General features: G+C 42.3%; 1 protein-coding gene across 1 annotated transcript; it reads left to right on the top strand.

Moving 5' to 3' along the window:
- Positions 1-26,083: 26,083 nt before the first annotated feature.
- On the top strand, positions 26,084-90,263 carry LOC145824437 (uncharacterized). The gene is made up of 6 exons (XM_082924098.1): positions 26,084-26,365; positions 27,806-27,901; positions 63,250-63,843; positions 63,924-64,022; positions 64,231-64,611; positions 90,177-90,263. The coding sequence occupies exons 1-6, from the start codon at positions 26,084-26,086 to the stop codon at positions 90,261-90,263; spliced, it is 1,539 nt and encodes a 512-aa protein (XP_082780224.1).
- Positions 90,264-144,179: the final 53,916 nt, after the last annotated feature.

Raw genomic sequence — 144,179 nt, 5'->3', positions numbered from 1 at the left:
ACTTTCAGTTGCACCCTCTCTGATGAGTGCATAGCTTGGCTCGATGAAGAGGCGCAGGTTGGGCCTACTTTGGCATCAGAGGCTTCTACTAGCTCTGGGAGGGGGCGCAAGAACACCTGACTATGCCCCGGGTTTATTTGCTTTAATCAGTACTTTGAAGTTTTCTTTATGAATGTAATAAAAAGAAACTTCAATTTGTATTCAAGAGTAGGAGAACTCTGTACTGAAATCAATGTAATTGAAGGTTGTGGGTACTGAAAATTTTTCGATATGGTCCAAAAGTGGTCTAAGTTGTAAAAAATTAATTTGAGCAAAATCAACTTTTATTAAAACTTTTCAAAACCATTTTCGATATGGATCAAAACTGGACAAGCCTGAGATCTATCACTGAGATATACAACCCCAAATCCCAAATAACTGGACAGTTGCCCCTAGTCTGAACAGCACTACACTGGAGATCACAATCGAGCTCTTGAATGCAGAATAGACAAAGATGGCCAACATGATCACACGGACAAAGTTGATTTGGAAGTATTTATGGATGGACTTCAGAATGAAGTTGCCTACGTATCCCAAAGATGGGAATCAAGCTTTACGTAGTTCGGTTCAGGTTCACTCGTGTATTAACACTCTCCTTTTGCACTCTAACTTTTGCCAAGGCCACCCTTTCTGGGTTTTCAACCTTGCGAGTTCAGTTTTTATTATTTCAAATTTTCTGTGCTCTAACTTTTGCCTAGGTCGCCCTTTCGAGTTTTTGGCCTAGCGAGCCACTCAGGGATAGTATTTCTTCAACTTGTCCATGTTGATCGGCCGGGAGAACTCTAGGCCATCTAGATCTATCAGAACGACAGCTCCACCCGACCAGATAGACTTGAGGATGTAGGGACCAGTCCAATTAGGTCTGAACTTGCCCCTAGGGTCATGGATGGGAGCTTGGTTGTCTTTAAGCAACAAATCTCCCTCTTTCAAATTCCTGGACTTAACCTTCTTGTTGAAAGCCCTGGCAATTCTTCGTTGATAACCCTGGACGTGATACAGTGCTTTCAGCCTTCTTTCGTCAAACAGCATGAGTTCTTCGAATCTGCTCTGCTGCCAATCTGCCTCAGTTATCTGACACTCAATCAATACCTGTAGTGAAGGAACCTCAACTTCGATAGGCAGAACAGCCTCCATCCCATAGACCAAGGAATACGGAGTTGCCCCAGTAGAAGTTCGAATTGAAGTCCGGTAGCCCCAAAGAGGAAATGGCAGCTTATCTGGCCAGTCCCTGTAGGTTTCCACCATCTTCTGCAGGATATGCTTGATGTTCTTGTTGGCGGCCTCAATAGCTTCGTTGGTTTGCGGCCGATATGTAGATGACTTATGAAAAGCCATGTTGTACTTCTCCAACAAGTCGATCACCTCCTTCTTGAAGTGGGAACCATTATCCGAAATAATCTCATTCGGGACCCCGTAGCGATAGATAATGTTGTTTCGGATGAACTTAGCAACATACGATGCCTTCAACACCGCGTAAGATTGGGCCTCGACCCACTTCGTCAAGTAGTCTATTGCTACCAGAATGTACTCATTCCCGTTGGACCCCTTTGGAGTGACAGCCCCAATTACATTAATCCCCCAGACTGAAAACGGCCACAGTGAAGTCATGTTGTATAGCTTCAACAGCAGAATGTTCATACGGTTTTCATGGATCCGGCATTTGTGGCATCGCCGGACAAAGCCAATACAATCCTCCTCTATGGTTGACCAATAATAACCCTGTCTAAGGATCTTCCGGGCTAACATCACCCCGCTCATGTGCACTCCGCACTCTCCTTTGTGGATGGCCTCCATCAGGCGCTTTGATTCTTCGGCATCAACACACAGTTTGTGCATCCCGAGATGACCCCTTTTGTACAGTTTACCCCCACAGATGATGAACTGAGCAACCATTCTTCGAATTGCCCTCTTGTCTTTGGCGTTTGCCCCTGACGGATAAGCCTCCTTTTCCAAGAAGTTCCAAACATCATAAAACCAAGGGTTTTGATCTTGTAACTCATCTATGGCAGCAATCAGCTCGTAGACCGGCACGAATTTCTGTTCAATGATGATCAGACGCATCCGGACTCCAAAAGAGATGTCTATCATAGAAGATAGAGTTGCTAATGAATCAACAAACCTGTTGCTCTCTCTTAACAGATGAGCGAAGTTCAGTTTCTCAAACCAAGGAATCAGAATGTCTAAGGTCTGGTGATAGATTCTCATATTTTCTTCTTTAACTTTCTAATCTCCTTTACAACAAGGTTCAAGTCCCCGATGACATCCAACCATTTTGCCCCTAGTTCCAGGGTGGCTTTCAACCCAGCAATACATGCCTCATACTCTGCTTCATTGTTCGATACTTTGAACCGGAGCATGAAGGCTAAGGGTATGTGGGAATTGTCGGGTGCTATCAGCAACACCCTTATCCCATACCCGTATTGGTTTGACGCTCCGTCAAAGTACATCGTCCAAGTCTCTTCTTCAACATGCAAAATGGCCTTGTCTGGGAACAGATATTCAGTTGCTTCATCTCCTTCCACTGGGTGATCGGTTAGGAACTCCGCTACTGCTCTCTTTTTCACTGACTTGCGCGTCATGTACTTCAGATCGAATTCGGAAAGCAGAAGCAACCAATAGGCTAGCCTACCCGTAAGTGCTGGTTTAGATATTTGATGGGATCTAATCTCGAAACCAGTATTATAGAGTGAGCTAACAGGTAGTGCCTCAACTTCTTGGTAGCACATACCAAGGCCAGACAAGCCTTCTTTAGTGGGATGTAGTAGGTCTCATAATCTAGCATTTTCTTGCTCAGGTAGTAGATAGCCTTCTCCACTTTGTCCTCAGACTCCTATACAAGCATGTAGCCCATCATCGTTTCGGTCACTAATAGGTATAGAATCAATGGTTTCCCCGGCTCTGGCGGCGATAACACAGGTGGGTTCTTTAAATATTGCTTAATCTGCTCGAAAGCAACCTGGCATCGGTCGTCCCATTGGAACTTCTTTCCTTTCTTCAGGAGACCAAACAGTGGTTCACAAGTCAAGGTTAATTTTGCAATAAACCGTTTTATGAATTGCACTTTGCCCAGAAAGCCTCGCACCTCCTTTTCAGTCCTCGGTGGTGGCATTTCTATGATGGCCTTGGTTTTGGAAGGATCGACCTCGATACCCCTTTGTGTGATCAAGAACCCTAGCATTTTCCCTACTGTAACACCAAATGTACATTTCTGAGGATTCAGCCGCAACCGATACTCTCTAATCCGTTGGAAAAATTTCTGTAAGGTGGTGTAGTGGCCCTCTCTTTCCTTAGACTTGATAATCATGTCGTCCATGTACAGCTCAACCTCTTTATGGATCATATCGTGCAAAATCGTGGTCGCAGCCCGTTGATATGTAGCCTCAGCATTCTTCAACCTAAAAGGCATCACCCTATAGCAATAGGTTCCCCACGGGGTAGTGAAAGTAGTGTTCTCCCTGTCTTCAGGTGCCATCAAAATTTGATTGTAGCCCGAAAACCCATCCATGAACAAGAGTAGCGCATGCCCAGTAGTGAAGTCCACAAATTCATCGATATGCGGCAGAGGAAAGTCGTCCTTCGGACTGGCTTTGTTCAAATCCTTGAAGTCCACACTTACCCGAATTCTACCGTCTTTCTTCGGCACCGGAACTATATTGGCCAACCAAGTTGGGCACTCAAATACTAACAGGAACCCTGCGTCGATCTGCTTGGTGACCTCTTCTTTGATTTTTAGAGCCCAGTCCGAGTGGATCTTTCGGAGCTTCTGCTTAATACGTCGGGCATCTAGGTCAAGAGGGATCCGATGCTGTACAATCTCAGATTCCAGGCATGTCTTCGTAGGACCACGCAAAAACATCTTTGAAATCTTTTAATAAAGCAACTAAGTGCTCGCGTTCCTTAGAAGACAACGTGGACCCAATCTGGACCAGTCGCGGATCCTTCTCAGTACCAACGTTAATTGAGGTGAGTTCATCAACCAAAGGTTTTACAAACCTCTCTTGCTCTTCATCAAACAAATATTTCAAAACTGGAGAAATTTCTTCCTCATTGGTTTCATCAAAATTTTGAAAGTCTTGATTAATGAAATAAATTAAAGGCACATAAAAGTACTCAGAAGCCACAATTGTACAATTCTCATTAATCACTTCCAGATCGCCTGTTCTTTCGGTTATAACAGACTCAAAGGAAAAAGAAAAAGACGACCTGGACAGGACAGTGGCATTCGGGTTATCACCCCCAGGAATACCGAACTCAGACTCAGAAGAGCTAAAATCTGATTCCGGCTCACTACCTGACCCGAAACTGCTCGATAAAAAGCCCTCATCGTATTGTCAGACGAGGGAGGGTGCGATGGATGCATCAAGAATGCCTGAAGATGGGCCCACAGTCGCTTCATCTCCGATCATGGAAACTGAGAAGTTATCCCCCAAGCACTACGGTACGATCTGAGGATCTGAGAGGAGAGAAGCCAGTGCTAGCCCCATCTCAATTTCTATGCGCTCGAAATCCTCCTCCTTGCACTGCTCAGCCTCAGCTGGTGCGTCTATCTGCTCTTCAACAACTTCATCCCCCGATAACTGAAGATCAAAAAAGATTTCGAAGCCGGGCAAGCGCCGCTTCTCTGAATTCATCCAGGGCTCTGAAAAGTCACAAAACAGGAAGTCTTCCCCCTCCCGAGCAAAGCTTCCGTTCAGGGTCCCCTAGATAGGTCGGTGCACCAACTCATAATGCTTCCCGGCTTGCTTTGCCCTGGCTCTTCCGGCCATCTCTCTTCCTTTCCTCACCCAATCTTCTTTGGTAGACAGATAACCTAAGCCAAAGGTATGTGGGTTATGTGGCACTTCGGCCAATGCTGCAACGCCCTTCTGGCCACTTCGCCCTAATCCCATCCTGGGCATGTGTTGAAGCTTGTTCATAAGGTAGACAAACTATGCACTGACGTATAGCCTCTCATCAATAGCTAGTATATCTTGTACAACCCGGGCCTCAGCTAGGGTGAATCCTGACAGAAATACATCCTTCGCACCATGCTCAATCTCCAGAACTGGTGTAGAAACCTCTAGCGGTGGATGTATTGAAGAATTCCCAAAAACGATTGCCACCCCCTTCCCGTGGGGGTACTTCAGCATTTGGTGTAAGGTGGAAGAGACAGCCTTCACTTGGTGCAGCCACGGCCGCCCGAGAAATAGATTGAAGGTGGTTGGAACATCCAAGATATGGAACTCAATGTCCTGCTGCCTCGGACCAACCTGAGTCTTAATCCGTACGGTCCTCATCACCTCCCGGTTGGTATTATCATAGGCTCGTATTACCTGGGCTGTAGGCATGAAATCCACAGGCTTCAACCCGCTAGCATACGACGTTTTCGACGAATATACATTGATTGCAGACCCCGTGTCGTCCAAGACCACCGGTATCCATTTCTCTCTACACTCCACAGAGATGTAGAGTGGTTTGTTATGATCTGAGCCTTCGAGCGATAGTTCTTTGTTGGGGAAGCTCCTCTCGGGAAAACCAGCCCTACCAACTGCTTAGGAGTTGTATCAATTGAAAGCTTAGCCCTATCCATGGTTGTAAGAACGGGCCTGTCTGTGAACCCTCGAGGCCATAAGCAGTCCCTAGATGGAGATATCTGCCTGAATTTTCTTTAGCTGTTTCAGGACAGCTTCCTCCTCTAGCAGTTTTTCTTTCTGCCTCTCTGCTTCTTTGTCCTTCCCGGACGCCTCCAGCTGGTCCAAGTGTGGGGGCTTGAAACACCGCCCACTCCTGTTCATATGGTCAACCTCCTCAACATACCAAGTGTCATCCGGTTGGTTCTGCCCCCAATCTTCGTCAGTGTGGGCAAGACGCAAGTCGTCGTCTTTCCACCGCATGCCATCGGCAACCGACAGATAGCTGTCCGGCTTCGTTGTAACTATTTCTGTGCTCACAACACATTCTGTCCCCGCAGGGACTTTAGCCTTCCTAGCCTTCTCAAGATCCTTGATCTTTTCTTGCTTAAGTCGCTTCAATATAGCCTCCTGTTCAGTGTTTATTGTACTCAAACTGCCCGAATTCTGAGCAAAATTCTTTGCACCGGTGCTCTCCAGCGATGCGTCCTGATTCTCGGCCATTCCGACCACTGCTGATATCCCAGCTTCTGATTGCCCCTGTTCTGGCTGAGGCACCTTAACAACATCTGGCTCGTCACTGAGCCACCCAATATTTTCTGCTGATCTATCCAAGTTGAACCAGTTGATGTTCACATCCCCTGAGTCCTGCTCATTGAAGAACTACAGATTGGCAATATCCTCTTCTAGTTTTGCTAGGTCATTTAACCCCTGACTTGGTCCATCTTCCCGAACCACACTGATCTCTGCCCCAACCGACAACTCTACCCTTGGCTTAGCCTGGTCTGTTGATGTGATATAACCACTCGGTTTATACACAAAGCTCCCAGACCCCTCAAGCTCTGAATCAACATTCTCATCTGCCTCCAAAGTCATCCCAGTTCTGTCTTCGACAGTCACCACCACCGGTTTGGGTTGGGTTTGGGAGATGTTCAACATGCACAAGTTCGTGCTATCTAGGATGAACACCTTAGGCTTGGGTAGGTGGGAGGGAGTGATGTATATGGTAGGGTCATACGGGATGGCCGTTGTTTGGATGAAGTTTACCTACCTAGGTGGAGGGTTTTGATTATGTGGGAGGAGAGGGTTGGTGGTGACATTCGACTTTTCTGGAGGCGCAATCACCTTGTTGTCAACGAGATCTTGGATCTCATGACGCAGTCTAAAGCACTGGTCGGTGTCGTGACTGCGTTGTTGGTGAAAGGCACAATATTTGGCCAGGTTATGGGTTGGTGGAAGCTTATTTGGTAATGGGCGTGGTTCCAGAGGCTTCAGATGCCCCTTTCTAATTAGAACCCCAAGGGCTTTGGACAAAGGCATATACAGCAGGGTAAAAGTCCTCTGGCCCCGAGGTGGGTATTTGGCTGTTTGTGAGCTAGTACCAGACGCACCAGTGAAGGGTGTAGCTGTAGCTGCTTTTGGAGTGGTGGTGGTGACCATGCCCACATTAGAAGTTCTGGTAGCTGCAGCACTACTCGTGCCTGCATTCGAACTGCGTGTAAATGCCCTCTTGGACTGTTGCCTGTCTTGGTCGATCAGACCCTGCTTCATAGTGTCCTCAATCTGTACCCCAATCTCGTGTAAGTCCGCAAAAATGGAAAGGGGTAAGGCGATCATTTTTTGCATCAGCTTGGGTCGGAGGTTGCACACAACCATCCTTATTTGATCCTTCTCCAATGGCCGAGTTATCATCATGGAGGCCTTGGCCCTCCATCGAGTGACAAAGTCCGAAAAGCCCTCCTTCGGCTCTTGCCTGGTCGCCTCAAGATCACGAGTCGTGACCTCGATCTGGGTATTGTATGAATACTAGGCAACGAAGGCCTCAGCCATCTCCTCCCAACTCCTCTTGACGGAATCTTCCAACTTTGCATACCAGATAGCCGTAACACCCGACAGGGTCCGGCCGAAGAGGGAAAGCTTTTGCAATCTGAAGAGACCCATTGGCCTTAGGATATCCGAGAACAACCGCAGATGTACCATGGGATCCCCGGAACCGTGAAAACGGTCTACATGCGGCATCTTGAACCGGTCCGGCAATGTCACTGCCAAGTCAGTATAACCATCCTCTATGTCCGGAATGGAATTGACCCCCTGGGCCCGCTTGAATAGCTTTTCAAGCTTACTCACTTTCAGTGCTGTTGGATCCACCTCAAATTCAAATGGTGTGTCCACTGGATTAGCTGGTGCTTTAGACAGCTGAGGTTGGATTGGGGGTGGAATTGGCCCCGTTGGGACGTCCGTATTTTCCTAGACGTGTGCTGTCTCCCCGGGTGTTGGAACCCTAGGTGGGGGTGGGGGTAGGTGCGAAGCAGATGCTCTGGCTTGTTGTGGTTGTTGCTGTTGCTGAAGTCTGGCAATCAGCTCTGCCTGTTGGGTTACAACCTCTGCTTGACGCGTGGTAATCTCTGCTTGGCGAGCAGCATCCCGCTGCATGGCCTGCATGGTCTCTTGGAGTTGACGCATCATGTCCTCCATTCCGACTGTAAAGTGCTGATCTGACTGAACAGGTGTATATTCTCTCTCTGAAGTACAAACAGATATCTCAGTATAACTACGCATAGGTGAAGTGGATAATGATCGCTGAACCAACGATTGTTGTACTGATATTCCCTGCCTAACTGCCCTCCGCCTTGTAACCGGGGGTAATGAAAAGAACACTGCTTGTCTGTCAACTAGATCCTCGGATTGATGAAGCCTTCTACCTCTAACCCAGAGTGCTTTGGGGGAAATTGCCTCCTCGGAAGCAATGATGGTATACTACCTTGCAAAAAGATAAATAAAGCAAAATAAGGAAACAAACAACCAGAAAAACGGACAATATTTTGGCTTAAAATAAAGACAGCACATAGTTGATATTGTAAGCTGAACACACTGTTCATAACACCGATCACTGCGCCAAATCATTGCCACAAATCTGATACCCCAAATACTGATGTCCTCAGATTGATACCCAGACTAGCAATTGATACATACAACCTATAGAGACACACTCTGACAGCACGTAACAAGCAAGTAAGAGCCAAAATGCCCCTATGTTGGGGTAGGGTTTCCCTGTGCTATTTTGTTAGGAGTTAGGGTTTCACTACGCACGCAGCAGTTTCAAACAACCTATAATCGGGTAAGCAACTTGTCGTAGTTTGGAATGGTCTTTATGGCTTCCGATATGCAACTAGGTCGAATGGTCAAATAGGGTGCCTCGGTAAAAACCAAGGTTTGTATTCCCATCTTGGCAGAGCCCGTAACCGGTCAGCCTTATGGCACGCTTTTCCAAGCAAGCCTCCGACAAACCGTTCAGGAATAACAGATGGCAAACACGGTGTCCTAGGCGCACCAATGCAAATGCAATGCAAAGAAACACATAAGTATAAACAAAACAACATATCATGATGTTCGAGTCAAGTTCTCTAAATCCCCAGCAGAGTCGCTAGAAACTGTAGACTGCCCGAAGTCACTCCGCACGCAAGGGCGCGAATTGTGTTCTTAGCTACTACAGTTCGGACCCCTATCACGGTTCTGAATCTAATCTCGCAAAGTGCAATGTAAACCTAATAAATCACCAAAGGGTCCAAATCTGGCAATTGGTTTTGGAAAATCAATTTTAATCAAAAAGCGCCAAACATGGACTGTTTTGCCAGATTTCAGAGTCGCCACCTAAATATTTTATTTTGGGAAATTTAGAAAATCCTGACTCGTGCCTAAGGCCATGTGTCCGTCATCACCAAAGTTGCCTCGGCTCAGGAACTTGGGTATGAGAGGGGAAGGTTCTAAAATGAGCACCCCCACTCACCCGATCAAAGATCGGCCTTTACTAATCATGATATGTTGTTTTTATAAACACATGTGTTCTTATTCCGATTATTAATCTAGAATTACTAAGTGATGCGCACAGCATACAAGTATAGACTAAATCACTCAATTTGGAACAAAACATCTCATGTTTGTTTTTCAAAAATGGTTTGGAGTTGCTACCCTCAAGTACGCTAAAATGCGGATTTGCCACCCTCAGGCGGGCTTAAAACATGATTTGCCACAAACAAGTGGGCTTAAAACGCACAATTTGATGAAATATTCCAATTCAAGCAATGAAGCCTTCATCCATAGGCATTCATGTAGTTAAGCACTTAAGCACATAGCCTCATGGCAAGCATGCTATCATGGCAGTCACTTACACACATGCAAGGATGCTAAAGCATAAATACTTACAGTGTACTCCGAGCCAAAACAGAAGCTAGTTAGTAATCTAAGATGGCATATGAATGCGACATTCGATAACATGCTTTGAAACACATATTCAAGTAAGTATTGAGATTCAATGTAGTTTGAATGATGTGCCGAGCCCGGTGCATGCAATACGAATGAATGATGCACGCATGCAAGCAGAAGGTATGCTAATTGAAATATGCCCTAAAACTAACCATCGAAAGCTGGTAAATAAAAGGGAGAAAGACGTGGGGTTGGAAGATATTCACATACACACACGCACGCTTATTACAACATTGTTCCCTCTCGATGGAGGGTCCGAATAAAATGAAAGCTAACTACCTACGCTAATTAAGCTAACTATTACAAACCAACTAATTAACTAACTATTCTAGCTAATTAATTATTACAAACCAAATTGAATAACTTGCTAATCTAAGCTAGTTAGAATATTACAAAGCACTAAGCTAAATTAATTACAGCACAGGTAATTAACTGTAACTAGCTAACAAAAGCGATAAATGGCCTCGCGGGCGAAGGAGATATGCATGCTCGGTTACGTCCTCCCGGAAATCCACCGCCTTGCCTCAAGATGCCTCTGTTTGCACTCTTTTGAATCTTCAAAAATTACACCGATTTCCAAATTGCTTCTTTCTGATCTCAAGAACACCTTGAGGGCTGAAATTCCTCCTGTTGCTGTAACAGAGCACAGACAGAGGCAAGACAATGTATTTGCAAGGAAATGTATGCACTTCCACACTCCTTATCATATCTCAAGCTCAAAGGAGTATGGCACTTGACTCTCGAGCCAACAATCAAGCATTTTCAATGCATGGTGGCCAAGGGATCAAGCTTGCACAAAACTCAATGAATGCACACATAAGACTTGAAAGGCCTCCACTCTATCATGTACAATCAAGGGGGACGGCGACCAAGAAATGAGGCACGCTTCATCACTTCAAGTATGAAACGTCTCTCATTTCTCGTGTTTGGATTAACGTCTGATCCAAACACATGCAATGCAACACAAACATGTTATCTTGGCATGTTTTACTTTGATTCATTTTGTTTACTCGTTTTAGATTACCGATAAGTCCTCTAACCGGTTAAATCCAAAATTGAGAAGTCCTCTAATTTGGAAAGACAGACCAAGCCACAAGCTTCTTGAGCATGAAAGAAGCATCATGCCATTGGGCATGAATGCCTCAATTTCGTACTCAAACCAACAACGGGCTTAAGACCTCTTTCAAAGTGATACAACAAATGAAAGATGGCATGCAATGGTATACATTTCAACACTGAAATGGCATGAAAAATGATGCTAAAACATGCTAACAACTCATGCAATGCATGTTAAGAGTCAAGAACACCGAGACTAACGAAGGACATGACACTAGAGGCATGCGATACTATGCACAAACAACCAAGCCAACCCAAGACAGAGCTCTAAAATGAACCAAGAAGATAGATTGAAAAGCAAGAAAATGATGTTCATGCATTGGCTCATAAACGAGGCATAAGGCTCAACTCTCAAACACAATTAAAGAGTGATAAAAATGAGAGTATGACAGAAGTATATAGTCTGAAATAACATGCCAAATGATGCTATACCATGCAAAAAGCTCAAATATGACATGTTAGAGGTCTCAAAGTGCCAGGCTAGCAAAGCCAAATACACTATAGCTATGCAAAGCCAAGCATGCATGACCAAAACCACTTAAATTAGACCTAAAACATGCTAAAACATAGCCAAAAATGTGCTGGAGTAGAGCATACACATACTAGATCAATAGGCTAAAACACCAAATACACTAGGCTAGTGAACAAAATTGCACTACAAGTGCAAGGAGCATGCAAGAGGCAACAAAACCAATCCAAAACAGATTTATGACATGGAAAATAATGGCTAAAAACATGCTGAAATGGAGCCAATTCAAGGCACAAAGACATGCTACTTTGCAAGGCTACAAGTAGGATTACACTACAAGTATAAGAAGCATGCAAGAGGTGACCAAGACAGCCCAAAAAAGAGTTATGACATGGCAAATAATGGCCATAAACATGCTGAAATGGAGCCAATTCAAGGCACAAAGACATGCTACTTTGCAAGGCTACACGTAGGATTACACTACAAGTACAAGAAGCATGTAAGAGGTGACCAAGAAAGCCAAAAACAGAGTTATGGAAGTTCTAAAAAGTCACAAAAATGAGCCTAAACAAAGCCACTAAGAAGTAGAAACACATGCTCTTTTGATGGGCCATCAACACATGCAAAAAAGAGAAGAGGAGGGGGAACCACCCCCCCCACCCATTTGGGACTTCAAAACCACTTTTCCACCACTAAAATTCCTCTGATTTTCAGTGGTAAGAAGGCCAAAAATAGATGGTTCCAAAGGCCATAAGAGATGGCACAAAGTAAAGAAAAACAAGCCACAAAAGGGGGTAAACCACCCCTAACTCAAACAAAGACTCAAACAACCTTTTTAAACACTTTAAGAAAAAGGTTTTTTTAGTTAAAAACAAAGCCTAAAATAGCATGCAAAAGTGGTTAAATAAGCAATAAAAATAAAGCCTTAAAGAGGCTATTACTCACCCTTGAAGCACAACTTCAAAACTAGCCACTTTTGAGGCAAAATCAGATCAACGCAACTCAAATAAGGCTCCCAAGTACCTTAGCAACAAGATGAAAGTGTTTGAGTAGGTGTTTTGTGTGCAAAACTATGAAGAAACAACATTTTAAGGCACAAATATGGAGGGAGAGAGAGAGACAGAGAGAGAGAATTCTAGAGAGAGAGGGAGAGTTTTTGCTCTTTAAAAATCTGAACCCTCTCTAAGGGGGAAGCACCTCCCCTTATATAGAAATGCAAGCTAAAACTTGCTTGGATCCCTCTCTACACGTGTAGGGAGGATGCATTCTGTGCCTAACAGCTGGCACCAAAAATATCTGCAGAAAGTGAAAAATGGCCGCCGACCACTCAAAGTGGTCGACCGACCACGCCACCTAGTCGACCGATCACCTCAGGTGGTCGACAGGGGAAACACCTGGTGGACAGAGCAAAAAGGGGGTCTCCCAAGAGAGGAGAAGATGGTGGCATATTGCCGACCATATGTGGTGGTCGACTGACCACCAGCCCTAGCTGACCAACCACTAAAAGTGACTGGCAGGGAAAAAAAGTTGTCTACAGGGGATAAAAGTGGTCTTCACCACTGTTTCTCCCTGTAGGCAAAAGAGGGGACCAAGAGTTGGCTTAATACAAGCAAAAAACCAAGAGAGTTCAGAGACTTAGAGGCAAGGCGCGCAGCCGAAAACCTCGTGGACTTCAAACGAGCGCGAACTCGCGTAATCATCGAGCACTCAAACAATGACGTCCAAGTCTGTAGGACGGTCAAAAATGGGGTGTCTACAACCAGTATTGAGGGTGTCAACACTTTTCTGTGTTAGACGTGGTCTGTTTTGTGCCCATGCCTTTTCTAGTCAAGACGTAGTTCAGCCTGCGCCTCTTATTCACTTTATCCATTGCATCCATTGCATCGTACTTTGTTTTATTACATTCAGTATTTAGGATCACGATCTTTCCTTAACAGATCATTCCTCACTTATATCATACCACCCAAATTACTTGTACTCTTTCTCTTTCTACGAAAAACATAGTTTTGCACATGCTCGCACCCTTTTCACGTTAAAACATGGTTCTATTATGTGTAAGCATCCAGAATGTGCTGATGCCAGTATTGAGGATGCAAGCACTTAGCTTGTGTTAGGCGTCTTTTGGCTATGCCCACTTCTTTTCTATATAAAATGTAGTTTGATTTCCATCTCCATTCCTTTATGGTATTCGTGTGTTTTGTATTGCTTGTGGTTTAATGATTTCATTACATTGTCTATCATTTGCATGATTTCATTGCATTGTGTATCATTTTTCTGCCCCTGAACTACACTGGTTTGATTCCTTGCAAAGGGATACGTAAGCAACCCTTGGGTTCAACCAACTGCATCTGCATTTTGTTTGTTTGTTCGAGTCTTACGGCCTTGTTAAAATGGGTCGTCTTTGGGCTTTGACGTTCACTCGTGTCATTTCATGACTTCAAGCTTTGTCAAAGAGAGGCAACTATAGACACCCTAATTTTGACCGCCCTTAAGACTTGCGCGCCTTGGGTTGATCACTCAATGATGAATGTTATGCTGTACAAACGTTCGATTTCTTCAGCAAGAAGAGCTTTAAATCCTAACCTTACACCCCATTTTGGACCAAAACTATTTTGACCAAAACGATTTTAGACCTTAAAACCCTTCCTTTCAAAATATTTTTTAAAATGTTTCTACGATGTTCCGAGGCTCGTATTTCGTTAAAAATTGCACTTTTCAATAAACTGGGTAAGGACAAAGTGAAAATAAATGGAAGAAAGGTGAACTCTTTGAAAAATCTTTAAAAAATTCTTATTTATAGGATTGGAGTAGAAGAAAATTGGAGGAGAGGGAAGAAAACTAGTTAGGTATCAAACCGTTAAGAGAGAACTGAGCAACCCTCACTAAATCAAGCCTATCTCTTTGTGCACTTAAACTTTAGTTATGAGGCCACCACCATTGGAAATTAGACTTCCAGGGCTTCAATTTAGACTTAAGAATCTCCTAAAACAGAGTCTGGATGAGGGAGATATGGCCGTTTGAAGTTAGGCATCAATTCGGTTAACATAGAAATGAGCAACCTTCACTAAAATAGGAATATCTCTTTGCACACGTAGAATTTAGATTTGAGGCTATCACTATTGGAAAGTAGACTTTTGGGGATTCAATTTAGACTCAAGAATGACATAAAACCAAGTACGGATGAAAGAGATATGCACATTGAAGTTGGGCCTGGAAGCAGATTTTCTGTGACCGACAGGCCACTATTGGTGGCCGGCAAGCCACCATTTGTGGCTAGAAATTCAGACTTCTGGCCTGTCGGCCACTGGTGAAAAACATAGATATTTTTGCCCAACTGTCCCCCAAAAGCTCCACCTATTCCAGGCATAATATTTTTGACCTGATGTCACGACCGTCACCCGCCCCTATGGGTTAAGGCCATAACCGGCTGGTAATCACGAGATTACCTACGACCTCAAACCAAATAAGACAAAACTCATCAGAGTAAAGGGTCCAAATTGGAAGCAAATTTAAAACTTTGTCCATAGAGCCGTGCTTATATGCACATCATAACATTCCACACATACATATGTTAATAACTCACAACAGAAAGTATAATAACATGAAGTTCTATACAGACAGGATCATTCAAATCTAAGTCAGCCAAAACAAAGCTATATACAGACGTACACAAAAGTCCTCGCCAACTTGACAAAATAACCTAGAATGGTAGAAGGGCGAAGATGTGTCTCGTGCGTGAAACGCAAGGGCTGACTCTTCAAAACCTTAGTTGTTCCAAACAGACTTCACTAGGGTTGCGTTTGGACATCTCTTGGCTCACCTACAAACACATGAATGAGCGTGAGCAAAAGCCCAGTGAGTAATGTCAAATAAAGAATATACATTGAAACAATATACATCAAACGGCCCTGGGCCCAATTTATATTTCTACTAATACATACATACATAGACATATGTAAGTCAAGTAACTGCGGTCCCAAACGCATCATACGGCCTCGGGCCCAATTCATTAGTGTCAAATTGTTATTCGTGTCAAACTATTATTCGTGTCAAACTGTTATTCATGTCAAACTATTATTCGTGTTAAACTGTTATTCATGTCAAACTGTTATTCGTGTTAAACTGTTATTCGTGTCAAACTGGCCTTTGGCCTTTTCAAACTTCCATATCAAACTGGCCTTTTTGGCCTTTCAAACTTTCATATCAAACTAGCCTTTAATGCCTTTCAAACTTTCATATCAAACTGGCCTTTAGGCCTTTCAAACTTTCATGTCAAACTGGCCTCTGGCCCATTCATGTATGTCAAACTGTCATTTGTGTCAAAACGGCCTTTGGCCCAACCATTTATATCAATCGGCCTTCGGCCCATTCATTCATGTCAATCGGTTGTCCATAATTCAAACTAGCAAACTTGTACAGAAATAAGCAATTGGACAATTGACGAACTTGAAAATATCGATATTACTCACAGTGATCGGCTCATGGATTTGTCCTGGAGCTTGACCCTACACATCATATAACACATATGGGTCACAAACGATTCAATCTGTTCTTTCATTCACATATTCCTCTTTAGGCTTCATTTTTATCTCTTTAACTCAATTACAATGCTTAATGCATGCCTAAGAGTGCTTGCAAGTGAAAGAGAACAGAAAACGAAACACAGAACGATCACACAAAATTTTCAGAAACAAGGTCCCCGCTCGAGCGGACCCATGAGGCCTGCAAAAGTACTGGCTATGCCATTTTTACGCTCGAGCGTCAAACTTGGACGCTCGAGCGGAAGTCCATCTTACATAGCTCCCCGCTCAAGCGTGGACTTCCCCGCTCGAGCGGATATCATGTCTGCAAAATATTTTGGGAGCTCAAAATTCACGCTCGAGCGGACATCAAATTTCTGGGTTTTCCAGAATGGGTTCTTGAGTTCAAACCCGACCTTCCAAGGTTCAAAACTCATGTTTTTGGTTCCAAAACATGCAAATACATTATATAACGTGAGTATACAAGCAAGATGAGGTCAATTGCTCAAAATCATGGTCCATTTCTTCAAATTAATCAACATTCCTTTGTATAATCAAGGCTCATGCATTCAAACCTCACATAAGCTCCACATCTTCAATATTCAAACATGCATGCTAATTGTGACTTCATTTCTCTTTCAAATGATGTAAATGGTGTTCATTCTCGTGGAACTCAACAAAAACATGCTTGCATGTATGATTCAACTCACAATCTTTCAAAATTCACATATTACATGCTAGATTATGTAATTTCATAGGAATTCTCTACATGCATGCACATATGGACTTCAAATTCATCAAAACCAACTCATTCCATGTTCTTGATCACTATTTGATCTTTAATTCACAAAATTACAACTCAAACCCATAAATTAAGGGTTGATTACTCACCTAAGAGCTTTAATCTCCCAAACCAAGATCAATTCTTCAATGTAGCTTCAAACTTCCAAGCCTTCAAGACCAAATTTTGATTCTCCTGCACTCTCTCTCTCTCTCTCTAGTTCGGTTCTCTCTTTCTCTAGAGGGCTAAATCAGCCAAAAGATGAAACCAAGAGAGGTGTTGAGTGTGTATTGCCCTTTTTATAAAAGTGCCACTAAACCGATTGAATAATAATAAATAATTGGGCACTAATTCATCAATTTAATCTGGTGCGAATCAATTTTTCAATTAAACTTCACCGTAGGCTCTAAAAATTATGCCAATCACAATGGCACAATCAATTTTGGTTTCTGTGGCCGATAAGGCTTTCAATTTAAATTTCAAAGCAGATAATCAAACAGATATTCCTACGGTGAACAGATAGAAATTCAAAACCACATATATTCATATAAATGGCATTCAAAATCATAACAAACACAGAATCATATGCATAAGGAGGATAAATTAGTATAATACGGAATAGAGGTATCACACCTGAGGGGCTGTTTTTCTATATATGCCAGGCCTTCCTTCATGGTTTAAGGTTGAACAAAATTCCAAAAGTTTCAATTCTTGAAATTCTCTCTCTATGTCTATCTTGCAACACACACACCGTACCCAAACACTTCCTAAACCAACATTAGATCTCTTCTTGCCGAGATTATTAAGTCCAAATTTCAGCCCTTGAGAGTGAGAACTTGTTGGTTTGTGAACAAAAGTGTTATTCCTCTTCAAGAGGTATAACTACTAGCTCCTTCACACTACTTCTTTTCTATCTTTTCTTGCTGATTTTGAACTATTTTTCAACTATTTTTATGGGCTGAAGCTTGTGGTTTAAGGCTATTAAAGGTAGAGGGGTTAATCACCTTTTCTTTGAACCTTATTCTCTAAGCCTTTACACTTGTGTTTCCCATCTCTTCATCAACTTTTTTTGAGTTTTTTACCACTGATTTTCAGAGGTTTTCAAAGGTTAAAAAAGTGGTTTTGAAGTCCCAAAAATGGAGGGGTTAGCACCCCTCCTTTGGCTTGTTTACTAGCTTATGCTCTATGTTTCATCGTATTATTTCAGCTACTTTTGTCTTCATTCCAGCACATTTTTGTACAGTTTTTGGACTATCAAAACTTTGAAATTTTGGGCTAAAACTTGTGGTTTAAGGCCAATAAGGGTGGAGGGGTGGCTCACCATTCTTTCTTCCTAGCTTCCAAGGCCTTTACCCTTATGTTTCTCACCTTGTTGCCACCTGCTTTTGAGCTTTTAAATACTGAATTTTAGAGTTATTTCAGTGGCTAAAAACACTTTTTGAAGTCCAAAAGTAGAGGGTTAGCCTCCCCTCCTTGTTTCTTGTTCACTAGCTTACATAGCTCTATGTTTTAGCTTATTATTCTAGCTATTTTTTGTCTTAATTCCAGCATGTTTTAGAACTTATTTTGCACTGTTTTAGGACTGTTTTTAAGCATTCATTGTATTTGGGCCTTATATTGCATGATTGTAGTGTAATTGTCCTCGTAAGTTTGGTGTTTTAGGCTTTAGAGACCAGCTTATTTGAGTTGATTGCATTTATTTGGTTCTTTTCTTACTTGTTCTCACCTTTAATCACCTCTGTAACCTCCCTCCTTTCTTGGTTTTTTCTTTGCTTTGAAAGTGGTTTCAAATTATTTGTTTGTTTAAGAATAAGATTAAGGTGTCATGCTTAATGGTTTAATCCCTTTGGGGGTTCATTACCAACGGTATGATATCTCTTTCATGCCAAAGCAACACTTAGTTTGAGCCCTCTTTCCATTAGAGGACTTAAACTCACTTTTGGACTTAATTGATTAAAGAATTGAAAGGTAACTAAAATGGAGTAATAAAATTGGTGAATAAAATGGAACAAGATAATAACTTGGTTTAGGGTTCAATTGGACATTAATTGAACCCTTAAGTCTTGAGTCGTTTCATACTCATTAGTGATGAAAACGGTTCAAGATTCATTGTCAACTGCTTTCCTTGATCTTTCATGATAGGGAGGTGGTTTTGAGAGTCTTTATTTGTTGTATTTATTGAATTTGCATACTTAATTCATAGGCCATCGTGTAATGAAATTGTATTCATTGATGGTTTGTGAATCAATTTTACTACTCCTTTGAGCTGTTCAAATGATAAGGAGGGGTAAATTGTCCAAACAAACCCTTGAGAATACCCTGTCCCTGCTCTGTTTGCTCTCTGTTGCAGTAGGACAATACAATCAACAGTGCCCGGCAGGCCTCCTTCAGTGGCCGGCAGGCCATCTGCCGGCCACTAGTGCAAAATCCACCAATGTATTTTTGAAGAAGCACAAAGTTGGTTTTGAGGTGGAAATCAGTGCAGGTGCTCTACTGTGCAACAAAGGCATTCAATAGTAGAAACATTGGTCTTTTTGGGTGGAAATCCGTGCATGCATGGGCATTCCTCATTTCCCGAGGCGGAGTAATTAGAATAATTAGTTTCATACTTCTTTCTTATTTAACTAGTTAATTTGTAATTAATTGGTTTGTTTTTTGTTTGTTATAATAATTAGCAAGTTAGAATAGTTAATTAATTCAATTTTTAATAATTAGTTTAGTAGCTTAACTAATTTATTCATTTTCTTTGTAATAATTAATTAATTAGCTTAGCTTTAGCTAGTTAACTAGTTAGTTCATTGGAACCCTCCCACGTGGGGGCGCAAACTTGTAATAATGTCTATGTCTTCTAACCCCATGTCTTTCTCCCTTTTATTTATTAGCCTATGATGGTTAGTTTAGAGCATCATGTTTTTTTTAGCATCACTCATGCCTTGCATCCACTTGTCTTGCATGCACCAAGGCTCGGTTCATCATTCTAACCTGCATTGTCGTTTAAATACTTCTTTGAATACGTGCTTAGACCACATGCTATCAAATTGATTCATATGCCATATTAGTAGCCGAGCCTAGTTAGGATCATGCATTGTTCTAACTCATTTATCTCTTGGCTTGGAGTACTAGGTGAGTTTTTATTTGCTTTAGCATATTGCATGAATGTGGTTGTTGCCATATCAAAGCTTGTTCACCATGAGACTAAGTGCTAAGATGATTAACTGCTTGAATGCCTGTGGATGAAGGCTAGTTGCTTGAATTGGAATAATTTGAGTAATGTTTATATGCGATCACTTTTTCAAGTGGTACATATTCGAAACAATTTTGCAAACAAACAGGAATCGAGATGTTTCAATTTTTACAAATTAGTCTATACTTGTGTGTGTGCGCATCACATAGTAATGCTGGCCTAATAAATAGAACAAGAGCATATAATGTAAATAAGATTCATATCATGATTAGGAGAGGTTGATCTTTGATCGGGCGAGCGAGAGTGCTCAATTCATGACCTTCCCCTCTCGTACCTAAGTTCTCAAGCTGAGACAATCTTGGTGATGACGGACACGTGGCCTTTGGCACGAGTCATGGGTTTCCTAAATTTCTCAAAAATATTTAGATGGCGACTCTATATCTGTCAAAGCAGTCCATTTTTGACAATTTTATTCATAATCGATTTTCCAAAAGATTTGAAGGATTGGGACTCTTTGGCGTTTATCTATTTCATATTGCACTTGTGAGATCAGATTCAGAACTGCAAGAGTCTGATACTGTAGGGCTCATTCGTCTTCCGAAAGGGGGCACGAAAAGTCAAGCTACATGTAGCTTTACTAAGTTATTACTCACAGATAGCTGTAGAAGCAGATTAGACAGATCAGACAGATCAGGCAGACAATAGCGCATGACCTACACAAACACATAACATATACCCATTGAAACACAATATCAATTCCTTGATCAAACTTGACTGTTCTTGTCTTTTTCTAGCTAAGTAGTCCGAAGTTCTACTATGCTTATTATTTCTTATTCAAATGAATCGGGTTCTCATTTCACATATTCTTTCATTACTAAATCGTTCTTTTCTGAACAAACCAATTCCTTATTTGGCTTCTTAATCAAGTACTACTAAGTTAATGACTTATTCTTTAATCAACTAATTAATGTTGATTGTTAGCTTATTAATCTTTATTGAGCCATAAATCATGGCTAGAATGCTTTGGAAAGAGATGAGAATAAAATGTGAACTAAATGCAATTTTCCAAAATATGCTGAAAATAGAGTCATCGCTTGAGTGGACCTTTGGTCGCTCGAGCGGTCTGCAAAGCTCTGTAAAAATACTGGTTGGCCTTAATGTTCACTCGAGCGGCCAACAAATTTCCTGTGCTTTCAAAATCAACAAAATAATTTCCAAACACATTTTCAAAACTTAAACTCTTGCATGAACCAATTTAAACATGTAATTTTATTAATAAAGATGAACCCATGACTAATTTTCCAATTTCTAATACAAAAATCTCTTTGATCATTAAGATTAAAACTAATAATTTCATAAATATAATAATTCAAACATTCTTCTTCTTTGTTTTATAAAACATAAATTAAAGCTATAAAGCCTTTTCAAAATATTTACATATAAGAAATTTAAATCAAAATCAAACTAATTTTTTATTCTCAAATATAAATTATAATTTATTTTCAAATTTGTCCAAATTTAGATTTAATTTATTTCTCCATATCAAACTGTAGACACCCCATTTTTGACCGCCCTTAAGATTTGGGCGCCACTGATTGTTTACTTGGTGATGAAAGTTGTGCAGTGCAAAGATTCGATTTCTTCAGCAAGAGGAGCTTCAAATCCCAACCTCACACCCCATTTTTGGACCAAAATGATTTTGACCAAAAAGATTTTAGACCTTAAAACCCTCTCTTTCAAAATATTTTTGAAAAAGTTCCTACGATGTTTTGACGCTCGCATTTTGTTAAATGTTGTGCTTTTCGGTAAGCCGAGCAAGGACAAAGTAGATATGAATGAAGGAGAGGTGAAATCTTTGAAAAAATATTTAAAACATCTTGTTTAGAGGTTTGGAGTTGAAGAAAAAAGAAGAGGAGAGAAGAAACCAAGTTGGGGAAGAAGAAGGGCATGAATCGTTAAGGGAGAGTCGAGCGGCCCTCGCTAAATCAATCCTATCCATTTGTATACTTGGATTTGAGCCATGATTCCACCACCTTTGGAAAGAAGACTTCCGAGGCTACATTTTACACTCAAGAATCTCCTAAAGACGAGTCCGGATGAGGAAGATATGGTTAGTTGAAGTTGGGCATTAATTCGATTGAGCTGGAAATGAGCAGTCTTTACTAAAAGGAGCATAACTTTTTTCACACTTGAAATTTTTATGTGATGCTATACCATTGGAAAGAGTACTTCCGGGGCTTCAATTTGGACATAAGAATGACCTGAAAAGGAGTCCATATGAAGAAGATATGCCCATTTGAAGTTTGACCTGCAGAGCAGATTTTTGCTGTCGGCCAGAAAAGTAGCCGGTCGGCCACTTGAGGTGACCGGCCGGCCAGGAAAGGTAGTAGACCAGCCACTTATGTCTAAAACTCAAATATTTTGCAGATCTTTCCCTCCAGCTGTTCTACACAACCACCAACTGTCCCAATTCAGATATTTCGACCAAGGCTTGCATTTTTGCTATATATGGAGGCCATATCTCTCATTTTCAAAGGTTAACAATTTTGGGAGCCTCTCTCTCTAAAAAATCCTCTCTCTAGAAAATTTGTGAGCAAAGTCCTCCCTCTCTCTTTAGATTTCTCTCTCTCTCTTTCTCTTTCTCTCTCTCTCTCTCTCTCTCTCTCTCTCTCTCTCTCTTACCTTTTTATACATAGAAGTAGAGATACACAACTAGTTTGCCAAGGCATCCTTAACCAAAATTGCTTGTCTTTGGGCTGAGATTCCATGGGACTTTGTTTGAGCTGCAAAAGGTGGTTTTAGCTTGATTTGGTGTATCATTTGTGCCTAGAGTGCTCTTTGCTTCAAAGGTATAATACTTACCCCCTTTAAGCTTGCTTTGAACACTTGTTTTGCCATCTTTTCAAACTGTTTTTGAGCTGGTTTTCAACTGAAAAAAACTATGTTTTTCAGTCCTTAAAATGGTTGTTTGAGCCTATTTTGTGTTAGGGAGTTTTCTCTCCCTTTTGTTCTTTGGCTTGTGAAGCCATTTGTGCTATTTTTGAGGCTTTTAAAGTCAACCTTTTTTGGCCTTTAAACCATTGAATTCCAGGGGAATTTTAGTGGCAAAACTTTGTTTTGAAGTCCAAAATAGGAGGGGGTGGCCTCCCCTCCTTGTCTCTTTAGTCCATGCCTTGTTAGCATTACAAAGTAGCATGCTTTTCTGGCTTGTGTTAGCTTAGTTCAAGCATGTTTTAGGCTCAATTTCAGCATGTTTTAACTCTGTTATTGGCTAGTTTGGCCACTTGTTGCTTGCATCTTGCACTTGTAGTGTAATCATGCTTACTAGCTTAGCATGCCTAATGAGTTAGCCTATTATTCTAGCTTGTGTTAGCTTAACTCCAGCACATTTTTGCTAATGTTTTAACATGTTTTACCTCTGTTTTGAGTGGTCTTGGACATATGTGCTTTGCTTTGTATAGCTATCATATGAATGGCCTTTACTAGCTTTATGATTTAAGACTTATAACATGCTTTGCTTGGGTTGTTTGCATGCCATAGCGTCATTTAGCATGTAATTTCAGAGCATATATCAATGTCACACTCTCACATATTCCACTCTTTCATTGCTTTTGAGAGTTGTGCTTTATGCCTTGCTTGTGAGCCAACATGCGAACATGTTTTTCTTGTTATTCGAGCTTCAATTTCAGCATGTTGTAGTCTCTGATTTGGCATGATTAAGCTCTATCTAGAGCTAGTTTGGTTGTTTATGCTTGATATTGCATGCTTCTAGAGTGATGCTCTTTACTAGCTTAATGTATTTGGCTTTTGAGCATGTCTTGTATGGATTGTTTGCATGATTTAGTGTCTTGAGCATGCCATTTCAGCTTTGAAAATCTGCCACCTACCTCATTTCTTCATCTTTTTTATTTGCTTTGAGAATTGGTTGGCCTTGAGATTGTGTTTAAGCTTGGGATTGAGGCTTGTGCTTAAATGACTTTAACCCTCTTTTGAGGGTTCCTCGTAGTCAAAGGCATGGTCTCTTCTATGCCTTAAACCATTCTTTTGGTTGACCTCATCTCCTTAGAGGACTTGCACATTGAACTTCCGATTAATGGACTAATTGGTAAGCTAAAATGTGTAAACAAGAATTGAACCAAGTAAAACTTGTATAAGATAAACATGTTTGGTTAGATTAGGGCACGTTTTGATTAGCATACCTTATGCTTTGCACGTTTGCATCATTCATTTGTCTTGCATGCACCGAGCTCGGCGCATCATTCAAACTGCATTGTATTTCAATAACTATTTGAATACATGTATCAAATTGTCTCATGCATATGCCATCTTAGGTAGCCGAGCCTATTTAGTTACATTTTGCATGTGTTGCATTAGGCATTTTAACATAGTTAGGATCATGCATTGTTTTCTATCTAGCTTTTGTTTTGGCTTGGAGTACACTGTAAGTTTTTACGCTTTAGCATCCTTGCACGAATGTGAGTGTTGCCATGATAGCATGCTTGCCATGAGGCTATTTGCTTATATGTTTAACTGCTTGAATGCCTGTGGGTAGAGGCTTGATTGCCTGAATTGGAACAACTCGATTATTGTGAGTTTTAAGCCCACTTTGCGAAGTGGCAAATCATGTTTTCAAGCCCACTTGAGGGTGGCAAATCCGCGCTTTAGCCAACTTACGAGTAGCACTTTCAAACCATTTTCGAGAAACAAACATGAGTTGATTTGTTCCAATTCTCGCGATTGAGTCTATACTTGTATGCTGTGTGCATCACATAGTAAGTGAGCTAAATAACCGGAATAAGAACACATGTATTTATAAAATAACATATCATGCTTAGTAGAGGCCGATCCTTTGATCGGGCAAGCAGGTGTGCTTATTGCATGACCTTCCCTTCTTGTACCCAAGTTCCCGAGCTGAGGCAACTTTGGTGATGACGGACACGTGGCCTTTGGCACGAGTCAAGGTTTCCTAAATTTTCCAAAAACAAAACATTTAGGTGGCAACTCTGTAATCTGGCAAAGCAGTCCATGTTTGGCGCTTTTTATTCAAAATCGATTTTCTAAAACGATTTGTCGGATTTGGACTCTTTGGTGTTTATCAGTCTCACATTGCACTTTGTGAGATTAGATTCAGAACCATGACAGGAGTCCGAACTGTAGTAAGACCAATTCGCGCCTCTCCGAAAGGGGGGCGCGCAAAGGATGTCGGGTCTATAGTTTCTGGCGACTCTGCTGGGGATTTAGAGAACTTGACTTGAAACTCATGATATGTTGTTTTATCTACATTTATGTGTTTGTTTGCATTGCATGTGCATTGGTGCACCTAGGACACAGTGTTTGCCATCTGTTATTCCTGAACGGTTTGCCGGAGGCTTGCTTGCAAAAACATGCCATAAGGCTAACCGATTGCGGGCTCTGCCACGATGGGAACACAAACCTCAGATCGGGATCACCGCCGAGGCACCCTCTTTGACCATTTGACCTAGTTGCATATCAGAACCTTAGAGACTGTTCCAAACTAGGACAGGTTGCTCACCCAAATGCAGGATTGTTTGAAACCGCATGCGTGCGTAGCGAACCCCTAGTTCCTGACGAAACTAGGACAGGGAAACCTTACCCCACCATAGGGGTGTTGTGGCTCTTACTTGCTTGATATGTGCTGTTAGGGTGTGTCTCTACAAGGAATGTATGTATCGGTTGCAAGTCTGGGTATCAGTTTGAGGGCATCAGTATTGTGGTAAAAAATTTTGGGCAGAATTCAGTAAAGAGCACAGCCATTCAGCTATGCTCATATCTGTTCTGGTGAAATCAGGCTGAGATGTTGTCTGTTTTCTCTTTTGCAAGGTATTCCTGGAACCATAGCTTCAGAAGGCTCCAATATCCCCCGGGTACTCTGGACTTGTATCGATAGACTTTGTTAGGTTGGAATTGGTTCAAAAGTAACCAGTGTTTACCTCACCCCCACCGGTTACAAGATGAGGGAGGTTCAGGCAGAATTCACCAGTGCACTTTTTACAGCAGTCACCCCTCAGTTCACCTGGGTCTAGTCTGGTCTAGGAACAGTTGTTTGTATTCAACTCAACACGAGATCAATCACCCATTCCCATGGCTCAATATCCCCCAGCCAGTGTGGAAGAACAAATACAGCACCTGCAACAGACAATTGAGGCACTGCAGCAGGACGCAGTCCATCAGGCTGAAGTCATGGCTTGTCAGGCCGAAGTGATAACCCGGCTACAAGAACAACAGCCACAGTCGGCCGCGACACTCGGAGCCACTGCCTACACTGCTAATGTCCCAGAGACTCAGGGCAATCCGGTGGAGCCAATCCTAGAACACGCCTCGAAAGCTCCTATCAATCAAACCAAAGCTCCGCTTGAATTTGAGGTTGACCCAACTGCACTTAAAGTCAATAAACTGGAGAAGTTATTCAAATGAGCACAAGGAGTGAACTCCATCCCAGATTTAGAAGACGGGTGTGCTGAATCTGCAATTACCTTACCAGAGCGGTTTAAAATGCCGCATATCGACCTCTTCGATGGCTCCAGAGACCCAATGGTGCATCTCCACCTGTTTTCTGATATCTTGAGGCCAATGGGTTTGACCTCGGCCCAAAAGTTGTCTCTCTTCGGCCAAACCATGTCTGGGATAGCCGTAATCTGGTATGCGAAATTGGAGAACTCCATGAAACAGAATTGGGAAAAGACGGCTGAGGCCTTCATCGCTCAATACTCCTACAACACACAGATCGAGGTCACAACTCGTGGTCTCGAAGTCACCCGTCAAGAGCCAAATGAGGGTTTCTCAGAGTTCGTGATGAGATGAAGAGCAAAAGCCTTGATGGTGACTATAAGGCCTTCCGACAAAGATTAGATCGGGTTGATTGTTCGGAATCTACATAGCAAGTTGCTGCAAAAGATGATCATCCTACCTCTGTTTACCTTCCCAGACCTTCATGAAATGGGGGTTCAAATCAAGGATGCCCTCAGACAAGGGATCTTTGTGGAAGATAATGAGCCTTTGAAGAAGAATGTTGTTCACAGTTCCAATGCTACTACTGATGGTAGCATAGCTGTGAAATGCTTAGAAGTAGACACTATCACCACTTCTCTCAATGGCCAAAAACCAACTACTTCAACTCGGCCCCAAGCCTGAAATTTTCATCCTCTTTACATAAGTCTCTCTCAAGCTTTGAAAGTGCTGTGAGAAGAAGGGTACCTAGAGCTCCTAGAACCTTAACCCCTTCCAAATCCTCTTCTACCAAGATATGACCCAGCTAAATACTGTGCCTATCATCAATAGCACGGTCATGACACGAACTGTTGCATTCGCCACCGTCATAAGATTTAGGATTTTATTGACGAAGAGACCATAGCTCCACCAAAAGGACCTCGGGCTAGTATTGACCCATCACCTTTACATCTCAATCTAATCCAAACACTTCTATCCAGCTACAACCCCAGCATATACAACACCCTGACCTATCTACCTAAGCCTGAGGTGTTTATTGCAGAAAACATGGACTTATACATGATGAATGCAGTCGAACCCCGATCATCTCAAACCCATGAACCCACCACTTCTGAGCTGATGAGAATGATTGAACATCTTCAGAGAACAGTGGCAGATCTGGCCTTTGGGATATTGGCTCTTTCATCAACCACATCACATGCTAGAAATTTCACGCCAAAAAGCTCCCCAATCTTGGGACAAGCTGCATTGGAAGAAGGCCAATCCCTTGGCAAAGTGGAGGCAAGTGGTAAGAACAAGGTAGGGGCAGGCCTTGGTCCCTATGAACATCTTCAGTGGGCTGTTGAGGCTTTGAAGGCTGAAGAGCTGAGCAAAGAGCAAATGCTGGCAGTTGTTGCAAAGACTGTGGACAACACTTTTGCCATTCAGGATGAGAGCATTCTGAATCAAGGGGCAAGTCGGGAAAATGGATGTCGTACCGGAAACACCCCTCTCAACTTCAGTCCTACATCTATTAGAGATCAGCAAACCCAGTCAACACCTGCCGACCCTTTCGCCGGTACATCCAACACAACCTCACAAACCCTGATGTACCCACCCCGAGGCTAGAGGTTTTTCGCCCTGCTTTATATGTTCTTATCCAAAGCCATGGGTGTGTTGATCAAAAAAGGCCATCTCAAACCCCTTGAGCCTCGGCCTCTCCCGAATAACCTCCCTCACTCAGATGATCCGGCCAAGTACTGTGCCTTCCATCAACAAGCCAGCCATGACACTAACATGTGTTTTCGTCTTCGCCATGAAATACAAGATCTGATTGACAACAAGGTCATCGTTGTACTAGGCCCTACAAAGTCTATCAGCACTGGATCAATGAACTTGGGGGATAAAGTGATTATGTGATTGGGGGATGAACCACTTGCTGATGGCGCTCAGTTTACTCCAGATGTGGTGGATGGCACACATTGTTTTGAGCAATGTACAAATACTGATAATTTTACTTTCTAACTTGGGTATTGGTCAGTCTTGTTATGTTGTATTGAGTCAGTCTTTTTGTACTGAGTCAGTCAAGTCTGCCTTGTTGTATCGAGTCAGTCATGTTGTGTTAGAGTCGGGTGATTTCGGGGGTGTTACCTCAGGCATCACTTGCTTGTTTTGTGTTTGTCTTTTACACTCTTTCTTTTGAGTCTGTTCCTGCCTTTGAAGCCAGTTGTGCCAAAAGATCTGAATGAAACGGAAGTGCTTTTCACCTACTTTTCTGTGCCTTGAAATCATTGCATCGACCTAAGTGTTTTTCAAAACTTTTCTAAACACTGTGATGAAAACAAAGAGGGAGGAATTCGTCGGGATTTGCAAAAATTTAATCAACTGAGAGAAAGAGAGACATGCTAAGCCCTTAGTGAATGAGATCATGTGTGTTAATGTGAGTACTGAGAAGGATCCTGGCTTGATCCAGATTGGTTTTACATTGTCTTCAGCGCGAGCGAATAGTCGCTGTAGACACCCCATTTTTGACTGACCTTCAGACTCAGACGTCATCGTTTGTGCACGCGATGATTGTGCATGTTTGTGCTCGTTTCGAGTTTTCGGAGCCTTAAGCTGAGCGCCTTGTCTCAAGACCTCTTAACTTTCTCCTTTTGGCCTGGTTTTTGGACCATGCCTTGCTGCTTTTGCCTAGAGGGAAACAGAGGCCTGTAAGCCACGTTTTGTAGCCGTAGACTGCCTTTCCCTCTCGTAGGCCACCTTTTGTACCCGTAGACTAGTTTTCGAGGCTTTCGGCTGAGTGCCTCGCCTTGCAGACTCTTGTCTTGATTTCTTTTTTGGTTTGTTTTTGAGCCAAATCTTGTTGTCCTTTGCCTAGAGAGTGGAACAGGGGTGTAGACCAGTTTTTTCCCCGGTAGACCACTTTTGGTGGTCGGCCAGCTAGAGTGGGTGGTCTGTGGACCACCTAAGGTGATCGGCAGCCTTCTACCACCTTCCCCTCTCCCTACAGACCCTCTCTCCCCCTTGCCGACCAGTTTCATTCCCTGTAGACCACCTTTTGTGGTCGGTCGACCAGTGGGAGTGGTTGGTTGACCACCTTAACTAGTCGACAGCCTTCCTGCATTTTCTGTAGATATTTTCCTTGCTAGCTGTGCCAGCTGTTGGGCATAGAAAGTATCCTCCATGCATGTATGGAGGGATTGCTTCAAGCCTCTAGCTTGTCAAACAAGCTTGAGGCATGAATTCTATATAATGGAGCCTTCTCCCTCTTGCTTTAGGTTCAGAAAAATTGGCTAAGGGCTATACATATCCTTCTATCACTATATTGCTCTCTCTCTCTCTATATTTGTTCCATTTTGTGCTCAAAAGTGCCATTTCTTCACACTTTTGCACACAAACACCTAGTGAAACACCTTCACTCTTGGGCTGAGGTTCTTGGAGGTTTGTTTGAAGCTCAAAAGCTTGATTTTTGCCTCTGAAGTTGCTGCTCTGAAGTTGTTCTTCAAGGGTGAGTCTTCATCCTTTTTAAAGCTTTGTTTATATTGCTTATTTGGACCTATTTGCATGATGTTTTAGGCCTAACTTTAAACTGTAAAAAGCTTCATTTTCAAGTGCTTAAAGTGTTTGTTTGAGGTCTCTTTGGTGTTGGGGGTGGTCTACCCCCTTTTGTGCCTTGTTTTGAACCATCTCTTTAGGCCTTTAAGATCACCTTCTCTTGGCCTTTTAACCACTGAATTCCAAAGGAATTTTAGTGGTGAAAATTGTGTTTTGAGGCCCCAAATGGGTGGGGGTTGTCCCCCCTCCTCTTCTCTTGTGTGCTTGTGTTGATGGCTCACCAAGTTAGCATGTTTTTCTACCTTCTTGGGCCCCTATCTTAGCATGTTTTAGGCCTTGTTTTGCCATGATATAGCTCTGTTTTGGGTCAGTTTGATTGCCTCTTGCATGCTTCATATCCTTGAAGTGCAATCCTCTCTATAGCCTTAACATGCATCATACTTTGGCCCATCATTTTAGCATGTTTTTGGCTCCACTCCAGCAGGCTTTTACTCATGTTTTGCCATGCTTAAGCTCTATTTGAAGTGACTTTGGTCATGCATGCCTTGCTTTCTATAGCCATAATGCAATCTTGCTCACTAGCTTTGAGTTTCAAAGTCTCTAGCATGCATTACTTGAGGTGTTTGCATGCTTTGGCCTCATTTCTAACATGATTTCAGTGTGTGTAGTGTAGTCATATTCTCTCATGTTTCACTCTTTCAATGCTTTTGGAGAGCTGTGCTTTATGCCTTAAGCATGAGCCAATATGTATGCATGCTTGCCTAAGCCTTTGGGCTACCATCTCAGCATGTTTTTGGTGTTATTTTACCATGTTACAACTCTGATTTTTGTTGGTGAAGTCACTTCATGCTTGGTTTGGGTAGGTGCAGTGTAATCCCCCTCATTGGCCTTACATGCGTCATGCTTTATGCCTCCCATTCTAACATGTGTTAGCTCTATTCCATGCATGTCTTGGCATTGTTTTGACCCGCCTTGGGATTGTTTTGAGTCACCTTGGCCCTTTGGGGATTGCTTGATATGGCTATGGTGCAAGTACCTTTGATAGCCTTAAGCTTCGAGCCTCCTAGCATGCCTCATTTGTGATATGTGCATGATATGGAATCATTTTGAATGTAATTTCAAAGCTATGTCTTTGCTATACTCGCATGTTTATCATTCTTTCATTGCTCTTGAGGGTTATGCATTATGCCTTGTTTGTGAGCTAATGAATGAGCATGCTTTGCTTGCCTTTTGAACCTATGTTTTAGCATGTCTTTGGCCTTGATTTAGCATGCCTCAACTCTATTTTGGGTAGTTTGGGTCATATGGGACTTGTTATGCATGGTTATAGTGCAATAGCTTTGACTAGCCTAATGATTCAAGGTCCTTAGGATGCTATGCTTGTGTTGTTTGGATGATTTGGCATCATTTCACACATGATTTCAATGCATATTTCATTGCCACACTCTCACGTTTTCTACTCCTTCAATGTGTTTAAGAGTTGTGTCTTCATGCCTTGTTTGTGAGCCAATGTGTATGCATGCTTGTATATGCTTTTGGACTTCATTTTCAGCATGTTTTGGCCATTGTCTTGGCGTGCATGAGGCTTGTTTGAGGTTGGTTTAGTCCATTGAGTATTGCATTACATAGTGTAGACACCCCATTTTTGACCGTCCTTAAGACTTGGACGTCATCGTTTGAACACTCGATGATCATCCATGCTCGTGTTCGTTTTGAGTTCCCGAAATTCTCAACTGCGCGCCTCGCCTTAAGATCTCTTAACTCATCTATTTTGTGCTTGGTTGTGGACCAAGGACTTGTGTTTTTACTTCTGAGGAAAGGAGGGGTGGCTTGTTAGCCATCCCCACACCCCATCGGCTATGGCATGATGCCATCGGCCTTGCTTCCTTGCCATTGGCCAAAAGTCTTGGCCGATCGGCACCTTTTTTGGTCGATCGACACTTATGTTGGTTGATCGGCCATATTTTCTGGTCGAGCCCTTTCCATCTGCTTTTTGCAGATATTTTGTGCCAGCTGTGATAGTTGGTATGCACAATTCTGATCCTCCATACACGTGTATGGAGGGATTTGCCCCAAGACTCAAGCTTGTTCATCAAGCTTAAGAATTGGATTTCTATAAGAAGAGAGCCTCCTCTCCCTTTCTAGAGGGTTAGAAAAATAGATATAGAGTTCATATATCCCTCTCTCTCTATATATCTCTCTCTATATTTGTGTGTGTGTTGGTCCCTTAAAAGTGTATTTTGTTCATACTTTTTCACTATAGCACCCAGTAGAACACATTCCTTTGGTTGCTGAGGCACTAGGAAGTTGGTTTTAGAGTTCTTGGGCTGGTTTTGATCCAAGGGAGTGGCTAGAGTTGTGTTCTTGAAGGTGTTCTTCAAGGGTGAGCAACTAACCTTTTGTTTCCCCATTTTGGCTTAAGCTTTTAGACCTATTTGCATATTGTTTTAAGCTTAACTATAAACTGAAAAAAGTTTGGTTTTTGTGTGCTTAAGATGATTGTTTAAGGTCACTTTTTGGTTGGGGGTTGTCTACCCCCTCTTTGGCCTTGTTTGGCCTTGTTTTGAGCCACCTCTTTTGGCCTTTGTTCTTGCCTTTGCATGACCTTTCTACCACTGAAATCTAGAGGATTTTTAGCGGTGGAAAGGTAGTTTTAGAGTCTTGTATAGGAGAGGGACACCCCTCTCTCCTTGTGTCTCATTTGCTTGTGTTAATGGCTTGTAATGGTAGCATGTTTGCTTAACATGTTTTTGCTTCATTTCAGCAAGTATTTGGTGTTATTTGGTCATGCTTTACCTTTGTTTTAAGTTGGTTTGATAGCTTCTTGCATGCACCATATACTTGCCTTGTAATCCCCTCTATTGCCTTAACATGCATCTAACATTTGGACTATCATACTTGCATATTTTGGCTCAACTCAAAGGAACTTTAGGCCATATTTTAGCATGCTAAAGCTTTGTTTGGTGTTGTTTTGATCATATATGCATTGCTTTGTATAGCTACCATACATCCTCGCTTACTAGCTTTGAATGTCCAAGTCATTAGCATGCACTACTTGGACCTTTTTTTTCATGATTTGGCATCATCTAATATGTTATTTCAGCCCATGTTTCATGCTCATATACTTACATTTGCCATCCTTTCAAAGCTTTGAAGAGTTGGTGTTTTATGCCTCATGAATGGACCATTGTGTATGTCTCCATGCTTAGGTCCGTGGGATGCCATCTAAGTGGGTTTTTGGGTTTATTTTGATATGCCATAACTCTATTTTCCATTGTTTAAATCATGCCATGTTTGGTATTGTTAGGTGTAGTGTAACACCCCATTGTAGCCTTGTTTGCCTCATGCCTTTTGGAGTTGTATTCTAGCTTGTGTTGGCTAGGTTTAAGCTTGGTTTTGGTCTCATCTTGAGTTGCCTTGGGACTGTTTTGGGTCCCCTTAGCCCTTTGGGGCTTGCCTTACATGGTCATGGTTTGAGTCTCTTGGCTAGCTTCAAGCTTTGAGCCTTCTTGCATGTTTTGTTTGTGTTATATGTGTGATTTGGCATCATTCCTAACATCATTACAGAGCTTATGGTGTTGTCATATATCCATGTTTGCTCTCTTTAAGCGTGCTTAAGAGTTGTCCTCTTTATGCCTTAATGCTTGGGCCAATTGGTATGCATGATTGTCTTGCATTTTCATGCTCTTCTTACCAGCATTTTAGCACTTATGGCCACTGTTTCGGTATGGCTGACGCCTATCCATTTTCAATATAAGTCCATGGATCATGTGGTTTGTATATTGTTGTATGCTTATCGCATTACACGTTGTTGCATACTTATTGTTGGTGTCATTGTTGCATGCCTATCACATTGTATGTTTACATATCTAGGTTGCATAGTCGTATTGCATACTCATTGTATATTATGTTGTTTACATGTTAGGTTGCATTGCATTGCATTTGTCATGCTCATGTTACATTGCCTTGCATTTCCATGTTGCGTTGTACTTGGTTGCATGCATTGCATTGTGTTTGGTTTGGGGTGTCGAACCAAACACGGGGACCGAGTGACGCTCGTACTTGAAGTGACGAAATGTGCCTTAATCCTCAGTCGCCGACACTCTTGATCCAACATGACAGAGTTCTAGGCATTCATGTGTTTTTGTGCATTCATTCCATATTGAATAGCACACTTGGCTCCTTTGGCCATCATGCATCAACATACGTGATTGATGGCCCGAGGGTCGAGAACCATACTCCTTTGAGTTCATGACATGATAGGAAGGGTGGTTGTGCACACATTGCCTTGAAAATGCATTGCCATGCTTTGTTTGTCCTCTGCTGCAGCAAAACAGCATTCTGCAGGAAGATATGGCCGGCCGGCCATCTTCAGTGCCGATCGACTAAACTTTGTTGGCCGAGATCCTCACAAATGGCCGATGACCAATTCCATAGGGCCGATGTTCCTATATTTTGGCCGGTGATATCTCACAGTGCTCAGGGAGTGGTTCGGAAGCATCCTTGGGACTTGTGCAGTTTTCAGAGGTGCAGAACAGTGCAAACAGAGGCAACATGTGGCATGGCAATGGGTTTCCGAGCGAGGTAATCGAGCATGCATCGTTCAATCATTCCGAGGCAGAGCTGCGGCGGCCTCTTTAGTTTCATAGCTTAGTTAATTTGTTTAAATTAGTTAAGAGTTATGTAATAATTAATTAGCTAGGGTAGTTAATTAATTAGTTGATTTGTATTATTTATTCAGACCCTCCGTCGAGAGGACGAATTTTGTAATAAGTGTGCATGAGTGTGTGAATGTCTTCCAACCCCACGTCTTTCTCCCTTTTACTTACCTACTTTCAATGGTTAGTTTTAGGTCATGTTTCAATTAGCATCCTTATGCTCGCATGTTTGCATCATTCATCTGTATTGCATGCACCGGGCTCGGCGCATCATACTAACCGCATAGTATTTCAATTCCAACTTGAATACGTGTATCGAGTTGTCGCATTTCACATGCCATTCTTAGATAGCTGAGCCTATTTCTAGTTGCATTTTGCATGTGTTGCATTGGGCATCTTAACATAGCTAAGATCATGCATTGCTTACTAACTAGCTATTGTTTTGGCTCGGAGTACTAGGTAAGCCTTTATGCTTTAGCATCTTGCATGAGTGTGAGTGTTAACATAACCGCATGCTTGCCATGAGGCTAACTGCTTATATGATATAACTGCCTGAATGCCTGTGGGTGAAGGTTAGATTACTTAAATTAGAACAATTCATTGAAATGCGAGTTTTAAGCCCACTTGATTGTGGCAAAATCATGTTTTCTAAGCCCACCCGAGGGTGGAAAATCCACGTCTTAGCCTACTTGCGAGTACCACCATCAAACCATTTTCAAATAAACAAACATGAAATGTTTTGTTCCAATTTAGGCGATCCGGTCTATACTTGTGTGTTGTGCGCATCACATAGTAATTTCAGGCTAATAACCGGAATAAGAACGCATATGTTTTCAAAACAAAATATCATGCTTAGTATAGGCCGATCTTCGATCGGGCAAGCGGGAGTGCTCATTGCATGACTTTCCCCTCTCGTACCCAAGTTCCCGAGCCGAGGAAACTTTGGTGATGACAGACACGTGGCCTTAGGTAACGAGTCAGGGTTTCCTAAATTTTCCCAAAATAAGACGTTTAGGTGGCGACTCTGTATCTAGTAAAGCAGTCCATGTTTGGCACTTCTTTACAAAAATCAGTTTTCCAAAACGATTTGTCAGATTTGGACTCTTTGGTGATTTATCAATCTCACATTGCATATTGTGAGATCAGATTAAGAACCATGACATTTGAGTCCGAACTGTAGCACAACATAAAGCCCTCGGGGCGCGTCTACACATAGCCCTTGTGTTGTGTCCTTCACTAGTTTCAATGCTTAAGGACTCTAACTTGCCATGCTCATGTTGTTTGCATGTTGTTGCATTGTACTGTGTTTGCATGTTGTTATATTGCATGGTGTTTGGAATGTCATTGCATTGCATTGTGTTTGGATCGAACGTTAATCCAAACACGAGAAACGAGGGGCGTTTCATACTTGAAGTGATGAAACGCACCTCATTTCTCGGTCGCCGACCCACTTGATCAAGCATGATAGAGGTGGAGGCCCTTATGTGTTATTTGTGCATTCATTGACATTGACTCGTGCAAACTTGGCTTCTCGGCCATCGTGCATTGCGATGCATGGTTGGTGGCCCGAGAGTCGAGTACTGCACTCCCTTGAGCTTGAGAAATGATAGAGAGGGTGGTTTTGCACACATATCTTGCAAATACACTGCTATGCCCCTTCTTGTTCTCTGTTGCAGCAAAACTTGAGCCTAGCAGATTTTCTGGTCAGCAGACCAGTAAAGGTGGTCAACCGACCAGTTTTTCTAGTCTGCAACCAGTTTTTCTGGTCTACACCACCCTTTTCTGGTCGGCAGCCCACCAGGAGGTCCCCATGTTGGAGCAGAAGCAATCTGGAGGTTTGCGCAACTTCCAGAGATCAAATCAAATGCAAACAGAGGAAATTCTAGGCGTAGTAGCAGATTTCTGAGCGAGGCGATCGAGCATGCATGCATCCCTCGTCCCGAGGCCTTCTAACTGTTTTGCTTAGCTTAGTTGGCTAATTTGTCGGTTTTGTAATTAATTAGTTAATACGCTTAATTAATCAATTTGTTTTGTAATAATTAGTTAACTAGGAATAGTTAATTAGTTTCTGTTTGTAATAATTAATTGGCTTAGCGTAGCTAGTTAGTTGATTTATTCGGACCCTCCGTCGAGAGGGCAAATGTTGTAATAAGTGTGCATGTGTGTGTGAATGTCTTCCAACCCCACGTCTTTCTCCCTTTTACTTACCTGCTTTTAACGGTTAATTTAGGGCATATTTCAATTAGCATACCTTATGCTTTGCATGTTTGCATCATTCATTTGTCTTGCATGCACCGGGCTCAGCGCATCATTCAAACTGCATCGTATTTCAATACCTATTTGAACACATGTATCAATTGTTGCATTCATATGCCATCTTAGATAGCCGAGCCTACTTAGTTACATTTTGCATGTGTTGCATTAGGCATTTCAAACATAGCTAGGATCATGCATTGATTTCTAATGTAGCTTCTGTTTTGGCTCGGAGTACACTATGAGTGTTTATGCTTTAGCATCCTTGCATGTGTGTAAGTGACTTCCATGATAGCATGCTTGCCATGAGGCTAACTGCTTAAGTGCTTAATTGCATGAATGCCTGTGGATGAAGGCTTTATTACTTGAATTGGAACAATTCATCAAAATGTGAGTTTTAAGCCCACTTGAGGGTGGCAAAATCATGTTGTTTCAAGCCCACCTTGTTTGGTGGCAAATCCGTGTTTTAGCCTACTTGCGAGTAGTATCTTCAAACCATTTTCAAAAAAAAAACATGAGATATTTTGTTCCAAATCGAGTGATTTAGTCTATACTTGTGTGATGTGCGCATCGCATAGTAAGTTAGCTAATAATCTGAATAAGAACACATGTGTTTTCAAAAACAACATATCATATTAGTAGAGGCCGATCTTTGATCGAGCAAAGGGGGGTGCTCATTTCGTGACCTTCCCTCCTTGTACCCAAGTTCTCGAGCCGAGGCAACTTTGGTGATGATGGACACGTGGCCTTAGGCACAAGTCAGGGTCTCCTAAATTTCCCAAAACAAAATATTTAGGTGACGATTCTGAAATCTGGCAAAGCAGTCCATGTTTGGCACTTCTTGATTAAAATCAATTTTTCAAAACGATTTCTTGGATTTGGACTCTTTGGTGATTTATCGGTCTTACATTGCACTTTGTGAGATTAGATTCAGAACCGTGATAGGAGTCCGAACTGTAGTAGCTAGAACCCAATTCGCGCCCTTGTGCGTGGAGCAGAGTTCGGGCGGTCTACAGTCGCTTTCTTAAAAGATTTCAAAAAATGTTTTGTGTGGTCTTGCGAAGACCTGTGTGGAATCACTCTTGAGATTGTGCAGCATAGGATCGCTCTCAGCCTCAAGACTTAACCCCTTTTTCTTTCAAACCTTGAACTTGAATTCAGAATGTTCAATGGTCAACCATAATGTGGGGCTTGCGTGGCTAGATTTAAAGCAGTGGCTTGTATGGCCAAATTTGAAGCAGCCCATGAACTAGGGGTAATAAGGTCGTATGACATCAAAGGAGGCCCGCCAGGCCAGATTTGAAGAAACCCTGGAACTAGGGGCAAGAAAGTCAGATTAAGAAGATCAGATGTTATCAAAGGAAGCTTGCGAAGCTAGATCAGAAGTAGTCCTTGAACTAGGGGCAAAAATGTCAGATGAGTCTTTTTCGCAAACCAATGAAGACTGGCAAGAAAGCCAAATTCCAGTAGCTGAAAGAAGAATGTTTTTGTTGAAGGACAATCGAGCTTCTATCCACAACATTAGAGGCAACTCCAGCCCCCATTGGATGGACTTCTACATCATCAGTGAACATCAGCCATTCTCCTGGATTTAGACGGCTTCGAGATCTCAAACTAATCAACATGGACAAGTTAAACTTTACCCTTGAGAGGCTCGCTGGGCCAAAAACCTGGAACGGCGACCCAGGAAAAAGTTAGAGCAAAAAGAAAAAGAAGAAAAGAAAAAGAAAAAATAAAAAGAAATAAAAAGAAGAAAAGAAAAGAAAAGAAAAGAACAAAAGAAATAAAAAGAAAAGAAAAATAGAGCTCGCAAGGTTGAAAACCCGGAAGGACGGCCTTGGCAAAAGTTAGAGCGTAAAAGGAGAGTGTCAACACTCGAGTGAACCTTAACCCGGAACTACGTCAGGCCTGATTCCCATCTTTGGGATACGTAGGCAACTTCATCCTGAAGTTCAGCCCCAATCCTTTTTAGCCTGTTTGGCTCATCCATGTTGATTGGTTTATCCTTGTTCAAACTCGGCTATCTCATTTATGTGCGAATTGGCTCATCTTCGTTCAAAATCGGATTGTCCTATTCCATTAGAAGATTCAGCTGCGAGAAGATTCAAGCTCAGATCTGAGGTTGTGCATCTCAAGAGTAGATTCTGTGTTAGTCGAGCAGTGGCCATTTGCAAAAATAGTTTTGAGGATTTTTAATAAAGTTGACTAATTCTCTCCAAAATTACTCAATTTTTCCAAAACTGGACCATTTCTTGGACCTAAAAAAGGAAAATTTTCAGTGTTCATAACCTGACTTGCATGATTTCAAATCAGAAAATCGAACAAGTATGTTAATCTAACTCTCATGTTGATCAAAATTATTTTAGTAGAGAGCCAAAAACAAAAAATGGTCAAAATGATGAACTAGGGGCACAGTAGTGTCAGGTTTTTTGTCTTTTCCCTGTTGTCAGCATACTCGCTAGAAAGGGCACCGTATTCGCCAGAAAGGGTCCAGCTGAAGTTAACCGCAAAGGGCTGAAAGCTCTCACATCCTCCAAGCAGCGAGGTATCAAGCCAAGCGCGAAACACGAACTGGAAATGAAGCTGGATGTTTGACCCCCTTATCTAGACAGGTTTGATCTCACCCAAATTCGTGCCTCTCCGAAAGGGGGGCGCGCGAAGGAAGTCGGGTCAACAGTTTCTGGCGACTCTGCTGGGGATCAAACCCCGAATCTAAACACACAAATTTTAAAACATGAATTAAACTTTCAAAACTCTTGAAAAATTCATAATGCATGTACAATTGAAACTCAATTTCATGTTAAGACAACTAAATTCAAACCCAAACTGATTAATTTCTAAGTTAATTTCCATAAATTGAACATAGCTCCAATTTCTCATTTTCTTTTTAATTACATAAAATTGACTTCAAGCTCTTTCTATTTTCCTTCAAAACATGAAATTAAAGTTATAAACTCCTTAGAAAATCATTCACATGTATGAAATTGACATCAAAATTACTAAATTTATATTCTTATAAATTTTCTTCATATCAAACCCCAAATTCAAACTCATAAATCTTTTAAACATGATTTAAAGTCTCAAACTAATTATTTTCCAACTTATTTCCATAATCTTAAACTTAACTGAATTTGTAACCTCAATTTAATTCGTAATCATAGATGTCCCAAAATATGTTTCATTTAAATAAAATCTTAAATTACATTACATGCATGGATTAAAAATCTTATTATAAAACCAAAACCTTATCTAACTTTAGGATTAATTCCAAATTTTCATAATCTTGATTTTCATAAAACATTTCCTTTTCTCTTCAAAATATGAATTTGAATGGCTCAATTTCTTCAAAATCCAAGATGCGTGTAAATATGGACTCAAATATTCATAGAATTCCCTCATGCATGTAACAATGGAACTTAATTTCATGCAAGGTTGTAAAAATCAAACTCAAAATAATTTGTTTCCATAAACATGAACTTACCTAAATTTTCTTTATCTTTTTGCTAATTCCTTTTAATCACATGATTTTGATTCCAATTTCATCTTTAATTGTAAGTGTAATGTATAGATTCTACACAAATTAAACATAAATTGCATACCTTAAGTTTGCTAGTTCTTCTTCTTCCTCAAAAACTAGAGCTCCTCTTTCAAATTTTTTTTCTCCTCTTTTGTTTCTTTGTTCCAACAGCTATCTGTCTGTCTGTCTGTCTGCCTCTCTCTCTCTCTCTCTCTCTCTCTCTCTCTCTCTCTCTCTCTCTGTGTGTGGGTTTTGACCTCAATCCACCCCAAGAATGCTCCAAGACAAAAGAAACAATATACACACACACCTATACACCACATGCACACGTGCACATTGTCTAAGGCTCCCAACACAACACTTAACATGCACACACATACACTACTAGATTTCTCAGTACAACCACATGAATTTCTCAGCACACCCTCACTTCACATACACCCACAATTTTAGATCCTTCCATAATTTAATTTATAGTTAAGATTAATTTAATTAAATAACACTTATTCTTAATAAATCTTGATTAACATATAATTAAATTAACCATAACTAATCATAAATCTCTCATAATTTAATTAATCTAATTTGACTCCATTAGAACCCAATTAATTATATTTAAATTTATTAGTCTGAATTAGATTTTTAATCAAACTCCCAAAAGGCTCCAAATATTAAATTAAACTTATTTACATCCTCAATTTTGGTTTCTTAAATCATTAAGGCTTCCAACTTCAGATTAAACCTCAAAGTCTTTGTCAATAAATTACATATTCAATTGAACACTTCATAAATAAATTTAGCTCATAATAATCTGAATTCTCAATTCTCATAACTTAATTAACTCCAATTCGAATTCAATTTATCAAGTCTCAATTTCACAAGTCTGAATCGAATATTTAATTAAACTCCCATATGGTCCGATACTCGAAATTAAAATAATTCAATTCACCAATTATACTCTCTTATGCCATTTAGGCTTTCAATTTCAAATTTCAAGATAAATCCTCAATAGAATCATATATGAATCAATCTCCATAATTTTCGTAAATCCCAGATTAATTTAGAATAATTAAGTGCTAATCATTATACGCGGTGGGGTCGTTACAGTTGAAGTTCATATCAACTCATGCATGTTGTGCTTTCAAAGTTTCAAGTTTGATTTTGAACAATTGGCATGCTTTTGAGCCTTGATTTTGTGAAATGATCGTTAATTCATGATGTTTTATAAGTTTAGACATGTTTTCTCAAATTTTGGGCCAAAAGGATGTGTTTCCAAGCTTTGAATTTGAGTTTTGGAGCTTAGAGAGCAATCTGGAAATTTCAAAATTCGCACTCTTCGCTCGAGTGGTGAGAGTTGCGCTCGAGCGAAGAATACAAGCTCCCAGTACTTTTACAGAGTTTGGGGGTTAGCTCGAGTGGCATAAGTTGCGCTTGAGCGAAGAAAGTTGCACTCGAGCATAAAATAAGTGCTCCCATTACTTTTGCAGACATGAGCCTTCGCTCGAGCATCACTCTTATTTTTGAACCTTGGCTCAAGCGACCAAAAGTTGTGCTCTAGCGTAAAATGAGAGCTCTCAGAAGTTTTGCAGACCAAGGGGTCCGCTCGAGCGACCAAAGTTGCGCTCGAGCGAACTGCCCTATTTTCAGAAGTTTGACTAAGTGTTTCAAAGTACAGTTTTGCATTCTCATTGCATCTTAGGCATTCCTAGTCCATGTTTAAGCTATAATAATAAGGATAAGAGTTAGAAACGCACGCCAAGAATGAGGAATAATAATTTTAGCATCGATTGCACATGTGTTCAAGTGTATTTTTCATATGTTTATAGGTCACGTGTTAACACCGGATTGATCGATATGTTTTGTGCAAGTGATCTGTTCTGCCACTGGAGCTATCAGTAGTAAAAACTCTGTAAAGCTATGTTTGACTATAAGTATTTTCTTACTAATATGATATGATCTGTTTTATGAAATGCTATTTTGTGAATCATGAATGAACGTCTAATGTTTTGAAATGTATTTGTGGCATCCTTAGTTCATATGGCCCTCGCCCAGGAGAAACAATACTGTGGCCAGTATGCATATGGCCCTCGCCCGGGGGAAACAATATTGTGGCTTATGATCATGTGGCCTTTGTCTAGGGGAAACGATACCGCGGCCTATGTTCACATGGCCCTCACTTGGGGGATACAATACCATGGCTATTTGTGTACAAAGATATTAACCTTCACGGTCATCTGTATTGACTATGCTTATGGGTCTTATGACCAATCTGATCTGATAACTAATGGATGTAACACATATAACTGCTTATGAATTCTGTATACGTATTTGAATCTGAATCTGTTCTGATATGAACTCTGATTTCTAAATTTGTTTTGGACATCATTCATAAACCCTTTACCCTATTGGTCTCCAGCTCATTGTATTATTTATGTATGTAGGTGATCAGGCTCAGGACCAAGCCTAAGTTGCTAGCCTAGAGTTCCGTTTTGTCAAGCCAACTACTGTGCCTCTTGAGGAGGTTCCTTAGTGTTCCAGTGATCAAGTAGTGCACGTGACATCTGTTTTTATCTTTTCTTTCTTTTGTTGAACCAGACTTTTGTATAATCTGAATTTTGGTCTAAGTCCCTTTTTGGTTTTGTTTAGCAGTGGGTGATGTAAGACAATGATGTGTATATACCTATGACGTCACTATATATATGTGAATATAAGTTTTAAATTTCCTGTCCCATGTATGTCTACATAGCTCTATGGACGTGTTATTTTGTATATGTGCTTCCACTAGCTCCTAATTCTTTGATCATTGTTAAGAGGCCTTCGGTAATCTACAGATTACTGGCCGGTTATGATGCTAAACCTATAGGGTCGGGTTTGGGTCATGACAGTTCTAATCGAAACAAAGTTGGATTTCGGCCTTTCTGAAGTCTTTCCATTCTCTCTTTCGTCTTCTAAGCTTGAGGTAAGGATTCTCCACACTTTTTTATGATTTTTAACTTAGTTATTTGCTATTTCTAAAACAATATTGTGGTTTAGGAATTTTTGAACAAACCTCGAGTTTTGGTTTAAAAGTCAAAAGAGGGGTTTTCAAATGGATTCTTGAAAATGGTTGTTGGATTAGAAATAAGGTTAAGTTATGATAAAATAGTTGGTTTTGAAACGTGGAATTGATTTTGGAGGAAAAAATGGATTATGCCCTAATCATATCAAATATTGATTTCGTATAAATAAATGGAATTGGTGTTGGAAATGTGAAATTGGATTGATATTGATGAGGATGGTAGAGTTAGGTATGTATTACCACTCACATCTTGGAATTTAGAAAGTTTATCTTTATGGAAATTAATTATCTACTTAGAGATATCTGTTTTAGCCTATCGGTGGAGGATAACTATGATTGTTGTAGAAATTGCATGAGAATTAGCGAAATTGAAACTATTTTCTCATCTATTGAATTGAGCATTGTTGCATATTCAACACATTTGGAAATATTGTTGTTTTAAGAAAAATAGGTGAATACCTTGGTAAATCTGGGTAGGAGTGTAGTTGTGATATTAAGTTGGGTTGTGTGCCCTTGGTGAAAGACCAGAAACCCACGTGGATAGGTGTCGAGCCTTCCAGTTAATACCTGTAAAAATGAAAAATTGGTAGTACTTGTATAGTCTACTTACAGACACGTCCTAGAGATTCACAGTGTTGTATTCATTGCCCTGTTTTCTATTGTAAAGGAAATGATATCATGTATTGAGATATAAACTTGGCACTGTACGGTTTTAGAAAGAGAAAATGAAAATGTTTTGGCATGAGCATTGCTTATGCATTCACTTTATATCTTTGTTAAAATTTATATATTGTGTTGGATTATTTCTACTGGGCTTTGGCTCACCCTATGTGGGAAAACCATTGAATATGATGGATGGTTTATTGTCTTTTATTTCAGGGCGTTACAAGGAGGCACTAACTGTTTATTCTTTTTGCAGATTCAGAACGGTGCTGTTAATCTCTTGATTAATACATGTGGGACAATTTTTTCCTCCACACTTATAAAAGCATGGCACTGGTAATTATAGTGAATAATGCCACCAACGGTCCGAATCCTAGAACGGAGGATGGCCTAAGGAAGGGCAACAAAAGGAGACAGGAGCGGCCCCAAGAAGAATACTAGAACGAGAGTGATGTATAAATCTGGAAAGACCGATGCACCCATCAAGATGAAGAGGTAAAGAATTTGGCCAACAAACTGGCCGAGTTGCAAACCATAATGAAATCCATGGCGCAGAGTTGGGTGTCGCACACTATTGCCAATATCACCCCTGATAGTTGTCAACACTATTGTTCAAAATAGAGGACAAACGTTGACACAACATAATGTGTTAGGTTTTTATTCTTGGCAATCCCGTTTGACAAAACTCCTTTCAGTTGTATTTGTTTTTGCATTTTTATTTCAGTGAGGTTATGAGTTTTTGGATGCGAATCCAACCCGAATTATGCCTTGCAGAGAAGTTTGTGATGTTAATACTTTCAAGATTGTCACTTCACTGATTATGATGGGGATCGAGCTGCCTGGTCAGCTCGCGGGGGTCCAGGGGGCAACGCCCTTTGGCGGGTCCGGGGCAGCGCCATGGCGGGGTCAAGGGGCAGCACCCCCCAAACAAAATGCAAAATTGCATTCAAAGTTTCTTGTCCGCCCTTGCTCGCTCGAGCGAAGGAGTTCTCGCTCTACCAAAGGCTGCGTCTGGCAAAAAACTGCAGAAGGATGAATGTACGCTCGAGCAAAGGTTATTTGGCTCAAGCGAAGCCACTTATGGAAAACACGCATTTTTGGTTCTTCGCTCGAGCGAGCATCGCGATTCAGATTTCTATAAGTATGTGTTTCTGTCAGATTTTAGGATTACTTCTCCAAATCTTCTTTTTGGATATTAAGGTTTATATTTGGGGATATTTTGCTAGTTTTCCTTGATGTTTAATTGAGTATTCAACTCATGGGTTAAGAAGAATACATCAAAGGTTTGTTTGTTCATTCTATACAAAAGAGAGAGTTGTTCTTCGGTGGATTCTAAAGAATTCGAGCTTGAAGCTTTGGTGGATTCTGGATTGGCTCATCGTCAAGACAATTTCGAGGTGAAGACGGGGTTGGAAGAGGCACATAGGGGTTGGTTCAATTCGGGCGTGGATTCACTAAGTAATTGAGAGTATACCTGTGTAATTCCTTTATGTCTTTTTAGTGGATTGTTTTGTGGCTTTTGCCTGTGGTTTTTTTTATCACAATTGGAGGTGTCCAATTGTGGTTTTTTCACGTAAAATCGTTGTGTCGATTTGTCTTGATTGTTTGATTGGGATTGTTGTTTACTGCTTAAAATTGATACATAATCACAAATCAATATCCGGCGGATTTCTAGATTTTTCAATTGGTATTAGAGCGGGTCGCTCTATTTTTTTGTTTTATAAATCTATTAGAGCGAGATCTTGTTTGATTTGTGATAATGGATACAATTCGTGAGGGAAATTCTATGGTTCGACCACCCCTACTTGACGAATCCAATTATTCTTTTTGGAAAGCTTGGATGAGATCGTTTTTAAAATCTATTGATGAAAAAGTTTGGCAATCTGTCATGTATGGGTGGACCGAACCAACGATTACCGTTGATGGAGTAACTTTTCTCAAACCAATTGATAAGTGGGACACAATTGCTGACCAAAATAGTAGCTGGAATAGTAAAGCTATCAATTCTCTCTTTTGCACTGTTACACCTGAAGAGTTTAGTCGAATTTGCAATTGTGAAGTAGCAAAAGAGGCTTGGGATATTTTACAAACTATTCATGAGGGCACTCCTTCGGTTAAACGCTCAAAACTTCAAAGGCTCACGTCTAGTTTCGAAAACCTTTCAATGAAAGATAATGAGACCTTTGATGAATTTTATGCGAAGTTGAGTGACATTGTAAATTCCAGCTTCAATTTAGGTGAAAAAATACCGGAATCCAAGATTGTAGGAAAAATTTTGAGGTCCTTGCCCGATCGGTTCCAACCAAAAGTTACGGCTATTGAGGAGGCTCAAGATGTTGACAACCTCAAGCTAGATCATTTGGTTGGAAATCTCCAAACTTATGAGGCACATAGGAATTTCAAAAAGAAACAAAAAGATGTTACTTTTAGTAGTGCTCATAGAGCTGGAGAGGATTCTGATGAGGATTGTGAGATAGATTCCAAGATTACGGATGCTTTTGTAAAACAATTTAAAAAATCTTTTCTGAAAAGGAATCCTAAACTTTTGGAATCTACTCATACTCATAAATCTAAAGGCAAAGATAAACTCAAAATTAATTCTATAGCCAAGAAGGAGAAAGGAAAGATACAAGGGAACTCTAAAAGAGTCCAATGCTATGAATGCCAAGGATTTGGTCACTTTGCTCAAGAATGCCCCACTCGTTTGAGAAAGAAGAAAGCCCTCGCTATCATTTGGGATGATGAATCAGAATTTGATAAAGATGAAAGTGACAACGAAGATCAAAGTGAAGAGGGACATAAATAATTCCTTACTTTCATGGCAGCTTCTGAAACTGAAAGACGAACAGAGTATCCGAAGAGGCCGGTTGAGAATGCCACTAATGATGAATCCTCGGGAAGTGATGATGAAGAGCTTGAGCAAGCTTATGAAAAGTTGTTTAAGGAATCTCTTAACTTATCCAAATTGAATGACAAACTCACTACGAAACTCAAAGCATGTGAAAGTGAGAATGTCAAACTAAAGGAGGAGATTTTCCGAGGCTAGGATTGATGCCATCAAGATAGCTAATGATCGACAAGCTCTTTGTGCAAAACTCTTGACTTGTGAGACAGAGAGGAATGAGCTACAACAAATCTATGCAACATATGGAGAAAAGATTGAAACTCTTGAGATGTCTCAAGTTGCTTTGGAAGAACTAATGATCAAGAAAGAGGAAGAACTCATGTGTGCTATGGCTACCATTGGTCTTTGGAACAGAGGATCAAAGACTTTGGACAATATCATTGGGTCTCAACAAATTTGTTCTGACAAGAGTGGCATTGGCTTTGGTGGTAAGAAAGAGCAAAAATAGAGTGCTTCCATATCTCATGATACAAGAACTCAAGGAAAGGGAGAACAAAAAATTCAACATGAGGATGGACTTCTCAAACTTTCTAGAGTTGGTAAGGCCAAAGAAAAGAAGGTACACTCTGTTTTTATTTGTCATCATTGTGGTATGCATGGTCATATTCGCCCTTATTATTATAAGTTGTATGGGAGAGTGTCTCATAGAGATGGAATAAATTCTAACATCTCATGGGGTAGGAGACACTTCATTGGTCGTAAGGAGGTTAAGGGTCATAATAAACCTTGCTATTTTGATATGCTTGAGACCAAACATGGAGCGAGTTTGCATTTGCCTAGACCTAGGAATAGGAAGTTGGAAACCATGTCGAGACGAGTTCCTATTGCAGGGGAAAGGAACCACAACGTTAAGACACCATCCAAGAACCGCAATTCTCACAACTTTGTTCACACTAAGCGGTTTGGGTCAGAAAACTTGACTTGTGCTAATATGTTTATTCATTTTAGTTTTTAGGTTTATGTGTGTTTTTTTTTTTTTTTTGAGTCACGTAATGTGTGCATATTCGTTTTCTGTCTTGCTGTGTTTAGAAAAAGAAAAAATAAAAATAAAAATAAAAAATAAAAAACCAAAAAGATTTTCTTAGTATGGTTTTGCATGCAAGCCTAAAATTTTTGAGTGGCCCTTGGTGCATATTGGAATTGATAAGAATATCCATTACATGTTAATATGTGTGTGCTTTCTGTGGTCATTACTCATTTTGGAGTGTGTGTTTTTTGATTAGTATGTCTCATTCTGTACACACTTTTGGATTAGCAAATATCGGAGTCTTCTGCCTTAGTGATTTTTTTTCTATGAACTTCTGGCATTGTATCTTTTGCGTTTCTAGAGGAATTGACCTATACTAGCATATCATGGGTGATGTTGAGTCTCTTAACCACCTTCCATCTTTTTGCATCTCCATGACTTTCCCCTCTGTTCTTTGTAGTCTAGGCATGAGGAAAAGGCTACCTCAGAGTCACCAACCAGGCCATCCTTATTATATTCATGCTTCTCTGGTTCGGTTTCCATACTCTTGAGTGTGTCAGCTGCCAATGAGTGTGCAAAAGAAAGAAAAAATGTGCAAAAGAAAGAAAGAAAAAAAAAGGATGTGCAAAAGAAAGAAAAGAAAAAGATGTAAAAAGAAAAAGGAAAAAAATAAAGGATTCATTGATTGAGGTGGAGCCTCCGCCTTTACTCGCCAAATACCCCTTGATTCCTAGTGGTTTGACTTTCCGTAGTTGTGCTTAGATTCTCTTGTCAGAGGTCCAGCTATCAGATCACTACTAGGATTTGAATCTTGAGTTTGTTGAACTCCAAGAGTCACACACACACACTTTTCTCATGGAATCTATGCTTTTCACATAATGCATCACTTTCGTTTATAAGGAATTTTCTTGAGGCTGTGCACATTGTGTTTTCAAGTAATTGTGCTTCTTGGATAGTCTTGTGTGTTTTAAGGTACAATTCTGAAATTCCCTGCTTGCTCCACCATATTACTTTTGTCGTTTTCTTCCTGTTCTTTGTTTTCCATGTTTGTGGTTGTTTTTCGTAAAGGGGAGTTTAGTTTATCATTAAAAGAGTTTGTAAGCATGAACACTTTGTTTTGTTTGGTAAGGGAGATTGGCTATAGTTGTTTTGCATGTTGCTATGCACTGTTTGCTTATTATTTCCTTCTTGCATGCTGCTGATATTTACATCGTCATATCATTGCTTGTGTCATTTATGATCTTGCTTTTGTTGTTTGAGCTTCCTTTGTCAATTCGTGACAAAAAGGAGGAGAAAGTTGCTTTTCATGAGTCATAATTTTCATCTAATCATGTTACATGTTCTTAAAATCTCCAAGTTGCATCTATTCATGCTTTCCATCTCATACTTCAAGATAATCTTGTCATATGTTTATTGCTTTTTCATATACTCTTGTGGGACTAATAGTTGTTTTGCAGATTATGACCTTGAGAAAAAAGTTTGTTTTTATTGGCTGTAAGGGTTGGGGTGTTTAGGATTTTATTTGTTAGGTGTGTTTTGTACCGGCATTGCCAAATGGGGAGATTGTTAGGCTTTTATTCTTGGCAATCTCGTTTGACAAAACTCCTTTCAGTTGTATTTGTTTTCGCATTTTTATTTCAGTGAGGTTATGAGTTTTTAGATGTGAATCCAACCCGAATTATGCCTTGCAGAGAAGTTTGTGCTGTTAATACTTTCAAGATTGCCACTTCACTAATTATGACGGGGATCGAGCTGCCCGGTCAGCTCGCGGGGGTCCAGGAGGCAGCACCACAATTGGGTCAAGGGGCAGCGCCCCCGAAGCAAAATGCAAAATTGCATTCAAAGTTGCTTGTCCTCCCTTGCTCGCTCGAACGAAGAAGTTCTCGCTCGAGCGAAGGCTGCGTCTGGCAAAAAACCTGAGAAGGATGAATTTACGCTCGAACAAAGGTTATTTGGCTCGAGCGAAGCCACTTATGGAAAACACGCGTTTTTGGTTCCTCGTTCAAGCGAGCAAGTCTTAGCTCGAGCGAGCATCGCGATTCAGATTTCTATAAGTATGTGTTTCTGTCAGATTTTAGGATTACTTCTCCAGATCTTCTTTTGGATATTAAGGTTTATATCTGGGGATATTTTGCTAGTTTTCTTTGATGTTTAATTGAGTATTCAACTCAAGGGTTAAGAAGAATACATCAAAGGTTTATTTGTTCATTCTATACAAAAGAGAGAGTTGTTCTTCGGTGGATTCTGAAGAATTCGAGCCTGAAGCTTTGGTGGATTTTGGAGTGGCTATCGTCAAGACAATTCCGAGGTGAAAACGGGGTTGGAAGAGGCCCATAAGGGTTGGTTCAATTCAGGCGTGGATTCGCTAGGTAATTGAGAGTATACTTGTGTAATTTCTTTATGTCTTTTTAGTGGATTGTTTTGTGGCTTTTATCTGTGGTTTTTTTTTATCACAATTGGAGGTGTCCAATTGTGGGTTTTTCACGTAAAATCGTTGTGTTGATTTGTCTTGATTGTTTGATTGGGATTGTTGGTTACTGTTTAAAATTGATACATAATCGCAAATCAATATCTAGCGGATTTCTGGATTTTTCACAATGGATGGCCGACTATGAACTCACTACGACATTCATAGAACATCAAAAAAAAAATATTTTTTATAAGAAATGCAATTAAACATAAATGTGAAAATCATAAAGATAATAAAGATAGTGCAAACCACGAGTCTATTTGCTAAACTCTATGAAAGGTATAATATTTGTAAATGAATGATATAGCTGAGAAACATTATTGTACTCTAATGAATATGACTAAGAGTATGTTAAGTAATTTCTAAATAACCATAACATTGTGGATGCATATGATCTATTGTTTTCATATTGAATCGGATTCCTAGAAAGGTAGTTCCAAACACCTATTTTGAATTGTGAACATGAAGGAAATCGAACTTAACACACCTGCATGTTTGCGGTTGTTTACAAAAATTAGAATTATTGATCCACATTAAAAAAAAAAATTGGATTGTAATTAGAATAATCAGTGGTTACTTTGTTCATTATCTTGAAAAATTCAAAAGGTATTAATTTCACTATCTGGTTATAGTACAAGAACTATAGAAACCGATAATATCAAATAAGAATGGTGAAATTAGTGGAAGTGATAAATCATGAAATGTGATTATTCAATAAGTTTGGGTACAAGTATCTTTATCCATAATTTTGAAAAGAAGTTGTCATTCCTATAGATGTTAAACAACTTAATGCTATAGAACAACAAATGAATAATCAATTACTTCATAATGTAATTGTCACCAATGAAAAGTTGTAGAAGAACCACAAGAAATAATATTAAGATCTCAAAAGGTAAAGAGATTAGTCATTTCAAATGATTATGTGGTATATCTATAACAATCGTATTATGATATTGAGATAAGTGAAGACTAGGTTTGTTGTTACAAGCTATAGAAAGTATTTATTCTACTAAATGAATTGATGTCATGAATGATGAGTTGAAATCAATAGACCACAATGAATTTTGAGATCTCATTGAATTGCTTAAGGATACAAAAATGTTTAATGTTCTAAGGGCAATATAAAATGATATAATGTTAGATACGTGGCCAAAGATTTTACTCAAAAAGTAGAAATTGATTACAAAAAGATATTTTTTACTTGTCTCTTAAATGGCTACTTTAGAATCATTATGGCTTTAGTAGCTCATTATGATATCGAGTTGCATTAAGTGTATGTAAAAATTAATTTTCTGAAAGAGAGTTTAGATGAAGAATTTTGTCTAGATCAACCTAAAAGTTTCTCTATTGAGAAAAATGAAAATGTGACTTGCAAACTTAATAAATCAATTTATGGACTTAAATAAGTTTTCTAAAAATTGTATCTTAAGTTTTATGATACTAATTTTTCCTTTAGATTTAAAGAAAACTTTCTAGATTAGTGTACATATCTAAAGGTTAGTGGGAGCAAGTTTATATTTATGATTTTGTATATTGATGATATTTTGCTTGTCAATAATGTACGTGATTTATTGCACAAGTTAAGAAATTTCTCTTTAAGTACTTTAAAATGAAATATATTAATGAGGCAACCTATGTGATAGAAATTGAAATATTTCTAAATGAATCACATGAATTATTGAGATTGTCTTAGAAAGTATATATTAAAAGTTCTATAGAGATTCAGAATGAAAGAATATTCACATAAAGTTATCCATGTTCTAAAAGGAAATAAATCCAGTCTTATGTAAATTTTTATAAAATGAATTGGAATGGAAACGATTCTTTATATATTTATTGTGAGGAGCTTAATGCTCAAATAAGGAAGTGATAAGATAATCATAAGGAATAAAAAATTACTTGTTTACATTTATGAGGTTTGATAATCTTTAACTGATTAGATTCAAACTTTAGATGATATATTGATAGTAGAAATTTCACTCTTGGTTCTTTATTTCTATTATGTGGGGGAGCAATATCAAGAAAAGTGTAAAACGAACTATCATAAGTATCCTCTATGAAAGTTGAATTTGTGGTGTGCTTTGAGACCACAATTCATGAATTGTTATTGCAGAACTTTATCTCAGGACTTGGGATTGTTGACTTTTGTTGCCAAGTCATTGAGAATTTCTTGTGATAATTTTGTAGTTATTTTATTTTCTTAGAATGACAAGTATTCTAATGATGCTAACATAGAGAATTGAAATACTTTGTCGTTAAAGAAGAATTTCAAAAACAGAAAGTGTCAATAAAACACATAAGTACATAACTTTTAAGTGCAGATCTATTAATGAAGGGATTACTCTTAAAAATAATTAAGAAATTTGCCAATTGAATAGGTCTTGAATGTAATCCATAACAGTTGTTTATGTTTGTAACAAGCCCGCGGGGGGACCTCGCCACAGCTCGGACTCAACTTTTGTCAGTCACGGTTCTAAGTCTGAACCAAAGAGTCCAAATCCGGCAAATCATTTTTGAGAAAACTGATTTTTGAAAGAAGTGTCAAACATGGACTGCTTTGCCAGATACAGAGTCGCCACCTAAATATTTTATTTTGGGAAATTTAGGAAACCCTGACTCGGTGCCAAAAGGCCACGTGTCCGTCATCACCAAAGTTGCCTCGGCTCGGGAACTTGGGTACGATTAGGGAAGGTCACTTCGTGAGCACCCCCGCTCGCCCGGTCATAGACCGGCCTCTACTAACCATGATATCAATTTTTGAAAACATTGTGAGTTCTTATTCCGGTTTATTAGCCTAGGTTACTATGTGATGCGCACAACATACAAATATAGACCGGGTCGCCTGAATTGGAACGAAACATTTCATGCATTTTTTGAAAATGGTTTGCTACCCGCAGGTAGGCTTTAAAACATTTGATGATTTATTCCAATTTAAGTAACCCAACCTTCACCCACAGGCATTCAGGCAGTTATATCAGATAAGCACATAGCCTCATGGTAAGCATGCTATTCATGGCAGTCACTCACACGCATGCAAGGATGCTAAAGCATAAAGCTTACCGAGTACTCCAAGCCAAAATAGGAATTCATTAGAAATCATGCATGATCCTAACTATACAGAAATGCCTAATGCAACACATGCAAAAATGCAAACTATAGCAGGCTCGGCTATTCTAAACATGGTATATGAAATGCTACAACTATCATGTATTCAACTTTGAAATTGAAAGTACAATGCAGTTAGTATGATGCGCCGAGCCCGGTGCATGCAATACAGATGAATGAATGCAAACATGCTGTCATACTGTATGCTAATTTAAATATGCCCTAATCTAACCATCATAAGCGGATAAATAAAAGGGAGAAAGACGTGGGGTTGGAAGACATACAACACACACACGCACACTTATTACAGTTGTGCCCTCGCGCAGAGGGTCCGAATAAATATACAGTCCCAAATAAAAGAATATTACAGTCCAAAATATTACAGTCCGAATAATATACAAATTCCTAATTAATTAATGAATTAACTAAGAAAGCAAGTAAAACTGGCGTGCAAGCCAGGGACTCCCTTGCTTCTGATGGATGATGCATGTCCGGGTTGCCTTGCGCGGAAATCCACCGGAATGCCCCAATTAGCCTCTGTTTACACCTGTTCTTGAAATGCGTGCCAAGTCCCGGAAAGTTGCTGATTCCTGATTTTGCTGCAACAGAGAGCAGGAAAGGGGCATAGCAATGTATTTTCACAAATGTATGCATGTCTCGATCCTCGTGCCACCAATCACGCATACTGAGGCATGATGGCCGAAGAGTCGAAATGCACAACTCAATATAGAATGAATGCACATGAAACTACAGCTAAAACCTAACTCCATCACGGATAATCCGGAGTGTTGGTGATTGGGGAATTGAGACACGTTCCGTCACTTGAAGTACGAAACGCACCTCGTTTCCCGTGCCCAGGCTAACTCCTATTCCGAACATGATGCAATATGCATGATATGCATGAAATGCGACTAAGATATAATCCTAACATACACAATGCTATGAAAATGAGATGCCTCGAAATGCGTGCGCACGGGCACGCAAACTGAGAAAATGACAGAATGTGATCTAAGATACAATCTAGTATGCACAATGCTATGAAAATGATATGCCTCGAAATGCGAGCACACGGGCACGCAAACCGAGAAAATAGCAGAATGCAATGAAAATGATATGCCTCGAAATGTGTGCACACGGGCACGCAAACCGAGAAAATGGAAAAATACAATGAAAATGATATGCCTCGAAATGCGTGCACACGGGCACGCAAACCGAGAAAATGGCAGAATGCAATCTAAGATACAACCTAGTATGCACAATGCTATGACAATGATATGCCTCGAAATGCGTGCACACGGGCACGCAAATCGAGAAAATGGCAGAATACAATATAAGATACAACCTAGTATGCACAATGCTATGAAAATGATATGCCTCAAAATGCGTGCACACGGGCACGCAAATCGAGAAAATGGCAGAATGCAATGAAAATGATATGCCTCGAAATGCGTGCATACGGGCACGCAAACTGAGAAAATGGCGGAATGCAATGAAAATGATATGCCTCGAAATGCGTGCACACGGGCACGCAAATTGAGAAAATGGCAGAATGCAATGAAAATGATATGCCTCGAAATACGTGCATACGGGCACGCAAACTGAGAAAATGGCAGAATGCAATCTAATGGCATGGAAACATGATATGGGCTTATACCAACATGAGTGAGCCTCAGCCACACTCACATAGGATGTCGACGGATAAAAAAAGAGGTGCCTCGAAATGCGTGCACACGGGCACGCAAACCGAGGCAATGACATACACAATGCGAATGACATGAAAATGTGATATGGGCTATACCAACATGAGTGACCCTCAGCCACACTCACATAGGATGCCGACGGATAAAAAATGAAGTGCCTCGAAATGCGTGCACACGGGCACGCAAACCGAGGCAATGGCAGAAAGTGATGCAATGGCATGGAAACATGATATGGGCTTATACCAACATGAGTGAGCCTCAGCCACACTCACATAGGATGCCGACGGATAAAAAAAGAGGTGCCTCGAAATGCGTGCACACGGGCACGCAAACCGAGGCAATGACATACACATTGCGAATGACATGAAAATGTGATATGGGCTTATACCAACATGAGTGAGCCTCAGCCACACTCACATAGGATGCCGACGGATAAAAAATGAAGTGCCTCGAAATGCGTGCACACGGGCACGCAAACTGAGGCAATGGCAGAATGCGATGCAATGGCATGGAAACATGATATGGGCTTATACCAACATGAGTGAGCCTCAGCCACACTCACATAGGATGCCGACGGATAAAAAAAGAGGTGCCTCGAAATGCGTGCACACGGGCACGCAAACCGAGGCAATGACATACACATTGCGAATGACATGAAAATGTGATATGGGCTTATACCAACATGAGTGAGCCTCAGCCACACTCACATAGGATGCCGACGGATAAAAAATGAAGTGCCTCGAAATGCGTGCACACGGGCACGCAAACTGAGGCAATGGCAGAATGCGATGCAATGGCATGGAAACATGATATGGGCTTATACCAACATGAGTGAGCCTCAGCCACACTCACATAGGATGCCGACGGATAAAAAAAGAGGTGCCTCGAAATGCGTGCACACGGGCACGCAAACTGAGGCAATGACATACACAATGCGAATGACATGAAAATGTGATATGGGCTTATACCAACATGAGTGAGCCTCAGCCACACTCACATAGGATGCCGACGGATAAAAAATGAAGTGCCTCGAAATGTGTGCACACGGGCACGCAAACCGAGACAATGGCAAAATGCGATGCAATGGCATGGAAATGGCATGCAATCATTCTAATGGAATTTCAGCACTAAAATATGGGGGAAAGCAGTCCCGAAATGAGGCGAAATGACACCAAATGCATGGAATTGTCCCGAAATGCGAATTTAGGCAACCGGAATGGCCTATAGCTATGCCAAACATGCACAATATGGACATGCAATGCAAAGACAGAAGCTAGACAGTCCCAAAAAAGGCACTTTCGCAGTTATAAACATGGCTAAAATGCAAGCATAGGTATGGCAAAAATGGCATGCAAGAATAGGGGCCAAGAGAGGGGTAATGAAGCAAGTGATATAAGAAAAATCCAAACTGAAAAATTCCCTTCTACAACACTGAAGAGGGACCAAAAATATGAATATTTACAGTATATGTCAGCTCCAAAATCAGTATACAAACATGATAGAAATGTGATGCAAAATGAGGTTCAAAAGTGGCTATAACATGAGGTATGCAAAATATTCACCAAACAGCCAAAGACCCTTAATAAAACATGTAGAATGGGCCAAAATAGTACTATTTCCAGAACTGTAAAATGGCCAAAAACAAAAGCATGATAGGCTAACTAAACATGCAAGAATGGGGAATAAAAGAGAGATATAACATGAAGTGGCATATGGAGGTCCCAAACCATGAAAGGACCTAAATTAAATATGAAGAATGGACCAAAATAAGCACTTTTTTAGAACTGTAAAATGGCCAAAAACAAAAGCATGGTAGGCTGCCATTGCATGCAAGAATGGGGAAGAAAAGAGGAGTATAAAGGTAAGTACAACATGGAAGTCCCAAATGGTGTTGAGCCCTTCTTCAATGTTGAAGAGGGGCTCAAAATAAGCCTAATATCAGTTTACAACATGCTCAAAAACAGATTACTCATGGGCCCAAAATAGCATGCAAGATTATGACATATAAGAGGATCAATGAAGCAAGTGCACCATGGAGGGCTCAAGCAGGGTTGAGCCCTTAATGAAACGTGAAAATGAGCTCAAAAGAGGGCCCCTTTCAGTTAGGGCCGGAGCTTGAAACAAAAATCATATAAGGCTTACAAATGGATCAAGAAAAGGGGTCAAAAGAGGAAAAGTGTTACTTACCCTTGAAGATCAAAGCTTTTGTTGCTTCTTGGATCAATTTGCAGCTCCTTTAGCCTTTGAGAAGCCTTCCTTGTTGCTGGAAATGAGGTGGTGGTGGTAGAGCTTGGTGGTGTAGAAGAAATGGTGCTTAGGGACTTAGGAATTTTCAAGGAAATGAGAGGTATAGAAATGGCTTTGTGTATGGAAGCTTGAAGAACAAATTTTCTAACCCCAACAAATGATATAGCTTGCTTGTTATAAGGGCCAAAAAGGGGGTGTAAAGGTGGGGGAAAAGGAGAGAAACTTTCCCCCACAAAATATCGCCCGGATATTGATATTTTCTGGGGGATAAAGCTCCACAGCTGTAAAGTGCACAGTGCAAGGAGTTCGGCCGGCCTGTTACTTTTGCTGCAGGTGGCCGGCCGGCCACACCCCCTAGCCGGCCGGCTAGGGGTCAAAAGGGTCAATCAGATTTAGTGGCTGGCCACCAACTGATGGTGTCCTCCTATGTGTGTACAACACAACCCTGTGGTTAAAAGTCCAAGAAAGTGGGTCCAAGGGGTTCAACATTAGCTCGGAAAGAGGGGTTCAAAAGGGTCAGGTGGAATTACTGGCCGGCCACCAACTTTTAGGGTCCTCTCATGTGTGTACATCACAAATATGTGGTTCAAAGTTCGAGAAAATGGGCCCAAGGTGTTCAACATTAGCCCGGAAGGAGGGGGTCAAAAGGGTCAAGTAACATTAATGGCCGGCCACCAACTTTTAGGGTCCTCTCATGTGTGTAAATCACAAATATGTGGTTCAAAGTTCGAGAAAATGGGCCCAAGGTGTTCAACATTAGCCCGGAAGTGTGAAAAACGGGCGCCGGAGGGCGTCGGAGGATGTATAACTGGTTGCTGCAACAATTGCTGGCCTCCCACCCTTCAGTGACCTCTCCGGTGATGAAACAGAGGTACCTGCCAAAAATGAACGAAAACCGTTGCAAAACGAATGCTCGGGGACCAAAACGCGCAGTTCGAGGTCCCGAAAATGGGCTGTTAAGCACCGAAAGTGGTATTCGGCCACGAAGTGGGTTTCTCAGACCCCAGTGTCCCTCAAAAGGGAGAAAATAGGAAGTATGCCAAAAACCGGAGCAATAGGAGATGGTTAAGCGGTCCCGAACCGAGGCACACGGCCAATGGTCCCGAAAAACCGGAAACCGGACTCCGAAATGGGCAAAATGATGTAGCCCACGGTCACTGAGAGATGGTCTACGGGACCTCTCCCTCCCCTCAGGAAAAGAAACAGAGAAAACTGAGTCTGGTTCGCAAACCGAGACAAGGCACAGAAGAGGGTTCGGAAGTCCGGAGGCAGGGCTCACGGCCGCAACTCTGAAACTTCTGAACGAGCACATTATGCAACATCACCAAGCGCTCAATCAGTGACATCTGAGTCTTAAGGTCGGTCAAAAATGGGGTGTCTACAGTTGCCCCTCTTTGACAGAACTCGAAAGTCATAAGTGACGGGAGTGAATGTCAAAGCCCAGAGACGACCCATTTTTGACAAGGCCGAAGACTTAGACAAACATACAGGATAAACAGAGATGCGCCCGCAGGCAGGGGGCAAAATGCAAATGATAATGCAAGAAGATTTTGAAGATTGGACTTATACGCTACGCGAAGCCGGTTATCACTCATGATCATGCGAATGCAGCAAGCTGTAATGAAGCAAGTATTCGCAAATAGATGCAACAGTTTTAAGTAAGAATGCAAAGCAACAACTACATTTCAAACAGTTAAGAATGCGGAGGATTATTCAATCCCCGCCATGTCTCACACGGAGAAGATACGATACCTGCGCGATTCGTCTGGTCGCACCAGCCTCAATTGAACCGTACATACAATATCGTGCCTGTAAAAGAGAGAAATTGCAACAAGTACAATATGCTATATACATATATTTAATGTGATTCCAAAAGTTTGACACACGCAGCGTCGGTGAGTGAATGCATTGCAATGCAAAAGTGGAACATGCATGACAACGTATGCTCAAACATAGAGGTATGCCAATATCAAGAAATGTGCATGTTAATGCAGGTATGCTCATGAGAATGCAAGTTATGTGCATGATAGTGCGAAACGAGCATGAATCAGGGTGCCCGTTTGTCATGAAACAACGAGTACGGAAACGCGTGTTTCGGCGAAGGTAACTCAATTACGGTCTCCGACCCTCTTCCTAGAAAGGATACAACTCGTTCAAAAAGGATACACTTTGATTTCGATGAATGATGTTGAGACATATGTCAGAACTCGAAGCCGAAGTCCCGGCGGAGCTATTTCGCGACCGGAAGTGTACTTTTCTTGAACTTTTTCAGGTCCCGGGAACTCCGATCTTCCTCAAAATTTGCAGAGAGCTAGGTGGGCATGTGGGGGACATGGCCGGCCGTTTATCTTCCCAAGGGGAGGTGGCCAACCGGTTTTCCATAAAGCAAATAGCTAGCCGGCCAGTTTTCCAAAAAGCAGATAGCTGGCCGGCCAGAAAAGAGGGCCGGCCGGCCATATGCCCAAATCCGAGGGTAGTTTGGTCTTTTCACCCCCTTTCTTGATGCTCCTTCAATCCAAGACTTGGGGCCTATATAAGGCAGCCGAGACCTTCCCCTTTCTTGCCTCCTATACCACTTTCTTCTCCAGATCTGAGTTTCATACGCGTTTTCCAACGCCCCGTGCAAATTGTTTTCGCAAAAATATTCGGTTTCAAGCACTTTGAAGCGATTAAATTTCGGTTTCGAAGCTTCTTTTCGCATTTTCGCCACTTGAGGTAAGTTTGTCTCAATATTTGGAAGATTTTCTCGGGAGTTGACTTTTGTTGACTTTTTTATTTCCCGAGAGTTGACTTTTGTTGACTTTTTCCAATTTCGGCTCATTTTGCTCATTTTTGCTCCCTTTTGCAGATCTTCTGAAAATGGCGGGTAATTCTCCCCACGGCGGAGGTTTTCCAGGTGCCGGAGATGATTTTGATCCCATGACTCTACCCCCGAGGACCCGACCTTTTATTCCCGGGAGGTACCGTCCGCCAACACATGTCCTTCCGCGTGCTGTCTTCCGTCACTTTACTAGCTTTGACGAGCGAGCACCCGGGGATCTGCTTCTCCGAGAGCCGGAGCATCACCTCTCTCATGAGGCCCGAGAGGTATTTACTTCATTTTCTGTATTTTTCTTACATTTCGCACCTTTGCCATGCTTGAACACGCAGTTTAGCTTATGACATAGTACTTTGCTTGCATCCTGAACATGTAGTTTCAACACTCGAATTTCTGAACACTCGGCTCATTAATTAATTGCGAACGCACAGTACACATTAGTTAAGAGGCGAACACACGGCTCAAACACTGATTTGTCGAACACACAGCCCGAATTCGAAAGTGAACACACAGCCCACACTTTAAATTTTCTGAACACGCAGCCCAGTTAGATAGTGAACACGCAGCCCACACTAGTTGAAATTTGAACACGCAGCCCAAACTTTAAATTTTCTGAACACGCAGCCCAGATTAGAGTAGTGAACACGCAGCTCACGCTAGTTGAAATTTGAACACGCAGCCCAAACTTCAAATTTTCTGAACACGCAGCCCAGATTAAATAGTGAACACGCAGCCCACCCTGATAGAAAGTTGAACACGCAGCCCAAACTTCAAATTTTCTGAACACGCAGCCCAGATTAAATAGTGAACACGCAGCCCACACTGATAGAAAGTTGAACACGCAGCCCAAACTTCAAATTTTCTGAACACGCAGCCCAGTTGAATAGTGAACACGCAGCCCACACTGATAGAAAGTTGAACACGCAGCCCAAACTTCAAATTTTCTGAACACGCAGCCCAGTTGAATAGTGAACACGCCCACACTGATAGAAAGTTGAACACGCAGCCCAAACTTCAAATTTTCTGAACACGCAGCCCAGTTGAATAGTGAACACGCAGCCCACACTGATAAAAAGTTAAACACGCAGCCCAAACTTCAAATTTTCTGAACACGCAGCCCAGATTAAATAGTGAACACGCAGCCCACACTGATAGAAAGTTGAACACGCAGCCCAAACTTCAAATTTTCTGAACACGCAGCCCAGATTAAATAGTGAACATGCAGCCCACACTGATAGAAAGTTGAACACGCAGCCCAAACTTCAAATTTTCTGAACACGCAGCCCAGTTGAATAGTGAACACGCAACCTACACTGATAGAAAGTTGAACACGCAGCCCAAACTTCAAATTTTCTGAACACGCAGCCCAGTTGAATAGTGAACACGCAGCCCACACTGATAGAAAGTTGAACACGCAGCCCAAACTTCAAATTTTCTGAACACGCAGCCTAGATTAAAATTTGTATGTAGCTTATTTCACTTCATCGGCATACAGCCCATTTCATCTCATTGGCACACAGCCCATTTCATCTCATTGGCACACAGCCCATTTCATCTCATTGGCACACAGCCCATTTCATTTCATTGGCACACAGCCCATTTCATCTCATTGGCACACAGCCCATTTCATCTCATTGGCACACAGCCCATTTCATCTCATTGGCACACAGCCCATTTCATCTCATTGGCACACAGCCCATTTCATCTCATTGGCACACAGCCCATTTCATCTCATTGGCACACAGCCCATTTCATTTCATTGGCACACAGCCCATTTCATCTCATCGACACACAGCCCATCTCATCTCATCGGCACACAGCCCATCTCATCTCATTATTGACACATGTATTCATTCTGAATGCAGGTTGGTTCCCGCAGTGTGCGGGGGAATGGTTCCACCATCGCGCGGAACTGGTATGCTGAGCTCCCGGAGGGTGTCCGAGACTTGGTAGATTTGGCAGGATTCGGGCCCTTCTGCGTCGGGTTGTCACGTTGTCCTGCCAGGAGGACACTGATGGCAGCCTTGGTAGAGAGATGGTGGGACACCACCAACTCCTTTCATTTCTCTGCTACCGGGGACATGACCATGACGCCTCTAGACTTCGCTGTGTTGACTGGCTTAGACATAGGAGGTTGGTCCATCCCTTATGATGAGGATATGGGCGAGTGGGAGGCCGCTTGGATGTATCTATTGGGGGCCCGCCCGCCTGTTGACAGGGTTTCTGGGAGAGTCCGATACACTTGGTTCTCTTCCCACTTCCGGCAGGCAGAGATGGTGCCTGAGACTCCCGAGGAGACAGAGCAGTATGCCCGTGGTTTCCTTATGTTCCTCTTCGGGACTACCCTGTTCGCCGATAGAGGGAACACAGTCGGGTTATATCTGCTGAGCGCTCTGGTTGACCTATCACAGGTCCATCGATATGACTGGGGTGGCGCCGGCCTGGCTACCTTTTACTTTCATATGAGCGCGACCTCCCGTGGGCGGGGCGATTTACTTGGCGGCTACTGGAGAGCCTGGGAGGTACTTTTCTGTCCTCTTTATTTACATTTCTGCTCTTCATTACTTGTACATTGCACACACAGCACACTTTTACAGTCTGTATTTTGCCCTCAGCGTTTCGTACTTACATTCTGCACTGCTTTTCTCAGCTATGGGTCTATGTATACTTTCCATCATTAGCCCCAGAGTTGGAGGTGGCAGGGGTTCCCATGACCCCATACTCACTGGTGTTCGAGGGCCTGCACCGGCCGAGACCCCGAGAGACCCTCCTTTACTTGCGACAGTACTTTGACACTGTGCAGCATTCAGAGGTACCTCAGAACTTTCAGTTCCTTTCATTTTCATCTTTGATTTGCTCTGCATATTCTCGATTTCTGATTGGTTTATGCATTTATTATCCGCAGATCACATGGCAGCCCTGGGTGTCCCTGGGTGACGGTCTCCGACTTCAGTATACCGGAGGGTCAGACATCTCCCAGTATAGGGTCCTGCTCGAAGGGCCGGTTGGCAGGGCATGGTTTCTAGGGGAACGCTTTCTGCGCCAGGTATGGGGGTATCTTTCTCAGGATCCTCCCGCAGTACCCCCAGTCAGTATGCGGACTGCTGACAGGCTCTCTTACTCGGAGGTAGTCGGCGCCATGCTGGGTAGTGATGCTTTATTATATATTGAGGAGGGGGACTACGCCACTTACCGTCACATATATTTGATGCCTCCATTGACGGGAGCTCGTATCCCGATGATGAGGCCTGCCGGTATGTCATCCTCGGGCCAGGCTCAGGCTCGGGCTGCAGACGCCCCTTCTACTAGCAGGGCTGGTACATCCAGAGGTGGGAGTAGACCGGTTCCTCCGGTTCCGTCGACTTATCCTCATCCTGGATGGCTAGATATGCCGACTGAGTTAATGGCGTGGCAGTATGGGGCTATCTCTCCGACCCCGATCCCGCTAGAGCCTCCGATGCCCAGTGATCGATACGCCATTGATCCTGACTCACCGCTGGTATGCTCCACTGTTTTTCATTCATCATTCAGATGTTTAGACATTTTTGTTCACTGATGATTATGAACTCATTTTTGCAGCCACCGCGAGGGTACATGGAGGAGGTGGTTGGACTGGTGGCCACACTCGAGGGCATGGTCCTGCGTAGAGAGGCACAGTTGTCTGTCGCGGGTATTCAGGTACCCTTCAGTTTTCTGGCATTTATCATACTTCTGATGACATGCTGATTTCTACTTCATCGATAGACTACTTGTGTAGAGCACATCTGACACACACCCCACTTGGACACTGCATTTACATGCACCCACTTCACGTAGCCTTTGCTTGTATCTGCATCTGATGTATATATTTGGACTGATGTATTTGAATTGAACTCTTTGTTTTCAGATGCCTTCATGGTCCGGTCAGCCGCAGGCCAGGCCACCTGGGCCTCCTTGGGGAGCTGGGCCATCTGGGCCTTTTCAGGGAGTTGGGTCACCCGGGCCTTTTCAAGGGGCGGGGTCATCTCGGCCTTCCCGAGGAGCCGGGCCATCTAGGCCTTTTCGAGGAGCTCGAGGAGGGCCTGTCCGCAGACGCAGGGCTCACGTTGTAGAGGTGGAGCCTGATGAGGAGGAGGAGGACGCTGAGGAGGAGGAGGAGGCTACCGATCGTCAGTCAGAGACATCTGCTGAGGAGGGGGGCTCCGGTTTTGGTTCGGGGAACAGAGGTGAGGCTGAGGGGGATCCTGAGGATGATAGCTCTGACTCAGATGATGATGATGGTGCGGAGGTTGTCCCGCAGAAGAGGATGAGGAGTGCTTCTCGTTCCCGTTCCCGAGGACTTTGATGCTGTTGTTTCCTGCTTTATTTTTCTTTTTGCTAGTAGTTTGTAGCACTTTGCACATTGTTAGGCAGTTTTATTTTTTGTAAAACTTGTACCTTTGTTTATTGTAAAGCATGATGGAATGAAATAGCTTTTGAAAAGGTGTTTGTATTTTAAACTTTTAGCATCGTATCGCATCATTTTATTTTGCACAAGAATGAAATTGAATGGGAATGCGCATTGTGTAATCACCAAGTCAGGTAGTGAACCGACGCAACAAACTAAGCAACTCAACTTACTAAGATATAACAGGACCTTAGGAAGTTTACAACTCGATAAGCAAAATGCAACAATGTTGACAACGCAAATAAACAAGATTTTAACAAGGATTGCCTGAACAGAGCGCAATGACTCAAAAACACGAAACACGTCCGCTCGACAAACAACTCGATAAGCAAAACAACAACTCGATAATCAAAACAACAACTCGATAATCAAAACAACAACAGAGTGTACTTCTGATGATCTGGGCACCGGAACGCATCCGAAACCGAGGGAGATGAAGGCCTTTGACTCTCCCGTTGCATGGAAATGCTTGGAACTCTCCCTCGAAGGGTAAAACAGGGCCAATGAGATACACTACAGCATTGCCGGCCATCCCTGGGAGCCGGCCGGCCATTTTTGTGAAGAGAGACAGCTGGCCGGCCATTTCTGAAAAAGTAAATGGCTGGCCAGCCAGAAAAGGTGGCCGGCCGGCCACTCAGTCCTGCAGCCACCTGGTTTTTAACATGTGTCCCCGTGAATAGTGTTTTTCCTTCTATAAATGCCTCAACTTCGGGAACATTCATTTCATCTTAGTTTTAGACAAAGATGGAGGCGTTTCTCACAGAAAATGTCACATCTTGGATCTCTTCTCTAGATGGCTCGGAAAAGCTGAATTTTCGGGGTTTCGGCTTGAATGCACTATTCACGCTGAGCCGTACTCCGCTACAGCTCCCTTTTCTCCATGCCGCGGCAAGGTTCTGGAATCCAGTGACGCACGTTTTTAGCTTTGGCGGCCAAGAGATGTGTCCCACTTTCGAAGATTTTCAGGTTTTGATGGAGTCTGAATGCTCTGAAATGATCTTGCCCCAGCTCCGTTTTGGCCATGCTCAGGCTTTAGGGCGGATGTGTGGGCTTACGGCGCATGACGCTCGATCTCTGATCTGCAGTGGGGAACTGGACATCCTCGGTTTGATCCATCGTTTTTCCGACGTCGGTGACCGCAACAACCATTATTGGCAGGGTTTCCGGCAACACGCCCTCTGCTTATGTTTGTTGTCTCACTTTCTGCTTTCCTCGGGCTTTGGCGGGGCTAGCATTCGCCTGATTGAAGTCGCCCAAGGCTTGAGAGAAGGAAAGAGCTGTATTGCCATGACCTTGGCCGAGACACTGATGGGCTTAGATTCTGTCTATCGCCGGGAGGCGACTAGGTTCGCCGGGAGTCCACTGCTGTTACAGGTAATGTTTCCCACCCGACCTCACATATATATTTGCTCACATCACTCGACCCTCAGGCTCGGTTTTTCTCACAAAACCCTTTTCCTCACCTTTTCTCTCATCGTACATCTCTCTGTTCTTTATTCTCTCATTTTCCATCCCTCCCCTAGGTATGGTTAATGGACAAGTTGCAGGTTGTGGATTCTTGCCCGGCCTATTCAGCTCGAGGCTACTTCTTTCGGTAGCGTCTAGTCAATGCTCTTGACGAAAGGTGGTGGTTCGATTGGATGTGCAATTTGTCCGCAGACGGCATTGCTTGGCGTTGTCCTTGGCTCAACCTCCCGGCAATGAGCTATAGTATGTCTCAGCTGATTGGGATCCAATTGATTGGTCTAACCCACTGCGTATTCTATTTTCCGTTCCGGTTCCTGCGTCAGTTTGGTCATGATCAGACCTGCCCACCGGAGGGGATTGAGTACCCAGCTGCTTTCCCGGTCCGGGGTGCACAGCTTGCCCGATATGCCACAGCATGGAGGACTAGAGAGCTCCTGGCCCCTGCTTCAACTTTCAGTTGCACTTTGTCCGATGAGTGCTTGGATTGGCTCAATGAGGAGGCACAGGTTGGGCCTAGCTTGGCATCAGATGCTTCGTCCAGCTCTGGGAGGGGACGCAGAGATACTTGATTCAACTATGCCCCAAATTTATTGCTTATTTAGCATTTTCAAGTTTTCGTTATGAATGTACTAAAAAAGCAACCTCGATTGTAATGCAAGAGCAGGAGAACTCAGTTTTGAAATCAATGAAATTGAAAGTTGTGGTACTGAAAATTTTCCGCTTTTGGTCCAAAAATGGTCTTAGTCGTAAAAAAATTGATTTGAACAAAGTCAACTTTTATTAAAACTTTTCAAAACTATTTTCGATGTGGATCAGAACTGGACACGCCGAAGATTTGTCACTGAGATGCACAACCCCAGATTCCTGCAACTGGAAAGTTGCCCCTAGTCTGAAGAACAATGCGGCACTTCATAGCAACGGAAAGTTGCCCCTAGTCTGAGTAACTTTGCATCATCGCGGCAACGGAAAGTTGCCCCTAGTTTGAATAGCACTGTACCGGAGATCGCGATAAATGCTGATGGATAAAGATGACTGAGATGATCGAAATGGACAGAGTTGATCGGGGAAAAGTTTATGGCTAAACTTCAAGGTGAAGTTGCCTACGTATCCCAAAGATGGGAATCAAGCCTTACGTAGTCCAGGCCCAGGTTCACTCGAGTATTTTCACTCTCCTTTTGCGCTCTAACTTTTGCCAAGGCCGCCCTTTGCGGGTTTTCAACCTTGCGAGCTCAGTTTTTATATTTTCTAATTTTTTGTGCTCTGACTTTTGCCTAGGTCGCCCTTTCGGGTTTTCGGCCTAGCGAGCCTCTCAAGGATAGTATTTCTTCAACTTGTCCATATTGATCGGTTGTGAGAACTCCAAGCCATCTAGATCCATCAGAGCCACAGCTCCACCTGACCAGATAGCTTTGATGATATAAGGACCAGTCCAATTCGGTTTGAACTTGCCCCTTGGGTCGTGGATGGGAGCTCGGTTGTCTTTGAGCACCAAATCTCCTTCTTTCAGATTCCTAGACTTAACCTTCTTGTTGAAAGCCCGGGCAATTCTGCGTTGATAGCCTTGGATGTGGTACAGTGCTTTCAGTCTTCTTTCATCAAAGAGCATGAGTTCTTCGAATCTGCTTTGCTGCCAATCTGCTTCGGCTATCTGGCATTCAGCCAATACTCGTAACGACGGTACCTCAATCTCAATGGGTAGAACAGCCTCCATTCCATAGACCAATGAATATGGAGTTGCTCCAGTAGAAGTTCTGATTGAAGTCCTGTAGCCCCACAGAGCAAATGGCAGCTTGTCTGGCCAATCCCGATAGGTTCCCACCATCTTCTGTAGTATATGCTTGATATTCTTGTTGGCGGCCTCAACCGCTCCGTTGGTCTGCGGCCGATATGTAGATGACTTATGGAAAGCCACATTGTATTTCTCCAACAAGTCTACCACTTCTTTCTTGAAGTGGGAACCATTATCTGAAATTATCTCGTTTGGCACCCCGTAGCGACAGATGATGTTGTTTCTGATGAACTTTGCGACATGCGACGCCTTCAACACCGCGTATGATTGGGCCTCGACCCACTTTGTGAAATAATCTATCGCTACTAGGATAAACTCATGCCCGTTTGACCCCTTCGGGGTAACAGCTCCGATCACATCAATTCCCCAGACTGAAAAAGGCCATGGCGAAGTCATGTTGTACAGTTTTGACGGCGGGATGTTCATGCGATTTGCATGGATTTGACACTTGTGGCATCGCCGAACAAAACTAATACAATCCTCCTCCATGGTTGACCAGTAGTAGCCCTGTCTGAGGGTCGTTCTGGCCAGCATTACTCCATTCATGTGTGCACCGCACTCCTCCCCATGGATGGCTTCCATCAGGCGTTTCGACTCTTCAGCTTCTACACAGAGCTTATGCATTCCCAGATGACCCCTTTTGTACAGCTTTCCCCCGCAGATAATGAACTGAGCAGCCATTCTTCTGATGGCCCTCTTATCTTTGGCATTTGCCCCTAGTGGATATGTCTCCTTTTCCAAGAGTTCCAGATGTCGTAATACCAGGGGTTGCCGTCTTGAACCTTATCTATGGCGGAAATCGACTCGTATGCTGGCGCAAACTTTTGATCAATAATGACTGGACGCATCCGGACTCCGGACGGGATGTCTATCATAGAAGATAGAGTTGCTAATGAATCTGCAAACCTGTTGTTCTCTCTTACGAGGTGGGTGAAATTTAGCTTCTCAAACCGAGGAATTAGCAGATCCAAGGTTTGGTGGTAAATTATCATCCTTTCGTCCTTGACTTTCCAATCTCCTTTTGCTTGAGACACAACAAGGTTCGAGTCCCCAATGACGTCCAACCGTCTTGCCCCTAGTTCCAGGGCTGCTTCTAGGCCAGCAATACATGCCTCATACTCTGCTTCATTGTTGGAAACTTTTAACCGGAGCTTGAATGCTAAAGGGATACGGGAATCATCAGGCGCTATCAACAACACCCCTATCCCATACCCATACTGGTTTGACACTCCGTCAAAGTACATCGTCCAAGTTTCATCTTCGACGTGCAGAATGGCTTCATCTGGGAATAGATACTCAACCGTTTCATTCCCCTCAACCGGGTGGTCGGCAAGGAACTCCGCTACCGCTCTCCCTTTTACTGACTTGCGCGTTACATACTTCAAATCAAATTCGGAGAGCAACAGCAGCCAGCGAGCCAGCCTACCCGTAAGTGCTGGTTTCTCGAAAAGATATTTGATGGGATCCAAACGCGAAACCAACATTACAGAGTGGGCTAACAGGTAGTGCCGCAGCTTCCTGGTTGCCCATACCAAGGCCAAACAAGCCTTCTCCAGCGGTGTATAGCGGGTCTCGTAATCCAGCATCTTTTTGCTTAGATAGTATATGGCCCTTTCCACTTTGTCTTCTGACTCCTACGCGAGCATGTAGCCCATGGTAGTCTCAGTTACCGAAAGGTACAATATCAACGGTCTCCCCGGCACTGGTGGTGACAACACGGGTGGGTTTTGTAGATACTCTTTGATCTGCTCAAAAGCTGCTTGACATCGGCCGTCCCATTGGAATTACTTTCCTTTCTTCAGGAGACCAAAAAGTGGTTCACAAGTCAAGGTTAATTTAGAAATAAACCGTCTTATGAATTGCACTTTACCCAGAAAGCCTCGCACCTCCTTTTCAGTCGTTGGTGGTGGCATTTCTAAGATGGCCTTGATTTTGGAAGGGTCGACCTCGATGCCCCTTTGTGTAATCAGAAACCCTAGCATCTTCCCTGCTGTAACACCAAACGTGCATTTCTGGGGATTCAGTCGCAGCCGAAACTCTTTGATCCTTTGAAAGAATTTTTGTAAGGCGGTGTAGTGGCGCTCTCTATCTTTGGACTTGACAATCATGTTGTCCACGTACACCTCGACCTCTTTATGGATCATATCATGCAATATTGTAGTTGCTGCCCGTTGGTACGTAGCTCCAGCATTTTTCAACCCGAATGGCATCACTCTATAACAATATGTACCCCACGGGGTAGTGAACGCAGTCTTCTCCCGGTCTTCGGGTGCCATTACTATCTGATTATAGCCTGAGAAACCATCCATAAACGAAAGCAAGGCGTGTCCCGCTGTGAAATCCACCAATTCATCAATGTGCGGCAAGGGAAAGTCGTCCTTCGGACTGGCCCTATTCAAATCTCTGAAGTCTACACAGACCCGAATTCTGCCATCCTTCTTTGGCACCGGAACAATGTTGGCCAACCAAGTTGGGTATTCAGATACCAGCAGGAACCCTGCGTCAATTTGCTTGGTGACCTCTTCCTTAATTTTGAGAGCCCAGTCCGGGCGAATCCTTCTGAGTTTCTGTTTGACAGGTCAGGCCTCGGGGTCAAGAGGGATCCGGTGCTGTACAATCTCAGGATCGATTCCAGGCATGTCTTCGTAGGACCACGCGAAAACATCTTTGAAATCTTTTAATAAAGCGACTAAGCGCTCGCGCTCCTCCGAAGACAACGTGGACCCGATCTGGACCAGCCGCGGGTCCTTCTCAGTACCAACATTCACAGTAGTGATTTCATCCATTAAAGGTTTAACAAATCTTTCCTGCTCTTGATCAATTAATCTTTGCAAAACTGAGGGAATTTCTCCCTCGTTGTTTTCATCAAAATTTTGAAAATCCTGATTTAAGCAATAAATCAAAGGCACAGAAAAATACTCAGAAACCACATCCACATCATTCTCATTAAATATTTCCAAGCCGTCAGATTCCTCTGTTACAACAGACTCAAAAGAAAATGAAAATGACGACCTAGACAGGACTGTGGCATCCGGGTTATCACCCCCAGGAATACCGGACTCAGACTCAGTCGAGCTGGAATCTGATTCCGACACACAAGATTCGGTGGAATCAGATTCTGGCTCACTACCTGACCCGGAGCTGCTAGATAAAAAGCCTTCTTCATATTGCCAGATGAGAGAAGGTGCGATAGATGCATCCAAGATCAGCGCTGGAAAGCCCGCAGCTATTTCATCTCCAATCACAGAAACCGAAGAGTTATCCCCCAAGCACTCTTGGCCGATCGGAGGATCTGATAGTAGACTCGCCAGTGCTACCCCCATTTCAAGCTCTGTGCCCTCAGGATCCACTACTTCACATTGCTCAACCTCAGTTGGTGGGTCTGTCTGCGCTTCGGCAACGTCATCCCCAGATAATTGTATGTCGAAGAAGATTTCAAAACCAGGCACGCGTGTCCCCTCCGCGTTTAGCCATGGCTCCGGGAAGCCGCAGAATGGAAAATCTTCCCCCTCCCGGACGAAGCGTCCGTTTAGGGTACCCCAGATGGGCCTATGCATTAACTCAAATGGCTTCCCGGCCTTCTTTGCCCTGGCCCTTCCGGCCATTTCTTTTCCTTTTCTCACCCAGTCCTCTTTGGTGGGCAAATAACCCAGTCCAAAGGCGTGAGGGTTGTGTGGCATTTCGGCCAACACTGAGACGCCCTTCCGGCCGCTTCTCCCTAATCCCATCCCGGGGGTATGTTTTAGCTTGTTCATGAGGTAGATAGATTGTGCACTAATGTACATGCCCTCATTCACAGCCATGACATTCTGCACCACTTGAGCCTCGGCCAAAGTGAACCCCGATAAAAACACATCCTCCGTGCCGTGCTCAATCTCCAAGACAGGTGTAGACACTTCCGGCGGCGGATGGATTGATGAATTCCCGAAAACGATCGCTACCCCTTTCCCGTGGGGGTACTTTAGCATCTGATGTAGAGTGGAAGAGACTGCTTTGACTTGGTGCAACCACGGTCGCCCCAAAAGTAGGTTAAAGGTTGCGGGAACGTCCAAGATATGAAATTCGATACTGTGTTGTCCTGGACCAACCTTGGTTTGAATTTTAACAGTCCCCATCACTTCTCTGCTGGTATTGTCGTATGCTCTGATCACTTGGGTAGTTGGGACGAAGTCCACGGGTTTTAACCCGATCGCATATGCCGTTCTGGACGGGCAGACATTAATTGTAGACCCGGTATCAACAAGTACCACCGGTATCCACTTATCTCTACATTCCACAGAAATATAGAGAGGTTTGTTATGACTTGTGCCCTCAGGCGGTAGCTCTTTGTCCGAAAAGGTTAATGACGAGGAACCTCCTCCCGAAAAAACCAGCCCAACCAGCTGTTCAGGCGTGGTGTCTATGGAGAGTTTGGACTTGTCCATAGCAGATAAGACAGCTTCTCTGTGTACTCGTGATGCCATTAGCAGTCCCCAAATGGAGATGTCTGCTTGTATCTTTTTTAACTGTTTCAACACAGCTTCATCTTCAATCTGCTTCTCCTTCTGTTTCTCCGCTTCTCTATCCTTCCCGGATGCCTCGGGTTGGTCCAGGTGTGGGGGTTTGAAATACCGCCCACTTCTTGTCATATGGTCAACCTCATCGAGGTACCAAGTGTCATCCGGTTGATTATTTCCCCAGTCTTCATCTGTGTGGGCAAGACATAAGTCATCGTCTTCCCACCACATTCCATCGGCAGCCAACAGACACCTGTCCAGCTCCGGTTTAGTTGTACTCGCAGTATTCCCCGTCAACATGCTCGCAGCATTCTCTATCTTCGTGCACGCAGCACTTTCAGTCCCCTCAGGGCCTTTAGCTTTCCTAATTCTCTCAGCCTCCTCAAACTTTTCTCGTTCCAGCTGCATCAGTACAGCTGTTTGTTCAACATTTCTTGTATCCATAATGCCCATGTCTCGAGCGGAATTCTTAGCACCGGCGCTCTCCGGTGATACAACTTGACTTTCGGCCATTTCGGCCACAACTGATACTTCCGCCCCTGCCGGGCTCTGTTCTGGTTGGGCTTCCCCCACTGCATCTGGTTGATCCTCGAGCCATCCAGTGGCCTCCGCTGATCCCTCATAATCGTACCAATTGATTGACGCATCCCCCAGTTCCTGGTCATCGAGAAATTGCAGGTTGGCAAAGTCCTCCTCTACAGCTGTCAGATCATCTGCCCATAGCCCAGATCCATCCCCCCGGATCATGCATAGCTCTCCTGTCTCTGGAAATTCTACACTTAGCCCAATTCGGCTCGTTGATAGGATGTACTTGCTTGGATCATAGGCTCCCCCAGCAAAATTTTGTCCAGTCCCAGATTCAACAATCTCATTCTCTCCCAAAATCTGCCCTGCCCTATCTTCGACGGTCACCACCATCGGTTCTGGTTGGGTTTTAGAGATGTCCACCATGCACAAGAAGTCAGTGCAATCGGGAAGGAGCACCTCCGGCTTGGGTAGGTGGGTGGGAGTAATATAGATGCTAGGATCGTAAGATGCGACCCCAGTCTGGATAAAATTAATTCTTTTGGGAGGGGGAGGTTGGTTATGTGGTGGGAGAGGGTTGGTTGTGACATTGGGTTTATCAGGAGGCGCGATCACCTGTTTGTCAATAAGATCTTGGATCTCATGACGCAATCTGTAACAACGGTCGGTGTCGTGACCGTGTTGTTGGTGATATGCGCAGTACTTTGCTGGGTCATAAGAGGGGGGGAGTGGATTCGGTAATGGCTTTGGCTCCAGGGGTTTTAAATGATTTTTTCTGATCAATATTCCCAGAACTTTGGTCAGGGGCATATATAGTGGGGTAAAGGTTCTTTGGCCTCGCGGTTGGAATCTGTTGGTTTGTGTGTTGCTTCCGGACGCACCGGAGAAGGGTGTGGCAGTCATGGGCCTTGGAGGGGGAGGGGGAGTGGTGGTGACCATACTAACTTCCGAGGCTCTCGTATTTGCCGCGCCACTCGGGCCCGGATTGTTGTTACGGTTAAAGGTCCTCCTCGATTGTTCCCTGTCGTGGTCAAACAGACCTTGTTTCATTGCGTCTTCGATTTGCACCCCCATCTCATGTAAATCTGCGAAAGTAGGGAAGGGGACTACAATCATTCTCTGCATCAACTTTGGGTGGAGATTGCGCACAATCATCCTGATTTGATCTTTGTCAGTGGGCCTTAAAGTCATCATTGACGCTTTTGCCCTCCATCGGATCACAAAGTCCGAGAAAGTTTCCTTGGGCTCTTGCCTTGTCGTTTCGAGATCACGGGTTGTGATCTCGATCTGAGTGTTGTATGAATATTGCGCGACAAAGGCCTCAGCCATTTCATCCCAATTCTTCTTCACTTCATCTTGTAACTTTGCGTACCAATGGGAGGCCACACCCGACAGGGTTCGGCCGAATAATGAAAGCTTCTGTGGTCGTGTTAGGCCCATTGGCCGCAAGATGTCTGCAAACAGTCGGATATGGACCATGGGGTCGCCGGTCCCGTCAAAGCGGTCGATTTGTGGCATTTTGAACCTATCGGGGAGTGTTACGGCCTCCTCGGTATATCCATCTTCGATATCCGGCATAGCCTTGACCCCTTGGGATTTCTTGAATAGCTTCTCTAGTTTGCTCAATTTCAGAGTTGTATGATCAACCTCGACCTCGAATGGAGAGTCCGGCTGATTGGGTGTATGGACCTTGGACAGTTGTGGTGGAAGCGGGGGCGGAGCTAGCCCCGTTGGAAGATTTGTGTCCTCTTGCAGATTTTGGATAGTCGGCACAGTATTCTGGGTGTTTGGAGGAGCGTTCTGAACAATAGGTGTCTGCTCAGGTAATGGAGCCCCTGCCGGAGGAGGGATTTGGTGTGAAGCAGATGCTGTATTCTGTTGTTGCAGCCTGGTAATCAGCTCAGCCTGCTGGGTCATAATCTCAGCTTGCTGCTTAGCGAGTTCATCTCGGCGAACGGCATCCTGCTGCATGGCCCGCATGGTTTCCTGCATTTGGCGCATCATTTCCTCAACTCCTGTTGGTGCCGTCATAATGTTTTGATCTATCTGAACTACCGGCAGATCTGTCTCAATGGGGATCTCAATCTGACTGTCCACTGATGGGGGAAACCACTGTTCTGGTGCTCTCTGTTCAGATACACTGCGCTTTTTCTGCTTCCTTCTGGTAACAGGGGGTAGAGAATAGAACACTGGCTGTCCGTCGATTAGATCCTCAGATCGATGGAGTCGACGACCTCGTGTCCAAAGTGCTTGGGGAATGCCTGTCGGGTTGGAAGCAATTGTGCTAGAACTGACCTAGCAAAAGATAAATAAAGCGAAAAGGAAATAAATAAACAGATAAACGGACAGCATAACAGCTTAAAATAAAATGCATGACACACAGTCGGGCATAATCAACACACAGTCAATAAGCTGAGTAATACACTGTCCTCAAACACTGATTATTATCCCTGTATCACTGTCCCCTAAAACAGAATCTGATATCCGCAAATAACTAATTCTCAAATACTGGCTGATGCCCGCAGGCCTGATACCCATAATACTGAACTGATGCCCGCAGGCCTGATGCTGACAATACTGAACTGATGCCCGCAGGCTTGATACTCAAACTTATATACTAATCTGATGCCTGCAGGCCTGATACTGTCAATACTGAACTGATGCCTGCAGGCTTGATGCCCAAACTCATATACTGATACATGCATTCCTGTAGAGACGCACTCTAAAGCATATAACAGATAAGTGAGAGCCAAAACATCCCTATGTTGGGGTAGGGTTTCCCTGTCCTATTTTGTCAGGAGCTAGGGTTTCACTACGCACGCAGCGGTTTCAAACAACCTATAAACGGGTAAGCAACCTGTCCTAATTTGGAATGGTCACTATGGATCCGAATATGCACTAGGTCGAATGGTCAAAGAGGGTGCCCCGGTAAAACCGGCGTTTGTGTTCCCATACTGGCAGAGCCCACAACCGGTCAGCCTTATGGTCATGCCTTGACAAGACAAGCCTCCGGCAAACCGTTCAGGAATAGCAGATGGCAAACACGGTGTCTTAGGCGCACCAATGCAAATGCAATGCAAAGAAACACACAAGTGTAGTAAAAAACAGATATCATGAGTTCGAGTCAAGTTCTCTAAATCCCAAGCAGAGTCGCCAGAAACTGTAACAAGCCCGCGGGGGGACCTCGCCACAGCTCGGACTCGACTTTTGTCAGTCACGGTTCTAAGTCTGAACCAAAGAGTCCAAATCCGGCAAATCATTTTTGAGAAAACTGATTTTTGAAAGAAGTGCCAAACATGGACTGCTTTGCCAGATACAGAGTCGCCACCTAAATATTTTATTTTGGGAAATTTAGGAAACCCTGACTCGGTGCCAAAAGGCCACGTGTCCGTCATCACCAAAGTTGCCTCGGCTCGGGAACTTGGGTACGATTAGGGAAGGTCACTTCGTGAGCACCCCCGCTCGCCCGGTCATAGACCGGCCTCTACTAACCATGATATCAATTTTTGAAAACATTGTGAGTTCTTATTCCGGTTTATTAGCCTAGGTTACTATGTGATGCGCACAGCATACAAATATAGACCGGGTCGCCTGAATTGGAACGAAACATTTCATGCTTGTTTTTGAAAATGGTTTGCTACCCGCAGGTAGGCTTTAAAACATTTGATGATTTATTCCAATTTAAGTAACCCAACCTTCACCCACAGGCATTCAGGCAGTTATATCAGATAAGCACATAGCCTCATGGTAAGCATGCTATTCATGGCAGCCACTCACACGCATGCAAGGATGCTAAAGCATAAAGCTTACCGAGTACTCCAAGCCAAAATAGGAATTCATTAGAAATCATGCATGATCCTAACTATACAGAAATGCCTAATGCAACACATGCAAAAATGCAAACTATAGCAGGCTCGGCTATTCTAAACATGGTATATGAAATGCTACAACTATCATGTATTCAACTTTGAAATTGAAAGTACAATGCAGTTAGTATGATGCGCCGAGCCCGGTGCATGCAATACAGATGAATGAATGCAAACATGCTGTCATACTGTATGCTAATTTAAATATGCCCTAATCTAACCATCATAAGCGGATAAATAAAAGGGAGAAAGACGTGGGGTTGGAAGACATACAACACACACACGCACACTTATTACAGTTGTGCCCTCGCGCAGAGGGTCCGAATAAATATACAGTCCCAAATAAAAGAATATTACAGTCCAAAATATTACAGTCCGAATAATATACAAATTCCTAATTAATTAATGAATTAACTAAGAAAGCAAGTAAAACTGGCGTGCAAGCCAGGGACTCCCTTGCTTCTGATGGATGATGCATGTCCGGGTTGCCTTGCGCGGAAATCCACCGGAACGCCCCAATTAGCCTCTATTTACACCTGTTCTTGAAATGCGTGCCAAGTCCCGGAAAGTTGCTGATTCCTGATTTTACTGCAACAGAGAGCAGGAAAGGGGCATAGCAATGTATTTTCACAAATGTATGCATGTCTCGATCCTCGTGCCACCAATCACGCATACTGAGGCATGATGGCCGAGGAGTCGAAATGCACAACTCAATATAGAATGAATGCACATGAAACTACAGCTAAAACCTAACTCCATCATGGATAATCCGGAGTGTCGGTGATTGGGGAATTGAGACACGTTCCGTCACTCGAAGTATGAAACGCACCTCGTTTCCCGTGCCCGGGCTAACTCCTATTCCGAACATAATGCAATATGCATGATATGCATGAAATGCGACTAAGATATAATCCTAACATACACAATGCTATGAAAATGAGATGTCTCGAAATGCGTGCACACGGGCACGCAAACCGAGAAAATGACAGAATGCAATGAAAATGATATACCTCGAAATGCGTGCACACGGGCACGCAAATCGAGAAAATGGCAGAATGCAATCTAAGATACAACCTAGTATGCACAATGCTACGAAAATGATATGCCTCGAAATGCGTGCACACGGGCACGCAAACCGAGAAAATGGCAGAATGCAATCTAAGATACAACCTAGTATGCACAATGCTATGAAAATGATATGCCTCGAAATGCGTGCACACGGGCACGCAAACTGAGAAAATGACAGAATGGAATGAAAATGATATGCCTCGAAATGCGTGCATACGGGCACGCAAACCAAGAAAATGGCAGAATGCAATGAAAATGATATGCCTCGAAATGCGTGCATACGGGGCACGCAAACCGAGAAAATGGCAAAATGCAATCTAATGGCATGAAAACATGATATGGGCTTATACCAACATGAGTGAGCCTCAGCCACACTCACATAGGATGCCGACGGATAAAAAAAGAGGTACCTCGAAATGCGTGCACACGGGCACGCAAACCGAGGCAATGACATACACAATGCGAATGACATGAAAATGTGATATGGGCTTATACCAACATGAGTGAGCCTCAGCCACACTCACATAGGATGCCGACGGATAAAAAATGAAGTGCCTCGAAATGCGTGCACACGGGCACGCAAACCGAGGCAATGGCAAAATGCGATGCAATGCCATGGAAACATGATATGGGCTTATACCAACATGAGTGAGCCTCAGCCACACTCACATAGGATGCCGACGGATAAAAAAAGAGGTGCCTCGAAATGCGTGCACACGGGCACGCAAACCGAGGCAATGACATACACAATGCGAATGACATGAAAATGTGATATGGGCTTATACCAACATGAGTGAGCCTCAGCCACACTCACATAGGATGCCGACGGATAAAAAAATGAAGTGTCTCGAAATGCGTGCACACGGGCACGCAAACCAAGGCAATGGCAATGGCAAAATGCGATGCAATGCCATGGAAACATGATATGGGCTTATACCAACATGAGTGAGCCTCAGCCACACTCACATAGGATGCCGACGGATAAAAAAAGAGGTGCCTCGAAATGCGTGCACACGGGCACGCAAACCGAGGCAATGACATACACAATTCGAATGACATGAAAATGTGATATGGGCTTATACCAACATGAGTGAGCCTCAGCCACACTCACATAGGATGCCGACGGATAAAAAATGAAGTGCCTCGAAATGCGTGCACACGGGCACGCAAACCGAGGCAATGGCAAAATGCGATGCAATGGCATGGAAACATGATATGGGCTTATACCAACATGAGTGAGCCTCAGCCACACTCACATAGGATGCCGACGGATAAAAAAAGAGGTGCCTCGAAATACGTGCACACGGGCACGCAAACCGAGGCAATGACATACACAATGCGAATGACATGAAAATGTGATATGGGCTTATACCAACATGAGTGAGCCTTAGCCACACTCACATAGGATGCCGACGGATAAAAAAATGAAGTGTCTCGAAATGCGTGCACACGGGCACGCAAACCAAGGCAATGGCAAAATGCGATGCAATGCCATGGAAACATGATATGGGCTTATACCAACATGAGTGAGCCTCAGCCACACTCATAGAGGATGCCGACGGATAAAAAAAGAGGTGCCTCGAAATACGTGCACACGGGCACGCAAACCGAGGCAATGACATACACAATGCGAATGACATGAAAATGTGATATGGGCTTATACCAACATGAGTGAGCCTCAGCCACACTCACATAGGATGCCGACGGATAAAAAATGAAGTGCCTCAAAATGCGTGCACACGGGCACGCAAACCGAGGTAATGGCATGGAAACATGATATGGGCTTATACCAACATGAGTGAGCCTCAGCCACACTCACATAGGATGCCGACGGATAAAAAAAGAGGTGCCTCGAAATGCGTGCACACGGGCACGCAAACTGAGGCAATGACATACACAATGCGAATGACATGAAAATGTGATATGGGCTTATACCAACATGAGTGAGCCTCAGCCACACTCACATAGGATGCCGACGGATAAAAAATGAAGTGCCTCGAAATGCGTGCACACGGGCACGCAAACTGAGGCAATGGCAGAATGCGATGCAATGCCATGGAAACATGATATGGGCTTATACCAACATGAGTGAGCCTCAGCCACACTCACATAGGATGCCGACGGATAAAAAAAGAGGTGCCTCGAAATGCGTGCACATGGGCACGCAAACCGAGGCAATGACATACACAATGCGAATGACATGAAAATGTGATATGGGCTTATACCAACATGAGTGAGCCTCAGCCACACTCACATAGGATGCCGACGGATAAAAAATGAAGTGCCTCGAAATGCGTGCACACGGGCACGCAAACCGAGGCAATGGCAAAATGCGATGCAATGGCATGGAAATGGCATGCAATCATCCTAATGGAATTTCAGCACTAAAATATGGGGGAAAGCAGTCCCGAAATGAGGCGAAATGACACCAAATGCATGGAATTGTCCCGAAATGCGAATTTAGGCACCCGAAATGGCCTATAGCTATGCCAAACATGCACAATATGGACATGCAATGCAAAGACAGAAGCGAGACAGTCCCAAAAAAGGCACTTTCACAGTTATAAACATGGCCAAACAGCAAGCATAGGTATGGCAAAAATGCCATGCAAGAATAGGGGTCAAGAGAGGGGTAATGAAGCAAGTGATATAAGAAAAATCCAAACTGAAAAATTCCCTTCTACAACACTGAAGAGGGACCAAAAATATGAATATTTACAGTATATTTCAGCTCCAAAATCAGTATACAAACATGATAGAAATGTGATGCAAAATGAGGTTCAAAAGTGGCTATAACATGAGGTATGCAAAATATTCACCAAACAGCCAAAGACCCTTAATAAAACATGTAGAATGGGCCAAAATAGGACTATTTCCAGAACTGTAAAATGGCCAAAAACAAAAGCATGATAGGCTAACTAAACATGCAAGAATGGGGAATAAAAGAGAGATATAACATGAAGTGGCATATGGAGGTCCCAAACCATGAACGGACCTAAATGAAATATGAAGAATGGACCAAAATAAGCACTTTTTCAGAACTGTAAAATGGCCAAAAACAAAAGCATGGTAGGCTGCCATTGCATACAAGAATGGGGAAGAAAAGAGGAGTATAAAGGTAAGTACAACATGGAAGTCCCAAATGGTGTTGAGCCCTTCTTCAATGTTGAAGAGGGGCTCAAAATAAGCCTAATATCAGTTTACAACATGCTCAAAAACAGATTACTCATGGGCCCAAAATAGCATGCAAGATTATGACATATAAGAGGATCAATGAAGCAAGTGCACCATGGAGGGCTCAAGCAGGGTTGAGCCCTTAATGAAAAGTGAAAATGAGCTCAAAAGAGGGCCCCTTTCAGTTAGGGCCGGAGCTTGAAACAAAAAGCATATAAGGCTTACAAATGGATCAAGAAAAGGGGTCAAAAGAGGAAAAGTGTTACTTACCCTTGAAGATCAAAGCTTTTGTTGCTTCTTGGATCAATTTGCAGCTCCTTTAGCCTTTGAGAAGCCTTCCTTGTTGCTGGAAATGAGGTGGTGGTGGTAGAGCTTGGTGGTGTAGAAGAAATGGTGCTTAGGGACTTAGGAATTTTCAAGGAAATGAGAGGTATAGAAATGGCTTTGTGTATGGAAGCTTGAAGAACAAATTTTCTAACCCCAACAAATGATATAGCTTGCTTGTTATAAGGGCCAAAAAGGGGGTGTAAAGGTGGGGGAAAAGGAGAGAAACTTTCCCCCACAAAATATCCCCCGGATATTGATATTTTCTGGGGGATAAAGCTCCACAGCTGTAAAGTGCACAGTGCAAGGAGTTCGGCCGGCCTGTTACTTTTGCTGCAGGTGGCCGGCCGGCCACACCCCCTAGCCGGCCGGCTAGGGGTCAAAAGGGTCAATCAGATTTAGTGGCCGGCCACCAACTGATGGTGTCCTCCTATGTGTGTACAACACAATCCTGTGGTTAAAAGTCCAAGAAAGTGGGTCCAAGGGGTTCAACATTAGCTCGGAAAGAGGGGTTCAAAAGGGTCAGGTGGAATTACTGGCCGGCCACCAACTTTTAGGGTCCTCTCATGTGTGTACATCACAAATATGTGGTTCAAAGTTCGAGAAAATGGGCCCAAGGTGTTCAACATTAGCCCGGAAGGAGGGGGTCAAAAGGGTCAAGTAACATTAATGGCCGGCCACCAACTTTTAGGGTCTTCTCATGTGTGTAAATCACAAATATGTGGTTCAAAGTTCGAGAAAATGGGCCCAAGGTGTTCAACATTAGCTCGGAAGTGTGAAAAACGGGCGTCGGAGGGCGTCGGAGGATGTATAACTGGTTGCTGCAACAATTGCTGGCCTCCCACCCTTCAGTGACCTCTCCGGTGATGAAACAGAGGTACCTGCCAAAAATGAACGAAAACCGTTGCAAAACGAATGCTCGGGGACCAAAACGCGCAGTTCGAGGTCCCGAAAATGGGCTGTTAAGCACCGAAAGTGGTATTCGGCCACGAAATGGGTTTCTCAGACCCCAGTGTCCCTCAAAAGGGAGAAAATAGGAAGTATGCCAAAAACCAGAGCAATAGGAGATGGTTAAGCAGTCCCGAACTGAGGCACACGGCCAATGGTCCCGAAAAACCGGAAACCGGACTCCGAAATGGGAAAAATGGCCTACGGCCACAAAATGTAGCCCACGGTCACTGAGAGATGGTCTACGGGACCTCTCCCTCCCCTCTGGAAAAGAAACAGAGAAAACCGAGTCTGGTTCGCAAACCGAGACAAGGCACAGAAAAGGGTTCGGAAGTCCGGAGGCAGGGCTCACGGCCGCAACTCTGAAACTTCTGAACGAGCACATTATACAACATCACCAAGCGCTCAATCAGTGACATCTGAGTCTTAAGGTCGGTCAAAAATGGGGTGTCTACAATGTTTTTATAGACTACTTTATGATTGATTGTGTTATTTGACACTTTAAGATCTTATTAACCGTGTTTATGATATATTTCTAGTTATGAAATAAGTACATACATGTATGAGAATGAATGAATGATAACAAGAATAGTCTTTGATAAAATGACATTATTGGACCTTTTAAATACACTCCTCATGTAAGGACTATATTAAACTAGTTGCCAGTGTTATAGTACATGGAAAGAACTATGTTTCATTATTGGTGTAGAACCGCAATGACTCGCATTAGTAAGCTGTTTAATTATAGTACTATGATGATAACCAAATTAAAGTAAGGTTGGATATGATTTATTACGCGCCTAATGTTTACCTTATTAAATCTTGATATATGTTATCATATGTGTGATAACCTTGTTCTGTATTATGCTAATTAATCTTAATTATGATTGTGATTATGTATTTAATATGATTTTGGGTTCCATTTATATGATTATATGTGATTTTGAATTTCTATCTGTTCACCATAGGAAAATTTGTTCAACTTACTATTAGAAACTGAAAATTGAAGGCGCTATCGGCCACAGAAGCCGAAATTGATTACACCGTCGTGATTAGTGTACTTTTTAGAGCCTATGGTGAAATTTAATTGAAAATTGATTCGGATCAAAATAATTCTGGTAAACTGATTGAATTAAGCTCTATTATTAACCTTAATCAATTTGATTAAGAGAGGGACTATATAAGGGCCTTATTACACTCAACTCTTCATTTTGGTGAGCTCAAAATCTGAAATCACTCTAGAGAGGGAGAGGGGAGCCGATTCTAGAGAGAGAAAGGGGGAGAATTTTGCTTTTTTGGCTAAAGGTTTGTGAATTTGGAAGCTTAACTCCAAGATCTAACTACAATTGTGAGGATTGAAGCTCCTAGGTAAGTAATTGAGCAAAAACTTATGAGTTTAAGTTGTAGTTTTGTGAATCCAAAGTTAGATGGAAATTGAGACCATAATTTGAGATGTAATTGATGAATATGGAGCTTGTGTGTACATGCATGTGTATAATTACCATGACTTGCCATATAGTTGCATATTCGAAGGTAAAGCATGCTAATCATGATGAAATTGAGATCAATGTGTGCATGCATGTAGCAATTTGTTATGAGTTCTCATGTTTGTGTATAAGACATGTTGATTGGGTTGAATTGGAAGTCATTTAAGACACGCATCCATGAAAATGAGACTATGGACTCAACTACATATTTTGGAGATGAATTTGGCAAGAATTGTATGAGTATGAAATTGATCCATGGGAATTGAACTTCAAAATGTTGTAATTTAGCATTTGTATCATGTTAGAAGGTTTGCATGTGAAGTATGAGTCATAATCTGCAAGTTACATTAGTTTGAATGCAAGTTTGAAGCTTAAACAGCTTGTTGGAAACCCAGAATTCGGCATGTCCGCTCGAGCGTGAAATGCTAATTCCCAGAACTTTTGGAGACATGGATGTCCGCTCGAGCGAAGAGATTTACGCTCGAGCATCAAGCCATGTAGTTTGACTTTTAGTTCGAGTGTCCGAAGTCACGCTCGAGCGTAAAAATGAGACAACCAGTATTTTTGCAAACCCAATGGGTCCGCTCGAGCGGCCAAAGCCACGCTAGAGCGGGGAGCCCTGTTTCAGAAATTTTGTAAAGATGTTTTGTGTATCATTTTCCGTTCTCTTTCATTTTTAAGCACTCTTAGGCATACATTACGTATTGTAAATGAGTTAAAAAAATAAGAAAGAAGCCTAAGAGGGATGTATAGATTAAGAACGGATTAAATCAATTGTGACCCATATGTGTTATGTAATGTGTAAGGTCGAGCTCCAGGGCAAATCCACCGGCAGAACACTATGAGTAATATCTTAGTAAAGATATTTGAAGTATGTTATTTGTCCAATTGCTTATTTCCATATCAGTTTTATAAATTTGTTAAACAGAATTGTGGACAAATATTTGTTATGCCATATGATTGGGCCAAAGGCCGTCGGACACCGCTTGACATGAATGATTGGGCCAAAGGCCGTTTGAAACGATTGATTAGGCCAAAGGCTGTCAGACACCGTTTGACATGAATGATGGGCCAAAGGCCGTTTGACATGAATGATCGGGCCAAAAGCCGTCGGACACCGTTTGATATGAATGATTGGGCCAAAAGACGTCGGACATCGTTTGACATGAATGATTGGGCCAAAGGCCGTTGGACATCAATGATTTGGGCTTGAGGCCGTTTGTTAAGGAACGAAGTGGGCCAGAAGCTGTTTGATATGTTCAGGCTTGAATCGCCTAATGTACTAATTAATGCACTAAATAGAACTCTAAATGGGCCCAAGGCCGTTTGATATATGTGAATCACATTCGTGTACCTTCTTTATTTGATATTATTCACTGGGTTTTCGTTCACGCTCATTCATGTGTATGTAGGTGAGCCAAGAGATGTCCAAACCCAGCCTCGGTGAAATATCCGGAAAATAGTCAAGGTTTTCAAGAGTCAACCCAAACGTCTCACGCACGAGACTCGTCTTCGCCTCTTTTGTTCTTTTGTTATAATTTTGCTGCAATGGCGAAAACGTTGGATCACCTTTGTATATAAACGTTGGGTTTGACTAACTTAGACTTGAATGATCCTGTATGTACAGAACTTTGTGTTGTTATTCCTTTGATGTGAGTTATTAACATATATATATATGGATTGTTATGATGTGCCATGTAAGCACAGCTCTATGGACAAAAGTTTTAAATTCGCTTCCATTTTGGCCCCTTAACTCTGTTCAAATACGTTCTATTTGGTTAGAGGTCGTAGATAATCTCTTGATTACTGGCCTGTTATGACCTAAATCCATGGGGGTGGGTTCGGGTCATGACAATATGGGCCAAGTGGGAGAATGTAAGACTAAATTTAATTAATTAATCATTATGATGACCCACATGATATCACAATATAAATTATAGATTCAATAAGATTATAATTCCGTATCTTAAACCATAAGCTACTATCTGATTGGTCAATAAATGGAGTAATTTCCAAGTCTTTTACTCTGATGGGCAAGTGGAATAAAATTGAATAAGAAAATTGGTCCTCTCTCTACCTATAAAAATGTATTTAGATCACTCATTAATTATTTTGCATATAACGTATTCTAAAGAGGGTCAAGACAGAGAAACATTTTTCCACTAATATTGTTATTAGGTTTATGTTCAATCAATTTTGGATTACTCGAAGGTTTCGCATAACAAATCTTTGTGAAGAAATTTAATTATAGGGTTAAACAGAAGAAAGAAAGCATAATGAAAAATAAGAAAATAAATTTCGTTAGAATGAGAAACGTATAGTTCTTAAAGAACCTTTTGGAAACGTAAGAATTTCAGTTGGCTCATTGTGTTGGTTTGAGAAAGTTAAAAATTTAGCCCTAAGTTACCATGTAACAAATTATCAAAGTCAATGAATATATCTCTGTAGGTCTAAGAACTGAAAGAAATATGAAGTAATGTAATTTTAATTACTTATACAAGTGTAACCTTAAGTAAATAAGGAAGCTAATACGGAAGCTAATAAGACTGCAAAAAACGTAGACCTGTTATGAAATCAAATCACTATGAAATGATAGTATGGGAAAGATTGTCAAAAATAGTGATCGTAATTTAACAAGAAGTATGTAAAGTTCTGTTTTGATCTATATGATTGTCTGCGACTATATGGGTACAACCTAACATCTGTTACTTACAAAATGCTCGATGAATTTCTGTGAAATATGCTTCTGTTATGATTCTGATACGTTTCTGTTTTGAATCCGATGGGCCCCTCTGTTTTGAAATTACCATCATAATTGGTATCCAAGACATCTGTTTGAAAGTGAAACCATTAATATGTGATTACATTTCCATGTAATGCAGAAATTTCTATTATAGATCAGCGTGTGAAACCTTATTTGGGGGATACTACATTATACATGTAACTTACGAACCTGTGACATGGTCAACGAAAGTTAAATGACCGTCATTTTGGGAAATAATGAATTATAAATTGTGTAGCAATAATGTCGGGACTATTATTGTTAATAGGACTGAAAGAACAAGAACTTGTATTTGTTATTAGTAATGCATTGAATATTAAATTTAATTTGAAAACTTCATATGAACTGTTAATAGCGAAATGTGTTGATTTATAAATAAGTAAGAAGAATCATGAACATCTCTTGAAATAAATGTTCCACTATTTGGCGTGTGTGAATTATAGATTGATAAATTAAAATATATGAGATGTGTGATTAATGGCAATGGAAACGGAAATCAATCACCAATTTGGGTTATTAACTGTTAAGAGATTGAAAAATAAGTTTAATTTCTGTGAGGATCAAATAAAAAGGAAGTTACATAAGTTACATAGGAAAGGAAATGAAATGAGACCAAGTTATATGATTGATTTTTTGTATAAGTATCTTAAGTTTGGAGGACCAAACTTCCTAAGGGGGGAAGGTTGTAACGACCCCACCATATATAATGATTAGCACTTAATTAATTAAGGAGATTTAAAATTTAAATTGCCAATTATTCTAAATTAATCTAGGATTTACGAAAATTATGTAGATTGATTCATATATGATTCTATTGAGGATTTATTTTGAAATTTGAAATTGAAAGCCTAAATGGCACAAGAGAGTATAATTGGTGAATTGAATTATTTTAATTTCGAGTATCGAATCATATAAAAGTTTAATTAAATATTCGATTCAAATTTGTGAAATTGAGACTTGATCAATTGGGTCCAAATTGGAGTTAATTAATTTATGAGAATTGAGAATTCAGATTATTATGAATTGAATTTATTTATGGAGTGTTCAATTGAATATGTAATTTATTGACAAAGACTTTGAGGTTTAATATGAAATTGGAAGCCTTAATGATTTAAGAAACCAAAATTGAGGATGGACATAAGTTTAATTTAATATTTGGAGCCTTTTGGGAGTTTGATTAAAAATTTGATTCAGACTGATAAATTTAATTATAATTAATTGGGCTCTAATGGAAGTCAAATTAGATTAATTAAATTATGAGAGATTTATGATTAGTTATGATTAATTTAATTATATGTTAATCAAGATTTATTAAGAATAATTGTTATTTAATTAAATTAATCTTAACCATAAATTGAATTATGGAAGGATCTAAAATTGTGGGTGTATGTGAAGTGAGGGTGTGCTAAGAAATCCATTTGGGTGTACTGAGAAAGCTGGTAGTGTATGTGTGTGCATGTTAAGTGTTGTGTTGGGAGCCTTAGACAATGTGCATGAGTGCATGTGGTGTATAGGCGTGTGTATATTGTTTCTTTTGTGCTGAAGCATTCTTGGGGTGGATTGAGGTCAAAACCCAGAGAGAGAGAGAGAGAGAGAGAGAGAGAGAGAGAGAGAGAGAGAGAGAGAGAGAGAGAGAGAGAGAGAGAGTGTGTGTGTGTTGCTGGAACAAAGAAACAAAAGAGGAGAAACTTTTTTTTTTTTAAAAAAGAGGAGCTCTAGTTTTTCAGGAAAAAGAAGAACTAGCAAACTTAAGGTATGGAATTTATGTTTAATTTGTGTAGAATCCATACATTACACTTACAATTAAAGATGAAATTGGAATCAAAATCATGTGATTAAAAGGAATTTGCAAAAAGATAAAGAAAATTTTGGTAAGTTCATGTTTATGGAAACTAATTACTTTGAGTTTGATTTTTAAATCTTGCATGAAATTAAGTTCCAGTGTTACATGCATAAGGGAATTCTATGAATATTTGAGTCCATATTTACACGCATCTTGGATTTTGAAGAAATTGAGCCATTCAAATTCATATTTTGAAGAGAAAATGAAATGTTTTATGAAAATCAAGATTATGGAAATTTGGAATTAATCCTAAAGCTAGATAAAGTTTTGGTTTTATAATTATATTTTTAATCCATGCATGTAATGTAATTTAAGATTTTATTTAAATTAAACAGATTTTGGAACATCTATGATTATGAATTAAGTTGAGGTTACAAATTAAGTTAAGTTTAAGATTATGGAAATAAGTTGGAAAATAATTAGTTTGAGACTTTAATTCATGTTTAAAAGATTTATGAGTTTGAATTTGGGGTTTGATATGAAGAAAATTTATAAGAATATAAAATTAGTAATTTTGATGTCAATTTCATACATGTGAATGATTTTCTCAGGAATTTATGACTTTAATTTCATGTTTTGAAGGAAAATAGAAAGAGCTTGAAGTCAATTATATGTAATTTAAAAAAAAAAGAGAGAGAGAGAAATTGGAGCTATGTTCAATTTATGGAAATTAACTTAGAAATTAATCACTTTGGGGTTTGAATTTAGTTGTCTTAATATGAAATTGAGTTTCAATTGTACATGCATTATGAATTTTTCAAGAGTTTTGAAAGTTTAATTCATGTTTTAAAATTTGTGGGTTTGAAATTGGGTTTGATATGGAGAAAATAAATTAAATCTAAATTTGGACAAATTTGAAAATAAATTATAATTTATATTTGAGAATAAAAAATTAGTTTGATTTTGATTTAAATTTCTTGCATGTAAATATTTTGAAAGGGCTTTATAGCTTTAATTTATGTTTTATAAAACAAAGAAGAAGAATGTTGGAATTATTATATACATGAAATTATTGGTTTTAATCTTAATGATCAAAAAGATTTTTGTATTAGAAATTGAAAAATTAGTCATGGGTTCATCTTTATTAATAAAATTACATGTTTAAATTAGTTCATGCAAGAGTTTATGTTTTGAAAATGTGTTTGGAAATTATTTTGTTGATTTTGAAAGCATAAGAAATCTGCTGGCCGCTCAAGCGGTAAAGTCGCCGCTCAAGCGGTAAAGTCACTGCTCGAGCGACCAAAAGTCCGCTCGAGCGAAGACCCTATTTTCAGCATATTTTGAAAAATTGCATTTAGTTCACATTTTTATTCTTATCTCTTTCCAAAGCATTTTAGACATGATTTATGGCTCAATAAAGACTAATAAGCTAACAATCAACATTAATTAGTTGATTACAGAATAAGTCATTAACTTAGTAGTACTTGATTAAGAAGCCAAGTAAGGAATTGGTTTATTCAGAAAAGAACGATTTAATAATGAAAGAATATGTGAAATGAGAATCCGATTCATTTGAAGAAGAAAAAATAAGCATAGTAGAACTTCAGACTACTTACCCAGAAAAAGACAAGAAAAGTCAAGTTTGATCAAGGAATTGATATTGTGTTTTAATGTGTATATGTTATCCTTTTGTGTAGGTCACGCGCTATTGTCTATTTGATCTGTCTGATCTTCTTCTGCAGCTATCTGTGAGTAATAACTTAGTAAAGCTATGTTCGATATGAAATACTTTATGAACAATATGATATGATATGAACTGTTTTTGAATGATGCAAAAGGCTATTTTGTGATTACATGAATGATGATCCAATTCTTTGAAATGTCTTTGTGGTATCCTTAGTAGAGGCCCTCGCCTAGGGGAAATAATATTGTGGCTTATGGTCATAAGGCCCTCACCCGGGGAAGACAATACCAAGGCCCAGGCCCTCACTTGGGGGAAATAACACCGTGGCAAAGGCCCTCACCGGGGGGAAACAATACAGTGGCCTACGTATATTATATGTTACCGGTATCGGAGGTTCCATTATGGAACTTGATATGCTTGACCAACATGATATGTTACGCTAAAGGAAGTACCACACATGATTTGAATATGAATATGAATATGAATATGGCTTTGTTTGTTATACGAATACGAACATGACTATGTTTCTAATTTGATAAGAGATTTGAAATCTGATTTCTGAATTTGATATAAACATCATTCATTAAAATCTTTACTCTGTTATTATTCATTGGGCTCTAGCTCACTGTATTATTTATGTATATAGGTGATCAGGCGTATGACCAGGCTTAGAGGCATCTTCCTGGAATGTATTTTTGTCAGCCAACCTATGTGCCTCCCATGGAGATTTCGGATAAGTCAAGTGGTTATGGCTATGTGATTAAGTTCAAGTTTTGTTTTCTTATTTGGTTAAACAAGTCTTTGTCATTTGTAAATAGGGCTAAGTCCTTTTTTGTCTAATCTGTATACATATCTGATGGCGTAGGTATGATTTGTAGATATGTAAATAAAAAGTTTAAACTTTTTCTGTCTCATATAAGTCTGCACAGCTCAATGGATGTTGTATATTTGTTATTTGCTTCCGCTAGCCTTTAATATTATGTAAATCTGTCTCAGAGGCCTTCGATAATCCCATAATTACTGGCCGGTTACGATACTAAACCTATAGGGGTGGGTTTGGGTTATGACATTAACCTTCCAAAACATGAGCAAATGAGATTTTTAGCTCAAAAATAAGTTGACTTCTTATAACAAAACCAAGATAAGAACATGCATGTGAGAACCCTTTGAAAACAACTCCAAAACATGATTAAATACACATGCATGTATGATTTGCTCTTCCTTTATACTTCTTTAGCATAATTCTTGCATCTCTTAGCTCAATTCTCTTGAATTCATGCATTAACCAACTCAATTACAAAACTAAAGGCTTGAATTCTTACCTTAGGTGTTCAGTTGTGTTCTAGATGCTAAATTGTTTGAGCTCTCAAGTCAAATGCCTCAAATTCCTTCCAATTCTCCTTTCTTTCCCTTGAATTCAAACACTTCCACTTAATCTCTCTCTCTCTCTCTCTCACGTTTTGATGCTCAAGCAGATAAAGGTGAGATGATTCTAGAGTGTACATATAAGCCTTATATAGGCCAATTAGTAGAGCTTAATTAAACTTGGCTTAAGACTAATCAATTACAAGTATTTTATTCTAATTATTTAGGTCCGAATCGAATTTCAATTAAAACTACCATAAAATTCCAAAAATTCTAAATAACACATAGACGTAGTCAATTCCATGTTCGGATGCCGATAAGGCATCCAATTTGCATATTGGGACATAAATTCAAAGAGATAATTCTACGTCAGACATATATAAGCACATTTAACACAAAACACATGCAATTAACTCAGAATTTCATCTTAATTACTAATTATGCATTCTTAAGTAAGGTTTATTAGCTAATCACAGGTCGGGGTTATTACAAGAACGAAGCACTAGATGAGCTCTACCTTTTTAACAAAAGGACTAGGGTTGAGAGATCAATGGATGAGGGTGTATTTGTAGAGAGAAAGTAAGTTTTAGAGAGAGGAGCTTTAGATCTAGGGTTTTTAGAATGTTTAGAGAGAGAGAAATATGAAAAAGTGACTTTTACGAACTAATACATACGCAAACCGCTCGACTGAAAGAAGTGTTGCTCGAGCGACCAGACATAAAAGTGAGACCATTTGAGCGAAGAATATAAACTCCCAGAAGTTTTACAAACAGAGGACCATCGCTTGAGCTCAAGAAATATTGCTCGAGCGAACACTACTCGAGCACAAGAATGACCGCTCGAGCGTAGAATGCCAACTTCCAGTATCTCTGCAGGCTTGCAAAAGTGCTGAGAGTTCTCAAAGGCCGCTCGAGCGTAAGAAGTGTCGCTCGAGCGAAGAGGCCAAAATCTGGGCATGAACCATTTTGAAAAGCTACCCTCCGAGCTGTTCCAAATGCAACCAAGACACTCCAACAACCAAACTCAATGAGGAATAAGGAGAAATAAGACATGAACAATCGTATAAGACAATGAAACCCAGATCCAAAATATCAACGGGTTGAGTCTAAACCATAATCTCTATAACCTCCCCCTTTTAAGGAATTCCGTCCTCGAAATTAAAATCAAACAACAAAACCATATTTAAACCAATTACAACAATGATGGTAAACCAAATTCATCACCATGACCCATCCATTAGTCATTCATTCTCATCACCATGATAAACACGTGCTCATTACTAAATATACAATTGACATTTCCAAAGCCTATACAATGTTTATATTACATTAATATAACAAAATTTTCAATACATGTTCAAACATCAACAAATTAGTCTGGATAATTCTCACTGACTTCTAACTTATGCTCCCAAGTTGCTTCCTCAATCTCGTGATGTCTCGACAACACCTTTACCAATGGAATTGTCTTGTCTCACAAGACTTGATCTCAAGTATCTAAAACTCTAACCGGTCTCTCCTCATGCGAGGCATCCTTATCAACATCTAGCTTGGTCCAATCCAACATGTGTGATGGATCTGGATCATACTTCCAGAGCATACAAATATGAAACACATCATGAGCCTTGGAAAGTTGTGGCGACAAGTCTAAACAATAAGCTACCTCCCCTATTCGCTCTAGGATCTCAAAAGGCCCAATAAATCTAGGAGACAATTTCCTGCTCTTCCCAAACCTCATCAACCCCCGTCTAGGTGATATCTTCAAGAAGATATGATCTTCTATCTCAAATGACAATGGTTTTCTCCTACGGTTGGTATAGTGTAGCTCGACTTTTTTGCACCCCCTTTTGGAAGTCGAAATAAACCCTACAGTTCGGACTCCCACAGTTTTGAATCTAATCTCATAAGTGTAATGTGAAATTGATAAACACCAAAGAGTCAAAATCCGACAAATCTTTTGGAAAATCGATTTTGAATAAAAAAAATGCCAAAATTGGACTGCTTCACCGAATACAGAGTCGCCAACTAAATATTTTGTTTTGAGAAAATTTAGGAAACCCATGATTCGTGCTAAAGGCCACGTGTCCGTCATCACCAAGATTGTCTCGGCTCGGGAACTTAGGTATGAGAGGGGAAGGTCATGAATGTATTTGAGCACGCCCGCTCGCCTGATCAAAGATCGGCCTTTACTAATCATGATATAAATCTTATGTACATTATATGCTCTTGTTCCGATTATTAGGCTAGCATTACTATGTGATGCGCACACGCACAAGTATAGACTGACTTGCAAGAATTGGAACATTTCGAGTCATGTTTGTTTTGAAAAATTGTTTCGAAATATGTACTACTTGAAAAAGTGATCGCATATAAAACATTGCTCAAATTATTCCAATTCAATCAACAAGCCTTCATCCACAGGCATTCAAGCAGTTTATAGCACTTAAACACTTAGCCTCATGGCAAGCATGCTAGATATGGTAACATTCAGATTCATGTGATATGCTAAAACGAGTAAAGGCTTACTTAGTACTCCAAGCCAAAACAAACAAAAGAGTTAGAAAAAATGCATGATCCCTAACTATACAAAATGACACATACAATATGCAACAAATAGACTCGGCTACTAATATGGCATATGAATGAACTAAATAGCATGCGTTCTAAGCACGTATTCAAAAAAGTATTTAAACTGACAATGTAGTTAAAATGGTGAACCGAGGCTCGGTGCATGCAAGACAAATGGATGCAAACATGAAGTATGCTAAACAAACCATGATGTCCCTAAGGTAACCATCATAAGCTCGTAAATAAAAGGGAGAAAGACGTGGGGTTAGAAGACATACACATTATTACATTGCGCTCTCACGAAGAAGAGTCCGAATGAATAAACTAACTAGCTAACTAATTAAAGTTAAGCTAAGCTAATTATTACAAAACAAATGAAATTAGCTAAGCTACTTAACTAATTATTACAACAAATGAATCAACTAACTATTCTAGTTAACTAACTAATTTACAAACGAAATTGAATAACTAATTAACTAACTAATTAGTTACAACACTTTAATTAACTAGCTACAACTAATTAATTACAACAAATATTTAAGCTAAGAATTTAAACTAAATAGGCTCGATATGCGAGGAATACTCATGCATGTGCTTGGTTTCCACTCGAAAAGCCACTGCTTTGCTTCTGGAGAGCCTCTGTTGCACAATAGAACACTAACATTATTGCCCACTTCCAGAATAACTCTACTTTGCCTCACAAACACACTGCTGAATTTTTGCATCAGTGGCAAGCCGGCTAGTGATGAGGGCTACTGACCACCAGTGATGGTCGGCCGGCCATCAAAGGTGGTCTGCTGGCCACCTGCCGGCCATGGAAAGTGGCCTGCCAAGCACTGTCACCCAGTTCACCTTGCTGTAACAGAGGACAAATAGAGCATGCACAGGGTATTTTCAAGGTTTTTTTGAACAACTCACTCCTCCTTTTCATGAGAAAATCAAAGGAGTAGTGAACTTAAGCCACAAACCACCAATTTCATTGCATGATGGCTTGTAAATCATAGTGTGCAAGTTCAATAAATGCAACAAAATAAGACTCTCAAAACCACCTCCCTATCATGAATGATCAAGGGAGTGGTGACCTTGGTTACTTGAATCATTTCATCACTAATGAGTATGAAATACCTCAAGCTTCCATGTGTTCAATTAACGTCTAGTTGAACACAACACTTTTTATTATCTTGCACCATTTTAGTCCCAAGTTTTAATTACTCAATTTTAGTTACTAACCATTATTTAATGAATTGAGTCTAATGGTGAGTTTAAGTCCTCTAATGGAAAGAAGGATCAAACCAAATTTTGTTTTAGGTATGAAAGAACATCGTACTGTTGGTAATGAACCCCAAAGGGATTAAACCATTAAGCATGACATATCAATCTCATGCTTTGAACAAACAAGTTGTTTGAACCACTTTCAAAGCAAAACAAAAAGCCAAGAAAGGAGGGAGGCTGCAGAGATTATTAGTGCTGAAAATAAGTGAGAAAAGCATAAATAAATGCTATCAACTCAAATAAGAAGGTGTCTAAGGCCTAGAACACCAAACTCATGAGGACTATTACACTATAAGCATCTAAAACAAAACGCAGATGCAACCATGAACCAAAAATAGTGCTAAAATAGGTCTAATACAGTCTTAAAACATGCTGGAATTGAGCTAAAAATAGCTAGATTAATATGCTAAAACATGGCACAAACTAGGCTAGTAAGCAAGACACAAGGAGGGGAGGCTAACCCCTCTAAATTTGGACTTCAAAACATGATTTTGGCCACTGAAATAACTCTGAAAATCAGTGTTTTAAAGCTAAGAAAAAGATGATAAAAGGGTGGGAAACACAAGGGCAAAGGCCTCTAAAATAAGGTACAAAAAAGGGCTGTCAACCCCTCAACCTTTAATGGCCTTAAAACCCAAACTTCAACCCAAAAACATAGAGTTTTTTTTTAGCCCAAAAACGGTTGGAAAATAGCAAGAATACTAGTAAAGAAAGCAAACAAATAGGTAAAGCCTTATACCTCTTGAAAAGGAAATCAATTCCAAGCAAACAACACCCTGAAGAGCTCCAACAAGGCACTAGGATACCTCAGCTCAAGTATGGAGAGATTTGGTTAAGGGTGTATAGGCAAAGGTTAAGGATTTGTAGGCAAAAGTATAGGAATTGGCTAGAGAGAGGAAAAATTTTGTTCTAAAATGTTTCCAACCTTAAAACATGAGAGGGAGGTCTCCTATATATAGAAAACATGAATTCTCCTTAAGAACTTCCAGCCCTATACGTGGGTGAAGATGCATGCATCTGTGCAAACAGCTGGCACAACTGTCACAAAATATCTGCAAAAGACATTGGTGGCTGGCCGACCGTCATTGGTGGCCAGCAGGCCACATCAGTGGCCGACAACCAAGAAATGATGGTCGGCAGCCAAAAAGAGTGGCTGGCAAGCCACCAGAGGCTGCAAGCTTGAATGACCAAGGCTTGGTCCAAGAATGAGGTAGCAAGGGTGTAGGGTTTGAAAGACTCAAAGCTGTAGTATTTTGCTAAGAACTTCGAGCACTTGACGAACAAATAAACTCATCATCAAGTGTGTATGTGATGGGGTCCAAGTCATAAGGGCCGTAAAAAATGGGGTGTCTACACAGTTCTTTTGACGACTCTGAGCCGAAACCAACCTCTTATGTATAAGTGCAGGTTTCTCTGTTGTTTCCTAGACTAACTTGGGACCTATCATAGGTGCATCACCCATCTAGGCCTAACACACAGGAGATCTACACGGTCGGTCATACAAGGCCTCAAATGGTGCCATGTTAATACTCGATTGGAAGCTATTGTTGTAGGAAAACTCCACTAAAGGCAAGTGCCTCTCCCATGACACCTTAAAGTCAAGGACACAACCCCAAAGCATATCCTCTTGGATCTGAATAGTACGCTCTGACTGCACGTCAGTCTGAGGATGATTGGTGGTACTAAAAGTCAACCTAGTGCCCAAGGCATTCTGTAGGCTCTGCCACAACCGAGCCACGAAATGCGAATCTCTATCCGAAACAATAGTCCCAGGGAACCCGTGAAGTCAAATAATGTCCCTAACATAAAGGTCGGCAAGATAATCTACTGAGTAACTCGTGTGCATAGGTACAAAATGTGCTGACTTAGTTAACCGATCAACTATCACCCAAATGGTATCATTACCCTATTGAGACCTCCGAAGACCTATAACAAAATCCATCGTGACATGCTCCCACTTCCACTCAGCTCTAGGCAAGAGTTGCAACAAACCCGCTGGCCTTTGATGCTCAGCCTTTATTTGTTGACAAGTAAGGCACCGTGATACAAACAAGGCTACGTCTTTCTTCATTCACTTCCACAAAAACTGGAGACTAAGGTCGTGATACATCTTTGTGTCTCCTACATGTACCTCAAGGTGAGAATGATAGAACTCTTGGAGTACCTTTTCTCTGCAAGACTTCGATATGAAAACACAATCGAGGTATTTAACACACGAGTTAGAAAGCACGTTCAAGCCCTTCTCTACCTTCCCACAAGAGATCTTCTCCCGGAGGGTTTCTACCTCAAGATCACCCCTCTGTGCCTTTATAACTCAGCTCACAAGTGTAGGTTGTGCAATTATAATAAACCAGGTAGCCGACACGACAGACTTGCCAAGATACAAGTCGAACTTACCAATTGCGCCCAACATCTCCTATTCCCAGATGGCGATACTCACCACACTACTAAAGGATTTTCCACTCAAGGCATCGGCCACCACATTGGCCTTTCTTGGATGATAGTGCAACTCAAAATCGTAATCCTCCATAAACTCTATCCATATTCTCTGCCTCAAATTTAAATCTTTCTGTGAAAACAAATACTTCAAAATCTTATTATTAGAAAAGACCTCAAATCTCTCATCATACAAGTAATGCCTCAAAAACTTTAAGGCAAAGATCACTGCTACTAGCTCTAGGTCATGAGTAGGGTAGTTTCTCTCGTGTGTTTTCAACTGATGTGAGCCATAGGCTACTACTTTTTCCTCTTGCATCAAAACACAACCCAAACCTTCCCAAGACGCATCACAATACACTGAATAGCCCAAACCCCTCTTCAGAATAATCAACACTGGAGCAGTAGTAAGCCCAACCTTAAGCTCTTGGAATGACTTCTCACAAGTCTCATTCCACACAAACTTGGTTCCCTTCCTTGTCAGTCTAGTCAAAGGTGAGGCTAACCTAGATAAATCCTTCACAAAATGACGATAATACCTGGCTAACCCCAAGAAACTAGAAATCTCAAAGGCATTCTTAGGTTGTTCCCAATCTTGCACTGCGTCAATCTTAGAGGAATCTACAGTCACCCCTTCTCCGAATACCACATGGCCTAAAATTTTCTCTTCTTTCAACCAGAATTCACACTTCTTGAACTTAGCATACAACTTGTGGGCTGTAAGCAACTCAAGCGCAACTCCCAAGTGTTCCTCGTGCTCCTCCTTAGAGGGTGAGTAAATCAAAATATCATCAACAAAGATGAATACAAAGTGGTCTAAGAACTCATGGAAGATTTGATTCATTAAATCCATAAACAAAGCCAATGCATTGGTTAACCCAAAAGGCATCACTAAGAACTCGTAATAGCCATACTGCATACGAAATGTCATTTTCTGGATATCCTCCTCTTTCACTCTCAACTAGTGATAACCCGATCTCAGGTCTACCTTAGAAAAGCAACAAAACCCTTTCAACTGATCAAACAAATCATCTATACGAGGCATTGGGTATTTGTTCTTAATAGTTACCTAGTTCAATTTCTGATAGTCTATACAAAGTTGTAATGTGCCACTTTTCTTCTTGGCAAAGAGAGTTGGTGCTCCCCATGGCGAAGTAGCAGGGCAGATAAAACCCTTATTTAATAATTCTTGGAGTTGAACCTTCAACTCACTCAACTCGGTAGGTGCAAATCTATATGGTGCCATGGAAATTGGAGCCATACTAGGCACTAAATCAATAGAGAATTCTATCTCACGGTGAGGTGGCAAACTAGTGAGATCCTCACGAAAGATGTCCAGGTATTCACAAACTACCCTCGGCAACTCAACTCGGACCACATCACTCTCAACACCCAAAAATGTAGCAAAAAGGAGACTAAGCTCACCCTAACCACGTAGATCATACACTGGCAACAAAGCACTATTAACTCAGTCCCCCAAGAAATAAAAACAATCACCACTCGAGGTACATACAGTAATCCTCTAACGGAAACAATCTATAATAGCCCGATAGGATGACAACCAATCCATGCACAATATAACATCAAAGCTCAGCATATCAATCAACACAAATGCAAAAGGAAGTCGATGACCAACAACCTCTATCGCACATCCCTGACACCTTTGGTCTAACACAACCTTACCACCAACTGGTGACTCTACCCTGAGTGGCGATGCTAACTGAGCCACTTCTAACCCCAATGCCAATGCAAATGCAGATGAGATAAAATAATGGGATGCACTCGTATCAATCAATACATTGGCAATAAAATTACACAATAAGAACTTACCTCTCACTACTATAACAACCATTTTTCACCGTCCTCAAGACTTGGACGTCACCATTGGAACACTTGGTGATTACCCTTGTTTGTGTTCGTCTTGAGTTCCCGGAGGTCTCGATTGAGCGCCTTGCCTCAGGATCTCTCGACTCGACCGTGTTGTGTCTGGTTTTGCACCAAACACTTGTGTTTTGCCTTGGAGGGGTAGGGAATGCCTTGTGAGGCATCCCCACACATCACCGGCCATGGCTTGAGGCCACCGGCCAGTGATTTTATGCCATCGGCAATGTATATTGCCGGTCGGCACTCTTTGTTGCCGGTCGGCCATTTATTTTGCCAAAATGGCAATTTTGAATGGCTGATCACTGTTCATCTACTTTTAGTAGATATTTTGTGCCAGTTGTGATAGCTGGCACCCACTCTGCTCCCCTCCATACACGTGTATGGAGGGATTTCCCTCTTGGATGGCTTGTTTTGGAAGCCTTACAAGAGGGAGTTGCCTATAAGAAGAGGGCTCCTCTCTTGGCATTAGGGTTACAAAAATTTCAGAGGGAGCTCTGGATTAGGGTTAGGGTTGATAAATATTTTCTATCTCTATATCTCTCTCTTGTGTGTGTCTAGTGTGTGTTTGTCCATACTATTGCACACAAACACATAGTGTTCACCTTCTCTTGGTTGTTGAGGGACCAAAGGGTTGTTCTTGGTGTTCTTGACTGGATTTGAGCTCAAGGAGGCAACAAGATCATCATTTGTGAAGGAGGACTTCAAGGGTAAGAAACTAGCCCATTTTTACCTTATTTTTGCACACTACTTTTACCTATCTTGCAACTGTTTTTTGGTTTTGCATATAATACATAAAAGTTCTGTTTTTAAGGCTTATAAATAGTTTGTTAAGAGTGTTTTAAGCTTTGGGATTGTTTGACCCCTCTTAAGCCTTATTTGGCCCTTGTTTTGTGCTATTTTGTGTGGGCTCCGGGACTTTGGTGTTTGGGCCTCCTCACCACTGAAATCTTGAGGGATTTCAGTGGTAAGGATGGTGCCTTGAGGTCCCAAGAAGGAGAGGGCCACCCCCTCTCCTTGTTGTCCTTGAAAAAGACCATTTTTGCCTCTTGAGGGAGCACCTAGCTTAGGCTCTTGTTGACCATGCCTTAGCTGTTATTTATGCTTATTTTGCCATGAAATAGCATTTTTTTAAGTTGGTTTTGGTACACAATGCTTGCTTAGCATACATGCCTTGTAATGCCATTTTGTTGCCTTAACATGCCTTAGGTTGTAAACCATTGTTCTAGCACATTTTAGGCTTGGCTTTGTGAAGCTTTCATGTTTATTTTGCCATGATTAAGGTCTGTTCATAGTTGTTTGGGTCGACTTTGGCATGCATTGTATAGCCCCTTTGCATTTTGGCTTGTTGGCCTTAAGGGTGTGAGTGTATAGCATGCATTACTTGCTTTGATTTAGTGGGTTGGGACCATTTTCCATGTCATTTCAGTCCACTTAGTATGCTTGTATGCTTGCATTTCATGGTCTCTTTGATGTGTCAAAGGCTTGTGTTGCATGATCCAGGTTTTGGTCATTGTGCATGCTTTTGAATTCAAGTCATTTAGATGCCAACTAAGTAATCTTTTGGGCTTTGTTTTATGTGCTAAAACTCTATTTTGGGTCATTGAATTCATGCCATGTTTGGTCTTGTTAAGTGTGGTTCAATACCCCATTAGCTTGCTTTGAATCTTGGACTTTGCTTGCATACCTTGATTGCATTGTTTGGGTTGGTTTGGCACCATGTTCTTGCATGATTTTCAAAGCTTAATTTACATGCTAATTGTCCATGTTGTGCCTCTTTCAAGTGTGCTTGAGAGTTGCCCTTTTGTGCTTAAGTATTAGCCCTTTAACATGTGCATGTGTGTGCGTGTGTTGGCCTCCATGTTTGAGCACGTTGGCCACTGATTTAGGCTTGTTTGAGAATTTCCTAATCATGTTTAAGTCCATCTCTTTGCTTGTTTGCATGCTCACCTCGCATGGTTGCTTGCATACTTGCATGTACACATTACATTGCCATGTTGCATCCTTAGCTCGCATGCCTAGGTTGCATTGCATTGTGCATGCATTGCCTCACCTCTTGAAGTGAGTCATGATAGAAGTAGAAGCCCCTTGGTTTGACTATGTGCATTGCATTACATTTGAAATGAAAAATACACAACTTGGTCTCTTGGGCTATCACACATTGAAATGCGCGCTTGATGGTCCGAGAACCAAGGACCATGTCCCTTTGAGTCATAAACATGGTAAGGGATATGGTCGGTGCATACATTGCTTGAAATGCATTGCCATGCTGTGTCTTGCCCTCTGCTGCTGTCAATTGCAGGTTCTGTAGACATTCTTGGCCGACCGGCAGTGTTCAGTGCCGACCGACCATAAATCCGTGGCCGATAGCTTCATCAACAGCCGATGATCACATCTTACTGCCGGTGGCCATTCTCCTCGGCCGGTGGTGTCTCCCAATGTCCAGGGAAGCAATTCTGAGACTTTGGCAGTTTTCAGAGGGGCAGAGCAGGGAAAACAGAGGCAGCCTACGCATGGCAGTGGACTTCCGAGCAAGACCCGAGCACGCGTGCATTGAGCCCTCTTCCTGAGGCCCTTTTTCTTGCTTTCTTAAATTAATTAATTTCTTTAATTAATTTAGTTGGTCTGTAATAATTAATTAGCTAGGATAGTTAATTCATTATTCGAATTGTATTATTCTTTCGGTCCCTCCGAGCGAGGGCGAATCTGTAATAAGTGTGGGTGAGTGTGTGCATGTTTTCCAATCCCCACTTCTTTCTCCCTTTTACTTACCTGCTTTTGATGGTTAGTATTAGGGCATGTTTAATTTAGCATACCTTATGCTATGCATGTGTGCATCCACACATTTGTCTTGCATGCACCGAGCTCGGCGCATCATGCTGACTGCATTAGTATTCCAAATCTAACTTGAATACATGCTACTTGTGCATTTTCACATGTCATTCATAGACTAGCCGAGCCTACTCTAGTGACATTCCGTATGCGTTGCATTAGACATTTAAACATGGACTTGGATCATGCATTGATTGCTAACGAGTTTTTTGTTTTGGCACGGAGTACGATGTAAGTATTTATGCTTTAGCATCCTTGCATGCGTATGAGTGTTGCCATGATAGCATGATTACCATGAGGCTAGGTGTTTATGTGATATAACTGCTTGAATGCCTGTGGATGAAGGTTGGATTGTCTGAATTGGGATAGCTCATTGAAATCCGTGTTTTAGCCTACTTGCGAGTAGCAAATTCCAAAACATTTTTCCAAAAGAAACGGATATGCAATGCTTATTCCCAAATTAGGCAATCTAGTCTATACTTTTGTGCTGTGCGCATAACATAGTAATTCTAGGCTAATAATCGGGATAAGAACACATAACGTTTTCAAAATTGGATATCATGGTTAGTAGAGGCCGATCTTCGGATCGGGCGAGAGGGGGTGCTCATAGCTGACCTTCCCTAATCGTACACAAGCTCCCGAGCCGAGGCAACTTCGGTGATGACGGACACATGGCCTTTGGCACCGAGTCAGGGTTTCCTAAATTCCCCCATAAAAAATATTTAGGTGGCGACTCTGTATCTGGCAAAGCAGTCCATGTTTGGCACTTCTTTTTCTAAAAATCTGTTTTCTCAAAACGATTTGCCGGATTTGGACTCTTTGGATCAGATTAAGGACCGTGACACAAATCGAGTCCGAACTGTAGCAGCGGGGTCCCCCGCGGACGTGTTACAGTTTCTGGCGACTCTGCTGGGGATTTAGAGAGCTTGACTCGAACTCGTGATATCCTGTTTTGATTTCATTTATGTGTCTCTTTGCATTGCATGTGCATTGGTGCGCCTAGGACACCGTGTTTGCCATCTGCCATTCCTGAACGGTTTGCTGGAGGCTTGTCTTGTCAAGGTATGACCATAAGGCTGGCCGGTTGTGGGCTCTGACAGTATGGGAACACAAACCCCGGTTTTACCGAGGCACCCTTTTTGACCATTCGACCTAGTGCATATCGAAATCCATAGTGGCCATTCCAAATTAGGACAGGTTGCTTACCCGATGTTAGGTTGTTTTAAAACTGCTGCGTGCATAGTGAAACCCTAGCTCCTGAAAAAATAGGACAGGGAAACCCCACCCCTCTATAGAGGTGTTTTGGCTCTCTTTATTTGCTATGGGTTTTTAGAGTGTATCTCTACAGGGAATGCACATATCAGTTTGCAAGTTTGAGTATCATGCCCGAGGGCGCCAGTATCAGTGTTGTTGAGAAATCAGTTATCTGCGGGTATCAAGTTCAGTTTTGGGAACAGTGATTCTGGGGAACAGTGATCAGTAGTAGAGTGCAGTTGTTCGGCTACACCTGTGATTGATCTATTTGGGCTGAAATGCTGTTTGTTTTTCCTTTCAGTTCAGAGTGTTTAGAGAATTGATACAGAATAGCTAGTGTTCCCCCTTGCTGAGGCAGGACTTATGATGACGCAGAATTCAGAAGAGATTGTGGTTATGACAGCTATGCTAGATCAAGGGATCACCCTGCGGGATGAAACCAATGTTGATGTATCGCATCCGCCTAGGTCGCCTGTCGCGCACCTGGTCTGGACCCCCCAATTGTATCAGGCTCGCGAGCCCACTACATTTGAGCTGATGGGAATGATTGGTGGCCTCCAGAGATCCGTGGCCGATCTGGCCTATGAAATGTCGGCTTCGCCGCCAGCGGCACCGTATGCCGGGAATTTCATACCACAGGAGCCCCCGCTACAGGGACAGATTGTGATAGAGCTCAGCCAACCAGAGGTTGCTTCCAGCTACAGCAACGACGTGTCAGCAACAACCGGGCTTCGCTCTGATGTAGCAACCCAAACCCTTGATCAGGCCGAGGCCAGAGGCAAGAAAAAATGAAGGCAGATGCCGATCCCATTGAACAACTGCTACAGGCAGTCGAGGCTTTGAAAGCTGGGGGGATGAACAAGCAACAGATATCCGCAGTTGTGGTAAAAACTATGGAGGATGCTTTCCCCACTCCACCTGAGGGTAGTTCAAGTTAGTCAGAAAATCGGGATAGGCCCTGTCATGCCAAAACAGTTCCTCCTATTCCCAACCCTGCACCTAGGAAAGATCAGAAAACCAAGGCAGTGCCTGCCGATCCTTTTGCTAGTGCGTCTAGTAAGAATACTCAGACTTCAAAGTACCTGCCCCGAGGGCACATGATCTTTCATGCTCTCTACATGCCTCTGTCTAAGGCACTTCAGATTCTTGCCGAAAGGGGGCACCTCAAATCCCTTGAACCTCGGCCTCTCCCGAAGAATCTCCCTCTCACACATGATGCTGCTTTGTACTGCGCGTACCACCAACAGACCGGTCACGCCACCGACAACTGTTTCCGCCTTCGCCATGAAGTGCAGGATCTAATTGATAATGAGGTCATTCTTCTACCTACCTCAACGAAGTCTGTTACCACCGAGCTGTTGGAGTTTGAGGATGTTGCCAGTATGTGATCAGGGGTTGGACCACCTGCGGGCGGCGCTCGATGTATTTCAGATGTGGCGTCTGGCACGCACATTTTAAGCATTTGTAAATGCAGTTTTGAAGCTTCTGGCTTGGGTTTTGAGTCAGTTCTCTGTTTTGTTTTTGAGTCTGCCTCTTTGCTTTGAGTCAGTCTTTTTGTTTAAGGGTCTGTCTTGTTGTAGCGAGTCAGTCCCCCTGTATAGAATGTCGAGTGATTCCGAGGTTGTTGCCTCGAACACCGTTTTTGTATTTAACCTTTTTGCTTTCTTTTTGAGTCTATCTCTGCTGTGGAGCCAGTTAAATCCGAGAAACCTGAATGAAACAGCTGCGGCTATCATGTTTCCGTGCTTATTGTTTGTTTTAGGCTAGTTATGCCAGAGGTTTTGAATGGAACGGCCATGCATTCTACCTGTTCTCTTGTGCCCTGAAAATCATTGCATTGACCTATGTTTTTTCAAAACCTCTTTAACACTGCGGTGAAAACAAAGAGGAAGGGATTCCTCGAGTTTTGCAAAACATTGATCAATCTGAGAAAAGGAGAGGCATGCTAAGCCTTTAATGAACGAAACCATGCTTGTTAGCGTGAGTACTGAGAAGGACCCTGGCTTGATCTAGATTGGTTCCACACTATCTTCGGCGCGAGCGATTTGTCGCTTTCTTAAAAAATTTCAAAAACAAATGTTTTGCGCGGCCCTGTGAAGACCTATGTGGAATCGCTCTTGAGATTGTGCCGCCTAGGATCGCTCTCAGCCTCAAGATTCGACCTGTTTGTTTTAAACCTCGAACTCATTCGGAACATTCAACGGCCAACTGTCAGAGGAGGCCCGTGTGGCCAGTTTTGAAGCAGCCCTCGAACAAGGGGCACCAAAGTCGAATAAAAAAGATTAGATCTCACCAGAAGAAGCTCATGGAGCAGCCGTGATGGATTCTTCTGCAAATCATTGCAATAGCCGTTCTCCTAGATACAGAGAGGCTTCAACTTCAAAAACCATTTGGCATGGACTTGTTACACTTTTACCCTTTGAGAGGCTCGCTGGGCCGAAAACCCGAAAGGGCGACTTAGGCAAAAGTTAGAGCAAGAGAAAAATACAAAAAATGCAAAAAAAAAGAGAAGAAATAAAATCAAAAAAAAAAAGAAAGAGAAAAAAAAGAAAATGAAAAGATACAAAAAATCAAGAAAAAAAAGAAAAATACAAAAAAAAAAAAGAAAATGAAAAGAAGCTCGCAAGGTCGAAAACCCGCATTGGGCACCTTAGCAAAAGTTAGAGCCTGAAAAGTGAAGGTTAAAATACCTGAGTGTACCTTGACCGGAACTACATAAGGCTTGATTCCCATGTTTGGGATACGTAGGCAACTTCATTCTGAAGTCCAGCCCCCAACGCTTTCATAGCATCTCAGTCCATACAATGGTTTCGATTTCATCCCAAAGTCCGGTCGCCAACACTTCCAAAGTGACTGTGTCCATATATTGATTATGACCGTCTTCGTCATCTCCGTGTCCAAGAGTTCGACCACCACCAATGAAGACAGTTTGCGGACTGCTGAGGCATCATCCAAACAAGGGGCAACTTTCTGTTGCCACGAGTCGTCGCGAGTCGCCGTTCAAACCAGGGGCAACTTTCCATTGCCATCCACCCCTTCCAAGCCAGGGGCAATTTTCCATTGCCTCCGATCCGAAGTTGGGCATCTCTAGAATGAGTTCCGCGCTCGTTGGGCGGCGGCCGTTTACAAAAATAGTTTTTGAGAATTTTTACTGAGGTTGACCATTTTCTCGAAAATTATTTCATTTTCCAAAACTGGACCATTTTCTTGGACCCAAAAAGGAAAATTTCCAGTGCTTATAGTCTGACTTGCATGGTTTTCAGATCAAAAAATCGAACAAGTGTGTTAATCCGACTCTCGTTCTGGTCAAAATTGTTTTAGTAGAAAACCAAAACAAAAAAATGGTCAAAATGATGAACTAGGGGCACAGTTGATTCAGGCGTTTTGCCTTGCCCCCCGTCGTCAACATACTTGCCAGGAGGGCACTCTACCCGCCAGAAGAAATAGCTGTGAGCTAACGGCGTTGGGCATGGACCCACAACTTTCTATTCGCCCATTAAACACCCCGGGAAGGGATAAAAAAAATGAGAGAATAAAGAATAGAGAAGTGTAAGTTGAGGGAAAAGCGAGCCAAAAGGTTTTGAGAGAAAAACCAAGCTTGAGTGCCAGAGTGATGTGAGAATCACAAATGAGAAAAGAGTGGGAAACAATACCCAGAGAAACTAGCTCCTCATGATCTGAGGTCCCCCGTCTTCATTAACGCGTCTGTATGTCGTGTCTTTTGTTTTCTTTATCTCAACCTTTGTTTTGAGTCTTTTCCGAGTGTTACTCGATGTGTTTAGGCCGTGTACCTTTTGTTGAGTCATAGTATGCTGTGTTCGGTTGTAGGCTCAATACCCGGTTGAAAGCTCTTCTTCAATTTCAAAAATTAATCGTTTTGTGCTCAGAATGCTGTGCCGTTCTCCACATTTGTGCAAAAACATGATTCAGTTCTTTCATACAACTGCAGGGTCCACCCCCGATAAGTGTGAACAGGAAAACACTAGGCCTCGTTGAAGCTCCTGGGTTTCAGATTGCATCTGAGTGCGCTTCGACTTCAGTGGATTCGACCTTCATGGTCCGTCTTGTCAGATTTGGGCTGTTTGTTCAGGATCCGCTGTGTGCAAAATGAGCCAAGCGCTATGTTATGGGTTGTATGCAGATAAATCCCCAGTAGAGTATCAGCCGAATGTTCAAAATGTGCAGTGGTTGGTATGGTTTGTTTTTGCTGTTGACTGGTTCGTTATCTGATTATTACAACTGGTTCGTTATCTGATTATTACAATGCAAGTGTTCAATTTTCAGACAACGGATCAATTTCATTTACATTGAGGTGTAACATGATGTGATGCGATGCAATACATGAGATATGTAAATGTAACACTTTTTAAACAAAAAAGTTTGTTCATTTCATTATCTTTTTCAAGTACATAGCTTTGAAAACAAAAATCTACCTGCGGCAGTACAAGGTAATCTAACTACCAGCAAAGAGAAGGAAGAAAAAGACAAAAAGTACAAAAAAGAAGAAAAATAGCAATCTGGATCATCATCAGTAGTCTCGGGCCTGGGGATCTGTCCTTGCCCTCTTCCTAGACGAAGGTCTAGGGGCATCGTCATCAGCATCGCCATCTGAGCCTGAGTCTGAGTCGTCTCCAGCCTCCTCAGATGACCCGGCCTCTGTCTCTGCCTCTGCCTCTGCCTCGGACTCATCATCATCATCATCGTCATCATCAGGGGTCGGCGCCCAAGAGCTACTCCTGACATGAACACGCCCCGCCCTGGTACGGGGACGTACAGCGTCTCCACGCCCTTCTCGAGTAGGAATAGAGGACCCAGCTGGAACACCTCCCACAGTGGGAATCGGGAAAGGAGGCTGAAAAGTATAAGAGGCAAACGCATCAGTATGCCGTGAGCAGTTTATCAGTGCAGAATGCAATGCAACGTGCAAATGTCGTAAGCAGTTTATCAGTACAGAATGCAATGTATGCAGTACAGTGTGCAAATGCCGTGAGCAGTTTACCAGTGCAGAATACAGTGTATGAGTACAGTGTGCAAATGCCGTGAGTAGTTTATTAGTATATGAGTACAGTGTGTGAACGCCGTAAGAAGCTTATCGAGTGTTGTGTTGTGCACCAGAGTATGTGAAACAGCTTATGAGTATGGTTTGAGGCCGTGATCAGAAGGACATACCGGAATACTATAGAGGGCCAGGAGGTCGAAGGTCCGCTGTAGCATCCCTATCATGGAGGCATTCAACTCCAGGGACTGCCGGGTGTACTCGGAAGACGCCTGCAAAAGTATCAAAGGCATCAGTATTCTGCGGAATATCAAAATAAACTGAAACAAAATGACAATGCAAGATGCAAAATGAAGTAGTACATAGCGGAGGTAAGTCATAGAACCCGACCAACTCATGGTTAGCCAGAGGAGGAGCAAAGGGAATCTGGTACGTCGCCCCACCCTCCCCTCGGCATGTCAGTATAGTGGGTAGAGCAGGCCAGGCGGTCCCTCGCCCTCTTGGAACTCCGCTCCTGCCGCGGACTCGAGCTCTCCTCGATGCTCCTGCTCCAGCCCCTGCTCCCGCTCCCGCTCCAGCTACCGGCGCCGCTGGCCTCTCCCTCTCAGCCCGACGACCACCGCTCAAGGGTCGCATAATGTAGGTCCGGACGTACTCTGCGTAGTCGCCCTCGCCTCTGTGACACTTTGCACCCCAGCCGACGGTGTAGTCCCTCATATGCTCAAAAGAGAACCCCTCTGTATGCCTCATATGTGTAGTAGGTGGAACCGGGACTATCTGCTCCGATAAACCCAAGGTTTGACGCAAGAAATGCTCTCCCAGGTACCAAGCCCGACAGACCGGGCCCTCCAACAGAATCCGGCAGCGGGCAGTCTCCTCTGCACCCTCGTAGTGATCCCTCACCACGGCTGGCAACGGAGCCCAAGGCTGCTAGGTGATCTGAAAATGAAATGCAGTTTGTTATCTACTGTTATTGAAAACATACAGTGCTAAGTGAAGCCTAAGCAAATTCTAAAGTTGAACATACCTTTGCGGCGGTGATGGTGTCGAAGTAGCGGCGGAAGAAAATAAAAGACTCCCGTGGTCTCCGCACGCATCGCACATCAAAGCGATGAGAAAAGGGGACGCCGAGTGGGGTCCCCACATCAGGTACTGGGGCAAGCCTGGGAAAGTAGGCATACACCCACAACTGTAGAACAGATATAAGTATGACTATCAGATAAAGCAAAATACAGAATAAAGCAGAAATGACAGAGCCGTGTGTTGTGCAGTGTATTGTACAGAGTATACAGTGTGTGCAGTATACAGTCAAAGTAAAGCAGAGTATATGTGTGCTGCGTGTGCAGTATATAGTCAGTGAGAGGCAGACCATGGTGTGTGCAGTGTACAGAATACAGAAAACGTGAAGCAGAAATATAAAAGGGGAAGAAGAAGTACCTCCCAAGCTCGCCAGTAGCCGCCAAGAAGCTGTCCGCTGAGGCGGGAAGAAGAGCTCATGTAGCCATACAATGTGGCCAAGCCTGCGCAACCCCAGTCATAACGGCGGATCTGCCAGACATCCACCAGTGCGCTCAACAGGCATAGAGGCACGGTGTTCGCCCGGTCGGCGAAAAGGGTCGTCCCGAGCAGAAACATGATGAAACCCCGTGCGTACTGATCCACCTCCTCCGGGGTCATCTGCGCCTCCTCCGCCAAGGCTGGCTGAATCCGGAAATGGCTCTCGAACCAAGAGTACCTGACAAACCCTGCTCGAGCAAGGGATGGCTGAGTGCTGAGCAGGTACAGCTGGGCGGCGTCCCACTCATCCATATCGGTGTCGAAGGGGATCAGATCACTCCCTACCCCGATGCCGGTGAGCATCGAGAAATCATAAGGGGTCATCGTCATGTCCCCGGTAACGGAGAAGTGGAAGGAGTTGGTGGTATCCCACCACCTCTCCACTAAAGCGGCAAGCAAGGGCCTGCAGGTCGTGAGCCGGGAGAGCCCCCTGCAAAAGATGCCGAAACCGGCCTCGTCGAAGATATGACGAACCGCGTCTGGCAGCTCTATGTACCAATCCCGAGCAACGACATTCCCATACCCGTGGATGGTATGGTAATCCCCCTGTAATCAAAAACAACAATTGCGAGGCAATATTCAAAACGCAGTTTTAAGAAGCATACAGGTATACAGCATGTGTACATGTTTTCAAATTCGAACAGACATCGGGTGCCGGTGTACTTACAGTGAACTACAACGTGTGATGTGTCAGCGTGTTTGAGTGGTTTTGGGCAAATACAGCATGTGTGCATGTTTTCAGACTCAAGCAGATACCGGGTACCAATGTGTATGCAGTGAAATACAGTGTGCGTCGTGTGTTTGGGTGATTCAGGGTCAGTGCAGTGTGCGTGCACGTGTAAGTTTCAAACAGATATCGGTTGTAAGTTTGTTTGCAATCAACTACAGTGTACAGTGTATCGGTGCATCTGGGCTAAGTAGTTAGAGAACAGAATCAACTAATGGCAGTTATGTTCTACATTGCGAAAAATAATAAAACAGAAGAAAGAATGTTACCTCGAAAACGCCGAAGGACAGATGGGAGGTAGGCTCACGCAGGAGAAGCTCGGGTGCCACGCCCCTCTCGAAGCTCCGGAACTGGCGTAGTCCATCGGGGAGCATCACATGAACCGCAGGCCTGTAGGTCTCCGGATCGAACGGCCGGATATGAAGTGGCACGGGGTCGGCCTCGGGATCCATCTCGAGCTCTGGAGGGGTCCCGCCCTATCGAAGATCGTCCGCCATCTCGAAGAGAATGTGAAAATGGCCGGAAGACGAAAAAACGGGCGAGAATATGAAGAGTCAACAAAAAGTCAACCCCGAGAGGGCCAGAAAAGGTCGAAAAAGCCGAAGTGCGGAAAAGGCACAGATATCGAGAAAAACTCAAGGGAAACAAGCCCCGAGTGGCAGAAATCGAAAAAAACTACACCGAAATGAAATTTCAATCGGTTCAAAACGTTCGAAACGCAAGGGTGAACGCGAATCGAACGACGAAACGGAGCCAAAAACCAAGGAAAACAAGGAAATAAGGCTCGGAAAATATTTTAGAGGTAGAGAGGAGAATATTTCGAGCAAGGAGAAGTAAAGAAAATAGGGAGCCCTATTTTAAAAGGCCCGTAGCGAAATGCCAAAACTGCCCCGATACAGGGACTTTTTGCCGGTCGGCCACACTCTTTGCCGATCGGCAAAATAGTTTGCCGATGGAAATTGTATGATGGCCGATGGATGGCCGGTGGGTATCCGGTGGTCTCTTACAGTGGTTTTGGAGCCTCCTACATCCTTTTTTGGGTTATATGTGTGGTTCAGGGCCTTCATTGCTCAAGACGGTGCAAGAAACGTGCATCTCCGACACTCAACCAGCCTCCGTTTTGACCTCGGATTGTGTCTTCTGTGCATGGCACTCGAATTCGTGCAAGGCGTATCCTTTCCGTATCCTTTTGGCTTTTACAAAACTCAAAAGTTGCCCCATGTGCATCACATGTCAATCGCACTGTCTTGTGCATTTCAAATCAATCACACTGTCTTGTGCATTTCAAATCAATTGCACTGTCTTGTGCACTCGCGTTCTCTAATGCATCGCGCTGTTTTGCGCATCTCATTGCATTTTGCATGTATTCCATCGCGCTATCTTCCGCATTGCACTGTCTTGTGCACTCGCATTGTCTAACGCATCACGCTGTTTTGCGCATCTCATTGCATTTTGCATGCATTCCATCGCGCTATCTTGCGCATCGCACTGTCTTGTGCACTCGCGTTGTCTAACGCATCGCGCTGTTTTGCGCATCTCATTGCATTTTGCATGCATTCCATCGCGCTATCTTGCGCATCGCATTGTCTTGTGCACTCGCGTTGTCTAACGCATCGCACTGTTTTGCGCATCTCATTGCATTTTGCATGCATTCCATCGCGCTATCTTGCGCATCGCACTGTCTTGTGCACTCGCGTTGTCTAACACATCGCGCTATTTTGCGCATCTCATTGCATTTTGCATGCATTCCATCGCGCTATCTTGCACATCGCACTGTCTTGTGCACTCGCGTTGTCTAACGCATCGCGCTATCTTGCGCATCTCATTGCATTTTGCATGCATTCAATCGCGCTATCTTGCGCATCTCATTGCATTTTGCATGCATTCAATCGCACTATTTTGCGCATCACACCGTCCTGTACATACGACGGTTTAGGAGACCTTAAATCCTCTGAAGGTGTAAGTCCTTCGGTGTTTGTCGTGCCCGAATGACTTTTGATAAGTTGCATTATACGTGTATTTCAAGCGACTCGCGTCGTCGCATATTCAAGTTCACATGCATCTTAAAAGCCGCGCGTTGTCGCGCACTTCGAAGTCATGCATCATCATGCATTTGCATTTCAAAAAAAAAAAAAAACACAAAAACAAAACAAAAAATATAATTGCATTGTCATGCATCATCGTAAATAGTTGCATTGTCATGCACCATTGTAAATAGTTGCATTGTCATGCATCATTGTAATATAGTGTATATTGCATTGTAGCTTGCATGCATTCACTGCATCACTTCCATCCATGGCTCGCGCCTTTCCATGATTGAGCTTGGTCCGGTATGCGCCCATACTTCTCGTGTCGAAGCATAGTTCAGTGGACCATTCTATGCTAGACGCGGCTTGTACGTGTACATGCCCTTCCTAGGCAAGATTTGGTTTGGCCTGCGTGCCTTATCCATCGTATCTTTTCCATCTCAGTGCACATTGCATTGTAATTTGCATGCACTCATTGCATCACCTTCCATTTATGGCTTGCGCCTTTCCATGTTGAGCTTGGTCCGGTATGTGCCCATACTTCCCGTGTCGAAGCATAGTTCAATGGACCGTTCTATGTTAGACGTGGTTTGTATGCGTACATGCTTTGCCTAGGCAAGATTTGGTTTGGCCCGCGTGCCATATCCGTTGCCATTTCCCCAGCATTTTCATTATATATTACATTGTAGTGTAATTGTTGCATCCAGCATTAGGATCGTTGTCCTTTCCCCAGCGGGTCGTTTTCTCACCATTGTCATTCCCCCCAATACTTGTTCTTGTGTCCGTCTACATTACTCGTAGTTCTGTTGACCGTTCTATGGTAGACGGACTTGTTACCTCCATCAATCTATTTGACATAGGTGTGGTTTCGAACCGCTCATGATTGGATCATGATTCAATGGCATTGCATTTTCATTTGCATTGTTCATACATAGTTTCGTATATATTGCATATCATTTTGCATTCATTTTTGCATTGTCATGCATGTTGCTAATAACATTGTACCTGTTAAGTTTGCTTTCTTTGCAGGCACGATATTGTATGTACGGTTTGTTTGAAGCTGGTGCAACTAGACGAGCTGCATAGGTACTGTATCCTCCAAGTGAGACGTATCGAGAATTGCATAATTCTTTTACATCCTTTCTGCATTTGTAATGTAGTTGCATTGGTGTATGCTAGCTTAAAACTGTCGCATGTGTGCTTCATTACAGCTTTCTTTGCATGATCATAAGTTATGTCCGGCTCTGTGCATTGTCTTGCATCTTGCCCCCGCCTTCGGGCGCATATCTTGTTTGTCTTGCATGATTGTCTGAGTCTTCGGCCTTGTCAAAAATGGGTCGTCTCTGGGCTTTGACATTCACTCCCGTCATTGTTATGACTTTCGAGTTCTGTCAAAGAGGGGCGACTGTAGACACCCCATTTTTGACCGTCCTCAAGACTTGGACGTCACCATTGGAACACTTGGTGATTACCCTTGTTTGTGTTCATCTTGAGTTCCCGGAGGTCTCAGTTGCGCGCCTTGCCTCAGGATCTCTTAACTCGACCGTGTTGTGTCTGGTTTTGCACCAAACACTTGTGTTTTGCCTTGGAGGGGCAGGGAATGCCTTATAAGGCATCCCCACACATCACCGGCCATGGCTTGAGGCCCCCGGCCAGTGATTTTATGCCATCGGCAATGTACATTGCCGGTCGGCACTCTTTGTTGCCGGTCGGCCATTTATTTTGCCAAAATGGCAATTTTGAATGGTCAATCACTGTTCATCCACTTTTAGTAGATATTTTGTGCCAGCTATGATAGCTGGCACCCACTCTGCTCCCCTCCATACACGTGTATGGAGGGATTTCCCTCTTGGATGGCTTGTTTTGGAAGCCTTACAAGAGGGAGTTGCCTATAAGAAGAGGGCTCCTCTCTTGGCATTAGGGTTACAAAAATTTCAGAGGGAGTTCTGCATTAGGGTTAGGGTTGATACATATTTTCACTCTCTATATCTCTCTCTTGTGTGTGTCTAGTGTGTGTTTGTCCATACTATTGCACACAAACACATAGTGTTACACCTTCTCTTGGTTGTTGAGGGACCAGAGGGTTGTTCTTGGTGTTCTTGACTGGATTTGAGCTCAAGGAGGCAACAAGATCATCATTTGTGAAGGAGGATTTCAAGGGTAAGAAACTAGCCCCTTTTTACCTCATTTTTGCACACTACTTTTACCTATCTTGCAACTGTTTTTTGGTTTTGCATATAATACATAAAAGTTTTGTTTTTAAGGCCTATAAATAGTTTGTTAAGAGTGTTTTAAGCTTTGGGATTGTTTGACCCCTCTTAAGCCTTGTTTGGCCCTTGTTTTGTGCTATTTTGTGTGAGCTCCGGGACTTTGGTGTTTGGGCCTCCTCACCACTGAAATCTTGAGGGATTTCAGTGGTAAGGATGGTGCCTTGAGGTCCCAAGAAGGAGAGGGCCACCCCCTCTCCTTGTTGTCCTTGAAAAGGACCATTTTTACCTCTTGAGGGAGCACCTAGCTTAGGCTCTTGTTGACCATGCCTTAGCTGTTATTTATGCTTATTTTGCCATGAAATAGCATTGTTTTAAGTTGGTTTTGGTACACCATGCTTGCTTAGCATACATGCCTTGTAATGCCATTTTGTTGCCTTAACATGCCTTAGGTTGTAAACCATTGTTCTAGCATGTTTTAGGCTTGGCTTTGTGAAGCTTTCATGTTTATTTTGCCATGATTAAGGTATGTCCTTAGTGTTTGGGTTGACTTTGGCATGCATTGTATAGCCCCTTTGCATTTTGGCTTGTTGGCCTTAAGGGTGTGAATGTATAGCATGCATTACTTGCTTTGATTTAGTGGGTTGGGACCATTTTCCATGTCATTTCAGTCCACTTAGTATGCTTGTATGCTTGCATTTCATGGTCCCTTTGATGTGTCAAAGGCTTGTGTTGCATGCTCCATGTTTTGGTCACTGTGCATGCTTTTGAATTCAAGTCATTTAGATGCCATCTAAGTATTCTTTTGGGCTTTGTTTTATGTGCTCAAACTCTGTTTTGGGTTATTGAATTCATGCCATGTTTGGTCTTGTTAAGTGTGGTTCAATACCCCTTTAGCTTGCTTTGAATCTTGGACTTTGGCCATGCTTGGTTTGGCACCATGTTCTTGCATGATTTTCAAAGCTTAATTTACATGCTAATTGTCCATGTTGTGCCTCTTTCAAGTGTGCTTGAGAGTTGCCCTTTTGTGCTTAAGTATTAGCCCTTTAACATGTGCATGTGTGTGCGTGTGTTGGCCTCCATGTTTGAGCACTTTGGCCACTGATTTAGGCTTGTTTGAGAATTGCCTAATCATGTTTAAGTCCATCTCTTTGCTTGTTTGCATGCTCACCTCGCATGGTTGCTTACATACTTGCATGTACACATTACATTGCCATGTTGCATCCTTAGCTCGCATGCCTAGGTTGCATTGCATTGTGCATGCATTGCCTCACCTCTTGAAGTGAGTCATGATAGAGGTAGAAACCCCTTGGTTTGACTATGTGCATTGCATTACATTTGAAATGAAAAATGCACAACTTGGTCTCTTGGGCTATCACGCATTGAAATGCGCGCTTGATGGTCCGAGAACCAAGGACCATGTCGTTTTGAGTCATAAACATGATAAGGGATATGGTCGGTGCATACATTGCTTGAAATGCATTGCCATGCTGTGCCTTGCCCTCTGCTGCTGTCAATTGCAGGTTCTGCAGGCATTCTTGGCCGACCGGCAGTGTTCAGTGCCGACCGACCATAAATCCGTGGCCGATAGCTTCATCAACAGCCGATGATCACATCTTACTGCCGGTGGCCATTCTCCTCGGCCGGTGGTGTCTCCCAATGTCCAGGGAAGCAAATCTAAGACTTTGGCAGTTTTCAGAGGGGCAGAGCAGGGAAAACAGAGGCAGCCTACGCATGGCAGTGGACTTCCGAGCAAGACCCGAGCACGCGTGCATTGAGCCCTCTTCCTGAGGCCCTTTTTCTTGCTTTCTTAAATTAATTAATTTCTTTAATTAATTTAGTTGGTCTGTAATAATTAATTAGCTAGGATAGTTAATTCCTTATTCGAATTGTATTATTCTTTCGGTCCCTCCAAGCGAGGGCGAATCTGTAATAAGTGTGGGTGAGTGTGTGCATGTTTTCCAATCCCCACTTCTTTCTCCCTTTTACTTACCTGCTTTTGATGGTTAGTATTAGGACATGTTTAATTTAGCATTCCTTATGCTACGCATGCGTGCATCCACACATTTGTCTTGCATGCACCGGGCTCGGCGCATCATGCTAACTGCATTAGTATTCCAAATCTAACTTGAATACATGCTACTTGTGCATTTTCACATGTCATTCATAGACTAGCCGAGCCTACTCTAGTGACATTCCGTATGCGTTGCATTAGACATTCAAACATGGACTTGGATCATGCATTGATTGCTAACGAGTTCTTTGTTTTGGCACGGAGTACGATGTAAGTATTTATGCTTTAGCATCCTTGCATGCGTATGAGTGTTGCCATGATAGCATGATTACCATGAGGCTAGGTGTTTATGTGATATAACTGCTTGAATGCCTGTGGATGAAGGTTGGATTGTCTGAGTTGGGATAGCTCATTGAAATCCGTGTTTTAGCCTACTTGCGAGTAGCAAATTCCAAAACATTTTTCCAAAAGAAACGGATATGCAATGCTTATTCCCAAATTAGGCAATCTAGTCTATACTTTTGTGCTGTGCGCATAACATAGTAATTCTAGGCTAATAATCGGGATAAGAACACATAACGTTTTCAAAATTGGATATCATTGTTAGTAGAGGCCGATCTTCGGATCGGGCGAGAGGGGGTGCTCATAGCTGACCTTCCCTAATCGTACACAAGCTCCCGAGCCGAGGCAACTTCGGTGATGTTGGACACATGGCCTTTGGCACCGAGTCAGGGTTTCCTAAATTCCCCCGTAAAAAATATTTAGGTGGCGACTCTGTATCTGGCAAAGCAGTCCATGTTTGGCACTTCTTTTTCTAAAAATCTGTTTTCTCAAAACGATTTGCCGGATTTGGACTCTTTGGTTCAGATTAAGGATCGTGACACAAATCGAGTCCGAATTGTAGTAGCGGGGTCCCCCGCAGACGTGTTAACTAGGCCACCGCTCGAGCGGCAAGCCCTCCCCTGCTCAACTTTGCATTCTGCTCGCTAGAGTGGCCAAGGCCACCACACATGCGGTCAGCAGGGCCGGCTCAGTTTTGATTTCCTTTCTATTTTCGCTAACTTCTGAGTCTCTGATTCGCATGGCTTTCAAGTGTTTTTCATGTGCATTTGCATCTCATGAATACAAGGGAAATTAATGAAAAGGAAAGATTAGCGACTAAGCAACAAGTACGTTTGAAGTGATTGTATGAGATGACTATATGTTGAACCGTTGTGCTTGAATGTGTCTGTGTAGGTCAAACGCCATGTCCTACCCATGCGTTCCAAGGAGCCAACTGTGAGTAACAACCTTGTAAAGATATGTTCAATTATAAGTATTTTCTGACTTATACTATACTCTGTTTCTGAAATGATGCTTTCTGTTTAAATGAATGATTATCCTGTATTTTTGAACTGTATTCGTGGCATCCTTAGCATCTGTTTACTGTTACTGTTACAGAGATCTCTGTCAGTTCCATCTCTTGGAACTTCTATTTACTGTATTGATGGCATGTCCATCAATTCTAATTGTTCGGTCTTCATGACCGTCTGGACTGTTCTACTGTTGGATGTACCACGTATGACTGTTATGCTTTTTGTATAAAATATGGATCCGCTAAGCAAATAATTATGATTTTCTGTCTACTGCTATAATTAATCGATTTGGATTACAATAGGACATAATTCATAACCTCTTTAAACTGTTATTATTCACTGAGCTCTCGCTCATGCTTTTATATATGTATGTAGGTAATCAAGTTCAAGAGGGGACATAGTGGCGTCCACCTAGCCTCCGTTTTATCAAGCCAACTTTTATGCCTCACCATGAGGTTCTTACCGATCAAGTGTCAAAGCTTTTGGGTGGTTCGGGATCCACCATTTTGAGATTGGCTGTAATGATGTGAATGCTTTACTTGACTTTTGTGTATCTTTTGATAATGGGGTTGAAATCCCTCATTTTGTTTGTGTTTTGAATTAATGTGGACTGATGTACATATATGTCTATATAAAAGTTTATTTTGTTTCATTTAAGTCTTCACAGTTCATTGGACGTTGTATTTTTTTATTTATTGGCTTCCGCCAGCCCCGTTATTGTATTATTGTTAAGGAGGCCTTTGGTAATCACGGATTACTGGCCGGTTACAACACTAAACTTATAGGGGTAGGTTTGGGTCGTGACAACTACCGAAGGCGCTAGTACTAAATCTTATATGGTAACAACATACACACGCCCTGTAGGTTTTTGCTCTACTTGCTCACCTTTCAGACCATATGCATGGATTGAACCGAAGAGGCTCCCTGATTGGCCCTCGAGGCCTGAGCTGACTGTGCAGGCTGATGACTCTGTGTCTGCCTCTAACCAGAGGCACTAGGCATGCCACTCGACTGAGGGCAAAACCTCCTCATATGCGTTGAATGCCCACACTGGTAATAGGTAAACGACTGTTGTGGCTTGCTTTTCGTGCTCCTTTCGGATACGATTAGCCTCATAGCTTGGACTCTTGTGGTTCTAAATCTGATGCCACAAGTGCAATGTAAAATAGATAAACACAAATGAGTCCAAATCCAGCGATTCTTTTGGAAAATCGATTTTGAATCAAAATGCTAAAAATGGACTGCTTTGCCAGATATAGAGTCACCATCTAAATATTTTTGAAAAATTTAGGAAACCCATGACTCATGCCAAAGGCCACGTGTCTGTCATCACCAAAGTTGTCTCGACTCAGGAACTTAGGTACTAGAGAGGAAGGTCATGAATTGAGCACCCCCGCTCACCCAATCAAAGATCGGCCTCTACTAATCATGATGTGATTCTTATTTTCATTATATGCTTTTGTTTCGATTATTTAGACTAGCATTACTATGTGACGCACACAAGTATAGACTAATTTCCACAATTTGGAACATTTTGATTTCATGTTTGTTTGAAAATTGTTTTGAATTTGTATTACTTAAAAAAAGTGATCTCATATGCACATTACTCAAATTATCCCAATTCAAGCAACTAGCCTTCATCCACTGGCATTCAAACAGGTATATCACTTAAGCACTTAGTCTCATGGTATTCATGCTTGACATAGCAACAATAACACATATGCGATATGCTAAAGCAATAAGTGCTCACCTAGTATTCCAAGGCAAGCCAAAAAGAAAAGGAAGAGTTAGAAAATATGCATGCCTCTAACTAATGCAACTTGACTAATGCAACACATGCAATATGCAATTAATAGGCTCGGCTACTAGCATGGCATGGGAATCGATTTGATAGTATACGGTTTGAGCACGTTTTCAAAGAAGTATTTAAATAAAAATGTGAGTTCGAATGATACGCTGGGCCTGATGCATGCAAGACAAATGAATGCAAGTCATGGAAAATGCTAATTAAAACATGATGCTCTAAACTATCCATCATAAGTGGGTAAATAAAAGGGAAAAAGATGTGGGGTTGGAAGGCATACACAAATATTACATGTTTGCCCTCACACAAGAGGGTCCGAATAAATAGCCTAGCTAAGCTAATTAACTAGCTATTACAAACCAAATGAAATAAATTAACTACACTAGCTAATTATTACAAATTGAAATTAACTAAATAATTACACTAACTAATTAGTCACAAATAGGAATTCACCAATTATTACACGTAGGATCAACTAATTTAATTAACAAATTAACAACTAATTGAACTCGAGCAGGGTGGTGAACTGTGCATGCCGACACGAACATCCTTCCAGAAACACTTTTATTTTACTACCAAGACTGTTCTGCCTACAGAAAAAAAAAGCTCCTATTTTGCCTTTGCTTCTACTTTGCCTTGTAGGAAACAACACTGCCTGCTGACACAAAAGTGGTCGGCTGGCCAAAAGTAGTGGACGACTGTCTAGTAATGGTGGCCCACCTGCCACTAATGTAAAAAGGGCCCTGCTACAACAGAAAATGAACAAAGCAAAAACAGAGTGTTTCTAGGGGGATATTCATCCTCTCTGCCTCTCCTTATCATGAAATTACTCAAAAGAGGAGTAGAATCGAGTCACAAATCATCAACAATGCAAAGTTATTGCATGATGATCTATGGCTTGTTTGGACAAAAGCTCAATGAAGGAAAATAAATGGCCAACAAAACCTCCTCCCTATCATGAGATTGATCAAGGGAAGTGGTTGACATTGACTCTCAAACCATTATCATCACTAGCAAGTATGAAATGGTCTAAGATTCAATGGGTTCAACTAACGTCCGATTGAACCCCAAACCATATTATTATCTTGTTCCATTTTAGCCTCAATTTTATTACTCTATTTTAATTACCTTTCCATTCATTAGTCAATGAAGTCCAATAATGAAGATTGAGTCCACTAATGGAGAGAAGTATCAAATGAAGGGTTGTTTTGGGCATGAGAGAGCTGTCATACCATTGGTAATGAACTTCCAAGGAGAATAAACCATTAAGCACAATGAGCTCTATCTCAAGCTTTAAACAACTAATCAGTTGATACAACTTTCATGGCAATGATAAGCCAAGATATAAGAGAGATGCATAGGTGATTAAAGATGATCACAAGTATGGAAAGCACTAAATCAATGCTATCAACTCATATAGGTTGGTGTCTAATGCCTAAAACACCAAACTTATGAGGACCATTACACTACAAGCCTGTCAAACAAAGCATGAATGACATGAACAACTTAAATAGTCCTAAAATAGGCTAAAACAGTGCTAGAATTGAAGTCAAAAGAGCTAAAGGAGTAAGCTACAATAATGAATTATTTAAACTTGTAAGCAAGCCAAGGGAGGGGTGGCTAACCCCTCCATTTTTGGGACCTCAAAACATAATTTTTAGCCTCTGAAAAACTCTGAAAATCAGTGGTAAAAAGCCGAAAAAACGTTGATGAAAGGATGGGAAACACAAGGGGAAAAGCCTAGGAAGCAAGCTTCAAAGAAGAGCGGTCCACCCCTTTATCTTTAATGGCTCTAAACCACAAGTTTCAGCCCAAAAATATAGGTGAAAAATAGCCCAAAACAAAAATAAATACAGTAGATAAATAAAGGAAACAAAGCTAGGAATTATGCTTCTTGAAGAGGAGTATCCTTTTTGAATTATAAATCACCAATTCACACCGTCAAGAGCTAAGATGCAAGCTTAAACATCTTAGCAAAGAACCCTCCAAGTTTTGTCTAGAGAGTTTAGGTCAAGAGTATATAAGGTGCAAGAGAGAGAGAGAAATATAGAAAGAGAAATGCTCCACAAAATTTTCCAACCCCATATCCTAAGATAGGGTCATCTATATATAGAAATATATGAAAGACTCTCGGAAATATCCAAACAAATACAATTGGAATGATACATGCATTTGTGGAGACAGTTGGCCAAAAATATTTGGTTTTTGCATAAGTGGTCGGCCGGCCACTAGTAGGCCTGCAGGTCCCAGATGGTCAGGCTTGAAAAGCTACTGTTTTGATACAAAAACAATGGTGCAAAGTTCGTAGGTTTCTAAGGCTCAAAGCTGAGGTTTCCAACCGAGGAATTCGAGCATTTGACAAGCATATACAAATTCATTATCGAGTGATCACTCGGTGGCGCCCAAGTCGTAAGGGTGGTCCAAAATGGGGTGTCTACAGTTGCCCCTCTTTGATAGAGCTCGAAGTCATAAAATGATGCGAGTGAATGTCAAAGCCAAGAGATGACCCATTTTGACGAGGCTGTAAGACTTGGGTAAACAATCAAGACATAAATTAAATTGGTTGACCCCGAAAGCTACCTACGTATCGCTTTGCAAGGAATCAAACCAACATGGTTCAGGGGTAAAATACAAATGATATGCACAGGCACAACAAATATAGTTGGAAGCTGGACTTACACACTTCTTGAAGCTGGTTTTTTGAAAAACAACATGACCATGCAAGACAGTGCAAAAGAACGCGGTGAATGTGTGCAATAGATGCACAAAGGTGAAGAAATTTGTAAGAGAGAAAGAGAGAATTGTAGATAGAGAGGAAAAATTTTACTCCAAAATTTTTTTAACCTTAAAACAAGAGAGGGAGGTCTCCTATATATAGAAAACATGAAATTCCCTCAAGAACATCCAACCATACACATGGGAGCAGATGCAAGCATCTGTGCAAACAGCTGGCACAACTGTCACAAAATATCTGCAAAAGACACTGGTGTTCGGCAGGCCACATCAGTGGCCAGCAACCAAGAGTGATGGTGGGCAGCCTAAAGAGGTGGCCGACAGGCCACCAGAGATTGCAGGTTTGAAAAGCTAGGGTTTTGGTCCAGAAACAAGGCAACAGGTGGGTAAAGTTTGAAAGGCTCAAAGCTATGGAATTCTGCTGAGGACCTCGAGCACTTGACAAGCATATACACTTATCATCGGGTGTGCAAGTGATGGCGTCCAAGTCATATGGGCCGTAAAAAATAGGGTGTCTACAGTTGCCCCTTCTTAATAGAACTTGGAGTCATGAAATGGCATGAGTGAATGTCAAAGCCCGAAGACAACCCATTTTGATAAGACCGTAAGACTTGGACAAACAATCAAGACAGAAATAAATGGTTGTGCTCTCAGGCTGCCTATGTATCCCTTTGCAAGAAATCAAACCAGCATAGTTCTGGAGCAAAATGCATAAATGATATGCACAATGATTTTGAAAGCTGAACTCACACGCTTCGCAAAGCCGGCTATCTTGAAAACTCATGATCATGCGAGATGATACAATGAGCAATAACATGAAATAATAATATATGAACATATGAATAAGCAGCTTCAAGCTTAAAACCAACACAGGTTCCATGCAAAAGGATATAAAATGCACTCTAACCACGCCAAAACACGAGACGAGGAAAGAAAACACAGCTCAGGCTCGCGCTTCATGTGTCTCGAGAAACAAGAGGAATAAAAACCACTCGGGGTTATGTTTCACATATCCTGAGAAATAGAAAATTTGCTCGAGCTCTTGTTTCATGTGTCCCCAGAAAAAACACTCCTAGAGCCGCACGTCACGCATCCTGAGATACTGTAATCACGCTGAAATCATGAGAAGAGGAGAAAAACCCCTCGGGCTTGTGCTTCACGTGTCCTAAGATAAAACACACCCAGAGTTGTGTGTCACGCATCCTGAGATAAAAGAAAAACCACTCTTGCTCGCGTTTCACGCATCCCAAGATAAAGCACACCCAGTGCCACACGTCACGCATCCTAGGATAAAAGAAAAATCACTCCAGCTTGCGTTTCACGCGTCCTGAGATAAAACACGCCCAGAACCATGCATCATGCATCCTGAGATAAAAGAGAAACTGCTCGGGCTCTCGTTTCATGCTCCCAAGATAAAACACGCCCAGGGCCGCGCGTCACGCGTCTTGAGATAAAACAAAGAAATGTGTGATAGATGCACAAAAGTGAACAAATGCAATAGATGCACAAAGTGAATATGTGCAATAGATGCCCAAAGTGATCGTCTGCGATAGATGCACAAAGTAATCGTGTGCGATAGATGCACAAAGTGAGTGTGTGCGATAGATGCACAAAGCGAACAAAGATTACAAATTAATACAGTGACAACGCATGTTCCATGCAAGATAGACAACTGGCGTATGATGTTAATTGAAAGCATGTTCTATGCATGAAATAAGAACATATTCCATGCAAAATTGATAGTGTATTCTATGCACAAATGATAAATGATGTATGACGTACATGCATTATGCATATATGGGAAATGCATATTCTATGCAACAGAAAAGAACAAAACCGTAATTTGACAAAATGAATAAAATGATATTGGGTGGCAACCTTTGATTTACCTCTCGACGATGTTGCAACATGTTCACAAAGGATACACCTCGTTCATGTTAGCAAGTGAGGAACATCGTGCACCAAAACACAGTTCTGAGCTCCCTTAGAAACAATCTGAACCTAACAGTGAACTTTCCCTACACTTCAGCATCAGAACATAGGGGAGGGCCACATGCTGGCCATCAAAAAGCCTTGCCAGCCACTGATGGCAGTTCAGGGCATTTCAGTCCTTTTGCTCACAGGTCTTTAAATATAAGCCTCAAGGCTTCATTTCCTCACAACCCTAGGTCTGAAATGGCTCTCCTTCTCTCTCTAGGTGCTTCTTCTCTCTAGATTTACGCTTTTTACGCGTTTTCTGACGCCCCGCGCAAACTTTTTCATAAAACACTCTTTGTTCTCTTCAGTTTGAACCAATCAGGTTTTAATTTTGACGCTTTTTCTTGGATTTTCACCATTTTAGGCTTGTTCCCCTCAAGTTTCTTTCGAGTTTTGTGAACTTTCCCAAGCTTTGACTTTTTCTCCCATTTTCTCTCTCCTAGGATTGACTTTTTCCAAGTTTACCCTATTTTCTCCATTTTCTTCACTTTTCACCTACTTTTCAACCATTTTCCACCCACTTTCCAGATGGCAGATGAGATTCCGTATGATGGGGCTTCTTCCGAGGTTCCGTCTACATTCCCACTCGTTTCTGAAGTAGAGGGGCCGGTAGTTGTCGAGGCTGTCAAGGTGGCTGCGGACATTAACGCCTACCTCGAGGCGAAGTTTGAGCCTAAGCTATTACCATTGAGAGTACGGCCTTTTGACCAGCAAGATATCATCCCCGCACGCATATATTGCCACCCGGAGGCATTAGGCGGTTCAGCGACTTTGCTCGCGGTGTACCAGAGGACCTTCTGTTGAGAGAGCCGGTCTCCCACCTTTCGTCCAGTGCCACCAAGGTATGGACTATGTGTTTCATGCATTCCTGCTTGTCTTTTCACTACATTTCTTGTATTGCCTTTCATCTGACTGTACTTTTTCATCACTGCATGAGCTGATTCATTTGTTCTTTGCCACAGAGAGAGTCTCATGCCTACAAGGGGTACGAAGCCATGACAGCAAGAGATTGGTATGACGAGCTCCCTACTAAATTCCGTGACATTGTTGATGAGACCGGCTTTGGCCTTTTCTGCTTCAGCCTAACACAGGTCACTGTGAGCCGTCTTCTTCTAGGAGTGCTTATGAAGAGGTGATGGGACACCACCAACTCTTCCCACTTCTCTACTGTCGGGGAGATGACGATGACTCCCTATGACTTTGCCATGATCACAAGCTTAGGAGTAGGGGGTGATCTGATCCCCTTTGACACCGACATGGGGGAGTGAGAGGCTAACTGTCCACCTTTGTACCAACCAGCTATGGCCAGATATAACTGGTTTGTTGAGCAGTTCCGAGGGAGCGAGCTCGAGACGTTAGAGGAGATGGAGCAATGTGCTAGAGGCTTCCTGATGTTTGTCCTCGGTACTATCTTGTTTTCGAATAGGTGAAACGCCGTGGGCTTATATCTGTTGAGTGCCCTGGTGACCCTTCCTTGGGTACACTTCTATGACTAGGGCAAAGCTAGCCTCGCCACCCTGTACGACTATATGAGCTCTACCTTTCGCCTGAGGGGAGAGCTGATCGGGGGCTACTGGCGAGCCTGGGAGGTATGCATTTTAGTTCCCTCTTTGCACTTTACACTTTCTGCTTTGCATTTTCTGCTTTATATTTGTTCAACACCTGTGCTTTCTGCTTTGCACTTTCTACATCAGTTCAAACATTGTTGATCACATATCATTTCATTTTCCTTGCAGCTGTGGGTTTATGCATATTTTCTAGCCCTCGCCCCAGAGCTCATGAAGGAGCTCCCCCTGATGGTCCCTTACTCGAGACGATATGATGGCCGACGTCAGCACTGGAGTCACGAGTCCTTTGCCTTCTTCTGCCACTACTTTGACACTGTGGTTGCCCACGAGGTAACCCAAAACACAAACATTTTTTCTTTAAAACTGTTCTGATTCACATTTTAGCAACTGACAACAACTAATAATCTGTACACTTTGTTTGCAGATCATCTTGCAGCCCTGGGCCATGATACCGGCTAGGGTACGGGACCAATATGATGGAACATGGGCCACATTGCGCTTCGGGATCCTACTGGAGGTCCCAGTCTGCCGAGCCTAGTTCTTGAACGAGAGATTCGTTCGCCAGACCATGGGCTTGCTGGATCCAGTCATTCCGATGCCACCTCGGGGTCTATAAGGTTAGCAGACAGCTTATTCATTAATGTAGTTACACAGTTCATGGTAGGCTTGGATGCTGATTACTTCAAAGACGAGGGCGACTATGCGACCTTTATTTAGACCTACCTTATGCCACCTCTGACAGGCGCTCACGGAGGCGAGGGCTCCTACAACGAGAGAGACGACTAGGGTGACTAGGGCCTGTGCTAGAGGGGCTTCCCTTGTGGAGCAGGCTATTCATTGGCCAGAGCTTCCCACTACGCTCACATGCTGGAAGGCTATCGGGACTGCTTATCAAATCCCGATTGAGCCGGCAGAGGCTAGACACAAGCTTGTCGGAGTGTGAGGCTCATCCTAGGTATGGACCATACTTTACAATTTGCATCCCATATTTCATTTCAGATATGTTTATTGCAAACACTGATCATTCAAATGCATCTGCAGGCATCTATAGAGCACACGGGGAGTTATCTCAAGTTGGTGGCCTCTTTGATGGGCATGGTGCAGAGGAGGGAGACGCTGCTTGGTCTTAACGGTATCCCGATAATTTCCTTTAGTTTGCGCTTCATGCTATCATCTTTCCACTGATACACTGGTATTTCAACTGTAGTCTTTCACAAATTGTACTGATACACTGTACCTGATCATTGCACTCACGCATTACATCCATACACTGTACTCATATTGTATCCGATATACACACTGTAGCTGATATGTTGACAAATCTTTTTTCAGATCCCATCTGTACTGATGGCACCAGTGGCAGCAGCAGCAGCAACACCGGCAGTACCTCCTCCAGTAGCAGGGAGGAGAGAGAGAGAGAGAGAGAGAGAGAGGCAGGCCCCAGCTCACGGCCGGGATGCGAATCGCAGTCGGGGCAGAGACAGGGGTGCCCGAGGCCATAGCAGTCCTTCAGAGCCCTTCTTGAGCGGTGACGATGCTGAGACCAGTGACTCTGAGGAGGCAGTGAGTCAGCATTCTGAGTCATCCGAGAGTGGAGACGATGATACTGCTCGGGGGCCAAGAGCGGAGGTGACGCCGAGGCAGACTCAAAGGCAGAGAGCGGAGATGATACCGGCTCAGGTTCTAGTTTAGAGACTGATTCAGACAACGATGCTGATGCAGATAGTGCCCCCGAGTCCTCCCTTCTAAGGAAGAGAACGAAGAGGGCCTCTCGAGCCTGAGGCGACTGACACTGATTGTTTTTGTTTTTTGTTTTTTTTTTTTTTGTTTTTGTTTTTTTTTTTGTACTTTTTGCTTAGTTTCTTTTTTTGTTTGGTAGCAATAGCACATGTATAGCTTCAGATAGGTTTATTTTGCTTTAAAACTTGTACACCTCTTTTGTAAAAACCATGATCGGAATAAAATTTCACAGTTTTTATAAACGTGTTGTCATTTTTGCATCATGAGCACCATATTTGCATGAAATAGACATGAGATCGAATTGGCCAATAGAGCACTTGATTGAAACAATGTTCTTAATCGAGTAATGAGTCAACCAACAACCCAAAATACAAAATACAAAATACAAAATACAACTCGATAAACAAAGTAAAAACAATTCAAATACAAATAAACAAACTTGCTAAAACCAAAAAGACTCAAAACAAGACCTGAAAACACTCAAAGGTCAAGGCAAAACACAAGCTTCCAGCACTATCCAGCACACAGATGGACGACATGCTAGAAAAAGGAACTGCCGGCCAAAGGACGAGGTTGCCGGCCAAAGGGGGTGGCCTGCAGGCCACCAGTGTGAGAAACTTCCAGATTGTTGACAACTGGCTTCACTCACAACTTTATCTTCTACAAAAGGTTCAACTTCATGATTTCTCTTTAGAACCTCATTTCAGCTGCTATTTCTGCCACAAATGGAGCCATTTTTTTGCCAAAAAGCTCTCGGATTGGATAACGACTTTAAACAGCATAGAGAAAGTAAATTTCTAGGGTTTCAGTATAAATGCACTTTTTTTACTAAGTCGTACACCACTTTGTTTTCCGTTCCTTCATGCTGCGGCTCGATGCTGGGACTTGATTACACATGTCTTTCACATCGGGGGACAAGAGATATGCCAGATAATTGAAGAATTTAAGGCACTAATGGAATCCCAACGCTATGAGGAAATCATGCCTCAACCCCGCTTTGGGACGGATGTGTGGGCCCACTTTGCACGAGGCTCGATCTTTGGCCCACAACGGAGAGCTAGACATTCCCAGCTTGATTCATCGATTTTCCAACATTGGTGACAGAGGTGACCTTCTCTGTCGAGGTTTCCGGTAACATGCCCTCTACTTATGTATGCTTGCACATTTCCTTCTTGCCCCTAGCTTTGGCAGGTCCAACATTCGATTGATCGAAGTGGCCCAAGGTTTGAAAGAAAGCAAGAGTTGTATTGGCTTGGTGTTGGCCGAGACCTTGATGGGTTTAGATACCTTTCATTAGGGAGAGACTACCAGGTTTAAGGGGAGTCCACTACTTCTCCAGGTATTGTTTTTCACCTTTTCTCATATGTGTTTCTCACATCACTCGGCACTCGTGCTCTATTTTTCTCTCAAAGCCCTTTTCTCACTTTTCTCTCAACATACATCTCTCTATTCTTTAATCTCTCTTTTCTTTCATCTCTCCCCAGGTGTGGCTTATGGATAAGCTGAAGGTAGTGGACTCTTGCCCTGAGTATTCAACCTGAGGTTATTTTTTCCGCCACCAACTAGTGGATTTTCCCAACGAAGGATGGTGGTACGAATGGATGTGCAACAAGTCTGCTGCTGACATAGCTTGGCGTTGCCCCTAGCTTAATCTGACCGAGATGAGTTACAGCATGGCTCGGCAACCTGGCATACAATTGATCAACCTGAAGCATTGCGTGTTTTATTTCCCTTTCCGATTCAGACGTCAGTTTGGGAATGACCAGACCCACCCAGAGGAGGGGGTACAGTACCCGATTTCATTCCCCATCTGTGGTTCACACTTGGCTAGGTACCTCACTGCTTGGAGAACGAGAGAGCTTTTGGTCCCTGCCCCTAGTTCAGTTGCGCCCTTTCTGGCGAGTGTTTGGCTTGGCTTGAGGATGAGGCACAAACTGGGCCCACTTTGGCTTCAGAAGCTTTCACAAGCACAAGTAGGGGAAGCAAGAGCACCTGACTCACCTATGCCCCTAGTTTATTGCTTTGACCTTTCTTTTCAAGTTTTTTTGATTTAATAAAAGCAACTTTGATTTGTATCAGAGAGTTGGAGAACTTTATGTTGAAATCAATGAAATTAAAGTTGTGATCACTAGTTTTTTTTCTTTTGGTCCAAAAATGGTCTAAGTTGTAAAAGATAAAATTTGAGCAAAATCAACTTTTATCAAAACTTTTCAAAACCATTTTTGAAAAGGATCACCACTTGACATGCACAGAATCAATCCTCAAGATGTGCAACCCTGAATCAAAAGACCAGAAATCCCTTTGACTGAATAGCACTACTCTGCATTGTACCCAGTTCTTCTCTCAAAGTAAAGATCACAGCCAAACTCCTAGGTAAAGGACAGATAAAGATGACCTAATCAATCACATGGACAGGACAGTTGAGTTGAAGGTGATTATGGCTGAACTTTAGGATGAAGTTGCCTATGTATCCCGAAGATAGGAATCAGGCCTTACGTAGTTCGGTTCAGGTTCACTCGTGTATTAACTCTCTCCTTTTGCGCTCTGACTTTTGCCAAAGTCCCTCTTTAGGGTTTTCAACCTTGCGAACTCAATTTTTCCTTATTTCTAATTTTTCATGCTCTAACTTTTGCCCAGGTCGCCCTTCTGGGTTTTCAGCCTAGCGAGCCTCTCAGAGATAGTATTTCTTCAACTTGTCCATATTAATTGGTTGTCAATATTCCAAGCCATCTATGTCCATAAGAATAACAACTCCACCTGACCAGATAGTTTTGATAATGTAAGGACCAGTCTTATTGGGTCTGAACTTGCCCCTAAGGTCATGAATGGGAGCTCGATTGTCTTTCAGCACCATATCTCCCTTTTTGAGATTTCGAGACTTAACTTTATTGTTAAAAGCCCTGGTAATCCTGCACTAGTAGCTCTGAACATGATACAATGCTTTCAGCCTTCTCTCATCAAACAACATCAATTCCTCGAATTTGCTCCATTGCCAGTTCGCCTCTGCTATCTGACACTCAGCCATAACTCGCAGCGGCAGGATTTTTATTTCGATTGACAAAATAGCTTCCATCCCATAAACAAGAGAATAAGGAGTTTCCTCTATAGACGTCTTGATTGAAGTTCTATAGCCCCAGAGTGCAAATGGCAATTTATCTGGCTAGTCCCTGTAGGTCTCAACCATCTTCTGCAAGACATTCTTGATGTTCTTGTTGGCGGCTTCAATAGCTCCATTGGTTTGCGGCCTATATGTAGATGACTAATGAAAAACCATATTGTATTCCTCCAACAGGCCTATCACCTCTTTCTTGAAGTGGGAGCCATTATCTGATATGATCTCGTTTATGACTCCGTATTAACAAATGATATTATTTCTGATGAACCTGGCCACATATGATGCTTTCAACACTACATAGGACTAAGCTTCCACCCACTTTGTAAAGTAATCAATTGCCACCAAGATATATTCATGCCTATTCGATCTTTTTGGTGTGACTACACTGATGATGTCGATTCCCCAGATTGAGAAAGGCCATGGTGAAGTCATGTTGTACAGTTTTGACGCCGGGATATTCATGCGATTAGCATGAATTTGGCATTTGTGGCATCGCCGAACAAAACCAATATAATCCTCATCCATGGTGGACTAGTAGTAACCTTGCTTGAGAATCTTTCGAGCTAACATCACTCCATTTATGTACGCTCCGCACTCTCCTCTATGGATGGCCTCCATCAGGCGCTTTGATTCCTCTTCTTCGACACACAACTTGTGCATTCCTAGACGACCTCTTTTATACAGTTTACCTCTGTAGATGATAAATTGGATGACCATTCTCCGTATTCCCCTTTTGTCCTTGGCATTTGCCCCTGGTGGATAAATCTCTTTTTCTAAAAAGTTTTAAATATCGTAGTAGCAAGGATTTTTGTCTTGCGCTTCATCTATTGCAGCGATAGTTTCATAGGCCGGCGTGTATCTTTGCTCAATGATAATCGGACGCATCTGGACTCCAAGTGGGATGTCTACCATAGAAGATAGAGTTGCTAAAGCATCAACGAACCTATTATTATCTCTCAGTAGATGCGTGAAAGTCAGCTTTTCAAACCTAGGAATCAGAACGTCTAGGGTCTGGTGATAAACCTTCATCTTTTCTTCTTTGACTTTCTAGTCTCCATTTGCTAGAGAAACAATTAAGTTTGAGTACCCGATAACATCCAAGCTTTTTGCCCCTAGTTCCAGGGCGGCTTCTAAGCCAACGATACATGCTTTATATTCTGCTTTGTTATTGGACCCCTTGAACCGGAGTTTGAAGGCTAAAGGTATATGAAAGTCGTCGGGTGCTATGAGCAACACACCTATCCCATAACCATACAGATTGGACGCTCCGTCAAAGTACATCGTCCAAGTTCCCTCCTCAACTTGCATAATGGCTTCACCTGGGAACAGGTATTAGTAGACACCCCATTTTTGGACCGACCTTAAGACTCAGACGTCATTGATTGAGTGCTCGGTGCCGACGCATGTTGTGCTCGTTCTGAGGTTACAGAGTCTCGGCTGAGAGCCTTGCCTCCGGATCTCGGGACTCTTTTGTGCTTTGCCTCGGTTTGCGAATCAAGTTCTATTTTTTCTTCCCAAAGGGAGGGAGAGGTCTTGTAGACCATCTCTCAGTGGCCGTAGGCTACTTTTCATGGTCGTAGACCACTGTTCCCGTTTGGAGGCCAGTTTCCAGTTTTCTAAGCCGTCGGCCGTGCGCCTCGGTTCGAGACCGCTTAACTTTCTCCGTTTGGCACGGTTCTTGGAGAGCTTGAACGTTTTGAACCTTTGTTTTAGCTTCTTAAGGAAGCTTGAACCTTTGGAACCTTCGTTTTAGCTTCTTGAGGAAGCTTGAACCTTTTGAACCTTCGTTTTAGCTTCTTGAGGAAGCTTGAACCTTTTGAACCCTAGTTTTAGCTTCTTGAGGAAACTTAAACCTTTTGAACCTTCGTTTTAGCTTCTTAAGGAAGCCTGAACCTGTTGAACCTTTGTATTAGCTTCTTGAAGAAGCTTGAACCTTTTGAACCTTTGTTTTAGCTTCTTGAGGAAGCTTGAATCTTTTGAACCCTTGTTTTAGTTTCTTGAGAAAGTTTGAACCTCTTGAACCTTTGCTCTAGCTTCTCCAAGAAGCTTGAACCCTCTTGTTTCTCCATAAGAGAGGGCCTCACTCTCCTTTAGAGAGGTTGAAAAAAAATTTCTCTAAGGAAAAGCACATATATCTCTCTATATCTCTACATTCTAGGCTTAGAAAAGGTGTTTGTTCTTGGCCTTTAACACCACACCTCATAGCCACACACCTCCACCATTGATCTAAGGTTCTTGGAGGGTCTTAAGAGGTCTCAAAGAGCTGGTTCGTGGTCCAAGAAGCTGCTGGTTTTGCTGAAGCTACAAGGGTAACACACTATTCCCTCTTTTAAGCTTTATTTTGCTCCATCCTTTAGCCATACTTTCAAGCATATTTGAGCTTTGGTGTAAACTAAAAAAAGTCTTGCTTTGAGGTCCTTTTCATGTTTGTTTAAGGTCACTTTGTTGTTGGGGGTCATCTACCCCCTTGCATGCTTCGTTTTGAGCCATACATGAAGGCCTTTGTATTGATCTTTGTTTGGCCTTTTGACCATTGAAATCTAGCGGATTTTTAGTGGTTAATATGCTATTTTGAGAGCCAAAATCAGAGAGGGGTGACCCACTCTCTCCTTGTCTTGTTTTCTAACATATCTGGCCTAACAAAGAAGCCTATACTTGCATGCCTCCAAGCCTTATTTCAGGCCTTTTTTTGGTGGTTTTTAGAACCTTCATAAGCTCTATCCAGAGCTGATTTTATCATATTGGATGTCCACCTTGCATGTGTAGAACAATCCTCTTCATAGCTTATCAAAGGAGCATGTCATTCTTGCATGCATTGACCTTGTTTCAGTGGGTTTTTGGGCTTTATTTGGCATGTCATACCTCTGTCTTATGCTAGTTTAGTGGCCTCTTGAATGCTTCACATTCTTCTAGTGTAAATCCTCTTCACTAGCTTGTAATGCATGTTGTTTTGGCCTTTGATTCTAGCATATTTTGGCCATGTTCTAAACTGATTTTGTGTATGTTTTGGACTACCTTAGCTCTGTTTTTAGGCCTCATGATCGAATGATGTTTGCTATGCATGGTTGTAGTGCAATACCCTTGCCTAGCTTTGAGTTTTTAAACCTATTACACGCTTATATTGAGGTGTTTGCATGTTTTGGGGTCATCGTGCATGGTATTTCAGAGCATGTAAGATTGCCATGTTCCCATGTTTTCCACTCCTTAAATGCATTTGAGGGTTGTGCTTGTATGCCTCATTTATGGACCATTGCATGAGCTTTATTTCCGTGCCTTTTGAGCCACCATTTTAGTCCATTTTCCTACTGTTTTGGGCCTGCATAGGGACTGTTTGGGGCTGGTTTGGTCATTTGTGCATCACTTTGCATACCTATAGTGTAATCCACTTCACTAGTTTCGGTATTTGGGCCATCTAGCATGCATTGTGTGAGGTGTTTGCATGATTCGGGACCATCTTGCATGTTATTTCAGAGCTGGAAAATATGTGATTGTATGCCATATTTCATGCTTACCATGATTTGGTGGAGTTGCACTTTGTGCCTTAGGTTTGGTCCCTTGCATTTGCGCATGTTTGCATGTGTGTTGTTGCTTCATTTTCATCATGTATGGCCACTGATTTGAGTGTGGCTGAGGCCCATTCATTTTAGTTTAAGTCTATCTTGCATTATGTATGCCATATCCATGTTGTCTCATGCTTGATCATCGCATTGTGTATGCCTTGTTCATGTCGTCGTGCATGTCCATCTTCGTATGTGCATTGCGTATGCCATATAGTTCATGTGCATTGAGTATGCCATTTTTAGTTCATAGCATTGTGTATACTAGTTGCATGTTTGCATATCATCCCTTGCATGCTAGCATGATTAGGTTGCATTGCGTTTAGGGTTGCGTCCTAGTCGTATTGTGTATGCCATGTACATTGCATTGTGTATGCCATGTACATTGCATTGTGTTTGGAATAGGGTTTAGTCCAAACACGGGAAACGAGGGACGTTTCGTACTCCAAGTGACGAAACGTGCCTCGATTCTCGGTCGCCGACACTCCAAATTACCCATGATGGAGTTTAGGCCTCGTTGTGTTTATATGTGCATTCATTTTACATCGAGTCATGCAATCCGACTCCTCGGCCATCATGCATCGAGATACGTGATTGGTGGTACGAGGATCGAAGACTATACTCCTTAGAGCTTGTGCAATAATGGGGAGAGTGGTCATGCACACATATGTTGAAAATACTTTGCCATGCCCCTTTCTCACTCTCTGTTGCAGCAAACCGGAAACCAGCAGCAAAAACTGGTCAGCAGCCTTCTGGAGCTTTGTGTAGTGTTTTGGGACCAGTTACAAGCAGAGGCAAATTGGGGCATCGCGATGGATTTTCCGATAAGGCGACTTGAGCATGCATGCATCCCTATCATTCGGAACAGAGCTGAGGCAGTCCATTTTGTTTAATTTGCATGCTAGTTTCCTTAGCTAATTCGTTAATTAATTAATGTTGTGTAATAATGAGTTTAATTAGCTTAGATTAGCTAGTTTATTCTGTACTATTCATTCGGACCGGTCGAGGAGGGCAATGTTATAATAAGTGTGCGTGTGTGTGTGATGCATGCCTTCCAACCCCACGTCTTTCTCCTTTTTATTTACCAGCTTATGATGGTTAGTTTAGGGCACGTTTCAATTAGCATACTTATGCTCGCATGTTTGCATCCATTTATCTGTCTTGCATACACCAGGCTCAGCGCATCATACTAACTGCATTGTATTTCAATTTCGAGTTGAATACGTGTATCAGTTGTTGCATTTCATATGCCATTTTAGAATAGCCGAGCCTATCTTAGTTGTATTTTTGCATGTATTGCATTAGGCATTTCAGCATAGTTAGGATTCATACATGATTTCTAATTAGCTTCTTTCTTTGGCTTGCAGTACTCGGTAAGTATTTATGCTTTAGCATCCTTGCATGCGTGTGAGTGACTACCATGATAGCATGCTTACCATGAAGCTATTTACTTATGTGATATAACTGCCTGAATGCCTGTGGGTGAAGGTTGGGTTATTTGAATTGGAACAATTCACCAATTGAGAGTTTTAAGCCCACTTGAGAGTGGCAAAATCATGTTTTCTTAAGCCCACTTGAGGGTGGCAAATCCACGTCTTAGCCTACTTGCGAGTAGCACCATCAAACCATCTTTCAAATAAACAAACATGAAATGTTTTGTTCCAACTCAAATGATCCAGTTTATACTTGTATGTTGTATGCATCACATAGTAATTCTAGGCTAATAACCGGAATAAGAGCACATAATGTTTTCAAAACTCGATATCATGGTTAGTAGAGGCCGAACTTTGATCAGGCGAGTGAGGGTGCTCATAACTGACCTTCTCCAATCGTACCCAAGTTCCCGAGCCGAGGCAACTTTGGTGATGACGGACACGTGGCCTTAGACAACGAGTCAGGGTTTCCTAAATTCCCCCAAAATAAATATTTAGGTGGCGACTCTGTATCTGGAAAAGCAGTCCATGTTTGGCACTTCTTTCTAAAAATCAGTTTTTCAAAAATGATTTGCCAGATTTGGACTCTTTGATGATTCATCGGTCTTGCATTGCACTCTGCGAGATTAGATACAGGACCGTGCCATTGAGTCCTGAACTGTAGTAAGCCCAAATGAACAAAACGGGATTTCCTCCCAGGACGTTCGGGGGACGTCTACAGTATTCCACCGCCTCATCCCCTCCTATTGCGTGATCTGTCAGGTACTCCACTAGCACTCTTCCCTTAACCGACTTGCGGGTAACATACTTGAGATCAAATTCAAAAAGGAGAAGCACCCAACGGGCTAGCCTACCCGTAAGCGTTGGTTTCTTAAAGAGATATTTGATGGGATCTAATCTCAAAACCAGGATTACAGAGTGGGCTAACCAGTAATGCCTTAACTTCCTAGTAGCCCATACCAAGGCAAGGCAAGCTTTCTCCAACGGAGTGTAGCGAGTCTCATAATCCAGCATTTTCTTGCTCAAGTAATCGATGGCTTTCTCTACCCTATCTTCAGATTCCTGAGCAAGCATACATCCCATAGTCGTGTCCGTCACTGACAGGTATAGAATCAAAGGCTTCCCTGGCTTTGACGGCGACAACACAAGTGGATTTTGAAGGTACTACTTAATCTGCTTAAAGGTAAATTGACATCTATCATCCCATCAGAATTTCTTCCCTTTCTTCAGGAGACCAAATAGTGGTTCACAAGTCAAGGTTAATTTGGAAATAAACCGTCTTATGAATTGCACTTTACCCAGAAAGCCTCGCGCCTCCTTTTCAGTCTTTGGTGGTGGCATTTCTAGGATGGCTTTGATTTTGGAAGGATCTACTTCGATACCCCTTTGTGTGGTCAAAAAGCCCAGCATTTTCCCTGCTATTATGCCAAAAGTGCACTTCTGCGGATTCAATCGCAACCTGTATTCTTTGATCCATTGAAAGAATTTATCCAAGGTGGTGTAGTGGCCCTCTCTTTCTTTGGACTTGACAATCATGTCGTCCACGTACACCTCGACCTCTTTGTGGATTATATCATGCAAAATGGTGGTTATATCCCTTTGATAGGTAGCCCCAGCACTCTTCAGCCCAAACGGCATAACTCGATAGCAGATGGCAAACACGGTATTCTAGGCGCACCAATGCAAATGCAATGCAAAGAAACACATAAGTGTAATCAAACCAAGATATCATGAGTTCGAGTCAAGTTCTCTAAATCCCCAGCGGAGTCGCCAGAAACTGTAGACGTCCCCGAACGTTCCGGAAGGAATCCTGTTTTGTTCATTGGGCTTACTATAGTTTGGACTCGATGTCACGGTTCTGAATCTAATCTCGCAAAATGCAATGTAAGATCGATAAATCACCAAAGAGTCCAAATCCGGTAAATTGTTTTGAAAAACTGATTTTTAGAAAGAAGTGCCAAACATGGACTGCTTTGCCAAATACAGAGTCGCCACCTAAATATTTATTTTTTGGGGGGAATTTAGGAAACCCTGACTTGTTGCCTAAGGCCACGTGTCCTTCATCACCAAAGTTGCCTCAGCTCGGGAACTTGGGTACGATTGGGGAAGGTTAGCTATGAGCACCCCCGTTCACCCGATCAAAAATCGGCCACTACTAAGCATGATATCGAGTTTTGAAAACATATGTGCTCTTATTCTGGTTATTAGCCTAGAATTACTATGTGATGCGCACAACATACAAGTATAGACTGGGTCACCTGAATTGGAACAAAACATCTCATGTTCGTTTCGAAAAACGGTTTGAAGGTGCTACTCGCAAGTAGGCTAAGACGTGGATTTTGCCACCCTCGGGTAGGCTTAGAAAACATGATTTTGCCACTCTCAAGTGGGCTTAAAACTTTCATTCAATGCATTGTTCCAATTCAAATAACCCAACCTACACCCACAGGCATTCAGGCAGTTATATCATATAAGCAAATAGCCTCATGGTGAGCATGTTATCATGGCAGTCACTCACATGCATGCAAGGATGCTAAAGCATAAACACTCACCGAGTACTCCAAGCCAAAACAGAAACTAGTTAGTAATCAATGCCTGATCCTAGTTCATGTTAAGATGGCTAATGCAACACATGCAAAATGCAACTAAGATAGGCTCGGCTATTCTAAACACGGCATATGAAATGCAACAGATAACATGTATTCAACTTGGAATTGAAATACAATGCAGTTAGTATGATGCGCCGAACCCGGTGCATGCAAGACAGATGAATGGATGCAACACATGCGAGGATAAGGATGCTAATTGAAACGTGCCCTAAAACTAACCATCGAAAGTAAGTAAGTAAAAGGGAGAAAGACGTGGGGTTGGAAGACATACATCATACACACGCACACTTATTACAACATTGCCCTCCTCAGAGGGTCCGAATGAATAGTACAGAATAAACTAGCTAATCTAAGCTAATTAAACTAATTATTACACAACATTAATTAATTAACAAATTAAACTAAGGAAGCAAATAAATTAGCATGCAAGATACATGAAATGGACTGCCTCAGCTCTGTTCCGAATGATAAGGATGCATGCATGCTCGAGTTGCCTTGTCGGGAAATCCATCGCAATGCCTCGACTCGTCTTTGTTTGCAATTGATCTCAAAAATTTGCACAAAGCTCCAGAAGGCTGAAACTTCACCCTGGGAATCTGTGGGAAGACTGCCGACCAGCTCATGGCCTTGGGAGACCACCTGCCGACCACCTCCTATGGGAGAAACCAAAAGGGGTGGTCGGCCTGCCAGAAAAGCTGGCTGGCCAACCAGTTTCTGCCTCTGGTTTCTGGATTTTCTGCAACAAAGGCAAGAGAGAGAGAAAGCAAGGTATTTGCAACATATGTGTGCCTGACCACTCTCCCCATCATTGCATAAGCTCTAGGGAGTGTAGTCCTCGACCCTCGGGCCACCAATCACGCATCCCGATGCATGATGGCCGAGGAGTCGAATTGCACGACTCAATGGGACATGAATGCCCATACAAGAAACTAAAACCAACAACTCCATCATGGATGGTCAAGAGTGTCGGCGATCGAGAATCGAGGCACGTTTCATCACTTTGAGTACGAAACGTCCCTCGTTTCCCGTGTTTGGACTAAACCCTACTCCAAACACAATGCAACAAGTAGAATGGCATGACATGTACAACTCTAGCATGCGATCTAAATCCAATGCAACTAAGTGATGTGAAGATGCACGGGATGACATGTAAGCATGCAAATGGCATACACAATGCTATGAGCTAATCAATGGCATACTCAATGCACATAGATTATATGGCATGCATACACAATGCATTAACATACACAGTGTTATGAACGAGGCATACGCAATGCAATGATCAAACTTATGATAACATGGACTATATGGCATACATAATGCAAGATGGACTTAAACTAAAATGAATAGGCCTCAGCCACACTCAAATCAGTGTCCATGCATGATGAACTTAGGCAACAAAAACACATGCAAACATGCCCAATGTAAGGGACCGAACCTAAGGCATCAAATGCCACTCAACCAAAGCATGGCAAGGGATGAAATATGGGATGCAATCATACATTTTTCAGCTCTGAAATGACAAGCAAGATGGTCCCAAATCATGCAAACACCTCACACAATGCATGCTAGATGGCCTGAATATCGAAACTAGTGAAGCGTATTACACTAGAGGTACACAAAGCAATGCACAAATGGCAAAACCAACCCCAAACAGACCCTAGGCAGGTCTAAGACAATGGAAAAGTGGACTAAAATGATGGCTCGAAAGGCATGGAAATGAAGCTCATGCAATGGTCCAAAAACGAGGCATACAAGCACGACTCTCAAACGCATTTAAAGAGTGAAAAACATGGGAATATGGCATACATGTAAGCTCTGAAATATGATGCACAATAGCCCCAAAACATGGAAACACCTCAACATAAGCATCCAATAGGCTCCAAAACTCGAAGCTAGGCAAGGGTATTGAACTACAACCATGCATAGCAAGCATCATTCGACCATGAGGTATAAAAATAGAGCTAAGGCAGTCCAAAACATGCACAAAATCAGTTTAAAGCATGGCCAAAAAGTGCTAGGATCAAAGGCCAAAATAGTATGCAATACAAGCTAGTGAAGAGGGTTTACACTACAAATATATGAAGCATTCAAGAGGTCACCAAACCAGAAAAATTCAGAGGTATGACATGCCAAATAAAGCCCAAAAACTCATTGAAACATGGTCTATGCATGCAAGAATGATAGGCTCCTTTGATAGGCTATAACGAGGGTTGTTCTACACATGCAAGATGGACACCCAAAATGGTAAAATGGGCTCTGGACAGAGCCTATGCAGGTCCTAAAACCCACCAAAAATGTCCTGAAACATGGCTTGGAAGCATGCAAATAAGGGCTCCTTTGTTAGGCCAAACATGCTAGTAAACAAGACAAGGGGTGAGAGGGTCACCCCTCTCTGATTTTGGTGCTCAAAACAACATGCTAGCCACTAAAAATCCACTGGATTTTAGTGGCTAAGAGACCAAACAAAGGTCAATGCAAAGGCCGTAAGGCATGGCTCAAGATAAGATGAAATGAAGCATGCAAAGGGGGTAGACGACCCCCAACAGGAAAATGATCTGAAACAAACATGTTAAGGACCTCAAAATAAGACTTTTTTCAGTTTATGACAAAGCCCAAATATACTTTCAAGTATAGCTAAAAGATGAAGCAAAATAAAGACCAAAAGAGGGAATAGGGCGTTACCCTTGAAGCTCAAGCACTCCAGCAGCTTCTGGACCAAAAACTCAACCTTTAAACTCTGCAAATGACCTCCAAGAAGCTTAGGTTGGTGTTGGAGGTGTTAGGCTAAGGGTTGATATGCAATGGTGCAAGAACAAGGCCCTTTTTGATCTTGAATGTAGAGATATAGAGAGAGAGGTATATGTATGCCTTAACCAATTTTCTGAACCTTCACAAAGGAGGGGGAGGCCCTCCTTTATAGCCAAGAGGGTCCAAAGCTTCTCAAAGAAGCTAAAAAACAAGCTTGAAGATCCTCCATACACGTGTATGAAGGATCCATTCTGTGCCTTCCAGCTGGCACAGCTGGCAACAACTCACAGAGACAAGACTGAGGGAGGCAGGCCGACCAGTTCAGGTGGTCGGCCGACTACTTTCCCTGGTCGACCAACCAGTTCAAAAGGGTCAGGTGGTCGGCCAACCAGTTCAAAAGGGTCAGGAGGTCGGCCAGCCCATTTGGTTGTCTCCCAACTGAATGCAAGCTAGTGGTGTGGTGGGAGACCAACAATTATGGCTCAAAAATGAGAGAGACTAGTTACCTGACAAGAAAATCGGGCGGCGGGGGAAAAGTGGTCTCCAAGGAGAAAAGGTGGTCTCCCACCCTTGCACCACCTTCCAAACAATGAAAACAAGGTCCATGCCAAAAATGAACCAAGACAGATGCAAAACGAGGGTTCGGGGGCCAAAACGCGCAGCCGGGTGACCCAAAAATTGACTATTAAGCATCAAAAGTGGTGTGGGACCACGAAGGTGGTCTTCTTGGCCACAATGTCCCTCTACAGAGAGAAAACAATGTGTGTGCCAAAAAACGGATGCAAAACGATGGTTCGGGGGCCAAAACGTGCAGCCGGGTGACCCGAAAACTGACTGTTAAGCATCGAAAGTGGTGTGGGACCACAAAGGTGGTCTCCCTGGCCACAGTGTCCCTCTAGAGAGAGACAACAAGGTGTGTGCCAAAAATTAGAGCAAACGGAGAAAGTTAAGCGGTCCCGAACCGAGGCGCACAGCCGACAGCTCTGAAAATCGAAAACTGGTCTCCAAACAGGAACAGTGGTCTACGACCATGAAAAGTAGCCTACGGCCACTGAGAGATGTTCTAAGAGACCTCTCCCTCCCTTCGGTAAGAGAAAACAGAACTTGGTTCGCAAACCGAGACAAAGCACAGAAGAGTCCTGAAGTCCAGAAGCAAGGCTCTCAGCCGAGACTTCGTAACCTCAAAATGAGCACAACATGCGCAATCACCGAGCGCTCAATTGATGATGTCTGAATCTTAAGGCCGGTCAAAAATGGGGTGTCTACACAATGTAGCAGCTTGGATCATACACCCCCTCGGACAAGTTCTTAGAGCACTGAGGCAACGGACTCATACTTTCCTCTAAGGCCAGCCTCCCTTCTACTGTAACTGTCACCACCACAGGTTTAGGTTGAAGTGTGGACGTGCCCATTATGCACAAATCTTTGCTTTCAGGAATGAACACCGTCAGTCTAGGTAGGTAGGAAGGGGTAATATATACGCTGGGGTCGTAGGGAATGGCCAGTGTATGGATTAGGTTTAGATTTTGAGGTGGAGGAACTTGATTGTGGGCTAGGAGAGGGTTTGTAGTTACATTTGGTTTCTGGGGAGGTGTGATCACCTTGTTGTCAATGAGGTCTTGAATCTCATGATGCTATCTGAAGCATTGGTTGGTATCATGATCGTGCTGCTGGTGAAACGCACAGTACTTCGTTGGGTTGTGTTTGAGCGGAAGAGGATTAGGTAGTGGCGAGGCTCTAATGGTTTGAGGTGCCCCTTTTTAACCAACACCTTCATGGCTTGAGATAAGGTCATGTAGAGTTAGGTAAAGGTGCTCTGGGATCAGGCAGAGTTGGCTGAAGTTTGTGGAGCTGTATTGGCAAAGGGATTGGCGGTCTTGGTTGTTGGTGGTGACAACGCTCACATCCATCAGCTGCGCAGCTATGTTACCACTGGTGGTAGCATTGGAATTGCACACAAAAGGCCTCTTTGCCTGCTCTTTCTCATCAGTAATCAGCCCCTGTTTCATGACGTCTTCAATCTGAACCCCTATCTCATGGAGCTCAGTGAATATGAACAGAGATAAGATAATCATTTTCTGCAACAACTTCTCGTGCAAATTGTGAGCTACCATCTTTATCTGATCTTTCTTGGAAGGCCTGGTGGTCATCATTGAACCCTTAGTCCTTCACCTCATCACAAATTCCGAGAAGCCCTCCTTTGGCTCCTGGCGCATTGCCTCAAGATCACAATTCGTGA

Source organism: Camellia sinensis, chromosome 4, assembly GCF_055761805.1.
Source record: "Camellia sinensis isolate YWXY chromosome 4, ASM5576180v1, whole genome shotgun sequence".
Classification (NCBI taxonomy): domain Eukaryota; kingdom Viridiplantae; phylum Streptophyta; class Magnoliopsida; order Ericales; family Theaceae; genus Camellia; species Camellia sinensis.
This window is presented reverse-complemented; position numbering and strand designations above follow the sequence as displayed.

Excerpts from the sequence above, each read along its gene's own strand:
- LOC145824437 (XM_082924098.1), top strand. The coding sequence starts at position 26,084 with ATGGCTCAATATCCCCCAGCCAGTGTGGAAGAACAAATACAGCACCTG. Across the intron at positions 26,366-27,805 it reads AAGCTCCGCTTGAATTTGAG|GCTGAAGAGCTGAGCAAAGA; the intron begins GTTGACCCAACT and ends GAGGCTTTGAAG. Across the intron at positions 27,902-63,249 it reads AGAGCATTCTGAATCAAGGG|ATCACATGGCAGCCCTGGGT; the intron begins GCAAGTCGGGAA and ends TATTATCCGCAG.